The sequence below is a fragment of the Zootoca vivipara genome, chromosome 12 (assembly GCF_963506605.1).
Source record: "Zootoca vivipara chromosome 12, rZooViv1.1, whole genome shotgun sequence".
Lineage (NCBI taxonomy): Eukaryota > Metazoa > Chordata > Lepidosauria > Squamata > Lacertidae > Zootoca > Zootoca vivipara.
Window position 1 is genome coordinate 13,694,995 of NC_083287.1, and position 117,042 is coordinate 13,812,036.

Below are 117,042 nucleotides of genomic sequence, written 5' to 3' on the forward strand. Positions count from 1 at the left end.
GGCAGTGGAAGTGCTGGACCAGGGTCTTGCCTCGGTAATGGACTGGATGAGAGCCAACAATCTGAAGCTCAATCCAGATAAGACTGAGACTCTGTTAGTGGATGGTTCCCTAGACCGGATGGGTAGGAGATTGCCTGCTCTTGATGGGGCTACACTTCCTCTGAAGGAGCAGGTTCGTAGCTTGAGGGTACTCCTGGATCCTTTGCTGTCACTCAAAGCTCAGGTGGCCTCAGTGGCCCAGAGTGCCTTCCATCAGCTTCTGCTGGTGGCCCAGCTATGCCCCTATCTGGACAAAGATAGTCTAACCACAGTTGTCTATGCTCTGGTAACCTCAAGGTTAGATTCCTACAATGCGTTATATGCAGGGCTGCCTCCGAAGATGGTTCGAAAACTTCAGCTAGTGCAGAATTCAGCGGCCGGGTTGCTCACCGGAGCAAGACGGTTTAAGCATATTACACCGATCCTGGTCCAACTGCACTGGCTACCAATTAATTTCCGGGCCCAATTCGAAGTACTGGTTTTGACCTATAAAGCCTTAAACGGCTCGGGACCGCAATACCTCAAGGACCGCCTCTTTCCATATGAACCTACCCGGACCCTGAGATCATCTTCTGAGGCCCTTCTTTGTGTGCCTCCTCCTCGAGAGGTCCGGAGGGTGGCAACACGAGAAGAGGCCTTCTCTGCAGTGGCTCCCCATCTATCGAATGCTCTCCCCAGGGAAGTTCGCTTGGCACCTTCCTTATACACCTTTAGGCATCAGGCAGAAACATTCCTTTTTAATCCAGGTCTTTGGTTGATTTGATTGACACCCTATGCCCTTTTAAAATGTGGCTCTTTTGTGGAGGGGAGGGGGTTATTGGGCTGTTGTTGTTTTTATTTTGATTATGGATTTTGTGGTATTATATTTTGATTTTATTCTAAAACTGGCCTGAGACCTGCAGGTATAGGGTGGTATAAAAATTCAATAAATAAATAAAATCATCAAGTTTTTCTTTGCCCCCCCCCTTTGTTAACTGTTAAGCATCCTCTAAATAAAATAAAATTTGTTGTTCTTCTTCTTCTTCTTGTTGTTGTTGTTGTTGTTGTTGTTGTTACTGGCCAGCAAGATGGGGGGGTGGTAAGGTATGCTGAATTAGATCAAGGCTTTTCAATACAGTATGGCTCATTAACAGCACAAGCCTATAGATATTTCCTTGGAAATGTTCTGCTGTGTTTAAGGGGGGTTACTCCCAAGTAAGTGTGTGTAGGAGCGCCGCTTTAAAAGTCTATGTAGATATGGTCTTACCAAGGATTTCTGAATCAATAAAAGGGGCTTTTCATGTACCGTACCACATCCTACCACCAGTGTTCTATAATATTTATAAGAAATTACTATGCATGTACTTAACAAGGGACTCACCATAGCTCCTCTGAAGTAAAAGACAGGTGTGGGGTTCTGTGGATTTCTAGCTCTTTAGGACCACCAGGACCCAGGCGTATCTGCCCAATGTCTTTCAAGTGCCACAAGACTCCCTTTGGAAGTTGCTTTAAGCTGCCTTTCTATGTTTCAGAACTTTCCAAGTAAATGCGTTATCTAGTTAAGATCAACAACAACAAAGGCTGGAAAGGGTGCATGATTTGTGGATTTAGCGAACTTATACGGAGCATACTTTGAAATCTGGAAGCAACATAGTAAACAAAAGAAGATCAAAGCGGTTGTTCATAACGAATTGCGATTACACCGTTTGATGTGTTAATTGACTTGTATTTTCTTTAAAGGTTTCCTTGTGTGCCTCAAGAAGGGGAAACTTGGCGGAAGGCACCTGCCATTTATTAAAGCTCACTGAAAAATTAAGATCAAAGAAAGAACATGGGATGCAGAGGCAACTTGTGACCATCATAACCAAGCAAGAAAAGTGAAAAAGGACGTGGACATTCTGGCTACACAACTATTCAACTGCTCTGGTCCTTCAAGAGAGAAAAAGAGAATGCAGTCTGGGTGAAATAAAAAGAGGTCCCTTGGATTTATACTAGGTAGGCATAGAAATTTCCTAAACTGTGTCCCTGGATGACCATTTGCTACCCTGTTTCTCATATTTTAAGACATACACATAAAATAAGCCATAGCAGGATTTTTAAGCATTCAAGGAATATAAGCCATACCCCGAAAATAAGACATAGTGATAGGCGCAGCAACAATGCCGGCCGCAGCAGGAGGAGGAGGAAAAAAATAAGACATCCCTTGAAAATAAGCCATAGTGTGTTTTTTTGAGGAAAAAATAAATATAAGACATGTCTTATAATATGAGAAACACGGTATCTAAGGGTCTAGATCAGAGAACCTATATTAGCCCCAAGGCCAGATTCCAGTTCAATTGACCTTCTGTCAATTGCTCCTGATTGTTCCTTTGTTTTGTTTTTTAATTATTTATTTAATTATTTAGTTTTTCAGTTTAAAGTTTTACAATCAATTAGTTTTTCAGTTTAAAGTTTAATAATAATAATAATAATAATAATAATAATAATAATAATAATAATTTATTTATACCCCGCCCATCTGGCCGGGTTCCCCCAGCCACTCTGGGCGGCTTCCAAAAAATCAGAAATTCTAAAATACAGAAATCCATCAAACATTAAAAGCTTCCCTAAACAGGGCTGCCTTGAGATGCCTTCTAAAGGTCTGGTAATTGTTGTTCTCTTTGACCTCTAGTGGGAGGGCATTCCACAGGGTGGGTGCCACTACCGAGAAGGCCCTCTGCCTGGTTCCCTGTAACCTGGCTTCTCATAGCGAGGGAACCGCCAGAAGGCCCTCGGAGCTGGACCTCAGTGTCCGGGCAGAACGATGGGGGTGGAGACGCTCCTTCAGGTATACCGGACCGAGGCCGTTTAGGGCTTTAAAGGTCAGCTCCAACACTTTGAATTGTGCTCGGAAACGTACTGGGAGCCAATGTAGGTCTTTTAGGACCGGTGTTATGTGGTCTCGGCGGCCGCTCCCAGTCACCAGTCTAGCTGCCGCATTCTGGATTTGTTGTAGTTTCCGGGTCACCTTCAAAGGTAGCCCCACGTAGAGCGCATTGCAGTAGTCCAAGCGAGAGATAACCAGAGCATGCACCACTCTGGAGAGACAGTCAGTGGGCAGGTAGGGACTCAGCCTGTGTACCAGATGGAGCTGATAAACAGCTGCCCTGGACACAGAGTTGACCTGTGCCTCCATGGACAGCTGTGAGTCTAAAATGACTCCCAGGCTGCGCACCTGGTCTTTCAGGGGCACAGTTACCCCATTCAGGACCAGGGAGTCTTCCACACCCGCCCGCCTCCTGTCCCCCACAAACAGTACTTCTGTCTTGTCAGGATTCAATCTCAATCTGTTAGCCGCCATCCATCCTCCAACCGCCTCCAAGCACTCACACAGGACCTTCACCGCCTTCACTGGTTCTGATTTAAAAGAGAGGTAGAGCTGGGTATCACCAGCATACTGATGGACACCCAGCCCAAACCCCCTGATGATCTCTCCCAGTGGCTGCATATAGATGTTAAAAAGCATGGGGGAGAGGACAGAACCCTGAGGAGGCACCCCACAAGTGAGAGCCCAGGGGTCTGAACACTCATCCCCCACCACCACTTTCTGAACATGGCCCAGGAGGAAGGAGCGGAACCACTGCATGACAGTGCCCCCAGCTCCCAAGCCCTCTAGACGGTCCAGAAGGATGTTATGGTCGATGGTGTCAAAAGCCGCTGAGAGATCCAGCAGAACAAGGAAACAGCTCTTACCTTTGTCCCTAGCCCGCCGGAGATCATCGACCAGTGCGATCAAGGCAGTTTCAGTCCCATGATGAGGCCTGAATCCTGACTGGAAGGGATCCAAATGGTCTGCTTCTTCCAGGCGTGCCTGGAGTTGTTCCGCAACCACTCGCTCAATCACCTTGCCCAAGAATGGAAGATTTGAGACTGGGCGATAGTTGGCCATATTGGCCGGATCTAAAGATGGTTTTTTAAGAAGCGGTTTAATAACCGCCTCTTTCAGCGGGTCTGGGAAGGCTCCCTCATGGAGAGAAGCATTTACCAACCCGCGAAGCCCATCGCCCAGCCCTTCCTGGCTAGCTTTTATAAGCCAGGATGGGCAAGGATCAAGGAGACAGGTGGTTGGTTTCACTCGTCTAAGCAGCCTGTCCACATCCTCGGAGGTAACAGATTGAAATTGATCCCACAAAACTTGACTAGACAGGACTCTAGCACTCCCCCGCCCCGGCCCTGCTCCCATGGTGGAGTCTACCTCTTCCCGAATCTGAGCGACTTTATCTGCAAAAAACTTTGCAAAATCATTGCAGGAGATCATGTGGCCCGTACTGGGCCCGGATGGAGCAGGTGGTTCCGCTAAATTGCGAACCACCTGGAAGAGTCTCCTGCTGCTGTTTTCTGCAGATGCGATGGAGACGGTGAAGAAGGTCCTCTTCGCCGTCGCCATTGCCACTTGGTAGGCTCGAAGTTGAGCTCTAGCCCGTGTCCGGTCTGATTCAAAATGAGTTTTTCGCCACCGGCGCTCTAGCCGTCTCAACGACTGTTTCATCGCCCTCAGCGCCGGGGAAAACCACGGGGCTGTCCGGGCTCCATGCAATCTGAGAGGGCGCTTCGGAGCCAGACAGTCAATAGCGCTGGTTAACTCCGCATTCCAGCGGGCCACCAGGGAATCAGCTGAAAGGCCATCGACATGGGATAAAACATCCCCTACCACTCTCTGGAAGCCAATTGGATCCATTAAGTAGCGGGGGTGGACCATCCGAATCGGTCCCACCCCCCTGCAGAGGGGAAGGGTTGCGGAGAAGTCCAGTTGCACCAGAAAGTGATCTGACCATGGCACTTCTTTTGTTTCGCTTTTACTTAATGTCAGATCACCAACATCCATAGAGGTAAACACCAAGTCCAAGGCATGTCCGTGGCTATGAGTTGGGCCAGACTTATTCAGGGACAGCCCCATGGTGGCCATGCTTTCCACGAAGTCCCGAGCAGCTCCTTGTAAGGTCGTGTCGGCATGGATGTTAAAATTCCCTAAGACAACCAAGCTAGGTGTCTCCAGGAGCACATCCGACACGACCTGAAGCAGCTCGGGCAGGGAATCCTTGGTGCAGCGGGGAGGTCGGTACACCAAAAGGAATCCTGTACTGCCCCTATTGCCCAACTTCCAGAACATGCACTCAGAAAACTCAGTCTTACCAATAGGATGCCTGGTGCAAACTAATGACTTCCTAAAAATCACTGCAACCCCCCCTCCCCGCCCAGATGGCCTGGGTTGCTGTGCATAAGAGAAACCTGGTGGGCAAGCAGCGCCAAGAACGGGCCCATCGGCTTCATCCAACCAGGTCTCTGTCACACATGCCAGGTCAAATCCTCCATCCACAATCAGGTCGTGAATGGCGGTGGTCTTATTCATCATCGACCTGGCTTTTAGTTTAAAGTTTTACAATCAATTAGTTTTTCAGTTTAAAGTTTTACAATCAATTAGTTTTTCAGTTTAAAGTTTTACAATCAATTAGTTTTTCAGTTTAAAGTTTTACAATCAATTAGCCAACAACCAACATAAAAACAATATTCCAAATAATCTCCTGAACTTCCCTCCTCCCCTTTGTGGGTCCTTTTGTTAACCAATTCCTCCTGCATCTTTTATAATAATCCATATCTTTTACACCTCTATCATATCCCAAATTCTGCATTAAACTACAAGTGTTATTCCAATCCCACTAATGGTTTTAGCTGTTTACAATGTTTTCTTTAAGATAAATTATAAATTTCCCCCATTCCTTATTAGAATTTTGGTCTTCCTGATTTCTGCTTCAATCCTTTTTGCCATTTTAGATTAGATTAGATTTCTTTATTGTCATTGTGTAATTACAATGAAATTAGATGCTATCCCATAAAAACAAAAACAAGAAACAAACAAAAAAACACACATTTTCAGCCACACATCCACTGTAAAGGAGCATGAGGTGAGACAGGTATTGAGGATGGCGAATCCGAGGAAGGCTGCTGGACCTGATGGTATCACAGGAAGGGTGTTGAGGGGCTGTGAGATCAATTGGCGAAGGTCTTTACTAAAATCTTCAACAAGTCACATTTAACATGCTGATAGAACATTGGGTGCACAGTCTTAAGTTTAGCAATGGTCTTACCATCCAAGTCCCGGACTGCAGAATCCGGGACCGGCAGCCGTGTGACACCGGAAGTTGCGTCGACGTAACCTCCGGTGTCACTTTGCCCTTCTATGGGCACCAAAAATGGCCGGCGGCGGCCTCAAAAGTCGCTTGTACGCATGTCAGGAAGTGCATCGACACAACTTCCGGTGTCGCTCCGCCCATCTATGGGCACCAAAAATGGCCGCCGCCGACACCGGAAGTCACATCTATGCACTTCCGGACATGCATAGATGCGACTTTTGAAGCCGGCGGCGGCCATTTTTGGTTTCCATAGAAGGGCAAATCAGAAAGGAAAAAATGGCCGCTGGCAGGAGAAAATGACGGAGAAAAACGGGAGACAAAGTGATACGGGGGACCACCGGGAAAAGGTAAGTAAAAACAGGGGGTTTCCCGGGGAAAACGGGGTACTTGGCAGCTATGGCAATGGTTGAAATCCCCAGCAATGATGTGCACAGCTTCCGGATACTTGTCTTGCTGGCTGCTGATAAAGCTCTGCAGAGACCTCATAGCTAAGTTGGCATTGGCATCTGGTGGAACGTACACACCAGTTAACATAACAGCTGTGAACTCTCTAGGGAGAGAGTTGGCTTAATCCAGGGGCCCCTAAACTAAGGCCCGGGGGCCGGATGCGGCCCAATTGCCTTCTAAATCCGGCCCGTGGACAGTCCGGGAATCAGCATGTTTTTACATGAGTAGAATGTGTCCTTTTATTTAAAATGCATCTCTGGGTTATTTGTGGGGCCTGCCCGGTGTTTTTACATGAGCAGAATGTGTCCTTTTATTTAAAATGCATCTCTGGGTTATTTGTGGGGCCTGCCTGGTGTTTTTACATGAGCAGAATGTGTCCTTTTATTTAAAATGCATCTCTGGGTTATTTGTGGGGCATAGGAATTCGTTCATATTTTTTAAAAAATATATAGTCCGGCCCCCCACAAGGTCTGAGGGACAGTGGACCAGCCCCCCTGCTGAAAAAGTTTGCTGACTCCTGGCTTAATCCATCAATTTAATCTGCCATTCTTCTCTGGTCGGGAATTTGTCTTCGTTCCATCAGGCATGGGATAGGGAGAGCTATGCTCCCCTAACTTTTCCCTTGCAGCATAGCTTTCCCTATCCCATGCCTGATGCCACATGATGTCAGGTGATTGACAGGCGGGTGTGGCTTCCCCAAAACTGCATTGCGGTTCCCCACTGTCTTGCGGTTCTCCACTGTCAGTCTAGATGAAACATTAAATTGTGTTTGTGTTTATTTTAAGTGTTTAAAAAACAACAGGGGTGCTGATCCAGGTCCAAAACATAGAACAGTTAGATGTGGGGGAATGCTTTCTTCCTGTGCCTGTAGTGGTTGGTGGTTCAGAGCAGTGCTGCCTATTTAACCTCCTTCCACTGCCGTCACTATGGCATACTAGGAGGGGCGAGGCAGAGGCAAGGCCAGCGTGGTGCAGACATACCAGCAGAACCGATCTGGAGCTTGTGTTTGCACCACACCAACCTTGTCACCACCTCATTCCTCCCAGAACGCCACATCGACAGCAATGATGGGAGAGTCAAAGTGGAAAGTCCATCCTAAACGTGAGTGCATCACTTTAGCAGAAAAATAAGAGATGGAAGTATTGCCTAACACTGTGTTAAAGTTTTCCGCTTAAGAAGAGGCTGTATGTTCTTTAGATAAAGTATTTAGCAATACTGGGAAGGTCAGGAAAATATGTTCAATCCTCTTTTAAAAAGGTAGTATTTTATTAGTTTTCATAGGGGAAACCCAGCCAGATGGGCAGGGTATAATCGTTGTTGTTGTTGTTGTTGTTGTTTAAGAAGCACCATCCTGCCCACTCCTATTGCTAATTAATCTTAATTAAAATTATTTCCCTCCAGATGGTATCTAACACCAAGCAGATTGGCAAAAATGTATGAATCAAAATCGAATACGTGTTGGAAATGCAAAGGGGAAGAAAGTACCTTTCTGCATAAGTGGTGGTCTTGTAATAAGGTTACTGGGAAAATGATATATAATGAATTGAGAAAGATGTTTAAGATAACATTTGTAAAAACAAAACAAAACCCAAAAGCTTTTCTTTGGGGAATTATGGGATCAGAGTTTTGATGTATGCAACCACTGCCACAAGAATGACATTTGCCCAAAAATGGAAAGAAGGAGTGCTGGTGAAAGAAGAATGGCTACAGAAATTAATGGATGATGCAGAAATGGTGAAACTTACCGGAAGAAGAAGAAATCAAACAACAAACTTTTTATGAAGGGATGGAAATAGTTTATTGAGTATTTGCAAACAAATTGTAAACAAATTAAGACATTAGCAGGACTATTGTAAAAACTTGCAGTTTCTAAAACATATATGAAACAGATGGGGAAAAGAATAAATAGAGTTAACTGGGATATGCAGAAGAAGAAAAGAAGAGGGTAAATTCATGGAACCGCTGAAAGAGGGGGAGCGAAGTTGAGGTTTGATAGGTAAGAATTGTTTTAATTTTTGCTGTTGTTATTGAAATGTTTATTTGTTAAAAATGAAAATTATAAAAAACTATCTCTCTCTCTCTCTCTACATATATATATATATATATATATATAATATCTCCCTCCAAGTTGTTTCTTGAGGAAAGTTGCAATGAACTTAGAACAAAGAATATACTTTTGCCACAGGTTAGACGGGGGAAGTTTAGGACAGTAAAGCTGGCTAACGCTGACATATTGGTCTCATTTGACTGTGTAACCACAGCAGAATTGCCCTTCCTGTATTTACTTATGTCTCATCCTGTGTTAGTTTAGCTAATGTAATATATAAACTGTCGGTGCTCCTTGTGGTTTAAACAGGACATTAGCCTTTTTGCTCCACTTCAGAGAGGATGCAGATACTTTAAACAGCAGTGTGAAAAATGTATAGCAAGAGGACTTCTGCGCCACACAGCTGGGGCTCCAGTCCAGCTACAGTCTCGTTGACACTGCTAGATCTTGAATTACTGCCAAGTAGCTTTTTCCCATTTGCTTCAATGGGACTTACTTATGACTAGCTTGGGCGAACAATGCTCGAGGCCATAGATGGCAGAAGGTGGAATCTGCTGCCCTTGTGGATCATGTTGCCCGAGGCGGTTGCCTCATCTTGTCTCATGAGTGAGCCGGCCCAAAGAAGCTGGAGGAAATGAACAGCGATGCAACGGTCCTAGCAGCCAAAATGGTGGGAGTATTTGTATGGAGGGCTAAACCAGATTGCGATTGTGGAATGAACATCTGCAACCTTTTGTAACCACGGAAATTCCACCCATTGTGGAAAGCCCCTTGCAGATACCGGTTTAAAAGAAAATCCAGCCGGGATCACAACAATTGTTGGTCCTCCTACCTACGGAGGATGCAATGGATACAATGAGGGGACCAAAGCTAAAATCTGAGCTTTAGGAGAAACTCCAAGTGTGAACAATCTTCTTCCAAAGTCTATCCCAAGTCTGGTTAAAACTGACCTACTCCATGTTCCTAGCTATAAATTTAAGTACGTTTGAATAGTCCAGTGACTCTAGCTTGGGAACAGCAGACATTTGGCTATCCTACATAAACAGTAGCTTTTCCAGAGAAGCTTGCAAAGACCAGCTTGCAGCTTTGCAACGTTTCCCTTCAGGATAAGCAATCTTTTCCATCTTCCTCATTCTCAAGGAATGATGCCGTGTTGGAACCAGTTCCTCAGACAGCTGCTCTGAGTAGTGGAAGCCTTTGAGTAGTGGAAACAACAACCGGGGTTTGAGGATTCTCGTTTGATTTGCCAACTACCAGATCTCTGGAAATCCAAACTGTTTATGGACACGCAGCACGTATTCAAAACACACTCAAAAAGAACATGCGCCAAAAGACTTCTTAATATATATAAAAATACACTCTGCTACCCTAATTTCCATTTCACGTCTATATAGGGTAATGGTGCTGTAGGTTGTTTTTTTTACTAAGTAGTGGAGAGAGTCCAATTGTCCAGTGGCCACAAGAGTAGCTAGATTGAAACTAGCCATAGTATAGCAAAAATAGAACAGATTCTGGCTTTCCCTGCTCGCTACAAACTCATATTTTCTGGTCTTTACATTTTAGCAAATGGCAGCTAAATCTCTATGTCAGGCATGTCCAAAGTCTGTTTTGGGGGCCTAATCCAGCCAGCCCCTCAGCCGGTTTTATCCGGCCCCTGTGGCAGTCATTATTAAACACCAGTATTCTTTTCTCAGCACCCCATATAGTACAATAATGTTTTGGAAAGTAACGAGGCTTCTCTTTCCCTCCCCACGCAACACAGATAGCCTTTAAGCTGACACTTTTCAAAAGAGGCTTATATTTACCGGTAGTGGTAATAAACAAGTTCAATATCCATAATGAAAGAACACCACCGGCTAGTGGATTACTTGCTGTGGATATTCTGGTTCTAAATATAATGGAGATGAAGAGGTTGCATCTCAATAAGCAAAGCTGACTTCTACACAGCATGTTTAGGGTCACTAGAAGGCTGCTTGGCTCATTGTCTACTCTCTTCCCGAAATCAGACTGCATAGGGGGAAATAGTCACAGAATCATAGAACTGGAGAGTGAGAAAGGGGCCTGGAGGGTCATCTGGGATGTCCCAGATAGCTCAGCTGACTAGAGTGTGGTGCTGATAATGCCAAGGTTGCAGGTTCAATTCCTATATGGGACTGCTATATATTCCTGCATTGCAGGGGGTGGACTAGATGACTCAGGGTCCCTTCCAGCTCTATAATACTGAGATTCTATGATCTAGTCCAGGCATCCCCAAACTTCGGCCCTCCAGATGTTTTGGACTACAATTCCCATCTTCCCCAATCACTGGTCCTGTTAGCTAGGGATCATGGGAGTTGTAGGCCAAAACATCTGGAGGGCCGCAGTTTGGGGATGCCTGATCTAGTCCAACCCTCTGCAATGCAAGAATCACAACTAAAGCATCCCTGACACATGACCATCCAACCTCTGCTTTAAAACCTCAGGTGAAGGAGAAAATCTGTTCCACTCTTGAACAGCCCTCGCTGTAAGAAATTTCTTCCTGGAATTTACTGGTAGTTGGAATCTCCTTTCTTGGAACTTGAAGCCATTGGTTCGGGCCCTACCCTCCAGAGCAGGAGAAAACAAGCTTGCTCCATCTTCCCTGTGACAGCCCTTGAGATATTTGAAGATGGCTATCAGATCTCCTCTCCGTCTGCACACCCAACTTGGGGAAATGTCAGGAATCCTGATAGACGTTCAAGACTATATTTATATAGACTTATGCATTATTTCATTCATTCATCTATATAAATAAAAATGTAAATGTTCATTTGTTCAAAGTCACAAATCTCCAAAAGTTCTTCACCGATTGCTTTGAAATTTTGACACAACGTTGCATTCGAATATGGGAGTGTTTTTATATAATTAGATTATATAGATGTTACACCTGTGACAGGTAAAAACATGTATTTTTGAAAAACAGCGCCATCTGCTGGACGTCAAAGCAACACACGCTGTACTAAATACTTTACTCCCAGGATGATTTGGGGCACGAGGTCTCGTCCTTCCGACGCAAGCGTGCAGAGGCTGCTGGGAGCGGCTGGTCTGCGGCTCCTTCTGGGAGGGCGGGGGTCAGATCCTGCCCCTTCACCGCCACTGCCTCGCCTCTTCCCACCACCCTCCCCATGTCCGCCTTGGAAAAGCAACTGCAGCTGGCCCGCCTACCCCCTTGGGTGATGGGACCCGCCGGGGGAAACGGCCAGGCCGTCGCCAAGATACGCATGGGGTATGCGAGGGGGAGAGGTGGGGTCAGGGTGCTGGATGACATCACTCGGGAGGAAGATGATGTCACACATCAGCGGGACCAGAGATAGGGGTGTCGTGACGTCATGCGGCTGCCCTGGAAAAAGGGGGTGCTGAGTGGAGGAGGGGCGTGCCTTTGCAGAAGAGGAATGGGGCGGGGCGGGGTTTGCCCACCGCTTATGTTGGGGGTGGGTGGGCTGGGGGAATTTTCAAAAACACGACATGGGTGGGGGAGTCTTTGGGGGGGGATGATTGTCTGCAAAATGAAGCAGGACTCTGAAGGTGGGGGGAGAGGGGTACTCTCTGCTTTCAATGGAAGCCACAGCAATGCATGGCCGGGTACAGCTAGTTCATAAATAAAAATACATTGAACACTAATAATGAACCATACTGTAAGTTGTAGATATTACTCCACATTTATTATGCTATTTTGTGATATGCAAATGACATGAGAAAACTTGGTATACTTATTTGTATAGGATTATTCTTGTTTACAAAACTCAATAAAAAGTTATTCCCAAAAAATATTAAAAATAATAATAAAAATGAATGAATAAATAAACTACTGATTGTAAGCGGTTTTGCGTACTTGACTAGAGCACCTCCGGTACTACACACTGAAAAAAACAGAGACCAGCAACGAGACACGCGCTTTTCCCTTCAGAATTCCGCAACAAGCATGAGCTGCCATACTACGCGAACTCCGGGCGGATGAACTTCACTTTTGCTGACTGCGCAGGCGTCCAGGAAAGGAGCTCCGGGAGCAGAGAGGTGTAACGTTTCTCCTTCTTTGGGGCATATAGAGTTATAACGTTCCAGTCACACATAGCAACCGACTTCCGGATTCCCGTTGTCCGCCGCTTTCCATCTCCCTGAGGCAGAAGTGAAGAGGATAATGAACAAAATAGACAGACAGGATTTTAGCGGGACTGTGGGTAGCAACTTCCCACAGAACAAAATGAGTAACTTTTGTTCTGTGGGAACAAAAGTTACTCCTTTTGTGTCACTTTTGCGTGGAAAAAAATTGCGGCATTGATGAGAGCATGCAAGTTTATCAACGGAAACAGGACTTTTGCCTACAGTTGAGTGCTGAGTTTGGGAAGCTTATTTAAATAATATTCAACAGAAGAGCTGCATTGCATGACTTGGCGCTGAAAATCTAAACCAGCCTGCTCGACTCCTTCTCTAACGTGCAATATTGAGAGCAGATCCTATTGAATGGCTGCAGTAAGCCACTCCTTCCAAGCCATGCTCCCCAGTATGGGAATTATTGACATTTTATTATATTTTTTAATAACAGTCAGACAGACATAGGATTTCACACAAAAGTCAGAAACACCACAAACTCTTGCCTCTGAGGCTACATTGTGCTCACAGATGGTCGCCCTGCTTAATAATAATAATAATAATAATAATAATAATAATAATAATTGTTTTTGTTTTATTATTTATACCCCGCCCATCTGGCTGGGCTTCCCCAGCTATTCTGGACAGCTTACAACGGATATACAGTAAAAACGTAATAAGTTGTTGGAATGTGCACAGCTCGCGGACTTAACATATAGAATAAGAGAACAAGAATACACTTTTAGAGAAGATTGGGAAATGTTTGTTGAATATGGGGGGGGGAATTGTGTACACTTGAAAACGTTGGCAGCATTAAGGATAAATTCAACAGTGTAAATAAGTTTTGATTGATGTAATAATGGAATACTGAGTGGTTTAGTTTACCTAAAATATTCAGGGATTTATTATATGCGAAATGAACCGTGGAAAGAGAAGAAGTGGAGTCATTTTAAGGATGTTTAAGTAAGTATTCTAAATTGTAAAACAGAAAAAAAATTAAAAAATTGTGCGTGTATGTGTGTGTTGTGTGTAATAAAAAGTTAATCACAGGTACACTTTTTTAAAGAAACCCAAGAACAACCTGGATTTCCCCATAGAATCTCAAAATCATAGGGTTGGAAGGTCATCTACAAAAAAGGTATCTCAACTCGATCACACGTGACAACTCCAACCAACAGATAACTCTCTTGAGCCTCTCTCCGCCTTCGAGTCCCCAGATTCCCTTGAACTACAACTCCCATCGTCCCTGACCTCCGGCCATTCCGGCAAAGGATGATGGGAGTTGTAGTCCAACAGGAACACCTGTGTCCCTAAGGTTGAGCGCCTATCTCTCTCCAGCGGGAGGTGGAGGGGAGGGAGGTGCGTCCTCCCGCATTGCGCAGGCGCACCGCGACGTCGACGCCTCCGTCGCAGAGGCTGCCGGGAAGTCCCTTCCTGAGCGGGAGGCCATAGGTGGAGACGTAAGGGGGCTGCCGTGACGTCAGCGAATGCGGAAAGGAGCGCGCTGAGGCGTCTGCCCGAACCTGGCCATGGAAGCGGCGGAGCTGGAGCAGGAGGCGGTGAAGTTCGCGCAGCTGGCGGTGCAGCGGGACCAGCGGGGCCACTACCACGAAGCGGCCTTTTACTACAAGGTGCCAGGGGGAGGGGGGTCGCGGGGGGGGGAGAGAGAAGGAAATGGGGGTGCCACCCATGGGTGTAACCAGGAGGGGCAATAAAAATCAAGAAAAATACATAGCAAATTGAGGTTCAGCTCCCCCTTTAAAAAGGCCTGTCCCCTAAAAAAAAGCTTGTCCCCCTCCCAACAAAACGCCTGCCCCTCCTATCAAAAGGCTTGACCCCCCCCCAATAGAAGGCTTAAGCCCCCTAACAAAGGCCTGCCACCCGGACAAAAGGCCTGCCCACCCCCCAAACAAGAGGCCTGGCTATGCCCATGTTGCCACCTGTCCTGTATAATACAGGATTGCCCTGTATTTCAATTTAAAATGTTACATCCTTTATTGATACAGTTTTCTTCTGTATTTCAGGTTTCCCCTTTCTCTCTCTCTGTCTCTGTGCCAGGTTAGGGATCCTCTTCAAATGCCTGTGTTGGAAAAGGTGTGTGAAAGGTCGATGTTATAAACTGAGATATGAAAACTAGGAGCAAAATGGAACCATAAACCTAGGTTACAGGCGCAACAACAGAATGCCTAGGCGCGTTTTTTTAATAACAAGAATACAAAGCTGAAAATGAATGAACTGCAGCTAAAATATTATGTTCGTTTTTCACGAGGTCTAGTCCTTCCCCTGCCCCCTCCCCCTAATATTCATAAGAGGGTCTCTTCTCCAGGCTTCAGAGAGCAGCTGGAAGTGGGGAGGCAGGAAAAGGTCCTCCTTTCCTTCCGCTTTGCAGTTTTAATCTGAAATCTTCGGCTCAGTATTGCGCCCAGAGCTCAGAAACTGCTTGCGCTAAGGAAATTCCCTGTCGCAAAATACGCCTAGAACAATGGGAGTTTTGAACACTCCTCTGAGTAGCCAAGCACAGATAGATTTACAAATTCACATGCATAGGAACCAACTTTTAGGGGCTGAGGTCCCTTTGCCCCCTCCCAGTAAAATATTTTAGGGGGAGTTCCCCCCAAAAGTTGACGTGTGTTGCCATTCAAATGATGTGCATGCACTGTGTCATGTGGTCGATTATGTGGGGTGGGGCTTGCCAGCCCCCCAATATTTTATTCAAGTTGGCACCCCCCTTGTATTTTCCCAGGACAAAGGTGGCAACCCTAAATTTTCCCCAGCTCTTTGCTTCTCCAAAGCTCAGCATAATTTGAGTGCAAAACCATGGGTGCACCCCAAAACTGGCAACGGAGGCTGCTGTGTGGTACCTCAAAAGGCTGCCACTTTTTCTACCCCATTTCTGTAGGTTTATGGGGTACCCCAGGCATGTGCTAGCTGGAGTGATAAGAGTTGTATCCTCTGGACTCTGAATCTTTGGTAAGATGGCACCCTGAGCAAGGCCAAAATTGGGCATCCCTGAATGGGTATTTTCAGGAATCTTCTTAACTTTGCACCCCCTCAGCTCCATTGCAACCAGAAGGCCACTCTGGAATTTTTCACGCACACACCTTACAAATGAATTTGTTAATTTGTTTGTGCTTTGCTACTCAGAGCTGAAATACATGACCTTTCACACAACCTGTACAGCAATACATACACGTCAGGGCAATAATAATAATAATAATAATAATAATAATAATAATAATAATAATAATAATAGGGGGGAATATTCTGATGAGGGGACGAGCTTTGTACCACATGTCAAATTTGGTTGTTCTTAGATTGCAAGTATCAAATGCCACAAATATTTTGAAAATGCACCTTGACGTACCGTCAAGACCATACCGAGGGTGTGGTTATAATTCTGCAAACTCATTTCAGTCATGCATGATTTTACATTGTCCGCAGTGTACAGTTGTTTCATAACCAATGATCTTCCACCTTTTTCCATGCGCCTAGATTTTTTTGTGACTAACTTTGATCATAAGCTAAATGCTTCCGTTCAATAAAAAAGACAAAAATTGTTTGTAGTGTCTGGATACTCTAGATGTGCAGGAAATGTCTGGTTGGCTTTGGCTGGAGCCAAACTATTTCAGACATACAAAGTGGAGGTCTATAATTTTGGCCGCTCTCCAGGGTCTCAGGTAGAGGGATTTCCCTGTCCTCCTTCCTGAGATGCTGTGGATTGAATATGGGAGCTTCCAAGTGCCATGTATGGGCTCCACCACTCCTCAAAATTAGAATTGTAGAGCTGGAACGGACCCCAATGGTCATTTAGTCCAACCCCCTGTGTTGCAGGAATCCTTTGCCCATCGTCACTGGTGTAGGAAGAGGAGTGCGGGGGAGTGCACCGCCTCGACAGTGCGATCCCAGTGGGGTGCCATTGCAGCTGCCCCCCTGCCCGCTTTGGACACCATGCCCCCGGGATGCGTGCCAGCCTGCTCTCCACCCCCCGGTGCCGGACATGAAGCTCCGCCACTGCCCCTCGTGGGGCTCAGTTTAACACATGACCCTGAGATTTAGAATCTCATGCTCTACTGACTGAGGTATAGTTAAAATATTGACCAGATGTTGCTGGTCAAAACGTTAGCACGAGTAACTAGAGTACAAGCCCATGATGTCGAAAGGGCCTCTTGTGTGAATTGAGTGATTCTTGCACTGCTGTTAAATATATGCAGAAATGGTGTTTGTATACAGTGACTTCCATTTTTGCGAGGGGATCTTGTGGGAAATAAAACGCATGTTCGTAAACCTTTTATGTATGGAGTGGTTGCATAGCTTTTGTGAAATCAACCTACCATGCTGGGGGGAATTTGGTAGGATCCTGTGCTCAAAAAGTACCTGAAAGAATGCCTCCTGTATAGACTTACCCGTTCATGAAGATCTACCAGTTGGGGAGATCTACCACCTGGCTGCACTATCTGCAGCTGAGGCCTGCTGTGTGGCAAGGTGAGGGAGAGCCTTCTCAGTGGTGGCACCCTAGGTTTGGAAACTCCTCCCCTCTGTGATGCAGCAGGCACATACTCTATTGCACTTTATATACCAACTGAAGGTCTGTTCATTTCCCCAGGCTTTTAGTGGGCTCTGGCGCTAATATTGATTATTTTTAGTCAGCTGGTTGTGCCTTACTTGCCTTGCTTTGTAGCAACTGTCCTGTGACTTCGAAACTGTTTTTATTTGTAGTCTAGTTGAAAATGGCTGCACAATGATGATCGGGTATGAAATGTGTTTAAAGGAAGTAAAAAATAAAGTAGCTCTTCCAGTTTTTCTAGAAAGCCATGCTTTTGTATGATGCAAAACACCACAGTGTGAGAAAGGCTACAGTCAAACTGTGTTGGTGAAATTAAAGTTACAACTAAGTTCAGTGGGACTTACCGGTAGTTTCTCAGCAAACGTGCTTAGGATCACATTGTGTCTTTTGTGTCTTCACGAACTTTGGCTGTAGAACTTGCTGGAAAGGCTCCTGCCTTTCCTTTGCTTGGCTTTTGTAGTGGATTTCTTTCCTGCATGAGGAGAACAATAATTCATTCTCATGAGTGAATGAGAAGGCATTTGTGCAAATGAGGTTATGCGTTCCCTGACTTTTGAAATCTGAAAGAAATGTTTTTAGGATCCATCCTGTTCTCTTCATTGTAACTTGTTTTAATTGACTTTAATATTGTCCTTTAATGTTTCCCTGGGGTCTTACCGTGAAGAAATCTAATAATAATATATTTGAGGGAGATAAGCTTTCTGGTTGCCTTAATTTTTTAACACTGATGTTGTATTTTCTCTTCTCAGGAAGCTGCGCAGTCTTTGATTTATGCTGCAATGGCAGGATCAGTCTTGGAAAATATTCCAGAGAAAATAAGTGAATATTTGGAAAGAGTTCAAGCCCTGTACTCAGCAGGTTAGTAAAGACAAAACCTAAAAAACTTTCTCTCTTCATTAGGAAATCAACAAGGCATGTTCTAGAAAAGATGTTATACCCAGTGTAGTGTAGTAACTTAGAGGTAACCGAGAAATTGTAGAGTTGGAAGGAACACCAAGGGTCATCTAGTCTAACCCCTTGCAATGCAGGAAACTCATCACATGTTATCCCAATCTGAAACCATATCAGACCGTATGTTGGACGCAGACCTGGGAGACCAGGATTGAAGTTACAATTGGCCGTGAAGCTCACTGGGTGATCTTGGACCAGTCACCAACTCTTACCTTAGCCTACCTTATAGGGTTGTTTGGAGGGTAATAGGTTCCCCCTCCCCAGCAGAGACAGCCCCGGCGATCCTGCCGCTCACGGGCGAGCGGACAGAGCACCGGGGCTCCTTTAGCCGCTTGCTGTGGGGAGCAGCAAGTGCGATCCCCTCAGCTGAACAGTTTCACAGAGCCCACACCCCGCTGCTGGCTTGTGGGAGCCAGCGCTGGTTGGGGGCTCCTTAAACTGCTTGGCTGAGGCAAGGGCAGCTGCAGACACCTCAGTCGGGCAGTTTAAAGATGCAGGGGGAGGAGCAAGCTCTTGACTCCCTCCAGCGGACGCTGCTAGCAGAGAGACTCTGGAGCGGTGGTGGTTTCACCAGAGATACACCGCTGAGTAATAATAATAATAATAATTTATTATTTATACCCCGCCCATCTGGCCGGGTCTCCCCAGCCACTCTGGGCGGCTTCCAACAGAAAAATAAAACACAATAATCTATTAAACATTAAAAGCCTCCCTGAACAGGGCTGCCTTCAGATGTCTCCTAAAAGTCTGGTAGTTGTTTTCCTTTTTGACATCTGTTGGGAGGGCATTCCACAGGGCAGGCGCCACCACCGAGAAGGCCCTCTTCCTAGTTCCCTGCAACTTGGCTTCTCGCAACGAGGGAACTGCCAGAAGGCCCTCGGTGCTGGACCTCAGTGTCCGGGCAGAATGATGGAGGTGGAGACGCTCCTTCAGGTATACTGGACCGAGGCCATTTAGGGCTTTAAAGGTCAGCACCAACACTTTGAATTGTGCTCGGAAACGTACTGGGAGCCAATGTAGATCTTTCAAGTGAAACCGACATTGCACTCTGCTCCTCATACTGGTCCTGGGCGAATATCGATATATCACCCAGGCCTACCAAGAGGGATATCTTGTCGTTTGGATAACCCAACACCTCCATACACACTGACCAGGCTTGTGCCCCAGGGAGGTCTCTTCAGTGCTGCTATGACAGTGGTTTGACTCCCCCCACCCCCCAAGGCACACTCCATTATCTCTCGAGACAGACAGGTGCCCGGCAGCCATCGTGTACATAAAAGTACAGCCATTCATTTCCTGCGCAGGGCTAGTGTTGTCCATGAACGCCACTATTTTCAGAGCGGGGAGAAGGATGCAGCTCAGTGGTGGAGCATCTTTTTCGCAGGAGGTCCCAGGTTCATTTCCAGCATCTCAGTGTAGGACCGGGAACATCCCCCTCTCAGAAATCCTGGAGAGCCATAGACAGTACCATGCTATATGGGCCCAGGGAAGAAGGCAACTTCCTATGTTCTGATGGAAGCAGCACAGCACATAACCTGACCTGTACCTTAATACAGCGGTACCTCAGGTTACAAACTTAATTTGTTCTGGGAGGTCCGTTCTTAACCTGAAACCGTTCTTAACCTGAGGTACCACTTTAGCTAATGGAGCCTCCCACTGCCGCCACACGATTTCTGTTCTCATCCTGGGGTAAAGTTCTTAACCCGAGGTACTACTTCCGGGTTAGCGGAGTCTGTAACCTGAAGTGTTGGTAACCCGAGGTGTTTGTAACCCGAGGTACCACCGTAACTATAAGCATGAATCAGGTTAACTAAGGAAAACGAATGGTTCTTCTTGCTACTCCAGTGCAAAGAGTCGACCCCTTGAAGTCGAAGCAGCAGCTGGACTTGGAGCGGGCCCGTTTCCTGGTTACGCAGGCTTTTGACGAAGACGAGAAAGGCAACAGCGAGGAAGCGATAGAGCTGTACACGGAAGCCGTGGAACTCTGCCTGAAAACGGTACGTTAGGCTACCAACTTAACTTGGTGGGATTGTGTCACGGCAAGAAACTCTTCCGTTCCTGCAAACGATCGACACACGAGGGTGTGTGCACGCATCAAGTTTCAGAAATTATTATTTTGGAGCCTCAGCTCTGCTGCGTGTAACACAAAAACAACCCCGTAGAAGGGAATATCATGGGTTTTATATTTTAGTGACTATGTTTAGGCTCCGCCTCCAAGCAGTGTGGCACGTGAATTTATGTGATGTGTCAGAAACCATCCTCTCGCTGCTTTCGGTGGAAAACATGATGGGGATGCACAATCCTTGATGCCGGCTTAAAAAGTGGTACCTGGATTTCTCATCCCTCATTTCCCATTTTTGGGTTTATTTTTCTTTTGAAAAAACTGCACGTACCATATCCCCTCCCCTGCAGTATATCTTGCAGAAACAGAAATAGGTGGCTGAGAATTGGGGAAGGGGTGGTTATCTCAATTGCTGGAGCCCCAGTGTCTTCAAATGCTATTCCGACTTCTGGAGAGAAGCACCAAAAGTTGCAACAAAGTCCCATTGAAATCAACGGGATTTTAAGTCATGATTAACTTACCCTGTTGATGTCAGTTCAACTAAGGAGGGACCCAGGTGGTACTGCGGGTTAAACCACAGAGTCTAGAAGAAGAAGTGTGCATGCACACAAAAGCTCATACCAATGACAAACTTAGTTGGTCTTTAAGGTGCTACTGGAAGGAATTTTTTATTTTGTTTTGACTATGGCAGACCAACACAGGTACCTGTACCTGTAACCACACACCATGATTCGCAATGGATAGCCAGGCCAAAAATTATGAAGCTGATATAACCATATGGACTTCAAACCGGTTTGTTGATTCAATATATTGATCAATATATTGCCCAGCCCTAGCAGAGTACTGAGGCTAAAAAGCAGTGGCTTAGCTTAAGCCTATCTAATAGGTAGACTGAGGTCTTTTACACTATAGGTCTTTTTCTTTAAAGCTGTTGCTTCTCTAACTTCAGCTGTCTGGCTGCATCCCAGTGCCTTCACTTTATTGTGTGTGGCCAGGTACACAAAATAGTGTTGCGGAGAGGGTTTTTTTTTTGTCTGTTAGAAGGATTTGTGTTGTTGATCTGAATAGTATAAATGGAAGGAATTGACATTTGCTACCCCGTGGCCTCTTTGTTTTTCTGTATGTAGATTGCTGGTTAGGCTTCTTAAATCCCCCCTTTTCATATTAAAGGCCAATGAAACTTCAGAAACCGCTCTCCAGGCAAAACTGAAGCAGCTGGCTCGGCAGGCACTGGACAGGTGAGTTTCTTGAAGCTTTGAAAGAGCACCTTGCATGAAAACGCTGTTTCCTAAGTAGTACAGTAGTTGTTGTTGTTTATTGAATTGATATACTGCCCTATACCTGCAGGTCTCTGTTGCATTAAAAAAACAACACAGCTTTTCTGCCTGTCAGGTAGCTTTTAAATGTATGAGAAGCCTTGCTGGAGAAAAAGCTTGCAACTTTATAGACACTGCAACAGCATTTCACTCCTTGAAATGTTAATTGCCTGTAGATGCAGTGTTTTGCATTCCTTTTCAAAAAAAGGTTTTTATTTATACTTTATACTTATTTACTTATACTTTATACTTTTCAAATTTAAACATTTCATTAATTTTCCAATCATTTTAACATTTCAGAGTTTCCCCCCCTCTTTATCCAGTTCCCTAAATTCATTTTTTAATATCTTCTGCATATTATAATTCATGTTTTGCATTCCTTGTTAATTTTAATAAAGAAGTTAGTGCAAATCCATAAGAGTTTTGTTGGAAGCTGCCCAGAGTGGCTGGGGAAACCTAAAGCAAAATCCACATGGCTACCTTCTGAAATGCCATTTGCTGTTTGTATTTTTGTTTGAATATTGACAGTAAGTAGTGGTTTCTTTTAATGTTTCCAAATAAAATGTTTCTTTATTAAATTTATGTCCTACCCTTCCACCCAAAGGGGGGCAACCAACAAGTGACAAAGTAATAAAAACATATTTAAAACAATACATATGCAGACAAAATAGTGGCTGACATCAGACAGAAAAGAGGTGAGGTGTGTACAACATGAGCTTTTTATTTTAAAAAAGAGCTATATTTTTATGAGTGTGTTTCTAATCAGATTATGTTTTAATGGACTGGGCTTACATAAATGTGTTAGCTGCATTCTAATCCAGAGGCTTGCATCCAGCAAAGTTGTACTCGGAGTAGACTTGTTGAAATGAATGAACCAACATTACTCGTGTCCAGTAATTTAAGCGGGCCTGCTCTGAGGATGGCTAGCATTGGCTACAACACAATATATTTTAAAATTCCATATATCGGTCAGCACTGCTGATATCAGCAACCATTTGTTCCTTTCATTTACGAATCTCTGGCCAAAAGTCCTCCCAAAGGGATTTACAATATAGCAACGTATATAAAATAGTTGCATATATTAAAACAGTTATGAGTATAAAAACAGTTTCTAAAAAACAACAGCGCATATATAAAATAAGTTTGTTCCTATGTTTTATTAGTTACGCATTCTTCACTGTAACATCCCAGGACAGGTTGCAGCGTTAAAAGCCGTGTAAAACTTTATCCCAAGTGTGCTAAAGGTTTTAGAACGTTTGTCGAAAGCGGAATATCCTTAGCAAGAAAGCTAATGGAGAAGGCACCTGTCTGATATGCAGTGGGAAGGAGTTCCAAAGGCCGAATTCCAACATTGTGCAGAATAGACTTCCTGATAGGATAGCGTCCACGAGATGCCCTCTCTTGCAAAACACAGTGATCAGTTGGGTGTTTAGAGAATGAGCCGTGTAGATACAGTTATTCTCTTTGGTCATCTACGGTGAATGGGAGCTGCTTCCAGGCAACTATGCAGTGATTTTTGTTGTACAAAAACCAGTTCTTCCCTCTTAGTTTAGGCCAGTCACGCCTTGCATAGATAATTGTGAGTGTGGCTTTATTTGCATTGCACTAGGGTTGGTATAAGAGCTTGGACCATCAAGGATGACTGTTTAATTGAAGGAAATCCTGAAGCATATTCTGATTATCTTTGTACTGTATTTAGAATAATGGAATAGCTGTTTTCAGCTAAATTTATGGCTGTACACGAACCTCTAGCAACAAGAAGCTTGCTAAATAAATTGTTGCATGATTCCTGTTAGTATGCACAAAACTTTCAGGTTTTCTTTTTAGTTGAAATAACTGTCTTGAGTGGCTTCTGTGTTAGATTGCATATGCCATTCTTGCTGTACAGGAATCCTTGAGCTGTATGAAATGAAGGTTTTATGGAGGTTTAACAGGTAGAGCAGGCATCCCCAAACTGTGGCCCTCCAGATGTTTTGGCCTACAACTCCCATGATCCCTAGCTAACAGGACCAGTGGTCAGGGATGATGGGAACTGTAAATACAAATACGTAAGAAATATGCAGTCACTCTTGCCGCGTTTGTTTTTTAATCATTCGTTCTCACAAAAGAAATTAATATTTTTTGCATTTTTACATAGTAAAATGAGTAGCGTATGATTGGTGGCATTTATAGGAGGCGTCGCAATGTACCGCCACCAATGAAATAAATACTCTTGATGCGTGTAAAATGCAAACTCTATTTTAGAGCTGAAGCACTGAATGATTCAAAGCCGTCTCAGAAAGACAAGCCGGTCCCAGCGAAAGCAAATCAACAAGCCAGGACTTACTTTCCATTAGGGCCTGATTTTTCCTTGAACGATAAGCCACAGGCAGTCAGAGCTGTGCAGGCCAGTGAACCTCAAGGTCAGCGATACACCACGGAGGAGATTGAGGTGCTCAGGTAAGGAAAGGGAACGGTTTTCCAGGCTTATTGAAAATGGGTTGCCTCATTCAGGCTGCAGTCGGGTGCACACTTGAACCTGGGAGCCCATTCCACTGAACACAGTAAGGCTTAATTCTGAGCAAGAATGCATGGGATTGTTGAAAGCACCAAATTGTAGACCGATAGGATGATTCAACAACAGCAAATGTTGCACGGCTCTTAAATATCAAGAAGTCGTGCCGACTTTATCGAGGAGTTCCTCCCAATGATCAAGCAACGTGTTAAACTAATTACATTTCCCTTCGGGATGCAAGTGTACTAAGGCTAACAGCAGGATATTTAGCTGATAAATGTATCCACATATTTGGGCATGGAATAGCATTGCTGCTAGAGGAGTTGCAGGTTTGCCGCCGCCACCCCTGCTGCCCTTTTACAACAAGCCAACACAAATGGAACTTTTGTATAGCTTTGGAGGAAGTCAAGGGAAGGCTACAATAGTAAGTTCCTGCCTGGCAGGCAAGCTTCAAAGAGATGGAGCCCCCTGGTGGTCTGGGGAAGCAGTGTATTTTAAGATGCTGTGTTTGCACCACACTGACCTCCACTGCTTTATCTAACTCAACCAGCCATTTCTGCTCTGAGCCCTTGGTGGCCAGAACGTTCAGGGGTAATAACCGTGTGAACAAAGCTTTTTAATGCAAAACTAAAGGGGGAAATTTGCTGGCTCTTTAAAACGAGACCATCCACTGCGTCTTGCTCCCGTTGCCATACTAAAAATTCTGAAGGTATTTAGCAGGCAGGTATACCTCAGCTGTTCATTTAGGGCCTGGCAGGGTGGGAAGCAAATGGATTTGAATAGCATTGTGCTCCTGACATCTTGCATCCTGCTCTCACAGGAAGACGTCAAAGATCAATGGCATTGAGTACGTCCCTTTCATGAGCGTTGACCTCAGAGAGCGCTTTGCTTTTCCGGTACCTTTCTCGTAAGTGAATATAAGTTGCCTAGCTATGGACTTGCTGAAATGCTTTCTCATTCCGTATTATTCTTAAGAATTGTCTCTTGGGAACAATGTTCAGATGCTCCCTTGAATATTAGGGCGGTGTGAAAAGTAAGCTGTTGCCGCCTGCTCATTGTAGGTGAATTCATTCAACTACAAGCACTATAGAAATAGTCCTGACATCTAAAGTAACACTGTTAAATTTTTGAATACTGCTACTGTTAGGAAAAGGGACGTGGGTGACGCTGTGGGTTAAACCACTGTGCCGCTTGGGCTTGCTGATCGAAAGGTCGGCGGTTCGAATCCCCGCAGCGGGGTGAGCTCCCATTGCTCTGTCCCAGCTCCTGTCAACCTAGTAGTTCGAAAGCATACCAGCGCGAGTAGATTAATAGGTACTGCTGCGGCGGGAAGGTAAACGGTGTTTCCTTGCGCTCCTGCTTCCGTCATGGTGTCCTGTTGCGTCAGAAGCTGTTTAGTCATGCTGGCCACATGACCCAGAAAGCTGTCTGTGGACAAATGCCGGCTCCCTCGGCCTGAAAGCGAGATGAGCGCCACAACCTCATAGTCGCCTTTGAGTGGTCCAGGGGTCCTTTACCCTTTACCTTAATTCAGTGTAGGAGCCCAAGCAAGGCTGATCACGAACTGGAGGCTGGAGTTCTGGAGTTGGAGAGCTGAGAGCCCAAAGGGAGCAAGAACAATTAGGAGGGGGGCTTAGCTGGTCTTTAGGATTTTCATTGGTGGGCAGAAAACCTTTGGGGTGTTGCTTCCTGATTTGCCCTGATAAAAATGGTGTGTGATTTAAGTAACCAGCCCATGGATTTCATACTTAGCAGTGACTTCTGGTTTGGGGTGGGGTGGGGATTGTTTTGATTGCAGAGATAGATGTGGCAAGCTGCCGTTGTCTCCCAAGCAGAAGGCAATGTTTTCTCGCTGGGTGCGGCCCGATGAGATAACGAACAGCCCCACCATGATCTACACAGTGTCGAGCTTCAGCATAAAACAGGTAAGGAGGATCGTTCTCATCTGACACGGTTGGCTAACCTCAAATAAGAGAAACGAAGCAAGACGGCAGAAGTTGACACTTTCACAGTCTGAAAAGAGAGCTTTCGCTTTTGATGTCCTTTCATACACTGTTCCCTTCCTGTGATCAATGTTCAGAACCCCCACGCTACCAGAAAGTATTAGTTACGTTTCAGAGCCCTAATTCAGGAATCGGAAGGGCTATTTCATTTGCAGGCTGTAACACGGGTAGTATTGACCTCCAACTCCCATTAGTCCCGAGCAGCTTAGCCAGGGTGGGAGTTCGAGTTCAGACACATTTGGAGGGCCACAGGTTCCCTAGCCCTGCTCTGCTGCAGTTGGAGAAGTTGTGTTTAGAGGAATGCTTTAGAGGAAAACAGAATCAATGGCTCTTTCCCATCTGTCAAAGTGAATGGAGAATGTTCTCTTCAATGCCTTTGGATCTGATGAAGAATCCGGAGGTTTGGGTACTATGTGGCTTTGCAGATATTTCTGGGCTTCCAATTCCCATCATCCCTGGCAATATGGAGGGCCTCTGGCCTCCCCATCCCTATGTGGTGACCTGACCTTTGAGGAAACTGGAGTTTGCAGTTTCAAGCATATTTATTTGCCTTGAATTGGCTCAGTTCTCCCCCCAGATTTCCGATCAGTTGAGAGATCTAATTTATTGTTGGGTTCCCCACCCTTAATCCTCTTTACATTGTCCTGCTTGTCAGTGGCACTTCCTTTTTTATTTATGATTTTCAGTTTTATACCTTTCAGTAATTTTACAATCATTTTAACATTTCAAAACTTGGCTTCCCTCCCCCTCTTTCTACGGTTCCTTAAATTTATTTTTAATATGTTCTGCATATCTGAATTAACTTAATTTGCTCATTTATTCATCTACTTTAAGTATATACTCTTATGAAACTGCAGGCTATTACAATAATCCTGCCAGTGTTTTTTTATCTGTTTGCAATTTATAAGTAAATATTCAATAAACCACTTCCATTCTTTTATAAAAAGTTATCTTGATTTCTTATTCTTCCAGTAAGTTTCGCCATTTCTGCATATTCCATAAGTTTTTGTATCCATTCTTCTTTTCCTGGGACTACTTCTTCTTGCCATTTTTGGGCAAGTGACATTCTTGTCGCTGTAGTCACATACATGAATAAATTTCTATACAGTTTGGGTAGTTCTGATGCTCCTTGACCCTTGACTCTTTCTGTCCTCAGACAATCGTGTCAGATTGTTCCTTCGTAGCTTCTCTTGCTATCAGTGCGGCGTATGAAAGACGATACAACAAGAAGCTGATTACCAGGTACGCTCTGTTCTGGCAGATGATTTGCAAAGTTTTTGTTTCCATTTTTTTAAAAAAAATATAAAAAATGTACTGGAAGGAAAACTTGGCAGCTTCACTATCTGTGTGCTTTATGGCCATTTTTAAAATAATAATAATATTTATTTGGTTTTTCAAATTAAAATTTTACAATCACATATCCAACACACATCATAAAAACAAGATTCCAAAGAATCTCCTGTACTTCCCTCCTCCCCTTGGTGGGTCCTATTATTAATCATTTCCTCCTGCATCTTTTATAATAATCCAGATTTTTTACATTATATCCATTATATGCAAAATTCACCATTAAACTACAAGTATTATTCCAATCCTATTAGCGATTTTAACTGTTTACAATGGTTTTTAAGGTAAATTATAAATTCCCCCCGTTCCTTATTAACATTTTGGTCTTCCTGATTTCTGATTCTTACGGTCATTTTTGACATTTTGGGCCATTTTAACTTGCTCTGGAAACCAGCAGCCAGAGTCCTGGCCAGTAACTTCAAATTGGTTGATGAAGCTCAACACCTCCTTTTTGGTCCATTACATCCAGGCCGGATCTAGACACATCAAAGAAACGTTTGCAACTTAAGTTAAGCGTGTTGCAGTGGGAAATCAGGTTGGCAAAAAGGGGACTCCACAGTGCCATCTGGTGTCACAGAGATATAAAGCATAAACAAAGGTAAAGGGACCCCTGACCATTAGGTCCAGTCGTGACTGACTCTGGGGTTGCGGCGCTCATCTCGCATTATTGGCTGAGGGAGCCAGTGTACAGCTTCCATGTGGCCAGCATGACAAAGCCGCCTCTGGCGAACCAGAGCAGCACACGGAAACGGCGTTTACCTTCCCGCTTGGAGCGGTACCTATTTATCTACTTGCACTTTGATGTGCTTTCGAACTGCTAGGTTGGCAGGAGCTGGGACCGAGCAACGGGAGCTCACCCCATCTCAGGGATTTGAACCGCCGACCTTCTGATCGGCAAGCCCTAGGCTCTGTGGTTTAACCCACAGCGCCACCTGCGTCCCACCAGCATAAACAATGCGTATAAAGCGCTTTTTCTTTGCCAGTGTAGCTGAGTCCCCAGTCTCCCAAGCGCTCCTGTCTGCTTGCTCATTTCCTGCCTTTCACAGAAAGCCTCCCTCCCTCTTCTAGGCCTTTATGGTATGTTTGAATAAAGATGGCCGGTTTCAAGATGGTTGCTGCATCTTCCACCCCTGTTGTGTTCAGATATCTCCCGCTTTCAGTCCCTGTATTTATAGGCACTCTGAAATCACAAATCCTCGGTTGTGAGAGGCATGGGGAATGCATTCGGAGAGGGACCATAGCTCAGCTGTGGGACGCGGGTGGCGCTGTGGTCTAAACCACTGAGCCTCTTGGGCTTGCCATTCAGAAGGTCGGCGGTTCGAATCCACGTGACAGAGTGAGTTCCCTTTGCTCTGTCCCAGCTCCTGCCAACCTAGCAATTCGAAAGCACGCCAGTGCAGGTAGATAAATAGGTACCGCTGTGGCGGGAAGGTAAACAGCGTTTCTATGCGCTCTGGTTTCCGTCACAGTGTCCCGTTGCACCAGAACCGGTTTAGTCATGCTGGCCACATGACCCGAAAGCTGCCTGTGGACAAACGCCAGCTCCCTTGGCCTGAAAGCGAGATGAGTGCCGCAACCCCATGGTCGCTTTTGACTGGACTTAACCATCCAGGGGTCCTTTACCTTTTACCTATAGCACCATCTTACATGCAAAATGTTCCAGGTTTAATCCCTGGCATCTCTACCCTAATAATTTGCGTTTGCTGCAATTTTATATGCCTAACTCCATTGTGGTCGCTGGTGTCCTTCACTGTTTGGGACTTTCAGTTCTCTATATAACTGAGAACCTTTCCCTCTCAGGTGTGAGTTTAACACCAAATAACATACAATACCACTCTTTCCTAAGCTTTAAGTTGACAACACAGGATTGAAATAGACTTGGCATAGTCCACAACACGCACACAGAATATATTCTAATATTTCCCCCGGTCTCTTTCCTTCCCCCCTTCAAAACAGCATTATTTATCCGCAGAATAAAAAAGGAGAGCCGGAGTATAATCCGTGTGGAAAATACATGGTTAAGCTGCATATCAATGGGGTCCCTCGGAAGGTAAGGTCATGATTGTTCGCTTGCTAGGTTGATGGTTAGAATTTTATGTAATTATACCCTATTAAGTTGTTGACTGAACACCTGGGGGTCTCCACAAGGATGAATATACCACAAAAACAAGACCTTGCACACACAATTCACAGCTTTTGCAGGGGGACAACAATATTGGCAGGGTGTCCATTAGTATTTGTATTGCATTTGCATTGTACGTGTATTTCAAAAAGAATAAATGGTATTGGGGAAAGGAGGTGGGAGGTGGGAGTTGCTGGTTATTCTATTAGTTGTTTCTTTGACAGAGGATGTAAGTGTGTGCTGATTTCAGACAGACGCTGTCTGGAGGTGTTTGTGAGGACAAGCAATCTGTGGATTAATACCTTAGGCACTGCTATGAAGGAGTTTTGAAAACAAAAAGGACTAAACCCTCTCTTGGGCTCAAGGGAGAGAAACACATTGCATTCATTAATATACAGTGTACAGTTGTGTCTTGGAAGTTGAACAGAATCCATTCCAGAAGTCCATTCAACTTCCAAAATGTTTGGAAACAAAAGCGCGGCTTCTGATTGGCTGCAGGAAGCTCCTGCAGCTTCCTGCAGCCAGTCGGAAGCCACGGAAGCCCCATTGGACATTGGGCTTCCAAAAGAATGTTCAGAAACCAGAACAGTCACTTCCAGGTTTCGATTGTTCGGGAGCCAAAACGTACGAGTTCCAGGGTGTTCGGGATCCAAGGTACAACGATATGAACTTGTTGTTCAACTGTTGCCAACCTGACTAGCAAAATTCATCTTCAAGTCTTGTGTAAGGTATCTTTTTTTATCACAAATAGCTAACAGTGTCCCCATGTCCCCCGCATCTCATGTTTTAATCAACACATTGTCAGAACGCTTGGCTAGAGCCAATGTATATTCTTTGTTCTCTGAGCCTGACTCTTCTGCGTGACTTACTTAATTCCACGTGAAGCTGCTGCCGCTGTCTTATTTGCGCTCTTGGTTTGATCTCTCTCTGTCCTGTTTTGCCCAGGTGATAATCGATGACTTGCTACCGGTAGATCACAGCGGAGAACTTCTCTGCTCTTACTCCAACAACAAAAGCGAACTCTGGGTTTCCTTGATAGAGAAAGCTTACATGAAGGTTATGGGAGGCTATGATTTTCCAGGATCAAATTCTGTGAGTACCGATCTGTTCTTGGCAAGGAGTAAATGTCTGTTCAGGCAGATCTTCCCATTATGAAGAGCTCTTCCATTAATCCCAAGTAGAGAAAAATAAGACAGATGCCATCATAAACAAAATATGATCTCTGCTTTTTGTTCATTGTAGCATGTGTGCTTTTTCCCAGCATGACAAATAATCTCTGTAGGAGTAAGTTATATTTGAGTTGGCCTTATTTGGGGAATGTTCTTGGCAAATGCAAGTTAGCACGACTGAAGTCTAGTATGGGGCTTTATGGATGAAATTCTAGGGGGGGTTGGGAGATGCATGTGGGTACCACAACTTGTTCTCTAGTTTCTGAGGTTTTGGCCCTTATTGATACCACATTTTCAGCTTCATCTCTGTGATGATGGAGGGAAGAAACAATTATATTGCGGCCAAAGGTTAGGAGGAAAGAAGCCGAGTCACACAGTGCAGTTCTGTCTCCCTTGGATCTGAAAATTTCTGGTGGCTGCTGCAAAATTCACGGCATTTTCGGCAAATCACCTTGCAAGCTGCTTTTCTGCGAATTAGCCTTCTGTTACCTCCTAGAAAGTTTCAGCACCGAAAGGAAATGAAAACTGGAAGTTTCAGAACTGGAACCATACTTTTTTAAAAAAATAAATTTCTTGCTTTTCAAAAATAGCAAAGTTTTCATATGGATGGCTTTTTCACAGTCTTGGATTATACTGCTGTCTTTGTTACCAAGGAAATCTGCTTTTATTTCAGAATATTGATCTCCATGCATTGACTGGCTGGATACCCGAAAGGATTGCCATGCACTCAGGCAACCAAGCTTTTGACAAAGACAGTTCCTTCAGGATGCTGTACCAAAGGTAACTTATGGCTGATATATAGAGGGGGGGTAGGTAGATAGGTAGGTTCTGATGTTATCAGCAGAATAGTTCATAGAATCATAGAATCATAGAGTTGGAAGAGACCACAAGGGCCATCCAGTCCAACCCCCTGCCAAGCAGGAAACACCATCAAAGCATTCTTGACATATGGCTGTCAAGCCTCTGCTTAAAGACCTCCAAAGAAGGAGACTCCACCACACTCCTTGGTAGCAAATTCCACTGCCGAACAGCTCTTACTGTCAGGAAGTTCTTCCTAATGTTTAGGTGGAATGTTTAGTTCCATTGTATTTTTACACTTACTAGTGCTATTGCTAAGCAAATACTGATGAGCAATTGATGAAGGTACGGTCTTTATCTACAGTGAGAGAGACCGATGTAGAAAATGGCACTTTGGTGGTAGTGTGCTTCATTCCTCTGTTAAACTTTAAAAAAAAATACGCCAATTGGCCAGAAATATTGACAAGCTTTTGGCTGAATTCTGCCTTTCTTTGGGCTTAAGGCAGAAGGAGAAATATTTTTCAAAGAGGCATGAAGTAAAAGCCGTGGTCTGTTTGGTGTTCGAGCTTTTGCAGCTTCAGATGCCGCAGCTAAATGTGGAGGACTTCAGGACAGGATTCGAATCTGGTTTAATTAGAAATACAATACTTTCTAATAGTTTTTCAATTGCAATAATCCAATAATAGCCCCATTATAACAATGCCAAATTATACAGTGGTACCTCGACTTGCGAACTACTCGACAACCGAATTGTTCGACTTACGAATGGGGCAAATGGCCGCACGCTTACAAATTTCTCGACATCCGAACGGAAACCGCGGTGGTTTTAGATAGGGTTTTTTCGACTTATGAATTTTTAGATGGGGTTGCTTCGACTTACGATTTTTCCCGTTTCCAATGCATTCCTATGGGAAATCACGTTTCCAATGGCGCTTTTCGACTTACGAATTTTTCGACCTACGAAGGTGCCTTCGGAACGGATTAAATTCGTAAGTCGAGGCACCACTGTAATACAATTCCTAATACAAATCATTCAAATTCCAAATTATATAATTTAGGTGATCCCCCACCCCCCACGGGCTAGAATAGATGATTTTGATGGTTTTATTTGTTTCTGCATTCCAAAATCTTACTGATTTCGATTACATTCCCGCCATAGTAGTAATCCCTTATACAACAGCTGCAATATTTATAACTTCTATTCGTGTTGACATATTAAGTAATTTAAAAGACTACAAGTGAAGATCTCATACTGTATCACTCTTCTTCCTGGGTGTGACATTTGTTCTGTCCGTGATGTTTCTTCCTGTCCATGTATGTCAATCTTTCCCCGGTTGTTGCAGCAATCCGTTGCGCCTTGAGCAGAGCTGATATCCCAGTGTTGTTCCGGAAATTTCTCCCTCAGCCAGTCCCAAGCTCTTTGTTTTTGCAACTTTAACAATAGCTGCAAAAGTCACTCCATCCCAGTCAGTAACCTGTTTTCGCCATTTCCACCCTCGGAAGAAGAGGGATCTGTTATCTTGCCAGTGCACTTGGCAAGTTTCCTTTCATTCCTCCGTTCAGCTGAAGATAAATAGCACATACCTTCCAGATTCCATACTCGCAAAATGATAATTAGTCTAATTATTGTTAGTCCAAACAGTCCAATTAAATGTCTCCCTCCCTCAATCCCGTGTTTCTCTGTTTAATTAGAAATACTAGGAACTAAAGTTTTGTGGTATTACCTCGGGGTAGTCAAGTGCTGTTGCACCCTGCACAATCAGGGTGGATTTGATTTAAATCAAATTGATTTAAATCACAATTTAAATCACTAGTCAGTAAGACTTGATTTAAATCACTAGTCAGTAAGACTTGATTTAAATCACTAGTCAGTAAGACTTGATTTAAATCATTTTTTTTTTACAGACTGACTCATTCTTGCATATTTACAACCAGATGAAGGTTTCATTTTTGGAATAATAAATTTTCAGGATAGTTTTTACAGTTACGTCAAAAATTACTAATTTGGTTATATTATTAGAAATACATAGATAATTATGAAATTATTGTGAGGTTTAATAAGTTAACTGTTTATATTTGGACAACTTTTCTGCTGTACTTTATTGGAAGGAGAAAAATAAACATTTCCGCAATAACAATTTAAACAGTTTGTTTAACTAAAACTATAACATTATAGTATCCATGTTTGTTTGTTAACCGATATGGTTAAACAATTTTTTTTAAAAAAAAATTAAGACTGAGTTTTAGCACACATGAAAAACTTAAATCCTTTTTTCCTAATGAATAACCTTTGGACTATAATGTAACTTAAACAGAAAACTATCTTTAGAAAGATTTTTCCTCCAAAAGCATTTTATTTAAAAAATCTGATCCAATTCAAAAAAATCTGATTATTATTTTTTAAATAATTGCTTTTTATCCACCCTGACTTCAGTTCCCATCAGCTCCAACCATGGCGGAAGACAATGGGAGTTGGTTTCTACCAGCTCTGGGAGGAGAGGAAGAATTACTAGCTACATACAACTCCTGAAATAGTTCTTCGAGGTTTCTTATCTGTCTTCCACCTCTGTGCCGGAACCTCTGAAAGGCATCAATTTATGCCATCACTTCGTTGAAGTTTCCAGGATGCCGTTTTCTCTTCTTCAAATGGATAAGGATAGACTGATGAGAAGTATCACTGGCTTGTTACTCCATCTGTAAGCAAACTCTGAAAGTAAACTTTCTTCTTCTTTGTTACCAGATTTCGCAAAGGGGACGTGCTCATTACAACGGCTACGGGAGTGATGACCGAGGAGGAAGGAGAAAAATGGGGTTTAGTACCAACCCATGCCTACGCCGTTTTGGATATCAGAGAATACAAGGTACCTGTGGGAATAAATGCTTCAGATCTTTTGGCAATGCTTTCTTTAAATTGGCAGGTTTTTATATTTTAAAAATCATGCGTCCTCTTAAAAGCGGAATAGGAAACCATGGAACATCTTTTCTAAATCAGCTTTATCCAGATTGTTTTAAGACTTTCAGGTCATTTGATTTCCTGTATTCACCGGGGGTGTGGGGTGGTACACCCTAATGGAAAATGCCAGATATTCCTTATTTTCTCTTCTTTGTTTAGGGGCTTCGATTCCTCCAGCTGAAAAATCCCTGGAGCCACCTCCGCTGGAAGGGAAGATACAGTGAAAATGATATGAAGAACTGGACCCCGGAACTTCAGAAGTACTTGAATTTTGATCCCAGAACAGCCCAGAAAATAGACAACGGTAAAGGAGCAAAACACTTGGAGGTTTGAGCAAGCAAGATTTTAAATGACTCCTTTGCCCCAGAATCTCCCTAGTAGAACAGGACAGGAGCTTGGGGGAATAGTGGGGTGGCCCGATTTTCACAGCTCCCTAGAAGGATCAGATCCAAGCATCCCAGGGGAAAGTGTCAAAGACCTTGGCGGGATCTTTTAGCTTTTACAGTCGTACCTTGAAAGTCGAACACCTTGCCAGTTTTGGCTACCGAAGGTCGCAAACCCGGAAGTGAGTGTTTCGGTTTGTGAACTATTTTTGGAAGCCGAATGTCCAACGGTGCTTCTGCGGCTTTTGAAAATCTTTTGAAAAAAGATTAGAGGAAGTGATCTAATCCTTCTCTTCCCTGCCACGGTCATCCCAAACTGGTTTGAAGTCCACATTGTGATATTGGTTTCATCATTTTTGACCTGGCAATATATTGCGAATCATGATGTGTGTGTGTGCGCTATGCAAAAATCACAATTTGTGTGTGGGGGGGGGGGTCCCGTGAAGCCAGCAAGTGCCTCTAGATCAGGCATAGGCAAACTCTGCCCTCCAGATGTTTTGAGACTACAATTCCCATCATCCCTGACCACTGGTCCTGTTAGCTAGGGATGATGGGAGTTGTAGTCCCAAAACATCTGGAGGGCCGAGTTTGCCTATGCCTACTTTACATAGCTCCATCCTTATTTCAGACATCGTGATATATCAGTATATCATGATGTTTAGCTGGTGATATATCACAGTGTTGAAAACCAGATATCGCCCAGCCTTGCCTCCCCCACCCCTCTGTAGGAACGTTTATATAATATAGCAGAGTTAAACGATTCCTTGTTTGAGTTTACACAGCAGCAAGCGGATTGCTAACTTGTTTGAGTCCTTTTAATAATTATGCCTTCTACCTTCCTGCCCTCTTGCCTTCCTGGTTGATAATCCCTTTTGTCCCTCTTAAAGGAAAATACACATGAATCTGAATGATAATACCGTGTTTCCCACATTTTAAGACACCGTCTTATATTAATTTTACTCAAGAAAATAAGCCTATGGCTTATTTTCGGGGGGTGTCTTTTTATTATTATTACTGTAAGTACCTCCTTACAACTAGTAAGAACTGTACACTGCTTTAAGAAAGCAGCGCTACAAATGAAGGCAGGAAAGAGGAAAGGCTTTTCTCCCGCCCTGCTTTCTCCCTCCTTGGCTCCCCTCCTTCCCTTTCAGGCGCACTGACCCAGACACGAGAAACCCACTCACACAAGCCGCCCGCAGCAACGAGCTGAGCCAGGCGGCGAGCGGAGCAGCGCCTTGCCTTGGACTGCATCCACCGCCTCCTCCTGGCGCCGTTAATGCTGCCACCACCACAGTTGCCCCTGCCATTTTTCTGCCGGAAAGGGGTCTGCGGGAACCAGGGCGAACCAACACGCAAGTGTCGAGCTCTTTTGCCCGCCTCTGCCCTTTACTTCCCGCTTCCTCCCGCCGCCGCTCTCCTTCGGGCCATGCGGCCCCAGAACGTTTCGGCGGCGCGGCTCCTCCCGCCGCCTGTCACCCGCCGCCGCTCTCCTTCGGGCCATGCGGCCCCAGAACGTTTCGGCGGCGCGGCTCCTCCCGCCACCTGTCACCCGCCGCCGCTCGCCTTCGGGCCATGCGGCCCCAGAACGTTTCGGCGGCGCGGCTCCTCCCGCCGCCTGACACCCGCCGCCGCTCTCCTTCGGGCCATGCGGCCCCAGAACGTTTCGGCGGCGCGGCTCCTCCCGCCGCCTGTCACCCGCCGCCGCTCTGCTTCGGGCCATGTGGCCCCACATTCCGGCGGCGCGGAAGGGGCCAGCAGGGCTCCCGACGCCGAGAGGTTTTCCCGTCCGGGCGCTCGGCCCAAGTGGAAAAAAAGTCCTGGAAAGAGTGGAAAGGCTCCCAGCGTGGCTCGCCTGGTGACGCGCTCAATTCATGCACCCCCTCCCAACTGGTTTCAAGCCTCTCGAGGCTCTAAAGGAAAGCAAGAAGGTACGTCTTATTTTCGGGGTATGTCTTATATTTCGCGAATGCATAAAAACCCTGCCATGGCTTACTTTATGATTACGTATTAAAAAAAGGGGAAACACGGTAACATAAACTACTTTACTGTCAGATTCATTGAGTACATACTTAGATTACATAACATATAAACTATATACTAGATATTAGGTAAAGGTAAAGGGACCCCTGACCATTAGGTCCAGTCGTGACCGACTCTGGGGTTGCGTGCTCATCTCGCATTATTGGCCGAGGGAGCCGGTGTACAGCTTCCAGGTCATGTGGCCAGCATGACAAAGCCGCTTCTGGCAAACCAGAGCAGCACACGGAAACGCTGTTTACCTTCCCGCCAGAGCGGTACCTATTCATCTACTTGCACTTTGACGTGCTTTCGAACTGCTAGGTTGGCAGGAGCTGGGACCGAGCAATGGGAGCTCACCCTGTCCCAGGGATTCGAACTGCCGACCTTCTGATCAGCAAGCCCTAGGCTCGGTGGTTTAACCCACAGCGCCACCTGGGTCCCTATACTAGATATTAGTGAGTCCTAAAAAGAGTCCATCAGAGCACTTACTACTTAACACTCCTATCAGCAGCAGACCAACCGACCAACTGACCAAACTGACTGTCACATAGAGGCAGTTAGTCCTCTCTTAGAATGTTGGATTTGACTGACTTATCCCACACCCTCTGACTGTACCAGGTGGCCCTAGCAGTCCCTGAAACAACAATTTCCTGTTGTTGTTGTTGTTGTTGTTAGCTCCAGACAGTCCTTTTACTTTCTCAGAGTGCTTCTGGAGGTAAGTAGATAGGTGGCACTACCGAGAAGACCCTCTTGCCTGGTTCCCTGTAACCTCACTTCTCACAGTGAGGGAACAATGGCAATTTCTGTAAGAAGTTTTGAAAAAAGATTAGACTCCCAAGAGACTGCGCTCTACTCGCAGAGTTAAAACCTGGCAGTGATCTACCCCCTTTTGGGGGGGTTCAGGTCAAAGTTGTCAAGCTTTTTTCTTAGGGAGGTGGAAAAACCCCGTTTTTGGGAGGTGCAGGGAGCCAGTGATCTACCGGTAGATCTACCTGTTGGATGTGCCTGAATTAGAGGAAGGGATCTAATCCTTGTCTTCCCTGCTATGGTCTTGCTGCCATTGCTTGTCTGGCCAGCTTTGCCCATCTCTCTGGCTCCCCCCCCCACTAGGGCTGGACGATATATCAATATATCATCCCAAACTGGTTTTGAAGTCCACATTGTGATACTGGTTTCATCATTTTTGACCTGGCAATATATCATGAATCATGGTGTGTGTGCGCTATGCAAAAATCACAAGGGGGGGGGACCGTGAAGCCAGCAGATGCCTCTATATAGCTCCATCCTTATTTCAGACATTGTGATATATCACAATGTTGAAAACCAGTTATCGCCCAGCTGTTCCAGGTGTCCCTAGCAGTCCCTGAAACAACTCCTCCTCCTCCTCCTCCTCCTCCTCCTTTTACTTTCTAAGAATGCTTCTGGAGGTAAGTGGGACCCAGAGACATTTTGGAGAATTAACAGTGGCCAATGTTTGGATCTTTACCTATTTCTGTGGCAGCACTGCTCTTGCGGGGATTGCCAGCCATATTGGCCCTGTCATTTAGTCCACTGACCTGTGCCCTTGTGATCCAGCCCTAGCAGGGTCCCTATGTAGTCAAAACAAGGAAGGTATTAGTAGGCTGGGGGGAAACCCAAGATTTGCAGAAGTATAGAAATAGATGGAGGAGCTCTAAAGGGGGGAACCCAGAAACAGCCCCATGAGGACTGTGTTCAGTAGGCACAGAATGCTGAATTTCTGTATGACAGGATGGAACGGAGTGTTCTGAAAGAGGGAAGCCTGGCTGGCTGGCACGCTGGGCAGAAGCACTTCACATTTCTACATTTTGCTTCAGGTCTCATTTGTTCCTAACAAGTATCTGAAGCAGAGCCGTGGTTGTTGCTGTTGTTTTTGGTAAACATTATTATTATTTAATTTTTGAGGTATATAAATCAGAGAGAACAATTATTATTATTATTTTAGTATTATTTTTATTGATTTTCCAAATTACTGTGGGATTTAAATGCTGATTTAAGGAAGGAGCCAGTGGCGACATATCAAGGTTAGCTCACTGTGTTGCAGTCTATTAATGGCACACCAGCTAACGGGGTTTATTCTTACACATGCTGAGTGTGTTAAGGGGCCTTTAAAAACCACCACCACCACCCAGGGAGAGCCTTTCGCTCTTGGACTGAGCTGCGGCGACTGAGCTGCTGGCTTTCCTTTCTCTGTGGGATTTAAATGCTGATTTAAGGAGGGAGCTGGTGGCAACATATCAAGGTTAGCTCACTTCGTTGCTGTCCATTAACAGCACACCGGCTATTCTTACACATGCTGAGTGTGTTAAGGGGCCTTTAAAAACCACCACCACCCAGGGAGAGCCTTTCGCTCTTGGACTGAGCTGCGGCGACTGAAACGCACAAACCAGATCCAGCAGCTGCCCCTCGAGCTTCAAGGCTTGCCCTTGACTGAGTTGCCAAGGTCGGCGGAGGCGCTTTTTGCACACATGCTGCTTCTGCCACCCTGAAGCCATCTAGCTGTTTCCTAGCACCCAAAGCCACCATCATTCTGGTGCAGCTTGTGACTTCACAATCGGTTGCGTGCACATCTGCAGCTTGTCTGCCAAGGGAAAGTTGTCTGCCAAGGGAGAGAGGTCTGCCGTGGGCCTTTCTGGAACCTCAGGGTTAGGATGAGCAAAGAAAGAGGAAGATGATAAACCACAAGATTATTACCAAGTGGAGAGAGAGAGGAAGCAGCAGCAGCAACAACAAAAGCCTGGCTTCGCCTGCTCCCATTTTCTTAGTAGAGGTTTGAGATGTAGAAATTGCTTGCGTCCTTTTAGACTCTGGACTTAGTGATCTTTCAGCCTGTGGTGTTTGGTGGTCAGCCGTTCTGCTGAGTAGGTCCCTAGACCTCTGCCTCCTAGTCCTGCCCTGATGGTGAGGCTGACACTTCTCAGTGCACGGAGCTAAGCAGAGACTGTTCTGCTTATCGCAGGGCAGGGGGAGAATGCAGTTAAAGGGACAGAGACCGAGGTCAGCCCAGTTCAACTGTCTGCTGGCAATCAATCCTATTCAGTAACCATACAACACCAGTCCTGAAAGACCTACATTGGCTCCCAGTACGTTTCCGAGCACAATTCAAAGTGTTGGTGCTGACCTTTCAAGCCCTAAATGGCCAATCAGAAGCCGTGCTTTGGTTTCAGAACGTTTTGGAAGTTGAAAGGACTTTTGGAACGGATTCTATTTGACTTCCAAGTTACGACTGTATTATCTCCTATCATTCTGTTAAATGGCTTTTTGAGAAAATATAGCATGTTTTTTGACCTAGAGCTTCTCCTCTCTTTTAGGGATTTTCTGGATTGCCTGGGAAGATCTGTGCAAGTATTACGATGTTATATACTTGAGCTGGAACCCGAGTCTTTTTAAAGAATCAACATGTATTCACAGGTTTGTCCAACGGAAAAGGTTGCAAGTTGCAAGTTTACTTCTTTACAGCTGTCCTGGACTCCCTCCCTCCCACCCACCCATTCCAGCCCCCAGCTTCCCTTGTGAGGGAACATTACAATATTTGAGGCTTTCTAATTTAGAAAAACGGTAAAGGGGACATGGTGAAGATGCATAAAATTATGCCCTGGTATGGAAAAAGTAGACAGGAGAAAGACTACTTCATAATACTAGAACCCAGGACCATCCAAGGAAACTGCAAGACAGGAGACTCCAGAAGAAAGCATTTCCTCATTATTTAATTTTTTATTTTTATTTTGGAGGTACAACTTGAGCATTGTAGCTTAAATGTTTGGGAGCATTCAGCATGCCACTATTCCACTGGAGCGTTCATAAGTTTCAGGGTTGCATTTCAACAGCTGTTTGCTTTGTTTCGTGGAAGGATCGCACCAAATAATATTTCGTACAGTGGTACCTCTGGATACGAACGGGATCCGTTCCGGAGCCCCGTACACATCCAGAGCAGTACTTACCCTGAGGCGCTGAATCTGTGCATGCTCCCCGTGCGATTCAGCACTTCCGTGCACGCATGTGACGTCATTTGGCGCATCTGCGCATGCGCGAATCACCGAACCCGGAAGTAACCCATTCCGTTACTTCCGGGTTCGGCGCGTACATATCCCGTGTTGTACGCAACCTGAGGCATACGTAACTAGAGGTATGACTACTTCCTGTTGAGATCACTGCTTGCATAAAAGTGATAGCCAAAATATGTCCTCTTAAAGGGTAATCAAGTTTTGTATGAATGAATTGCAATTCCTATAAACAAAAGTGACGTGTGTGAGAGAGGGAGTTTGCGTTTCTCTCTTGTGGGGTTTTTTTTGGGGGGGGGGTTGATGCTCAAGTTATTTCATATATAAATTTTTCTGTTTTACAATTTAGAATATTCATTTAGAAAACCTTAAGATATTGATGCCTTCCCTTCTTCTCTTTCCATGGTTAATTTTGCGTAACATAAATCCCTGCATCATTACTTCCATCAAAACTTGTTTACACTGTTGAATTTATCTTAATGCTGCCAACATTTTCAAGTGTACACAATTTCCCCTCATATGTTCAGTAAATGTTTTCCAGTCTTCTTTGAACGTTTGTTCTTCTTGTTCTCTTATTCTATATGTTAAATTTGCAAGCTAAGCATATTCCATCAGTTTAAGTTGCCATTCTTCTTTGGTTGAGAACTCACTCGTTTTCCATTTTTGGGCTAACAAAGCACAGGCCACAGTAGTGGCATACATAAATAACCTTTTCTGACACCTGGGAATTTCCATCTGAATTATGCCCAACAAAAAGGACTCTGTTTTTTTGGGGGGGGTGCTTTTAAACTCCCCCCCCCATTCATTATAAATTATGTGTCAGAGGTTCTTGCGGCTACTCTTGAGTAACGACGCTCCACGCCTGCTTGTCTTTAAGGTGTTTTTATTGTGCATTCTATTTACAGTGCAAAGAGTCTGGAAAACATGTCTGCTTAGTCTGAGTCAGAACCTCGCAATGGCTTCTTCCTGTTTCGCGCCCAACATAACAGCTTGGGAACCCCAAAGCACCTCCCTCTCGTCCTACGGGGTGCCCTGTGCCTCAATTCAGACATCGGGGGGGAAGGGCCATCCTTCTGACTGCTCTCCCGTCATTTCTTCCCCAGCTGCCTCCTTCTCTGCTCTGTGTTGAGGCTCTTTCATGCTCCTAGAGCCTCTTCCCTCCCTCTCTGCTTCCTGACTCCTGTAATCTGATCCGCTACTGGACTTACTGCTCTGAGAGGAACTCGACCTGATGGGGGGGGGCTGTTCCCTAGAAGCCCTCCCCCTTACATCCTGTATAATGAAATATTTTCTTTTTCTTTTTTAGTACCTGGGATGCAAAACAGGGCCCCGTGAAAGATGCATACAGCCTAGCTAACAACCCACAGTACAAACTGGAGGTTCAGTGCCCACAAGGTGGGGCTGCAGTTTGGATCCTGCTTAGCAGACACATTACGGACAAGGTACCCTTGGCATGAATGTTTGAACGCTGGTATGAACGAGGGACCGGGCCCCGAAATGCCGGCGCTTCTCTCGGTATTTGAGCTAGCAAGAGGAGGATAAAAGCCACCCGTTAGTTCATACAAAATGCAAACCCCCAGGAGTGCAATTCCTTTATGAGGCCAAACAAAATGTTACGAAACGGCCTGCAAGTTTTCGGGTCTCCCAGAATTCTTTCATCACAGCAGATGTCAGAAACACAAGGCAGGGGAAATTGGAAACCTGCTTGCTGTTTTGTAACGTTTTGACTGGCCCTATTCCTAATGTGGATTTGGATTTGTTGTTGTCGGCCGACACGGTTACCTTTTTAACTTTTGTCAAGCATGTTTCATAGAACCATTCTTGCAAGCCACTTAAAGGTTTTGGTACGATTGCCGTATTTTTCCGTGTATAAGACTAGGTTTTCTTCCTTTAAAATAATGTCAAAAATTAGGGGGCGTCTTACACACAGATACATCTCCCCCCACAATTTTCTTAAATCTGAGTCCCCCGAAATAGGGGGCATCTTATACATGGGGGCTTCTTATAGATGAAAAAATACGGTATGTGGTATACAGTCGTGCCTTGGTTTTTGAATGCCTTGGTACGTGTACGTTTTGGCTCCCAAATGCCAAAAACCCAGAAGTAGGTATTCCGTTTGCGAACATTTTCCGGAAGCCGAACGTCCGATGCAGCTTCTGTTTGAGTGTAGGTAGCTCCTGCAGTCAATCAGAAGCCACGCCTTGGTTTTCGAACGGTTCCGGGAGTCAAACGGACTCCTGAAACGGATTAAGTTTGACAACCAAGGTACCACTTTATAGATTTTGTACGAGATAAGCCCCGTTTGCGTTAACTAGAGCAGTGTGTTCGACACCTGATCCCGTAACCAGACTGTTGGCGCATGTCCCGGATGTATGTGTACCTCCAAAACTGTGTCCCAGAGTGCATTGTTAGTGTGCCAAAGTAGAACTGCTGCTTTGCAGCGGGAAATGCAACTAAAAGGCTCCTGCGAGTCTTTCACCCACGCAAGAACTGCCACCTGTCTCTCTGTGTGACCCACTGCCATAAACTTCCCTCGTTCCAGTCAGCCTCTCTACCAGATTGGGGGGTCGGTTCCTTTTGAGAGCTGACCATTTTTACCCTTGCATTCTCTTTAACCCTGTTATGTGTGCAAGTGTGAATTGTGCTGCTCAGAAACTGAAGGTCTGTCGAGTCATGTTAAAATGAAGGAGGGAGGGAGCCTCCCTGGGCAGAGGCAGTCTACCTGAGGGAAGGGGAGTGGTTTGCTTGGTTTTATTCTCATTCTCATTGTGTATTTTGTGTTTTTATGCTGTGAACCACCCTGAGATCTGCCAGGTAAAGGGTGGAATAACAGAAACAGAATGTAGGGGTGTGGGTGTTGGTGTGACTTAAGATTAACCAACTAAAATACCAGATGAATAATAATAATAATAATAATACATAAATGATGACATAGTGATCGATGGGGGTTATTATTGGTTTGTTTTATTTTGATTTTATATATTCTGATCTTTTTTATGAACCGCCCTGAGACCTCCGGGTATATTAACAACAACAACAACAACAACAACAACAACAACAACAACAACAACAACAACATAATTTTGGCCTTTGCTTTCGCAGGACGACTTTGCTCACAACCGGGAGTTCATCACAATGGTGGTGTACAAAACAGATGGGAAAAAAGTTTACTACCCTGGTAGGTGTGTTAATAACCCTCCTCTTCTCGCTTCCCCCTCCAACCTACAACCTATGAATACAGAGCTTCCAAAATCGTATTAAAAGATTTCCTTTGTCAAGGGGGACATGTGATTGAGAAGCCCGTTGCCAAAGCAGGGCGGGTGTAACCCTTTTCCTGAAGTTTATTGGCTGAATTCTGTGGGTGTCTCATCTGACCACCTGAGAAGGGTCCAGCGACTCTGCAGCCGACAACTAAATTAGGTCTTGTTGGCGTCCAGCTGTGCCTCTTCTTGCTTCTGCAGCGCATTCACTTTGGGACCATTAGCAGGGCTGACATTTGTTACTTTGCCATTAGCATCCTCTAGAAATGCTAGATCCTAGCTAAAGAATCTCCATCTTTATGATGGGGAACTTGAGGCGCTCCAGATCTTTTTGGATTACAAACTTCCATCACCCCATGATGACCGGAGTCCAGCAACATCTAGAGAGCCAAAAAAATTCCTATCCCCCCCTTAAAAATACATACTGTATATTCCTGCGTATAAGACTACTTTTAACCCAGGAAAATCTTCTCAAAAGTCGGGGGTCATCTTATACGCCGGGTCGTATTTCTTATACGGCGTGTATATCCCAAACTCTGTATTTTAACTGAGAAAGTTGGGGGTCGCCTTATACACCCAGTCGTCTTATACGCCGGAATATACGGTATAATTCTATAAACCTCTTTCTTTTTTTTAAAGGGGTGGTGTCAGAGGGCCTGATGTGGCTACTCTAGAGTAACGACTCCAGCATAGTCCTGGCTTGAGAGCAGTACATGTGAAAAGGATCTAGGAGTCCTGGTAGACCACAAACTTGACATGAGTCAGCAGTGTGATGCAGCAGCTAAAAAAGCCAATGCAATTCTGGGCTGCATCAATAGGAGTATAGCATCTAGATCAAGGGAAGTAATAGTACCACTGTATTCTGCTCTGGTCAGACCTCACCTGGAGTACTGTGTCCAGTTGTGGGCACTACAGTTCAAGAAGGATACTGACAAGCTGGAACGTGTCCAGAAGAGGGCAACCAAAATGGTCAAAGGCCTGGAAACGATGCCTTATGAGGAACGGCTTAGGGAGCTGGGTATGTTTAGCCTGGAGAAGAGAAGGTTAAGGGGTGATATGATAACCATGTTCAAATATATAAAAGGATGTCATATAGAGGAGGGAGAAAGGTTGTTTTCTGCTGCTCCAGAGAAGCGGACACGGAGCAATGGATTCAAACTACAAGAAAGAAAATTCCACCTAAACATTAGGAAGAACTTCCTGACAGTAAGACAGTGGAATTTGCTGCCAAGGAGTGTGGTGGAGTCTCCTTCTTTGGAGGTCTTTAAGCAGAGGCTTGACAGCCATCTGTCAGGAATGCTTTGATGGTGTTTCCTGCTTGGCAGGGGGTTGGACTGGATGGCCCTTGTGGTCTCTTCCAACTCTATGATTCTATGATAGTCTTTTTAGGCTTTTATTAAGTGCTGATTATTTACAGTGGTCAGAACGATCGATATACATGCTTAAGGTGAGGTGTCAGAACCTCCGAATGGCGATTGGCGCGTTTTCTTCCAGCACAAAAGCTTTGGGAGACCCAACCTCTTCCCCCTACGTTTGCGTCGCAATTCAGGAGTTGGGGGGATTGGCCTTCCCCCCGTGCGCCCAACTTCCTGTCCCACCTGAGGCATGGGCTCCACAACCTTGCCTGAGCCTCGGACACCACTTCCTGACTCTCCGCTGGAGGCAGAGCTCTCCTTGCTCTCTCCAGCGCTTGGGGATGGGCTGGAACTTAAGATGGGAGGGACTTTCCCTGTATCCCTTGTCCCTCACAGGTGGCTTATACAATTCTTTTTTATATAATAATAATAATAATAATAATAATAATAATAATAATAATAATAATATTGTATTCTTTTTCCATAATGGAAGTTACATTTGTTACTCAAGAGTTATATTCCAATTCGAAGAAAACCAGTAACTTCCCGCTCACCCAACATCAGTGTTTATAACCCAAATGATATAACAATTGCGTTTTAAGGTTCTGTCTGATCTAATTTCATCCTCTCCAACATGCTTCTTAATCTATTTCTTACACTTCAAACCCTGCTGTGGTCTCTGCATATGGCAAATAACTTTTGAAATAGACTAGAAAGGTCTTCTTTAAAGGATTCTAAATTTGTGTCTCTTATCAGTGCCGTCACTTTCGCCATCTCTGCATATTCCAAGATTTTCACCAGCCACTCTTCCTTGGAGGGTTTCCTCTCCCCCTTCCATTTCTGTGCATGGAGAATCCTCGCCACTGTCGTCACGTGCATAAATCTTTCCTTTTCAGCCGATCCTCCTCCGTATATCGACGGGATTCGAATCAACAGCCCCCACTATCTCACCAAGATCAAGCTGACTTCTCCGGGAACCCATACATTTACCCTGGTGGTTTCTCAGTACGAAAAGCAAAACACGATTCACTACACGCTCAGGGTATGTGTTTATAGGCAGCCTTGCAAAAGAAGTATTTTAAGACGCTGGCCATCCCCACCATCAGTTCTTTTCAGAGTCGGGCAGGGCAGCGGGAGTCGGCTTCGAGGCGATTCTTTCTACAGGGGAGCAGGCAAGTTGTTATTTTTAGCCCTGCTTACGGGGATTATATGGTAGAGCGGTTTTTGTTTCATACAAAATTGTGGGAAACGTGGCACAGGTGTTAAACTGCTTTAACGAAAAGGCGTCTCATTCCTTTTAATAATGGGGTCCTTTTAATGGTGGTCATTGGCGGGGGCACGGAGGAAATCTCATCGTTGTGATGATTGCTGCCAAACACAGTTGTACCTCGGAATTCGAATGCCTTGCGAGTCAAACGTTTAGGCTCCCGAACGCCGCAAACCCTGTAGTGAGTGTTCCAGTTTGCGAACGTTCTTCGGAACCCGAACATCCTCCGCAGCTTCCGAACGTTTTGGAAGTCGAACGGACTTCCTGAACGGATTCCATTCGACTTCCGAGGTACAACTGTTTTGTCACCATTTGATAACTTTTACCTGTGCAGTTGCCAGCTTTCATTAGAGCGGATTAGAGTGACCAGGGGTGCCAACTAGAAAAAAAATGGGGGGGGATTCAGGTAAGCCCTGCCCTGCATAATCAGTCACATGACACCGCATACACACACTATTTGAATGGCAGTGCCCATCAACTTTTGGGGGGAGTGGGGCCAGACCACACAAATATTTTATGGGGGGAAGGCGAAGAGACCTTTGGCCCTAGGAGTTGGTTTCTATGAGAGTGAGCACTGGGCTTCTGCCTAAAGCGAAGTGAATTTGCAGGTTCTCTCTTGGGTGTGACGACAAAAGAATTTTGAGAGAAGCCAAAAATGTCAAACAGGAGAATATTCCAAGTAGATCTATCACATCTCTAGGTTATGTGTGATCCTGGGGGAACTTGCGGCACATTGTTGAGGGCCCTCATCCCAGACGCAGTCCCTTCCTGTAACCGGAGACGGCTAAGTCGAGTTGTGATGTGACGACGATTGATCAAACGTAGCCGATTCTTTTCTGGATATTCTCTCTCTCGAATGTTCAGCTTCTCGGGGAAACAGCAAGTCTTTCTTTTCCCTCCGCCAGTCTACCCTGAAGCAAAAAACAAAGATACTTTCTGCTCCTCGTATACTGGACAAGTTGTATAATTACATTTCTTTTTCAAGGGCTCACATTAGGGCTGGGCGATATCTGGTTTTCAACATCAAGGATATATCACCAGCTAAACACTGTGATCTATCATGATGTCTGAAATAAGGATGGAGCTATGGAGAGGCACTGGCTGGCTTCACGGTTTTTCCTGCATTGTGATTTTTGCTGGCATCTGCTCTGGTGATTCGCTGCCCCCTGCAAGAGGCGGGGCAGAGCTGAGCTGGCAGAGTTAACGGGCTGCAGGAATCAAGAGAAGCACTGGCTGGCTTCATGGTTCCTCCCACATTGTGATTTTTGCATATGATTTGTGATATCTTGGCAGGTCGAAAATTATAAAACTGATATCACAATATGGGATTCAAACCGGTTTTGGACGATATATCACCCAGCCCTACTTCACATATTGCAAAAATCTGCAGTTACATGTGTGGGTTTTTCTGTAAGAGAAAACAAACCAATCAGGTTCTGCTAAGAACGTAAGGAGATGTCACTGGATCAGGCCAATGGCTCATCTTGTTCTCACAGTGACCAGCCAGATGCCTGTGGGAAACCGGAACAGGCTCCCAAGAGCATCTTGGCCTTGTGTGTTTCCCTAGCCGTTGTCCGCTGCTTCTTTTTAATTTCACAATGTGTGGATCGTTCTGTGTGAAGCTTTTCCATTTCTTTGTCAACTCAGGTGTATTCAGTGTGCAAGTTTAACTTCTGCAAGATCCCGACACCGTACACCATATCCAAACGGGTAAGAAAGAATTGCGATCTCTATGGTCATCTGCTAAGGGTAGATCAAAATAAGACCTACAAGTTCCTCGCTATATTCTTGCTCGGTTTAACCCTTGTCTGTGTAACAGAAAAACCAAAGTTGCGCTAAACCAGGGGTAGGCAACCTAAGGCCCGGGGGCCGGATGCGGCCCAATTGCCTTTTCAATCCGCCCTGCAGGCAGTCCGGGAATCAGCGTGTTTCTACATGAGTAGAATGTGTCCTTTTATTTAAAATGCATCTGGGTTATTTGTGGGGCATAGGAATTCGTTCATTATTATTTTTCCAAATACAGTCCGGCCCACCGCATGATCTGAGGGACGGTGGACCGGCCCATGGTTGAAAAAGGTTGCTGACTCCTGGGCTAAACGCTCATTGTAGTGAGCCTAATACCGTGTTTCCCACATTTTAAGACACCGTCTTATATTTATTTTACTCAAGAAAATAAGCCTATGGCTTATTTTCGGTGGGGTGTCTTATTTTTTTTTAATTAAGCAATCTACATTTTGACCTTTGGAGCTGGGCGCGCGTCATACTTTTTCACCGGTGAGCGTGGTCAGAGCCAGGAGCGCGCCCAGCACTGCCCGCGCACCTCCTGGGGCCGCCATGCTCAACTCCCGTGCCCAGCCAACCCAGAGACCCTCCCCTCATTGCCGCCAATGCCGTGGGGCATTTCTTTTCATAGAATCATATGATTCTATGCCTCTTTTCAGGAGGAGGAGGCAGACGCCCGGAACCGGCTGCTGCAGCTGGGCCAGGCGGAGGCGAGGCCGCTGCTTGCCCCTGGGGGCTGCGGAGGCGGCTGGGCGGGGAAAGCCGGACCCCAGCCGGGTAGCAGCAGCAGCGGGAGGACGAGTATGGTGCTGCTGCTGGCCACGGCAGGAGGAAGCAGGCGTCCGAAAGCGGCGGCTGCTGCAGCCCCGACAGAGCGCGCAGCAGCGCCGCTCGTCCCGGGGCAGCGGGACCCAGCAGCAGCGCCGTCCTCATCCTTCTGCTGCTGTTGCTGCTGCTGCCGGGCCAGCTGCTCGCCTCGTTCCTGGGGGTCGCAGAGGAGGCTGGGCGGGCACAGCCGGACCCCAGCCAGGTAGCAGCAGCAGCGGGAGGACGAGTATGGTGCTGCTGCTGGCCACGGGAGGAGGAAGCAGGCGCCCGAAAGCGGCGGCTGCTGCAGCCCCGACAGAGCGCGCAGCAGCGCCGCTCGTCCCGGGGCAGCGGGACCCAGCAGCAGTGCCGTCCTCATCCTCCCGCTGCTGTTGCTGCTGCTGCCGGGCCAGGTGGAAGCAAGCCGCTGCTCGCCTTGTTCCTGGGGGTTGCAGAGGAGGCTGGGCGGGGACAGCTGGAGCCCAGTCACGCAGCAGCGGAAGGACGAGGACGGCACTGCTGCTGGGTCCCGCTGCCTCGGGAGGAGTGGCACTGCTGCACGCTCTGTCGGGGCTGCAGTAGCCGCCACCTTCGAGCGCCTGCTTCCTTGCCGCGGCCGGCAGCACCGTACTCCACCTCCCGCTGCTGCTGCTGCTGCTGCCCGGCTGGGCTCCGGCTGTCCCTGCCCAGCTGCCTCCGCAGCCCCCAGGGGCGAGCAGTGGCCTCGCCTCCGCCGGTCCCAGCTGCAGCAGCCGGTTCTGGGCGTCTGCCTCCTCCTCCCGAAAAGAGGCAGACGTCCTCCTCCTCCTGCGGCCAGTGTGCTGTGTCCCACTGGCTGGCTGGGCGCTAGCGGTCTCACTCCGCGCAGCGCGGAGGTATGGCTTATTTTCAGGGGGTGTCTTCTATTTAACAAATACATCAAAAGCCTGCTATGGCTTACTTTATGACTACGCCTTAAAAAGGGGGAAACACGGTATACAGGCAAATTCAGGATTCAGGATAGTCATTCATTTCTGCAGATCATTTGAATGGCCGACGCTCAATCTTTCCAGGCTCTTAATGGCATGACAGCAACCTTTGCACAAGAGAGCACTTCAGTGGTGTATTTACTTAAATGCAGCTATATCCAAACCAACTCAAATGGCTCCAAGACAAGGCTTTCCCAAGCCTCTGTTTTCCATGTGTTTTGAACTTGGGGAAGGGTGCTCTAAGGCATAAGGCTCCCCTCTTTTTGAAACATATTAAATGCACTTCCCGCACTCTGCTGCCAAAATCTGTTGATCCCAGGCAGCCCCCACCTTAAAAGAATACAAGCAGATGAAGGCTTTGCAAGAAATGCATGCCTAAAAGGCACTTGACGCTTCAGTCTGAATCCTGCAACAAAGGAAGACTTTTACAGTAACATTTTCTCATTTTCCATAAAAGGATTTAGCAATTAAGTCAAGGAGCTGATGTAAAACCTTTGCCTTGTTCCAGTGTCAGCTTGAGCGACTTTGAGATTGAAGTTCTAGTAAAGCGTTGGAAGTCAACCAGAAGGGAAGTTAAATTGGAACTAGGATTAATTAATAATTTGTTTTTGTTCTAAATGTGCTGCTTAAGAACCTCCTGAACTTTCTTTTGCTTAGGTAAATGGGCAGTGGAAAGGTCAAAGCGCTGGCGGGTGTGGGAATTTCAGAGAGACCGCCAAGAACAATCCTATTTACCAGTTCCAGTTGGACAAGGCCGGTCCCCTCCTCATTGAGCTACGAGGACCAAGGTTTGTGCATGTTTGAAGGAGTGGAGCCACAAAGTTGGTGCGGTGCAACGCAAACATTGTTTGTTGGCCAAACTCAGTCATTTGTCCAGTGTTATAAACTCCATTTGTTTTTGTTCATTTATGGGGAATCTAACCAGCAATTGCTGCTATTAAAATAATAATAATAATAATAATAATAATAATAATAATAATAATAATAATAATAATATGTATACCACCCTTCATCCAAAGATCTTAGGGTGGCTCACAGCATGAAAATACCGAATAAAACCAGAGTACATAATCAAAACAAAACAATAACCCCCCCTCCCACACACACATTTGAAAGGACGTATGTTTCAGAAAATCCCTTTCAATTACTTGTTCTAAGCATGCTGAGTTATGGGCTTGGTTCCAAATCCTATAATTTTGGTGTCCATAAATACCCTTGCCCAGTGCTCTTTTTCCCCTAAAAAATAATGTTTAGGGGTACTGTCAGGGACTGTTCTAGCAGTGAACACTCCCTGACAATCGCAGAAGAGAGGCACCGTGGCTCAGGCAACATCCTAGAGCCCTTACTGCAACCTGAGACAGGATATCAGGGGGAGGGATCCGGGGAAGTGTCCAGCGGGGAGATACCTCGCCCTTTTAAGTTCATACCTGACTTGAGACATTCAAAAGCGCGCAGGTGGAAAGGGAGGAGGGCAGGAATCACACACTTATGCTGGGGGAGGAGCAGACGACAGGCATTGGGAGAATCTTCGTCAGACTGATCGGACATGTATTCTCGATACTGAATCACACTGTAAATATCAGGCAAAATAAAAGTCTTAAAGACAGAATGGCTGTGGTGCTAGTTTCTCAGAAGTAGCCAAACAAGGACCGTGACAGGTACTTTCACGTTGACTCAAGAAAACCACCATTTTATAGTTCAAATCGGGGAAAATAAATTCAGTAAAGGGACAAAAGTACAAAGCTTCAACAAATGTTTAGGGGTATGCGTACCCCCAGAAAAAAGCACCGCCCTTGCCATAGATCACTGTGTCTAAAACACAATCACAACCTCCAATTCGGTTTTTGCAGGCAATACAGTGTTGGCTTTGAAGTGGTGACAGTCTCTGCGGTGGGAGAGCAAGACTTTCAGAAGAAAAACAGCGGCGATTACAGGTAACGCCTTGTCTGACGATACACCTTTCTGGATTTGCATTGTGCTAGATCTGGTCCTAAGTTTGCCCCTTTTCTCTTTTTTTCCTCCCTCCAAGGTGTGGGTTTTGCTACCTGGAACTCGAATGTGTCCCTGCTGGCGTTTACAATATTATCCCAAGCACTTTCCTCCCTCAGCAGGAGGGCCCTTTCTTCTTGGACTTTAATAGCGTTACCCCTCTTAAGACATCGCAGCTGCAATGAGGTCATCCATCTCAATGACTTAAGACTCTTTAAACGCTGGAGGGCAATCGAAAGAACCTACCTATGGGGGGGGGAAATGTTTACATGGGCTGTGCAAAACAAATCTGGACTTTCGCAAAGGGAATTGCACCCTAAAGCTGGAGCGGGTAACCGATGCTGCGGATTGATTTCGAACACCTACAAGTTTCTACCACGTATGCACTTTTATAAGGTCAGGTGTTCATTGTCCATAGGAATCTCTTAAAGCAGAGCGGAACCAGGTCTTAGCCTAGAACTGGCCAACTGGAGGGCAGGCCAAGGGAATTGCTTGTTTGCCTAAAATGTCCTTGCTCTTTGCATGGCTTCGCTTATAAGAATATTTTCATCACGTTTGGGCTTTAAAATGTCTGTTTCCCACCAGCTCCCCTCCTCACAGCTTTGGTTTTTCCAAATACACCAATGAAGCAGCTCAGGTCGTATCTGTCTTGAATCGGAGATGGCTGTACATGTTTAAATACTTCCTTGGCTCTTTGCTGCAAGGGTGAGAATCTGTGGCCCTCCAGATGTTTTGGAACTAATAATGATAAAATAATAATAATAATAATAATAATAATAATAATAATAATAATATCCTGTTGAGGACTGGGAGAAACCCCTGCTTGAAATAGCTGTTGGTAGTGCTAATCCTCGCTTTAGCTCAGGGTGGATAAAAAATCAATGATTTTTTTTAAAAAAAAATCTGATTTTTAAAATTTAAATCACATTTTTAAAATAAAATGCTTTTGGAGGAAAAATCTTTCTAAAGATAGTTTTCTATTTAAGTTACATTATAGTCCAAAGGCTAGTCATCAGGAAATAAGGATTTAAGTTTTTCATGTGTGCTAAAACTCAGTCCAATTTTTTTTTAATCGTTTAACCACATCAGTTAACAAACATGGATACATATGCTATAATGTTATTGCTTTAGTTAAATAAATTGTTCCAATTGTTAAGGAAATGATTATTTTTCTACTTCCAATAAAGTACAGCAGAAAAGTTGTCCATATATAAACAATTAGTTCATAATTACCTGCCTTTGTATTTCTAATAGTCTAACCAGATCAGTATAATTTTTGATATAACTGTAAAAACTACTCTGAAAATTTATTGTTCCAAAAATGAAACCTTCAGCGGGTTGTAAATATTAAGATTATACCAGCAAGAATGAGTCTTTCTGTAAAAAAAATTATTTAAATCAAGTTTTACTGATTAGTGATTTAAATCGATTTAAATCAAATCTACCCTGCTTTAATAATAATAATAATAATAATAATAATAATAATAATAATAATAATAATAATAATAATAATTTATTTATACCCCGCCCTCCCCAGTCAGAACCGGGCTCAGGGCGGCTCACACCAATAAAATTACAATAAAACATAAAAAACAATTAATTAAAATACAATATTAAAATTTAAAATGCAGCCTCATTTCAAGTAGTCCATAAATCCAAGCCATGAGGGAGGAAAACACAGGGGTCAGACTAAGTCCAACCCAAAGGCCAGGCAGAACAGCTGTCTTGCAGGCCCTGCGGAAAGATGACAAATCCCACAGGGCCCTGGTCTCCTGTGAAAGAGCGTTCCACCAAGTTGGGGCCAATACTGAAAAGGCCCTGGCCCTAGTTGAGGCCAATCTAGCCACCTTGTGGCTCCGGATCTCCAGAATATTGTTGTTTGTGGACCTTAAGGTCCTCCGCGGGGCATACCAGGAGAGGCGGTCCCGTAGGTTTCCCCCTTTGATGGTTTCCCCCTTAAATGTTGGGCTTTGGAGAGGTCCCTATTTCTCTTTAAAGCAGGGTTGGGAACTGTGCTCCTCTATAGTGCTGGACTCCTATCAGCCGTAGTCACCTATGTCTAGGACGAGGGTGTTGTGGTCCCACCAGCCATCTGCAGGGCTACAGGTTCTCCATCCCATCTACAGCGCAGAGGACGAGGCTATCTTTTGTTATCGGCAAGTACAATTTGTGAACGACACTTGGCATCCCCAATGGAGAAATAGCAGCTTCAGGCCAAAGGGAGAAGGGGCTGGAGCAAACCTTATTTATTTCTCCCCAATTTGCGACATAGAAATCCATTTCCCTAGTTTGTTTTCAGCCAACTCTGCCTGATTTTTTTTAAAAAAAATTAAGTTTTGCTTTTCTCAAGAAAACGAATGGTAATGGGCAAGGCAGCTCCTCGCCATTATCAAGCGACTCAACAGGATGACGTTGCTTTTGCTATTATCTCAATCGGTAGCTCCCTTTGAAAAGGAAATCAAAACCGGGTGCCTTGTAATTGCTGTTCTGTGAGCGGCCAGCTAGGCTAGGGGGAATTGGAACACGCTGTGCACTTACGAGCAACTCAGCTGAACTGCTTTGCAAGGCAATTAGTAAGATGAAAGTTACAGATCTAGCCCTGATTGCAAACAAGTCAGTAATAAAAAGACAGAAGGCAACAGATTTAATTGAGGATGACTTAGAGGATGACTACACCCAATAATATTCTATGTACCGTAAGTACCAAAAAATGGATTCTACAGGTGAAACTCGGAAAATTAGAATATCGTCGAGAAGTGCTTTTTTTTTCAGTAACGCAACTTATTATTTTTTATTTTTCTTTTAATTTTTACAAATGCTTTCTTTTGGAAATTCCACAGTAATAAAACAAATAGTTACAATAATACAAAACTAAACATCGCTATTACATTTCATTAATTAGATTCCATTTATAATTGACCCGCCTAACGACAAATAATCACAATTGCAACAAATAAAGGCTTGACATATCTTGCTTTGCATGTCATGCATCTGTCTCATATTGGTTTCACCTTTTAAGTTGCATTACTGAAATACATTGACGATATTCTACCGTAATTTTCCGAGTTTCACCTGTATATGGAGTTTGTCATGTGTACATATAGGTAAACATATGGTGGGGATTTATATGCACAGGTACTTAACAAGAATTCATCCTTTGTTTATGGTGATGCATGATTTTTTGTACATGTACTGCTAGTAAGCCACGTGTCTCCCATCTTACATTTGTGCCTCTGGTTTTTCCTCCCCGAGTGCAGAACCTGACATTTGTCCCTATTGAAATTCATTTTGTTAGCTTGGGCCCAATTCTCCAACCTGTTACGGTCATTTTCAATTCCGATTCTGTCGTCTACTTCATTAGCTGCCCTGTCCCGTTTGGTGTCCTCTGCGAATTTGATGAGCGTTTACTCAATTCCTTCATCTGTCATTTTTTAAGACGTTGAACAATGACGGGCCCAGGACAGAATCAGACAGCGTTGCACTTGTCACTTTTTCCCATTGAGAGCATTTGTGTGGTGAAGCATGTGTGACTGAGCTTGTTTGTTATTTCCTCCCTCCTAACCGCTTTCCCTTTTGTGTCGTGTCTCTTTAACATAGTGAGCCTGAGGCCAGGGACTGTCTGGGATATATATATATATATATATATATATATATATATATATATATATATATATGGCTGAAATGCTTTTTAATTCTACAACTTGGGTGCTCAAGGGAAGTGTCTACAGCGCACACAATAATATTAAATCCAGAGCTTTTGGTGGTTTTCTTTTTACTATTTATCACTGTGCCACAAATGGGACAAAAAATTGTACCCCTTCGCTCTGACTTCCAAGCTTGAATCTTACCACGTATCAGAAAAAAGAAGAAAACGCACACTACAACTGTTTAGTTTTCACTTTATTATTGACCATTCCATTTGGCACTCGCAGAGTTCATTTCCTCAGTCAAAATGTAAGCCAAACGCGCAAATGGAAGTTGTCTGTATATTGAGGGGAACAAATTTGCAAAGGCTTTCCTAAAATAATTTTCAGCACTTTCAACAGAACCATACTGCACATGAAAACAAAACTGAAGAGTGAAAGGAACATTCACTGTAGTGTAAAGGGTCTATGTATTTTTTACATTTGTTTTCAGAATAGCTACACAAAACTGTAGTTGGGGACAAAAAAACACAACAGAACTAAGCTAAGGAACAGAAAATCTGAGGACGGGGCAGCCAAGAAAATGAGCAAGTTTTATTAGCAATGGCATATGTCAGTTTCAGAAATGCTAACTACCAAAACAAAAGTCCTATGATTTTAACTACCTCTTATTAGCATAACTACCAGACATCTCTACTATGTAACAGCTGGCGCTGAACATGCTTTGACACCCTTCCCAATCTTACTCTTCTTTTCGCTCAAGGGATGCTAAATTTATAAGTCCTTTAATTACTCTACGAAACCTATAACATGACAACCTACAGTGATATTTAGAAGTACTCACTCCCCCCCTTAAACCCTAACTGGCAAATAGACCATCTGTTCATGCATGACAACTCCCCCCTTCTAGCTTGGTAGGCCCAAGGTGTAAAAATAATTTTTGCCCTGCTCCTACCTAACAACGGACACCAGCCATACCAGAGAAAGTCGTCTGTAACAGCTCCGATGTACATTTCATTTTGCTTACTGGATCCGTAATAATTGGGACATCCTCTCCACCTCCCCCCAAACATGGTACACTAAGAAAGGGTGTGTGCGTCAATATTAACAACATATTCATGTTACCCTTGAGGTATAATTTTCAATCATATATGAGGTCTAGAGACTCAGGGAAAGTTTCTAGACTCTGTAACATGCAACAGTATCCCTTTTATAATCCAAAATATAAATATAGTCGTTTAAAGTACAAGGCTAGGCCACCGGCACCTTGAAATTCTAGGTCTAAACAGCCGCTCGGCTCAAAAAAACGGGCATTGCCTACAAAATGGACACTGGCTGCTCCTCCTAAACATTTGGCTCGGTCTTCCGTTTCCCGGCTGGCACAGAACTCCATACACGGAACGCAACTAGTTATTGCTTCTGCCAAAAGTGGCTACCAAAGTGTCTTGCAAAGGCTGCGAAGTCCGATAAGCACAGCGGAGGCTTGTGACCGATTTGCGTCACGGCGAAAGATTTTGCTTGCATTTCTAAAATAAAAAATGCAGAAACGCATACCTCAGCACCGATGGAACTCTCAGTGCAGTTTCCTAAAGAGTAAATGCTTAAAAGATTTGGCATGTATTAAATAGTTAATTGGCACAAGGTTCTTCTGGCACGCAGAAGAGAAGTTTGTATAAATTAATCGATAGGTTCCTCCTTCGCTCTGAGCGGACGTCGACCTCAACCGATTTGTACTACTTTTCTGTCTGCGCAGATCCCATCTTTGACTTTCAGGCACTGGAGGGAGAGCTGCTTCATCCGGTTGTCCAACGTAGGGCCACTGGAAGAGGAGTGGCTATTCCGGTTCTTGTTTGCTTTGTCGAGCGCCTTGTTCTCTGCTCCTTCTGCTCTGTCCCCTGCGAAGATGAGATGGAACGGTTCAGCAGCTTGAACCATGGAACAATGTGGGTTTTACAGAACCTAGGAAGCTGCCTTGCATCGAGCCAGACCATTGGTCCAGCTCAGTGGCGGAGCTTCATGCTCTGGCACCGGGGGCGGGGCTGGTGCCCGTTCTGGGGGTGGGGCACGCCTCCCAGAGGGGCGGGGCACACATTCCAGGGCCGTGGTGCACCTCTTGGGGGCATGGCGCGCCTCCCAGAGGGGCGTGACGGACGTTCCAGGGGTTGGGTGTGCCTCCCGGAGGGCTGTGGCACGCGTTCCGGGGGCGGGGAGAGTGTTTTGGGGGCGGGCGCCCACGATGGCGCCCCTTGGAGCCCGCCGCTTGGGGCGGCCCACCCCTATCATCCTACGCCCCTGGTCCAGCTAGCTCAGTACTGTACTGTCTATACTGATTGGCTGTGCATCTCCCACACCTTTCTGGAAATGCCAGGGAATAAGGGTTGTACTCAACTACGTTCTACTCATGAGTCGGATCCACTTAAATTAATGTGTCTTAACTTGGTCATCTCCATGCATTTGAGTGGGTCTGCTCCAAGGATGACTAGCATTGGAGACAATTTTGAATTGCTTCCCAGACAGATGGTCTACCACTGAGTTACAGCCCCTTCCCTGACAATTTTATTTTTATTTTTTTCAATTTATATACTGCCCTTCATCAAGAGATCCCAGGGCAGTTCACAGAATAAAATAACCTAGCAAATACGGCACCCTAACGAATACAGTGGAGATCCCCCTTGCCCCATTCATCATCACCCATTCATCTCGGAAAATTTGGAACAAGCTGTAAAGCAAAAGGCACTGCATTCGAAGTATGATTGGATACAACTGGAATTGGGGGAGTTTCCCCAAGAAGTACGTTGACCATTCTGCCATTTTCAACCTCCTGAACTATCTAATCTCGGCACAAGTTTGTAATGCTGCGGTCGTGCTGCAGTTTGCATGTCCTCCAACAGGTGGCCACAGAAACTTGAGAGTGGTGACAGGCCAGCAAGCTAGTGAGCAAGCAAGGACTATGGGTGGGCTGGCAGCCCCGGTGAGCTGTTTAAAGGACAGCGGGGGATACTACAGAAGAAGGGGTGGCCCTCGGGGAAGCTGGGAGAGGAGGAGGAGCTCACCAAGTGTGGCGGAAGGGAGGCTGGCAAAGGAATTTGCCCCTAGTATGTTCCAATTTTTGAACCCTCTGGAAGAAAAGCAGCCTAGTGTGCATGCGTGCAAATTCTTGATTATAACATAAGCTATTATAACAATACTATTAACCTTTTAGCTGAAGGTTCTCTGAAAGCAACAGCATGATCTCTATAGTATGTATGTGTAGATATAGATACACACACACACACACACACACACAGTGGTACCTCGACTTCCAAAGGCGATGCGTTCCACAGCACTCTTCGGAAGTCGAAAACTTTTGCGCATGCGCAGAACACACACGCGGCGAAAATACTTCCGGGTTAGCGGACTTCGGAAGTCGAAACCTTCGGAAGTCGAGGTACCACTGTGTGTGTGTGTGTGTGTGTGTGTGTGTGTGTGTAGCTACACAGCTCTTTAAGATTGAGTCGCAATACCCACAATCTCCTAGTGTCTCGCACTATTCTCCCCAGGACTGGTAGCACACATTTTGGGGTTTTTTTTAACAACAAAAAAAAAACCACATTGGTAATCCTTTCCATTTCTTCAAGCAACAATAATCCCGTCAACCACCACATCCCATGAGCTTCATTTACATTTGTTAGCTTTGGCTCTTTGCTGCCGATTTTGGGTGACTTAAAGATGCAAGCACTATCGTCTTTGGCTGAAAAATGCTCTACACTCATCAGAAACGCCTCGCTGCGCAGGACTGGTCTGTCACCTTTGGAACTGGAAACTCTGGGAATTTTCCTTCAGCCAGGCCATAACTTCCTGCTTTAGGAAGCAGCAATCATTCACAGAATGATTTCACACTTCCAAGTATAGGGAGGGTGTAAGTTACAGATTAAACTTGTTCCTGGCTAAGCCTGACATCCTTTGCAGCACGACAACCAGAAAGATGAAGGGTGAGAGCTTTGAGATTACCAGCCAGATGGGTGGGGTATAAATAATAAAAGTATTATTAGAGATTTTAGGAGCAGAGGAAGGCTGGGCTTTGGTCCCACCCTATTTATGTGGGTTACAAGATGCACTTGGTCCCATAGATGCACTTGGTCCATTTTTGCAGGGGGGAAAGGTGAGGAGAAATGATCCCCCCCCCCAGCCTTCAAGCCTGTTGATCCCTCTCCGAATAATCCCTAGCCTGGGATTCAGCCCAACTTACCCCTTTCAATTTCACATTCAGGAGAGGAAGCCCCGCTGCATTCGCTGCGAGGTCCCAGTAGAGGAAAGATGCCGAATTCAGACAGCGAGATGGGGCTGGACAGATCCAGGCTTCTAGGCCGTGCCACGGGGAGAAACTGAGACGGCGTCTCAAAAGGGCTGGTCGGACCAGAGCTGAAACTGGATACGGACTGGGTTTCAGAGTCGTCTTCGGACACCAGGCTGTTGCAGGTGTCGTCCTCAAATACTTCCGAGGCCACTGTGCAAAATCAGAGAGCAAAAAAAGTCAGGAGAGCAAAATCTGATTAGGAGGAGGATTTCCCCTCCCAAGTCCTCCACCTACCTGCACCTCTTGTTTATGAACCCTGTCCTCTCAAGGGCAATAGTTACAAACAGTATACGGACGCTACCCAATCAAAAGCCCTGTTTTGGAACAGTATTATGCCCCATTATCCAAGGCTAGGTGTAAAGCAGGGGTGGGAAAGCTGTGGCAACCCAAATGTGACTGAACTACAACTCTCATCTTTCCTCGCCATTGTCCATACTGATGGGAGTTACAGGTTTATTGCCCCTGCTATAAATAAGAGCAGCAGTTACCACACTAGGGCGTTATGTAGAGGTTGGCAAAAACAGTTTCTGAACGACACACTTAATGCTGCAGTCTCAAAATTGAACAGCACCAGAAGGAACAGGTCGGCAAAACAGTAGCGAAGTACAGTGGAACCTTGGTTCTCGAACTTAATCCGTTCCGGAAGTCCGTTCGACTCCCGAAGCCATTCGAAAAACAAGCGGAAGCCGCGCCGGATGTTTGCCTTCCGAAAAACGTTTGAAAACCGGAACACTTACTTCCAGGTTCTCGGCATTCGGGAGCCGATTTGTTTGTCGACTAAGCTGTTTGAGAACCAAGGTATGACCGTACAGGCAACTCCCAGGTTAGGCCCATCTGAAGGGCGTGTGATTGTGGCACATGCCATCAAACCCAGAAGTAGCCCGCAAAAGTCACAAGCGTCATGAAAAGGGGTGGAGCTGGGACAAAACGAGAATTGCCTACAGAAAGGAAACAAGCAGTTGACAGTTCATCATCTTATGCTCCGGGAACAAAATTATCATGGGTGCCAGTCTTTTCCCACCAAGCCGCAGGCTTCACAACAGGGAATATTATTTATTGACTGTAAATAAATAGGAGTTTGGGTGGGAACGATAGTTCTTATCCCAAGACACGTCAGTGATTCATCTGAACATAGCAGGTTCAATCCCTTCCCAGTTGTCATTTCCATTATTTTAAAGGGGAAAGCAGCTGGCTTTCACAGATGTGGGACCTTCAGAGTAAACACTGCATAGCTTTCCGTGCTGTGTTTAGTTGCTGTGGTGACCTACAAACAGCACTATTCTGCCGCAAGTATGTGTTTTGTCTGCCAGTAACTCTCCAATACAAAACATAGTGAGAGAAGGTGCTCTGAGGTCCCGCTCGGGGTGGACGAACTGCCGGCCTAAGCTCAAACTGTATTTCAAGCAAGGATTTTTAACTGCCCGATACAATATTTTACACGGTTAAGGGATAACAGAAATTCAGTGTAAGCAAGAATCGCGGACAAATTAGAGAAAAGCTAACACAAATTTAAAAAATAAAAACATCAAACCAGAACCCTTCAAATGAGTGTTGCAACATTATTTGTTCTTTCTTACAAAAATCGGCGCTTAAAATCGAATCATTTATGAACACAAATCACACACAGAGAGACAGCTTCAAGCTTGCTATATAAAGAATCTCTACTGAGGTCCACGGAACGGTACAAAAACTGACGGATGAAAGTTTCAGAGACAAGGCGCTGCACGTTTCCAAGCTTTTGCAAGAAGTCCAGAATTTCACAATTGATTTCAGCGTAGTTCAGTATTCAATGTTGTTTCAATCTCTGTCCCAGAGAAGAAACCCTATTTTGTATCCTGGGGTACAAGCTTCTCAGGCCGCTACGTGTTGTTCCGCGCTACATAAAAGTTTATGAGGCAGAGAACTTTTGGAGCTTGAATGCGACAATACTTAGCTCGCATATATTTTCTTTTTCTTTATTACATGTTTATCCCATCTTTTTATCTTCACAACAAGCCTGAGAGGTAAGTTAGGCTGCAAAAGAGGGTCATAGTTGAGTGGGGATTTGAACCCAGGCTTCCCTCATCCTGGTCTGCCACTCTAATCCCAGCACCACACCAGCTCTCTCTACATATACATTTGTATATTAGGCTAAAGCATAATTTAGTTGCTGCTGCAGTTCTCGTACCTCCAGTTTCCCATCTTCTCTGTCTTGGAGGTAAGGAGGAATTCAGAAGCTTTCCCTTCCAGTTTCCACAAACCACATTTTAGTGTGTCATTGAAACTCTAAACTATGCTTAAGGTTAGCTATGGCTGGCTTAAACAGGGCAGCTCCATGGTCTGAAGCTGGCTTGTTTCAAACAATCACAATTTGTAGCGTTTGGATGACACAACAAGCTGCATTTAATCTAAACTGGAAGGGAAAGCTCCCAAACTCCTTGCAGCCACACTAGAGAAGGAGGGAGCACTCAAACCAGGCATTGGCAAACTCGGCCCTCCAGATGTTTGGGGACTACAACTCCCATCATCCCTAGCTAACAGGAACAGTGGCCAGGGATAATGGGAATTGTAGTCTCAAAACATCTGGAGGGCCGAGTTTGCCTATGCCTGATGCAAACCTTAGGGACACTGAAGCTTGTTCTTACTGTGCTAAACCATGGTTTACCCCGACGTCCAAACCAACCCAGTGCATAGAACCAAATTGCACAAAGCGCCACAAGGTCATTGTGGAGTAGCTGTCCTTTGACAGGGTGCAAACTCTACAGCTTCTACTTACTGGAGATATTATCCGGCTCTAATTTGCACACAGAAAGGTTTTCTGCCGATGTGTTGTTGCCTTCAGCCCCCACGCCGCATCCCCTGGGCCCCATGGATGAGGCTCGCCGCCTCTCGTGGATCTCGTCAGAGATCATCTCCAAGTTTTTCAAAGCTGTCTTGTATTCGCCTTTGGCCAACGCCAGCTTTGCTTGCAGATCGTCTACGGTCTTCTTCAATTGCTAATGAAGCAAGCGGAAGAGACATGTTAAGGGCAGAAATACGGAAGCGATGATTCTTCAACATCAACTTCGTTGGACTGGTCATCTTGTGTGGATAACCGGATCATCGTCTTCCAAAGCAACTACTCTGTTCCGAACTTAACAATGGAAAACAAAAGAGGTTTAAAGACTCCCTCGAGGCAAATCTAAAAAAAATGTACAGTGGGACCTCGGTTTATGAACACCTCGCTTTACGAATTTTCGGTTTACGAACGCCGCGGACCCATCTGGAACGCATTAATTCACTTTCCATTACTTTCAATGGGAAAGTTTGCTTCAGTTTATGAACGCTTCAGTTTATGAACAGACTTCCGGAACCAATTACACCCATGCTTCGGGTTAAGTACGCTTCAGGTTGAGTACTCCGTGGACCCGTCTGGAACGGATTAATCCACTTTCCATTACTTTCAATGGGAAAGTTCGCTTCAGTTTATGACCGCTTCAGTTTAAGTACTCCGCGGACCGTCTGGAACAGATTAATCCACTTTCCATTACTTTCAATGGGAAAGTTCGCTTCAGTTAATGAACACACTTCCGGAACAAATTGTGTTCATAAACCGAGGGACCACTGTAGTATAAACACCAACAACTGGGAAACACTGGCCTGCGAGCCCCCCAATTGGAGAACACCCTTTCCAAAGGTGTCGTGGCCTTTGAAGACGCTCGAACTCAGGACGAAAGGGAGAAAAGTGCTAAGAGGAAGGCACGCTTGGCAAACCCTCACCGTGATCAACTCCCGCCCGGAAACCTATGTCCCCACTGTGGAAGAAAATGTGGATCCAGAATTGGCCTCCGCATTCACTTATGGACCCACTGTTAAAACTGTGTTTATAGAAAACAATCTTACTCGGCTACGAGTGATCGCCAAAGAAGATGATTAAAATCCAGCTAAAGAACTTCATCCACTCTAGCGATGGGGAACCTTTGGCCCTCCTGATGTGTGGACTCCAACTCCCATCAACCCCTCAACCCAGACCATGGCAGCTGATCCTGATGGGAACCGTATTCCACCACCATCACCCTGGCATATAGGAATGGAATTGTAGAACCCTCTTCTGCAACTGCGGAGATGTTTCAAATGTTTGCCGTTAAGCCACTTTGGGTGCATATAAGTAAAATCAAGCACTCCATCGGGTGCTACAACTTCTCTCTCTCCCCCCCACCCCCACCCCATTTAGAGTTTTAAATTATACAAGGGTTTTTTTAACGCCTGAATAGGGCCCTTGTTTCTGCACGACGTTTCCCCAACCATCATCTTTGTAGTTAAATCCAAACAAGATTATTATTATTGTTATCATTATTATTCCTACCATAGGTAAAGGGTAAAGGGGCCCCTGACCATCAGGTCCAGTCGTGTCCGACTCTGGGGTTGCGACGCTCATCTCGCTCTATTGGCCGAGGGAGCCGGCGTTTGTCCGCAGACAGCTTCCGGGTCATGTGGCCAGCATGACAAAGCTGCTTCTGGCGAACCAGAGCAGCGCACGGAAACGCCGTTTACCTTCCTGCCGGAGCGGTTCCTATTTATCTACTTGCATTTTTGATGTGCTTTCGAACTGCTAGGTTGGCAAGAGCTGGGACCGAGCAACGGGAGCTCACCCCGCCACAGGGATTCGAACCGCCAACCTTCTGATCAGCAAGCCCTAGACTCTGTGGTTTAACCCACAGCGCCACCTGGGTCATGATTAATTCCTACCATAGGAGATGATTAATGATATGGACAAGTTTTTTCACTGAAACGCATCAACTGCAGTCGTGATTTGTAACAGATCCGCTACAGATTGCCAGTATTTGATACGTACCTCTAATTGTACATAATACTTCGCCTTGAGTTCGAAATAAGGCCTGTAAGGAGAGAGGGAGGAGAGAATGGATTTTATCATTCTTGGTAGAACAATCCACAGAGAATGATGGAAAAGATCTCTGCTCCGCGCTTGCACAGGGCTTCGCGGAGAATGTTCTAGAAGCGATCAAAGCTTTGGTGGGAAGCCTGTCTGCCCCTGTGCTAGGTGCCAACACAAAAAGGGCACAGCTCCTGTCTTCCCTCTCAGTTCCACAAAACAGTTACCGTTTTGTGGCAGGGTTTCATCCAGTGCTCTTTTTCTCGAAAAAGAGGTGCTGGAACTCTCTTATAATGGCAACGGTGCCTACCTGAGAGGGGCCAGAACTGAGTTTCGGTGAGTTCCAGCTGAAAAAAACACCCGGTTCCATCGCATATTGGCCAATTCGAGTAGCACAAATGTAGGTGATTGGACTTGCGCAGCTAAACCTGCTTTCTCCAGAAGGTCACATTTTTTGGGGGGGGGAGTGCAGTGTTTCACAAATTTGGGCCCCCAGCTGTTGCTGGACCACAACTCCCATCATCCCTGACTACTGGTCCTGCTAGCTAGGGATGATGGGGTTGTAGACCAACAAGTTTGAGAAACGCTGGGATGAGGGATAGGAAAAAGTTGGGACAAGGCGCTGGAGAAAGGGTGGGATCAGACTTGCTTTGACACACCGTCATCTAGCCTCCCAGCAGACAAATCAGAATGAATGCTCAATAAACAGCACAAGAGACCGGGAGGAAGTATATAAGGTCTAATACAGGCATCCCCAAACTTCGGCCCTCCAGATGTTTTGGAATACGATTCCCATCTTGCCTGACCACTGGTCCTGTTAGCTAGGGATCATGGGAGCTGTAGGCCAAAACATCTGGAACAGGGGTCAGCAAACTTTTTCAGCCGTGGGCCGGTCCACTGTCCCTCAGACCTTGTGGGGGGACCGGACTATATTTTGAAAAAATATATGACCGAATTCCTATGCCCCACAAATAACCCAGAGATGCTTTTTAAATAAAAGGACACATTCTACTCATGCAAAAACACCAGGCAGGCCCCCCAAATAACCCAGAGATGAATTTTAAATAAAAGGACACATTCTACTCATGCAAAAACACCAGGGAGGCCCCACAAATAACCCAGAGATGCTTTTTTAAATAAAAGGACACATTCTACTCATGCAAAAACACCAGGCAGGCCCCACAAATAACCCAGAGATGCTTTTTAAATAAATGGACACATTCTACTCATGCAAAAACACCAGGCAGGCCCCACAAATAACCCAGAGATGCATCTTAAATAAAAGGACACATTCTACTCATGTAAAAACACGCTGATTCCCGAACCATCCGCGGGCCGGATTTAAAAGGCGATTGGACCGCATCCGGCCCCCGGGCCTTAGTTTGGGAACCCCTTATTTGGAGGGTCGCCGTTTGGGGAATGCCTGGTCTAATAGGACTGGCCTGCTTACTTGGATTATTTAGAGCAAGTCTGCAGTCCCTCCTCTAGAGGAGCACTTACTCGCCATTAAGGCACACTGCTTCAATCCTGCATATCTTATTTAGCTGGGTTGCCTGGTCCTGCCTTGCAGTACAGATGTGTGTTGGACGCCTGATAACTGAAATGCCAAGTGAGGGGTTGCAGATATGACAAGAGCCTGGGGCGTTGCTAGTATCTAAGAAAGCTCAAGGCACAGACCCATGACACGCATAGAATTTGCAGGTGCTACTTTTGATATGTAGAAATAAACAGTAAATTGCAAGAACCCGGGCCAGGAGGAAGATGAATTTCAAGTAAGTCTTCAAAATGTTTTATTCATGTAATGATAAGATGAATCCAAATAGGAATCAATCCCAGTATGATAGTGAGGCAAATAAAAATAAATTCCAGTGAAAAAAATCCCAGGACCTGTTTCGACAATTCTTCATCAGCTGGAACGTTGAAAAATTGAACATTAGAAATAAATCTTAGAGTAATTATCCTTATAACAAAAATACGTTCCGATTTCTAAACACAAAGTTTTGTCGTTTGTAAAAGACAGAGAGAACTATGTTTTAAATGAACATTGGGGGTATATCTAAGAATAACTATCCTTACACCAAAAATACATTCTGTTTTCTAAATACAATCGCTTATAATAGACAGAGGTAGCTTGTCTATGTTTTAAATGATAAAACATCTTAAAGTAATTGTCCTTACACCAAAAATACATGTTGTTTTCTAAATACCAAGTTATATCGCTTATAATAGACAGAAGTAGCTTACCAATGTTTTAATGGTCAGAGTGTACCAAGTATGTTTGCCTTGCTAGCTCAGACTGTTTGCAGCATTTAAATAAAACATAAGGTGTTGTTTGCTGCAAAATTAAAGGAACAGTATTACATCTAAGAATACAACATTTGCGTTTAGAAATCAAAACGTATTTTTTGTTATAAGGATAATTACTCTAAGATTTATTTATCTTATCATTACATAAATAAAACCTTTTGAAGACTTACTTGAAATTCATCTTCCTCCTGGCCCGAGTTCTTGCAATTTACTTTTTATATGTAGACATGCAAATCTTGGCCAGGTTTCATAGGGAAAGCAAAACAAAAAGTTTCAGAAGTGGGGAGGAATTATTATAAATTAGTTTGGAGGCGGCATTTAGCACCAATCAGATGAAATCAAATAAACAAGGAATATTCTGTGTTATGTTGGGGGAGATGCCAGGAAAGCAGGTATTAGGTTCACATGTGGCGGGGGTGTAAATATGTACATTTTTTTTGGCAAAGGGTGTTTAAGGAGATGACAGGAATAAATCACAGGCTAGGAAGGACTTGCTTACAAATTTATCAACAGCTGCACAAATTATGAGAGCTAGGAAGTAGAAGGGGTAAGCAGAATATAAATGGAAGAATGATATAAAGAGATGTGGGATATAGCTATTAATGATAAATTAACAGGTGCCATTAAGGTAAGACGGGGAACATGCAGGAGAAATTATTCTGAGGAGATATGGAGGGTGTTTGGGGAGATATGGAGAGGGTCTCCACCCCCATCGTTCAGCCCGGACACTGAGATCCAGCACCGAGGGCCTTCTGGCAGTTCCCTCATTGCGAGAAGTGAGGTTACAGGGAACCAGGCAGAGGGCCTTCTCGGTAGTGGCACCCGCCCTGTGGAACGCCCTCCCAGCAGATGTCAAGGCAATAAGCAACTATTTTACTTTTAGAAGACAACTGAAGGGGGCCCTGTTTAGGGAAGTTTTTAATGTTTGATGCTGTACTATTTTTAATATTCGGTTGGAAGCCGCCCAGAGTGGCTGGAGAAACCCAGCCAGATGGGCGGGGTATAAATAAATTATTATTATTATTATTATTATTATTATTATTATTATTATAACAGAAAGGGGTCAAACCATCACAAGAGGTGCTGAAATTTTGGGAGGCTGGATAGTTACAATGGAATAGTCTCAGTGGTGGGGTGCACATTTTTATTCTTATGTATGATTATTACTTTGTTAAAATAAAATAAATAAAATAATAACAATAATAATAATAATAATAGAAAGGAAGAAGAAGGGGGGGAAGTGGGGAGAAGAGGTTGGAAATCTAGGGCCGAGTGCATGTTTGGGGCCTCTGTGGACCATCCCTTAACACTACTCCTGGAAAGAGCCACCCTAGAGGAAAAATCTAGGAGTTTCACATCACCCTACAGAGCAATTTCCCAAACTTGGGTCTCTAGCTGTTGCTGGACTACAACAATCCCAACAATCAGGAAGGATGGAAATTGTAGTCCCAAAACAGCTGGAGACCCAAGTTTGGGAAACCCTCTCCTAGACCGTTTGCAGACAAACGTCAAGCGCGTGCAAAATTGGCCCAATGGTTGCGCTGCAAAAATGTACACGCACTTGGATTTATTTATGGTCCTCTTGAGCTTCTTCTCCAGCTGTTTCATCCTGCCCATGGCCGCGTTGTATTTGGCAGCCGTCTCCTTGTGCACCAGCTCACTTCGGGTTTTCGTCTGCTCTGCTTCCATGACCTTAACAGAAGAAGAAGGAAAAGGGGAGGGGGGAGAAACAGCAGTTTTGAGTTGAAGCGGCTGCAGGCCTGTTAAGATGCATAGCCTGGGTATGTTTCTCAGCTGACACTGTTTCTGCACGCTCTCAGTCAAGGATACCAGGGGTGACAATTGCCACCAAGATCTGCAAATGGAAGCTGTAAATGCTTAGCAAGAATTCTTTAGTATGTGAATGTGGTTATAGGCAGGTTTCTTATACATACGAGTGAGCAAGCGAGAATACATATAAGGACAGTCGTACCTCCGTTTACGTGACCCTCTGGATATGTAAACTTCGAAATGCGCGCGCAGCAAACCCGGAAGTATTTTACCGGGTTTTGCCATGCACACATGCACAGAAGAGGTCCTCAGGTTGCAGAAACCTCAGGATCCAACCGGACCTCCGGAACGGATCCTGTCCGCAACTGGAGGTACCCCTGTATTAGGAACATATTATTGACCATCTGACTAAATTTTCAGTACGGAAACACAAATGGGTGAGGGTCACAGAGAGACAACAATTCTGCTTCTGAGCACTTGTTATGGCACTTACAAGGGAAGAAATAATTCTTAACTTAGGCCCACATTCACAGCATACATCCTGAAGGAGCGTTCTCCCTCCCCATCGTTCTGCCCGGACACTGAGGTCCAGCGCCGAGGGCCTTCTGGCGGTTCCCTCGCTATGAGAAGCCAAGTTACAGGGAACCAGGCAGAGGGCCTTCTTGGTAGTGGCACCAACCCTGTGGAATGCCCTCCCACCAGAGGTCAAAGAAAACAACAATTACCAGACCTTTGGAAGGCATCTCAAGTCAGCCTTGTTTAGGGAAGCTTTTAATGTTTGATGGATTTCTGTATTTTAATATTTTGTTGGAAGCCACCCAGAGTGGCTGGGGGAACCCGGCCAGATGGGCGGGGTATAAATAATAAATTATTATTATTATTATTATTATTATTATTATTATTATTATTAGCACCGCAAACAGCAATGAATTCTGGGAGCCGTAGTTTGTTAAGGGTTGCTAAAAACTGAAAGATGTTAGGAGACCCCTATTGCCCTCACAGAGCTACAATTCCCAGAGTTCCCTGTGAAGAGAGATTGATTCTTAAATCACTCTGGGAGCTGTAGCATTGAGAGGGGAACAGGGGTCTCCTGACAACCTTAACAAACTGCACCTCCCAGGATTCTTTGGGACAACTGTTTAAAATTGTATTCGTGGTGCTTTAAAGGTATCGTGTGAATGTGGCAATTAGCCTAAGCGCCGCCCCACAATCCGTTCCTGAACAGCTTGATCACAATACAGTGGTACCTCAGTTTACAACCAGTCCCGTTTACGAACGCCTCCATTTATGAACGCCGCAGACCTGGAAGTGTTTACATCCGGGTTCCGCGACGCTGGATGCGCAGACGAGATCTGCGCAGCTTGCACATGTGCAGAAGCGATCTGCTCAGTGTGCGCGTGCGCAGAAACACTCTATTGGCGCTTTGCACACGCACAGAAGCGTGCCTTCAGGGAGCGAACGCCTCCGTTTACTAACGCCTCCGTGGAACGGATCGTGTTCGTAAACCGAGGTTCCACTGTACTATCGAATTTAACATATATGCAAGGGGAAAGCTATCCGTGAGATTCAGCACAGACTCACTTAATTTCAAAGGTTAGTATGCCTAAAAGGGGGGGGGGAGGAAGCCGTGCATAACTTTCTGATCCCTCCAGCCTTGACTAACTTAGGCCCAACAAAAACACTCCTTTACATATCTAAAATTGTTCAGTGGCGCTCATTTCGTTATCATTTTATGTGACACATTCAAAACACTGCTCTGTTGTTCTGGAGTACTGCCATAGTCGGAGCCTGAGCATCTGAAAGCCATGTTTCTCCAGGCATCGGAGTTAGACTGACAGAGGGATTTGGGCTTTTAATGTTGTCCAGTTTGATTGTGTTTTGGTGCCACGAAAATTACTTGGCATTTCCACAGATTGGAAACAGCAAATCTGCCTACACACAATTCATATTTTGACTACCGAGTTAGTGCTTAAATACATAGCTGATCTAGAACCCGGCACAAACTAGAGGCAGTTCATACTTTCAGCTACACAACGATCTGAACTACACTCACAGCAAGACTCATCCCACTTCGTAGTAGAAGCTGGAAAATGCAACAGTGCAAATGATTTGTGCGTCTTCTTTCCCTGCTTGCAAGAGCCGGCTGTAAAACGCATGCCACCCAATATTCTGCAACTCCATCTGCCTGCCCAAAGTATCCAATAATTTTTTAGCTCCCCGTTCTCCAAGGCAGCAGCGGCACAGGAAAGGAGCAGCTTTTCCGAGGCAAGCCAGCAACAGATCTTACCCTCTGAGTAGCATGGTTGAGCATCTCCTGCCAGGCAGAATCAAACTGACGCTGGTCATCTTCCAGCAGTCTCTGCTCGGCAAGAGAAATGGTCTCTTTCGCAGCTCGGAGGACCTCCGTAGCTCTCTGAAAATCCTGGGTTGCTTTCTGAGCTTCCAGCTGTGCCTAAAAGGTGCGAGAGAGGGATGCAGTGATTTAGCACAAATGGATTTCAACATGTACAAAAGAAGGGAAAATCAGATACAAAACAGTATCCTAATAATAATAATAATAATAATAATAATAATTTATTTATACCCCCGCCCATCTGGCTGGGTTTCCCCAGTCACTCAGGGCGGCTTCCAACAAAATATTGGCCCGTCAAACATTAAAAGCTTCCCTAAACAGGGCTGCCTTCAGATGTCGTCTAAAAGTCTGGTAGTTGTTGTTCTCTTTGACATCTGGTGGGAGGGCGTTCCACATGGCGGGTGCCACTACCGAGAAGGCCCTCTACCTGGTTCCCTGTAACTTGGCTTCTCACAGTTAGGGAACCGCCAGAAGGCCCTCGGTGCTGGACCTCAGTGTCCGGGCTGAACGATGGGGGTAGAGACGCTCCTTCAGGTATACTGGACCGAGGCCATTTAGGGCTTTAAAGGTCAGCACCAACACTTTGAATTGTGCTCAGAAAAGTACTTGGAGCCAATGTAGGTCTTACAAGACTGGTGTTATGTGGTCTCGGCTTTGTTAAGACAATCGAATATGGTTTTGACCCTCCACCTACGCATGGAACCTTATGGAGACACACATGCATTTCTGGAGCTCTATTAACCTGTGACCCTGAAATTTCAGGTGTCTCCCCCCCAAAAAAAAGAACCTGATGTCAAAGTTTTGTGCAAGTTTTGCGCGATTTTGTGCTGCCTCCCAAACTGAGTAATTGTCAAATCAAATCGGGGTCATGACTTAATGTCCCCCAAACCTAACCTTGCCCAATTTACTCCAAACCGGTACCAACGTTGCATGCCAGTTTGTGCCGGGGGGGGGGGGAGAGAAATAGATAATTGTCGGGTTTCAGGTTTGCCAATGGGGCCTCCCCAAAAAATTTGCTTGTAATCCAAAAAAAAAAAATGGGTTGTAACCCAAAACACATGCAAACCAAGACGTATGCAAACCAAGGTACCACTGTAGTAAAATATGCAGGAAAGGATGCTATGTAATATGAACCATCAGAAGGAGAAGAAAGGAAGTCACTGGATATTTTAAAGTTTGTAAAATGTTTGATTTGAAATGTAGAAAAATGAAAATTAAGTTATATATAATAAAACAGACTTACACCCTGAGCCTGGAAAGATAAATACCTGCTGTTTATTGCACAAAGGTCTGAGGACCTCAGTGTCCTGGCTTACATTCAAACCTATTTCATATAGGCATCAATTTGATGTTGACAAAAACTCAGATGTCCAGGGGGCTCATATTAATGTAGGTGATTAATTCTAGATTCATGAATCTGCTATGTGAACTGATGGTGGCCCACTGTTATTCTTAGTATTTTAGGGCTGGGCAATATCTGGTTTTCAACATTGCGGTATGTCACCAGCTAAACATCGTGACATACTGTTAAATGACAATGTCTAAAAGAAGGATGGGCCTCTGTAGAGGCTTCACGGTTTTTCCTGCATCATGAATTTTTCATAGCACACACATCATGATTTGCAATATACCGTATTGCCAGGTTAAAAAATTATGGAACTAATATCATGATATGGGCTTCAAACTGTTTTTTGACGATGTATCGATATATCGCCCAGACCTAATCTGTACATGATGATGGAAAGGGATTTTTCTTCTTCTTCCCTCTCCTCCTTTCTTCATTTAAATTCCTTTCCCCCTTTTTTCCTTTTCCCTCCCCTTGTTAAATTCACAAATACTTTTCTAAACCTCTTTGCTGCATTCGGCTGGCTTTCGGCTCCTTACCCTGAGATCCTTAAGCGCTGGCAGAAGTCAGAGGCATCAGAAAACATTTAGAAAAGCTGAGCATTATTTAGCAAAAAAAATATCATGCAAATTCACCGCTAAAGCGCTCCAGCTGAGCAGGCCGGCTTGCAACAGCTTAACGCGGCCTTGGCGTTCCTAAGCTTCCCTGCCAGCTGCTTGCTTGCAAGGAATAAATGTATGTTACGCCTCCCAAATGCCTTTGGCTACATAACATACGGTATTTAAACAGCCCAACAGCCTGGTCTGGAATGATTATCATTGTATAATCTGTAAACAGCTATTGGTTATGCCACTTATGAGCTGGTTTGTCATAGGTGCTGGGGGTTGACAATCTACACCAGACATAGGCAACCTTGGCTCTCCAGATGTTTTGGAACTACAACTCCCATGATCCCTAGCTAACAGGGCCAGTGGTCAGGGGTCATGGGAGTTGTAGTTCCAAAACATATGGAGAACCAAGGTTGCCTATGCCTGATCTACACAGTCATGAATTACAATAATCATATCATTCTTAAACAAGTGTTGGTCATCCTACTTTATAAGTTATGGAGTTGCCAAAACAGAATCCCTAGCTGCCATTGTTGGGCAAGACGGCTCTCAAGTCTTATTTTTCAAATGAGGGACTGACTGTGATTCAGTCTCAGTTAAGCATCTAGCTTGTTCAGATGACAATTAAGCTAACTTAAGAACTTTGAGAGCTTAAAGAAGAAAAGTCACTTGATCCAGGAACAGTCCACATATATACTGGCCTGTTCCAACATCTTTTTCTTAATGGTGACAGGGACCATTCATAATGTGAGAATATTCTTCACAACTGTGAGCAGGGCATTGGGGTGGGTTAAATGAAGACAAGTTACAACAATTGACTGTAACGCTGTTCACTGCTCCTGCTCAGATTGCACAGAAAAAGCATTTGGGTTCTGGTACAATTGTACAGGTAAACGTTAAGGGCCCCTGGACGGTTAAGTCCAGTCAAAGGCGACTATGGGGTTGCGGAGCTCATCTCGCTTTCAGGCCGAGGGAGGAGCAGGCATTTGTCCACAGACAGTTTTCCGGGTTATGACTGAACTGCTTCTGGCTCAACGGAACACTGTGCTGGAAACCAGAGCGCACAGAAACGCCATTTACCTTCCCACCGCAGTGCTACCTGTTTATCTACTTGCACTGGCGTGCTTTCGAACTGCTAGGTTGGCAGGAGCTGGGACAGAGCAACGGGAGCTCACCTGATCGCAGGGATTCGAACCGCCAACTTTCTGATCGGCAAGCCCAACAGCGCCTCCTGTGTCTACAGGACGGGGTATTAGTGTGTGAAAACAGTCAAAATCCAAAGATCTCCAGGCATGCACCCAAGCATCTTCACTCGGTTGCAAGTGGCCGATAGCACCACAGATATTGTGAGGCAGAACCAGTTGCTACTCCCATCTTATGATGGTGGCAGAAGCTTGAATGAAGAAATCCCACACCAACACACCTGTAAGAAACTATCAGGCCCACTTTGATGCCCCAATTTAATTGCTGCAATCTGCTTCATTATTGGGGGGAAGACTCCTCTGCTCTTACTCATTTTTATGCTACAAACTATAGATACTGTCAGAGGGCCTGGTATGGCTACTCTAGAGTAACGACTCCAGCATGGTCTTTTAAGGTTTTTATTAAGTGCTGATTATTTACAGTGTTCAGAGCAGTAAAAATGCATCCTTAAGGTGAGGTGTCTGAACTCCCGAATGGCGATTGGCGCGTTTTCTTCCAGCACCACAGCTTTGGCAGACCCAACCTCTTCCCCCTACGTTTGCGTCGCAATTCGGGAGTTGGGGGAATTGGCCTCCCCCCTGTGCGTCCAACTTCCTGTCCCACCTGCGGCCTGGGCTCCACAACCTTGCCTGAGCCTCGGACACCACTTCCTGACTCTCCGCTGGAGGCAGAGCTCTCCTTACTCTCTCCCGCGCTTGGGGATGGGCTGGAACTTAAGATGGGAGGGACTTCCCTGTATCCCTCGTCCCTCACATCCATCCCCCTCCCAGGCTCCTCTCCCCCCCTTCCTAGTGGCTCTCCGCTTGCTGGGGACGAGTGAAACCCCAAGAAGTCTGTGGCATCCGAGCCTGTGGGTGTAAAAATTTCCCCCCAATCCTGCGATCTTTCTCCTTCCCCCTGAGAAGACGGGAATCCCAAGAAGTCAGTGGCGTCAGAGCTGGTGGGAGTAAAAATGTTCTGCCAGTCCTCTCCTGCCTCTGACGTCGTTGACCTCGGTGAAACCCACACCTCTTCTTCCGTGTCCTCAAATTCCGCTTCCCATCTCCATGGAGAGCTGCTGCCTGCTATCCCTTCCTCCTGCCCCTCCCCCTCTCCCTCCCTTTCCATGTGCCAGGGCTTGGGCCTGTGGGGGAACAGGGCGTGGAACTCTTCCACTAAAAATTCCTCAGGTACTTCTGTGGCCGGTATCCACTCATTGTGGGACGGCGGAGTGTCCTCCCATGCTATCAGGTACTCCAGTCCTCTCACCCCTCTCCTTGAGTCTAAAATCTCAGTTGCCTCATTGAGCTGTCGGGCGTCTCCCGTCTCCCCCCCTCCCTCTGGAGGCTGATCGCTGTCCCTGAACCTGGTACTTTCCCTGTACGGCGACAGCAGCGATCTATGAAACACTGGGTGCACTCTCATGTCCTCCGGCAGTGCTAGCCTGAAGGCTACCGGGTTGACCTGTTGCGTGACCGTGAAGGGGCCCAGCCTCCTGGGTGCTAACTTCTTGCATCGCCCCCTGGTGGGAAGACCTTCCGAGGATAACCAAACCTTGTCCCCCACCCTGATGACCTCTCCCGGTCGCCTGTGGCGATCTGCCCCCTTCTTGTACGCTTCCTTGGCCCTCTCCAAGTGTTCTCTGAGCTGCTGGTGCACCGTCTCCAGGTCCTCTGCCCAATCCTCTGCCTGTGGGCCCTCTTCCTCCTCCTCCCCCTCCCTCTCCGGGAAAGATCTGAGGTCGCGCCCGTAGTTGGCCTTAAAGGGCGACACCCCTGTGGAGACGTGCACCGCATTGTTGTAGGCAAATTCTGCCAGTGGCAGGCGATCCACCCAGTCCGTTTGCCTCTGGCTGACGTAACATCTCAGGTACTGCTGCAGAATGGCGTTGACCCGCTCCGCCTGTCCATTGGTTTGCGGGTGCCTAGCCGTCGACAAGCTGACCTCCACCTGCAGGAGGTTCATGAGCCGCCGCCAGAACCTGGAAACAAATTGGCGGCCACGATCCGAAATAACCCTTAAAGGCAATCCATGCAGTCTGAATACGTGGTCAACAAACAGTTTGGCCGTCTCTTCTGCCGAGACCGCCCTGGCACACGGTATAAAATGGCACATTTTGGACATGAGGTCCACCACCACCAATACTGCGGTCTTGCCCCTGGACGACGGCAGGTCTGTGATGAAGTCCATGGACACTACTTCCCACGGCCTGTGCGGTGTGGCTAAGGGCTCCAGCAAACCAGCTGGTGGCGCTCTGACCACCTTTGCTCGCTGGCAGGTGTCACATCCCCTTACATAATCCCGAACATCCTCCCGCACCCCTGGCCACCAGAAGTGTCTCATGACTAGGTGAGTGGTTTTGTCCCTTCCAAAATGACCCGCCGTTGGGTTGTCGTGCATCTGCTTGAGGGCCTTACCTCTCAGCTGTTTGGTTGGCAGGTACAGGGCTCCCTTGTAAAAAAGCAAACCCCTCCTTTCCTCAAAGTCTTTGGCCTGCTCCCCCCCCCTCTCAGTTCTCTGAAGATGCGGGTGGCAAATTCATCAGCTGCTGTCAGTGCTGTGAGTTCTGCCTCGCTCACCACTGCTGCTCCGCAGGACCATGCTGATGGGGGGAAAATATGCCTGGGTGCCGGTGGCAACTCCTCCTCCATGTACTCTGGCTTGCGGGAGAGGGCATCCGCCCTGACATTCTGCTCTCCCGGGATGTAGTGGATGGAGAAGTTGAAGTTCGAGAAGAACTCTGCCCACCGTATCTGCCGCTGGTTGAGCACCCTGGCAGTTCTCCAGAACTCCAGGTTCTTGTGGTCTGTGCACACCTGGATGGGGTGCTTGGCGCCCACCAGGAAGTGTCGCCAGTGCTGGAACGCAGCGTGGATCGCGAGAAGTTCCCTGTCAAACACTGTGTAGTTGCGTTCCGGCTGGGTCAGCTTCCTGGAGAAGAAGGCACAGGGTCTCCACTCTCTGTTGGCGTCCAGTTGCAACAGAATCGCTCCCAGAGCCTTGTCCGAAGCATCTGTCTCCAGGCGTAGGGGCGCATCCTGCACCACGTGGAACAGGTGCTGATCTGAAGCGAATACCCTCTTGAGGCTTTCGAACGCTGCTTGCGCCTCTGGTGTCCACCGGAACTTCTGCTTGCCTCTCAGGCAGTCGGTGATAGGAGCCGTGACGCGAGAGAAGTTCTTGATGAACTTCCTGTAGAAGTTCGCGAAGCCTAGTAGGCGTTGGGCATCTTTGCGCGTCCTGGGGCTGTGCCAGTCCAGGATGGCCTGCACCTTGTCCTTGTCCATCGCCAGCCCCTTGTCTGACAGCTTGTAGCCTAGGAAGTCCACTTCTTTGGTGTGAAACTTGCACTTCTCCAGCTTCACATACAGGTGGTTGTCCTTCAGGCGCTGCAACACCTCCCTGACATCCTTCACATGCTGCACTGGGTCATTGGAGTAGATAAGGATGTCATCCAGAAAGACCAAGCAGTTCTTGAAGAGGAGGGACCCCAGGACGTGGTGCATGAAGGCCTGGAAGCATGCGGAGCCCCCTTGCAACCCGAAGGGCATCACCAGATATTCAAAAGAGCCCAGAGGCGTGAACATCGTGGTTTTCCATTCATCACCCTCCCGGATCCTAATCAAGTTGTACGCCCCTCTTAGGTCGAGCTTGGTGAAGATCTTGCCCCTGCGTGCCGCTGTCAGGAGATCATCCACTCTGGGCATGGGGAAAGCCACTGGCTCTGTCACCGAATTCAGCCGTCTAAAATCCACCACCAGACGGCGCTGTTGCGTGTCTTTCTTGTCCACCCAGAAGACCGGGCTGCCCCCTGCTGCCTTGCTTTCTCTGATGAACCCCCGCTTGAGGTTCTTGTCGATGAAAGCGCGCAGATCCTCCAGTTCCTGATCTGACATGGCGTACAGCTTGGCTGGGGGTATAGTTGCCCCTGGCACCAGGTTGATCTGGCAGTCAAAAGGCCTGTGTGGGGGTAGGTGGTCGGACTCCGCTTCGCTGAAGACCTCCTGCAGGTCCCAGTACGGCTTGGGTATTGCCTCACCCCCCTTGACGTGCATGGTGGCCACCGTGGCTATCGGAGGCCCCTCCCCTGGTTGGTGCTGCATGCAATGTTCCAGACAAAAGTCCGATCCAAAAGTGATGCATCTCTGGTGCCAACTTATGGAGGGGTCGTGGCGCGTCAGCCAGCTCATGCCCAAGACGATGGGGGGGTCTGAGATGGTTGTGACGTTGAAAGCCAGTGTCTCTGAGTGCCTTCCCACCGTCATTCTCATGGGGGGGGGGGTTGATGCGTGATGGCCCCTCCCAGCAGCTCTCTGCCGTCAATGGTGGCCACGTGCAGGGGAAAATCCAGCTGCAGAAGTTGGATCTGGTGCTCTTCCGCAAAGTTTCTCGAGAAGAAGTTGGCTGAGGCACCACTGTCAATTAAGGCGAGGACTGTCAGGGGATAGCCATTTGGGAGCGTGAGCGTGACTTCTAGAACCACTCCTGCTCTGGGAGGGGTGGGCTGGCTGTGCTCCTCTCTGTGCGGGTGGGCGGGCGGGGGCTGTTGTCTGCTGACTGTGCCTGGCCGCTCCCCCTTGTCTCCTGCAGCCAGGCTGTCTCGTTTCCCTGCTGTGGTGCTGCGTCAGCTGGGGAAGGTACAACCGTTCCCGCCTTTCCTTGCCACTCTCTGCGATGAGGGCAGTCTCTGACGCGATGCCGGGGGGAGTTGCAGAGAAAGCAATTCCCGCCTCTTCCCTCCTTGCGTCTTGGCGCCGCCGGGGTTTGAAAAGCCCGCGCGCGCGCTCCTCCGATCTCCATCGGTTCCGGCTCTGGGCTTGGCCTGGGCGGGTGTGGGGGCGGGCCCTGGGGTGGGGTTTGGTGATGTGGTCTGTCCTGGGAGCGTGGGAACCAGGGTTTTGCTGTGCGCGTCGCTTGTTTGTCATTCCATCTGGATTCCTGTCTCACCCCCACCGCTAGCGCCGCTTTGCTTAACTCATCCATAGTTCGCGGTTTGGGACCTCTTGCCAGCTCATCCTTAACGTCTGCGTGCAAACCCATGTAGAAGGCTGATTTCACTGGCTCACTTTGCAGATCCCACCCCAGTTTGTGCACCAGCATGGTGAATCTCGCCCAGTAGTCCCTAACTGTCGATTTTCCTTGTGTTAAGTTATGAAGCTCCTCTTTAGTGGCCTCCATTTCACTGTCACTAGCGTACATTATTTTTAAAGCTTCTAGAAATAATTTTGCGTTCTTCATGCAAGGATTTTTTTGCGCGATGAGCGGTCTTACCCATTCTCGGGCGGCCCCCGTCAAATGCTCTATGATAAAGGAGACTCTGTGCGCGTCATCTGGGAATTCTGCTGCATGCAATTCCAGCGCATAATTTATTTCTGTCTCGAATCCTAGGTACTCCCTAGGGTCGCCGCTAAACTTGGTGACTAGGCTCTGTCCCCTTCTCACTTGGACTAGCTGCGGCTGGGGCACCCCCCCACCTCTAGCGGCTTTCTCCTCTTCCAACTTCTTCTGTAGGTCCAAAACCATCACCCTTAGCTGTTTCTCAGTCTCCTCTTTTGTCCTCACCTGGTCCACCAGCTTGTTCAGCTCCTCCTGCGCCCCTCGCGCTTCCTCCTGAGCGGCATGCAATTGCTGCTGTGCGTGCGCTGTGAGGTTCTGCAGCTCCTGCTTCGCTGCTTCGGCCTCCAGCCTCCAATGCTCAGCCTCTTGAGCGCTCATCGCTGCACTCCAAAGTAGCCAAAAAAAAGATTCGGGAGTTGCTGTCAGAGGGCCTGGTATGGCTACTCTAGAGTAACGACTCCAGCATGGTCTTTTAAGGTTTTTATTAAGTGCTGATTATTTACAGTGTTCAGAGCAGTAAAAATGCATCCTTAAGGTGAGGTGTCTGAACTCCCGAATGGCGATTGGCGCGTTTTCTTCCAGCACCACAGCTTTGGCAGACCCAACCTCTTCCCCCTACGTCGCAATTCGGGAGTTGGGGGAATTGGCCTCCCCCCTGTGCGTCCAACTTCCTGTCCCACCTGCGGCCTGGGCTCCACAACCTTGCCTGAGCCTCGGACACCACTTCCTGACTCTCCGCTGGAGGCAGAGCTCTCCTTACTCTCTCCCGCGCTTGGGGATGGGCTGGAACTTAAGATGGGAGGGACTTCCCTGTATCCCTCGTCCCTCACAGATACTAACTAGGAAAATAATTAACACCTCCTGGCCGGACTGTCAGAAGAAAACACATTATGCTGGAGTTTGTCAAGGCCATGAGCTCACTTACATTGCCAAGCCCTGTTGCTATGTTACGAAGGAGCGATGTTAGATGTTGCTATGTTAGAGCGAAGGAGACCTTATTTTAAAACACGGATCTTCACTCATCAGTCATTAGTGATTCGGTGCTTCTTATTTCCCCCTTTTAAGATCTTCTTACTCTCTTATCTACACACATTATCAACCATTTGCAGAAATGCAAGAACCCACACAATAACTGAGCGCTGCTACAATTACACCAGCTGGCATGGTCCTTGTTAGGGGGCAGACCCAGATTTCGTATGCCAGGCTCCAGATTTCCAGCCACCTTTTCTCCGTCCCCCCTTTACACCCACCCCAATTTTTGCTCACAAGGCAGTTGGACCCACTGCTATGTCACCATCAGGGCCGGCCCTAAGGCAAGGCTGGGTAGCGCAATGCGCCAGGGCGCTGGGCCACCATGGGCGCAGAAGGGGCGCTGAACATTGTCAGCCGCGTCCCTCCTGCCCACACAGCTCACTGAATGAGCTCAGGCCACTCAGGGGTCTCAGTCTAACATACCTTGAATGTTATAAGAGCAGGAGGTGGAGAATCAAGAATAAAATCATTGAGCTTCTTGGAGGAAAGGTGGGGTATTAATGTCACAGTTAAAAAACGCCTGACCTTTACCAAATATAGAGCCCAGCAATAAAAGAGGAGTCTTACCCAGGGTTCAAAATTAGCAGGGCGCCAGGCGCATTTTGTGCCAAAAGATTCTCCATTTGCGAGTACCTCAAAAAGTCTGGGCACCATTTTCTCCCGCCTGGCTGATACTCAAGGATTACTGAAATGTTTGTGCTTTGAAGCCGTGAAGTATACGTTCAGGATAGACAATATGTTAAGGAGTTTAACAATAAAGAGTAGAGTGCTTTGAAAAATGAAGTATGGTACCGATATTTTTATTGTAAACATCAAATTAAACGTGTATTAACAATTTCTGCTAAAAACGTGATGTTAACAATGTGTCGCTTATGTTAATTGCGTATTAATTCATGCTTATCAAAATAATAAATAAAAAAGTGTTGTTGAGCGCCCCACAGGGGCGACTAGACATTCTGTTTTGGCACCCACAACCCAAGTCCCAGAAACCATTTGGCTCCTAGCTTTTCCATCCAAGTTTCTGACACTGGTCGGACCCCGGGAAAGCATGACTGGGACACACGCCAAAGGACTCAAGAGTTCTACTGGATAACAGCGTAAAATGATTTCTGAAATCATTTTCATAAATTGAAAATGACCCCACAGTTTGTGCTTTGGCACAGAACAATCAAGGTCATTTTCAAGTCTACTAACAGCAGAATCATACGGAAGACTTTGAAGCCAATGCCATTCTAGTGTGGGTGGTCAACATGCGGAAACCTGCTTTCCTTTCTCCTGCCACCTTTTTCTCAAAGATAAACAACTAGAAATGTGACCCTAAAACATTTCCGGGTGTGTGTATGTGTGTGTGTGCCTATGTGTGTGGAAATCACTTGAAATGACAAAGAGAACTTCCATTATTCGCACACACAAAGACCACAAGCAACAGCCCAACAAAGGATGACTTTATAAGAAGCCTTTCTCTCCCTCTCTCTATTATGGTTCAAGCAAGATACAGTTCGTTCATTGTACCAGGATGCAAAATACAAGCCATGCCCCCCCTCCCCAAAAAAGTAGCAAGCTCCTTCCTTCCTTCCTTCCATCATCCTCATAGCTAGCATTGAGAACTGTCAAACCAGCATCTTCCCAAGAAATCTTTGTGGCACTTCCGCAGAAACTATTTCAACATCTAAGTGACAAAGGAAGCCAAGAGAAGTAAGTCAGTAAATCAGAATTCAGAGAGCCTTAACCATATCTCAGTCTATGGTTCTAGTTACAGGTAGGTAGCCGTGTTGGTCTGACTCGAAGCAAAATAAAAAAAATCCTTCAGTAGCACCTTAAAGACCAACTAAGTTTTTATTTTGGTATGAGCTTTCGTGTGCATGCACACTTCTTCAGATACATTTGAAACAGAAGAGTCAGGCCCTTATGTATATACAGAGGGTGGTGGGTGTGGGTGGGAATGGGTGATGGGTGATGGGCTGATGGGAGTGGGTAGATGGCTGTTAACGACTGCTGATGACTGCAATTGGTCCTGCGGGGGAAAAGCAAGGGCTGAGGCGCTAAAGAAAGCTTGATCATGCATAATGAGATAAGAATCCAATGTCTTTGTTCATCCCAGGTGGCTCCATGGTTTTAAGCTTGCTAATGAGTTCCAATTCAGCAACTTCTCTTTCCAGTCTGTTCCTGAAATTTTTCTGTAATAAAACAGCTGCTTTGAGAACTTGTATAGAATGTCCTGGGAGATTGAAGTGTTCTGCTACTGGTTTCTCTGTCTTGTGGTTCCTGATGTCAGATTTATGTCCATTTATCCTTTGGCGTAGGGTTTGGCCTGTTTGTCCAGGTCTTCTATAAACAGAAAAGGGGGCAGGAGACCCTTGCTTACCAGTGGTCAGGGATGATGGGAATTGTAGGCCAAAACATCTGGAGGGCCGCAGTTTGGGGGTGCCTGCTCTAGAGCAGTGTTTCCCAACTGGGGGCCATATGGGGGCCCCCAGGATATTCCAAGGGGGCCACAGGTGAAAATTGTGTAAATGGGGGTTCACACCACAAGGCTAGGGGGCCACAGAGGGAAGTGAGAAGAAAAAAAAACTTTTAAAAACCCTGAGTGGCTGGCTATCTGCTTGGCCAATCACAAGCGGTTAAGGCGGTTACACACAAGGAACTAGTGTTCCTTTTTGTGAAATGCATTTTCCTGGAGCAGTACTGGTTTGTTCCCGGCGGGAGAGGCCGATCACCGAGGCTCCCATTTTGACCAGTAGAGCCAGCGAGCCAGAAACAACCCCCCTCCAGGTCAGTTAAGTGGGGTGGTGGGGTGGCAATGGGTAGGGCTGGGCGAGCCGGAGCTGCTTGTTGCTACTGCCAGTGCTGGGCCCGGTGGCAGCCTGGGCCTGACTCTGCACGGTGCAGGCTGCAATCCACCCCAGCGCCTAGTGGATCAGGGCCTTCAGATGTTGCCAAGGGGCGCTCTGCCCGTCAGCAGCATCAGCCAGGCTCTGCAAGACATGGGGTGAAATCCACCCCAGAGCCTAGCCGAGCAGGGTCGTCTGGTGCTGCTGACTTGCACCTAGTAAATAACTAAGTGTCTACTCAGAAGAAAGTCGCAATGAGTTCAGTGGGCCTTACGCCCAGGTAAGGACAGATTGTGAAGCTGAGGCTCCAATATTTTGGCCACCTTATGAGAAGAGAAGACTCCCTGGAAAAGACCCTGATGTTGGGAAAGATCTCGGGCACAAGGAGAAGGGGACGACAGAGGACGAGTTGGCTGGACAGTGTTCTCGAAGCAACCAACATGAGTTTGACCAAACTGCGGGAGGCAGTGGAAGACAGGAGTGTCTGGCGTGCTCTGGTCCATGGGGTCACAAAGAGTCGGACACGACTAAACAACTAAACAACAACAACTCCCAGGTAAGGGGGGGGGCACTACAGTCATACCTCGGTTTAAGCACACCTCGGTTTGAGTACTTTCAGTTTAAGTACTCCGCGGACCAGTCTGGAATGGATTTATCCACTTTCCATTACTTTCAATGGGAAAGTTCGCTTCAGGTTAAGTACGCTTCAGGTTAAGTACAGACTTCCGGAACCAATTGTGTTTGTAAACCGAGGTACCACTGTATAGTGTTTTATCTAGGCAGCCAGGGCTCCTCTGAATGACGAGATCTTTTTGCAGCAGGTCAGCGAGGACCGCTTGCTTTTTTAAAATTCTCCCACATAAACAGAACTCCCTGTGTGCCTTTTGGGCCGTATCTGTAGGTTTGCCCCTCTGTGTCAAATAACTGGGGTTAATGAAGTAATGAAGTGTTTAATTTTTATAATACATGGAAGATGGATTTCCCTTGGGAGGTTCTGAACTCTCCATTCCTTGGAGAGTGTCTAAGCAGAGGTTGGGTGGCAGCTCCCCCCCCCCCCGGCTGCACCCATGGGGAGCACAGGAAGGAAACAAGGTCAGAAGGGGGCCACGGGTGGAAAAAAAAGTTTGGGAAACACTGCTATAGAGACTCTTGCAAGATCTCGCAGGGCCGCCAAGAGATCCCACAAGCTCTAAGGTGGCCCCGATCTTACAAGAGGGGACGGATCCAGGGATTGTTCCGACTGCGCGGTTTTGCCTTCATACGCAAGCATTGGAAATGCAACTGTCACATAAATTACGATCTCCCTTTACATGCAAAGTATCCTAAAAGCCGCAGAAGAAATGTGTCTTTTGGAAAACGCGATATAATATTATTCATCTCAAAACACTTAAAGCGCATTTTGATATTTTTTTTTTTAAAAAAAGTTAAAGCCACTCTGTCACAACAGAATAGCGGAAGCCTAACTTATCCAAACCGAACAGCCACGCCAGAGCTGAAATTGCCCAAGACAGCCTTTCCCACAAACAAGAGTTCATAGGTTACTTATGCAAGCCTTATCACAACTGACAGCAGGCAAAGGCTATCCGCTTTAAAGCCGCAGGCCAGGAAGGAATATTTTAAGTTCCAGCAGACAACATAGCGCACATTAATCATTTCTGTGGCAAAAGCTCTGCCTTATCAACATGACCCCCATCTGCAGAAATAGGCATTTGGACTCTCCCCCGCGCACAAAAAAGAAATATTTGTGTTAAATTATCTTTACAGCGCTTTTACTCTCTCAACACACACACACTGCAAAAAAAGCGGGAATATGTTACGTGCTTCACATTACTGGCAGATGCACAGAGACTGTGTCAGGCTTAAAGGTCCACCCTGGCTATTTTTCTAGAAAAAGAGGTGTTGGAACTCACCAGGAACGCCTCCTCTTATAATGGCAATGGCACCCACCAATGGAGTTCCGGAATGTTCCAGTTGAAAAAAAAGCCCTGATTCCACTTATGAAACATTCACATTTGGAGATCCAATCACAAACATGGGGGGAAAGGCAGGCTCTTCAAAGATGAATGAGAAACCACACTTGCAATAGAGGGAGAGGGATATGGGGAACAGAATTCAGGGCCCATGAATCAGACCGTTATATAACTAGATTATTGGACTATGGGCTGGGCAATGTAGCGGTTTCCAGACCATATTGCGATATTGGTTTCATAGTTTTTGACCTGGCACTATATTGTGAATCATGATGTGTGTGTGGGCTCGCACTGTGCAAAATTCATGGCGCAGGAAAAAAAGTGAAGCTAGCAATGTTTAGCTGGTGATGCATCACAAAACTGAAAACCAACTCTATCCTTATTTCAAATCACCCAGCCCTCCCATTCGCCTCTACATAGTTCCATCTGTATTTCAGACATTGTGATAAATCATTATATATCACAATGTTTAGCTGATGATATATTGTGACGTTGAAAACCAGATAATTGCCCAGCCCTATCTTGGACACAGGGTCAAAATGAAAGTTACCGTATCCTGGGGACCAGAACTAAAAAAAAAAAGGTTTCTTATGTTACCCAGATCCATTCTGAATGCATAGCTGTCAACCCTCCCGTTTTTTGCCGGAAACCCCCTTATTTCAATCCATTTCCCGCTTCTATCCCGGATTGTAGATACCCCGTAAATTTCCCGGATTTCAAAGCAGCTCCTCTCCCTCCCTGCTGGCCAGGGAGGCTCCACTCGCCCCCCCCCCTCGAGCGAGCAGCCAATCGCCACCCAGTAAAACGCCTCGCTCGGCAGCTGGCTGCTCACTCACTTGCTGAGTGCTGCTGGAAATCGCCTCTGCGCATGCCCGGGCATGTGCAGAACCGATTTCTGGTGCCGCTCTGCTCATGTCTGGGCACCGGAAATTGCTTTTGCGCATGTCCAGACATACGCAGAAGCGATTTCCAGTGCCTAGACATGCAGACATGGGCAGCCCAGCACCGGAAGTTGCTTCTGTGCATGTCTGGACATGCGCAGAACCGATTTCCGGTGCCGCGCCGCTGGGTGAGGCTGCTGATCCCTTATTTTCCAATCCATAAGTTGACAGCTACGTCTGAATGTCTAGCAGCCCACATTCTTATGCACAAGTTGTGCCATGTGGTCATTTCCATTACACATGGCCTGCAATCCTAGCTTATGGATGAAAGAATCCCAAACTTATCTTCATACAATAGGAGGGCAGGTAGGCAACCTTACAGCTGTAGAATTAGATGCAGTTAAGCACAGCTCCCCCCTTCTTCTTCTTTTATTTATTTACAGAAATGCCTAAAGGTGAATATCGCAGATTAACAACAAATGTGTATTTTTTTTAAAGACTTTTGTTAAAAGAAACTAACTGCTGCACTTTTTATTGGGATCTGTAATTTTGCTTGGCTGAATAATGGCAGAAAGAGAAGCCAGATGCTCAGAGTTAATAGATGCCAGATCAGTAATCAAAACCTTCCTTAGCCATTCAGCCCAACCTGCTACTCATTATTGAATGTCTATTTGCCAGATGCCCTGTGTTTTCAATGGACGACACATTTTTCACCCCCATCATAGCATTCTAGTTCCAAAACATTTAGTACTTTTGTTAACACTCCAATATTATTGAACTTCGGTTCAATAAGAACCCCAGTAATACATTTATATTCAAATGTGATGCATTTGGGATTGTATCTTCAGTTAGCTTTTTAACCATCACCGTCAATGTTATTTGTAGTTAAATTTAGCATTGACACAGCATGAGAGCATTTTACTTAGCTAATGCTCTCAGTACAGAACTCTTTACAACAGCCCTGTAAAATAGCCTGTATTGCCATCCCCTTATTGCGGATGGAGAGCACTGAGGCAGGGAGAAGAGATACCTATTTGTACATTAAATGAGGCTCAGGGTAAAAGTAAAATTAGAGCCGTGGATTTCCTCCTTCACAGTTTATCAACTCTCCTAAATGCATGTTTTTGGAAGTAAATTCCACTGAAATACACAGGATGCAGGTAAATTTGCACAGGTTGGTAGATGTCATTTAACATAAGTCAATTTCACAGTAACATTTGGCATTCAATAAACGTCATTTATATCCAAGGGAATGACGAGTTGTTTAGCAGATGCAAAAAATGTCACATCAGTTAACCAGATTTACAAAAAGAAAAACACGCACAGATAAATAAATTTTAGAAAGGGACAAGATTAGATGCAGAGCTGAGCTCAGTGGCGGCACTGGTGAAGGAATTAAGGACATTCCGGGATCAAATCAGATGCCAGGGTGGCTTTCATAATTCTGAGACTGTCCCTGGAAAATAGGGACACTTGGAGGGTCTGCGTGTGCAATTTACATGGCTGTTCCAAACCCCATACTGTAGATCCAGAGATCTATGCTGCCTCTAAAACTCATGGAAATTTCAAAGTTATTTTGTGCAGCAAACATGTGCAGAACAGTTCCCACATGTTGCAATCTGCTTGCCAGGAAGTCAAAGGTAAAGGTAAAGAAAGGGACCCCTGACCATTAGGTCCAGTCATGACCGACTCTGGGGTTGTGGCGCTCATCTCGCTCTATTGGCCGAGGGAGCCCGGCGTACAGCTTCCAGGTCATGTGGCCAGCATGACTAAGCCGCTTCTGGCGAACCAGAGCAGCACACGGAAACGCTGTTTACCTTCCCGTTGTAGCGGTACCTATTTATCTACTTGCACTTTGACGTGCTTTCGAACTGCTAGGTTGGCAGGAGCTGGGTCCGAGCAACAGGAGCTCACCCCGTCACAGGGATTCAAACCGCCAACCTTCTGATCAGCAAGCCCTAGGCTCTGTGGTTTAACCCACAGCGCCACCTGCATCCCAGGAAGTCCCAGGAAGTCAAACTGTGGCCCTTACTTCAAAGTACAGTGGTACCTTGGTTTGCAACCGTTTTGGATTACCACCATTTTGGATTACAACCATGTCAAACCGGAAATGCATGTCCCTTTTTTTGGATTACAACCCTTTTTTTCCTTTTCTTTTTTTGAGGCCCCATTGGCAAAAGCGCGCCTTGGGTTACAACCCGTTTTGGTTTACAACCGGACCTCCGGAATGGATTATGGCTGTAAACCAAGGTACCACTGTAAACCTGTTTAAAAAGGTAAAGATAAAGGACCGCTGACAGTTAAGTCCAGTCGCGAACTTCTCTGGGGTTGCGGACTCATCTCGGTTTACTGGCCGAGGGAGCCGATGTTTGTCCACAGACAGTTTTTCCAGGTCATGTGGCCAGCATGACTAAGCCGCTTCTGGCGAAACCAGAGCAGCGCACAGAAACACTGTTTACCTTGGGCAAAAGCCTGTTTAGGGCAGTGTGGTTTCTTTAACAGCCAGAGAGCAACAGTGTGATCATTTTCATCCCTAGCAGCGAGCGGCTTATGCAGAACAGCTCACAGCCTGCGATAGCAAACCTGCAAGAGGCTGAAATAAAAAAAATAAAAAATCATACCCACGCTTTGGCAACTTTACAAATCACTCCAGTGGCTGGTGTGAAATATTTCCGTTACCAAACCGAGGACGACATCCTGCCTTAGAAAAGCAACGCCACTTCTCTGGTTGCTAAATTCCAGAGTTTGGGGACAGGAAATCCTTTCGCTTCCTCCTGCAGCTTTTTAAAAGCAGGTCATGCTTCCATTCTTCCTAGAATTCAACACTGCACATAAATCCAATTAAACCCAGTCACCCAAACAGTCTCCCCAGGCGGATATGGTTTCAAAAACAAGGCAAAGGGCCTGGTTTTGTCTCATGCCTGCATCCTCCACATGAGTCTATCCTGTCAGTTGAAGTGACATCCAGCCTACACTTCCATGCGAATCAATCTAGAACTTTATTAACTGTGGCTCAAGTAGTAGAGAACACGCCTTCCATGTGCAAAGTCCCAGGTTCAAGCCCCGGCCTCTCCCAAGTTTGCTTTTAATCTGCCCTTTAGTCCATAGGTCAATCAACTAGTTTTAGTTAATTAATTAGCAATGTGAGCTGAAATTTCTCCAACTAATTGAACTAACTGACAGGCTTGCTCCTAACTTTCTGTTCCTTCTTCATTATATATATCTATTACTGAATCATCACAATGCCCCTTTGCAGCAGATACCCGGTATCAAAGCGAGCTCTCTTGTGCAAGTTTGATGTCACGCTCCCACAGCTTACTCAAGAGGGTGAAAGCAGGAGGGCACCCGAGATTTAATGATGTTTCTCAACGAAAATGAAGTAATCTCGGAGGGGAAAGGTCGCAATGAAGTGCAGGCCCTACAGGGCTAATAAATCACACAAGGTCATGGGAGCGAAAGGGTCAAGACCTGCACTGCAAGCTTCCAGGGGGCTCTGCATCACAGACGACGTTAGAAGAAGAAGCAGCAGCAGCAAGGGATTGAAGAAACAAGCCTGGTTCTCTCTCACATTGGCAATAGTTGCAGAGACACCTCTCGAATTTAATATATACCGTATTTTTCAGTGTATAAGACGATGCTTTTTTGCTTTAAAAAAAAGAGGCAAAAATTGAGTGTCGTCTTATACAAGTATAGTGAATGCAGGGGGGGCATGCGATCAATGGCAGCAGCAAGCAGGAGATTGGCAGTAGCGATTGGGTGTGTGATTGGCGGCTGCGGCAAGGCCTGCTGGCAATTGTCTGTGGTAATTGGCAGCTGTGGCGAGGCGGGCAGGCGATTGGCGGCTACAGCAAGTGGGCTGTTGGTGGCGGCTGCAGCGAGGTGTACGATCGGCAGTGGCTGTGGCAAGCGATCAGCAGTGGCGGGCAGGCGGGTGAGCGATTGGCGGAAGTGACCTCCCCCACCCACCCCACCCCAGAAGTTAAACAACATAATTTCTTAATTTTGGGTTAAAAAAAATAGGGGGCATCTTATACATGGAAAATTACAGTGTGCATGTGTGTGTGTGCGCGCGCAACAATGCAAGAAGTTGCGCTTATAGTGTTATTATATTATTATTATTATTATTATTAAACATTTTCAACCATTATATGTACTTCACAGCAGAGCCGCTTTGCTACACCACCTTCCAGTGGATGTTGATCTTCCTATAGAAACACAGAAATATTTTCAATCTCTAAGATTCTCTCTTCTGGACAAAGAAAGAAACTTCATCCTCAAATTACCAACGATTACCAAGCACGACTGCGCCAGCAGAAGAGGCCAGCCAGTTATTGTGCTGAACTGTGCCAGCTCTTTCGCTTGTCACCAAGTCCATGGCGGCCGGCCAAACATAAATCCAACTCTGCCCCATTTTCACAGACATAGAATTTTTGTTCCCGAAACTCATTCTTCCTTGGAGCTCTTGCCAAGAAGCATTTTTGCAAGATGGGGCAAATCTGTAGTCGCTTAATTTACCACAAGTCCCAAAAAAGCAAAAAGTGAAATTGTAATGGCTCTGAAGATGGCACTGGTGATTCAAACGATTGACTGACTTAGGACACATTCACACCATATGTTTAAAGCAAATGACTTCCTCCAAAGGAATCCTGGGAACTGTAGTTTACCCCTTGCAAACCTACAATTCCCAGCACTCTTAACACACTACAGAGTTCCCAGGATTATGGGCGAGCCACCTGCTTTAAATGCATGGTGTGGATGTAACTTTAGACCGGATCTGCTTTTAACATGTGGGTTTTTTGTTAAGAAAAGTTTTTAAAATCAGAGCTGGAATCACTTTTGAATGTAATCAGAATTTCTGGTTTTTCAGGACACCCAACAGATGTTCTGTTGTGTTCAGCTATCTATGTGTGGGGAGGGGCTTCTTATGAACACGAGTGTTGGATGTAGAATCATAGAACAATTTCAATTTCTACACTTAGAATCATAGAATTGTAGGGATTCCCCAAGGACCATCTAGTCCAATCCCCTGGAATGCAGGAATCTCAGCTGAAGCATCCGTGGACAGATGGTCATCCAACCTCTGCTTAGAAGCCTTCAAGCTAGGGAACCCACAACTTCCCGAGGGAGACAGTTCCACTGTCAAACAGCTCTTACTGTCAGAAAGTTCTTCCTGGTGTCTAGTCAGAATCTCCTTGCTTGTAATTTTAATTGTGTACGATTCTGCTCCATACCCTTCTCCACGCAGTCACATAACATCCAAAAAGTGTAACGAAGTCAAAGAGAGTGTGTGTGTGTGTGTGTGTGTGAGAGAGAGAGAGACATGGAACAATGTGCTGTGTTCTAAACCAGTGTTTCCCAACCTTGTGCCTCCAGCTGTTTTCGGACTACAATTCCCATCATTCCTGACCACTGGTCTTGCTAGCTAGGGATGATGGGAGTTGTAGTCCCAAAACAGCTGGAGGCACAAGGTTGGGAAACACTGTTCTAAACCACTGAGCCTCTTGGGCTTGCCAATCGGAAGGTCGGCAGTTCGAATTCCCGCAACAGGGTGAGCTCCCGTTGCTCGGTCCCAGCTCCTGCCAACCTAGCAGTTCGAAACCGGCGTTCCTTGCACTGCTCTGGTTCACCAGAAGCGGCTTAGTCATGCTGGCCACATGACCCGGAAGCTGTACGCCGGCTCCCTCGGCCAGTGAAGCAAGATGAGCGCCGCAACCCCAAAGTTGTCCGTGACTGGACCCAACTGTCAGGGGTCCCTTTACCTTTATGTTTGGGTTGGCAACGAGCCTAATGACTTTCCAGACGCTGATCCTTTAAACTAGGGCCACAAACAAGCATGAAAAGCGATTTATAAGCTGGTAACAAGATGACTTTGAGGGGCTCCCACCCAATTTCGCCGTGTCTCAGACTGCTCACCACTACAAGCCCAGATCCCAACTCACCTTCCCATTACAGTACTAATAATCAAGGCTTAGATTCCATTCTGACGCAGCCACCTGACTGCTTCATCACTCGCAGCTCCTAAGAGAAATGAGCACACATTGCAAATAATTCCAGAATGTGGGGTCATGAGAGCTGGCCCCATGTCTCACAAAAATGAAAGGCCTGAGGATGGAGTGGTTGTTTCCTAATCATTACAGGAGAACAAACCGACGGCATTAACTACAATTGCACCACTGAATATCATTGTTCCATGCAATGCACCATTGAGTCTAGCCATACTGCCTGCAGGTCATTAAATCACAACTGGATCAAGGGGGGTATGGTAAAAAAAAAGAAAGCCATCTCAGTCACTATTGTCATATTTAAAAACAGTCATCTCATCACAATATGATGAACACTAAGCGGCCACACAGCCAAGTCCAGTCACAACTGTTTTCACACCCTAACCCACAAACAGTCACTTTCAAGCAATGCCATCAGAATTTTCTGTTCTCCTTTTTGGTTCAAAACTGCAGAAAGAGAAGGTGCGAGAGAGAAACTCCTCCATATTTCAGCTTGCCATCAGTTCCCATAACAACCCCCAAAGCCCGTGAGTAAGCAATGCCCAAACGCCTTCAAATTACAACACACCCACATGCTTTTTTTAAAATCGATTTACAATTTGAGCTTTTGAGCATCCGGGATTTTAAAAAATCAGAACAAAGAGATGGAAATCCCGAGACCAATAATTAGTTGTGTTCTGACGCAATTGCAACTGCTGGGAATCACAGAAACGCAGATAGGTTTGGGGAAGGATCTGACAGATCATTATTATTATTAGTAGGGACGGGGAAAGAGAACAGAGCAAGTCCTTTCAGAGCTTACTTGCGCGTGGGTGATATTTACAAGCAGCCGGAGAGGGTACAGAGGGAGAAAAGCCGTGTCATCGGTCCCGCGACCATTGCGCACAGTTGAAATAATTACAATGACATTCGTCAAATGCTTACACATTGCATAATATAAACAAGCATCTTTGTACAGTGGTACCTTGGTTCTCGAACTTAATCCGTTCCGGGAGTCACGAAACCGTTCAAAAACCATACCCCTAAACATTTTGTGAATCTTTGTACTTTTGTCAATTTACTGTATTTATTTCCCCCGATCTGAACTATAAAACGGTGGTTTTCTTGAGTCAAAATGAGAGTATCCCTAAACATTTTTTAAAGAAAAAAGCAGTGGTTTTATCTACGTACAATGGTACCTTGGTTCTCAAAGATCCTAGCTTTTCGTTCTCTCCAAACCGGGGAATTCTGGCTTCACAAACCGAGAGAATAAGCCAAGACCACACCCTTAATACAAGCCAGGACCAAAGCCAGTGCAGAACAATTGCAGTATATGAACAATCGCAGAATATGAAGCTGCCAACCATGATCCAAAGCAGGCTAAAGTGTACTCTGCGGCCAGAGTTACACCCTCCCCGCATAATAGGGAAGGCTTTTCGGCTTACCTGTCTGGCAACCCTCCGAGCTTCCCAGTAGGGTTTCGAGTCTTCGACAGCTTTCCCAATCTTCTTCACTAGCTCATCGAGTTTTATCGTAGCCTCAACCAGGATGGAGCGGAATTTCTGGCGCGCATCCTGCAACAGCGAAGGGAAGCAAAAAGGTGTCACTAGACGATTCTCGTTGTTGTAATTCACTAAGTCTGCCCATCCTGAACAACATGGAGGAACCTTGAGGATCACGGCTGTTGGAGTAAATAAGAAAATGTGTGCTGCTCAACCTTCTGGAGAGTAGAGATCATTGCGACAGTGAAAGGCTTAGATAAATGTCCAATATGTGCACATAATATCCACCAACTTTTGCTGGCAATGCCAACTAGATTTGAACAGAGGTCAAACCCTCTCAAGTTTAAAAAATCCAACATGAATTTCTGTATTCCTCAAAAGAAACTAATGACTTTTGCAGGGTGGTTTTTTTCAACTTTTAGAAATTTCGGAGCGATTCTGGGGCCCCTTTCCCCCTTGGCACTAACTGATTATGTCCTTTCAGCTGTGACAGTATTTGTAATATTTGTTTGGGGACTATTAGTTTCGTAACGAAAAAAGAAGACATTTTAAAAAACTGTGACAATCTATATATTGCAATTTGATCGAGTTACCTTCCCTGGAATGCAATCTGGGCTTATTTGTATATAATTTTTAAATTAAATTTTCTAAATTACATTTCAGAATATTCATTTAAACAAATTTAAATCAATGGCTTCCCTTCTTCTCTTTCGGTGGTTCATTTTGCATAGCCTACGTCCCTGCATATTTTACATAAACTAAACCATTCAGTGATCCATTGTTACATCCATCAAAACTTATTTACACTGTTGAATTTATCTTAATGCTACCAGTGTTTTTAAATGAACAACAATCTAGGTTTAAAGTGTATTGCCTCGGTGTAATGTTTCCTAAACACAAGACAGATTGGACTGCAACAACCTGCTGTTCCTATATGCCTATTTGGTGGCATTTTATACCATTACAAGTTAATACGCGATTGTTGGCCTTGCCCAATATCTCACTAGCTGCCATACCAACTCAACCGCCAAGCAGAATGTTGTTTGTAGCTTCCTCAATCAGCCAGTGTGGTGCAGTTGCTGGGTGACCTTGGGCTAGTCACACTTCTCTGAAGTCTCTCAGCCCCACTCACCTCACAGAGTGTTTGTTGTGGGAGAGGAAGGGAAAGGAGAATGTTAGCCGCTTTGAGACTCCTTCGGGTAGTGATAAAGCGGGATATCGAATCCAAACTCTTCTTCTTCTTCTCACCACCTCAAGGGGGAGGCTCCTGCCCGTTGGGGGGTGGGATCCTGGCCATCTGCTCCAAAGTCTGGCTGGGATGGCACTGCTGATGTCACAATACTCTTGTGATGTAGTCTAGTCTGCAACCAGGCAGGATGGCAACAAATGCAAGGTTGCCACTAGAAACAGGAGCCCAGTGCTTTGTGTGTATCCCTCCCAATACCTAGGGAAATCAGTGCTTGACTACATCATTCTCAAGTTCCCCATTCACTCCACCCAAAGTTTTGCCTGGCACAGGAAGGTGCTGGCTGCATGATTCATCGGGGAGCAGGAAGCTCAATTGTGTCAGTATGGTAGGAATGACTGGGCTGTTCATGACATGATCTGAATACGCTGCACCACTGCATGGCATAAGTGGTGAGGTTACAATAGTTATATACAGTCATACCTTGGGTTACAGCTGCTTCAGGCTGCGTCTTTTCTGGTTGTGCTCCGTGCCGAACGCGGAAGTACCGGAACGGGTTACTTCTGAGTTTCGGCGCATGCACAGAATCACTAAATTGCGCATAAGCGCCGAATCGCGGCCCGCACGTGCGCAGACGTGGGTTGCGAACACTGCGGGTTGCGAACGTGCCTCCCGCACGAATCACGTTCGCAACCCGAGCGTCCACTGTACTATGTACTTACTATCTACCGTATCTATCTATCTAATTAGGACGGGGGTGGTGCTGTGGTCTAAACCACCGAGCCTCTTGGGCTTGCCGATCAGAAGGTCGGCGGTTCGAATCCCCATGACGGGGTGAGCTCCCATTGCTCTGTCCCAGCTCCTGCCAACCTAGCAGTTCAAAAGCACGTCAAAGTGCAAGTAGATAAATAGGTACTGCTGCAGCGGGAAGGTAAACGGCGTTTCCGTGCCCTCTGGCTTCCGTCACGGTGTCCCGTTGTGCCAGAAGCGGTTTAGCCATGCTGGCCACATGACCCAGAAAGCTGCCTGGGGACGAACGCCGGCCTGAAAGTGATGTGATCACCGCAACCCCATAGTTGCCTTGGCCTGGACTTAACCATCCAGGGATCGTTTACGTTTACCTTTTACTACGGTATGTATTTGTTAGCAACATCTTTCCATAATCTGTGTTATAAATACCAGTAAAGAAGTTCCGACTGACACAGGTGGCAAAGTAGGGGACCCCAGAAAACTCTCTCCAATGGCATCATCCACTAAGCGGCATGGAGCTGTGGCCTATCTAACTCCTGTTTTGAAAAGCAACCATTTCTTCTGAGGGATAGCTCAGTCGACAGAGCTTTTAGACTCAGGGCCGTGGGTTCGAGCCCCACATTGGGCAAAAGATTCCTGCATTGCAGGGGGTTGGAATGGATTACCCTTGTGGCCCCTTCCAACTCTACGATTCCTTGCGAGGATTAACACACACACACAAACACACACACAGCCTAACATCCCAACAGCAAGCCAGAAAAAGGATGATAATTAGCAACACAAGGTTTCATTTACCGGTGAAGCAAACGTTTTAATTATAACCGACGTCTCTAAAAGCTTATTTCTGACTCTCTTTAAGAACTATGTGCTAGGATGACATCAGCTTTTATAATTGAGCAGCTGCAAAAATAGGACAGGAAAACAAGACAAGAGGACCATAATATGTACTTTCTGGAGCGTTGGTGGCTGGGCATAACCCTACTGTGAGCAGTTTAATCCTGTTAAATAAAGATGGGGCTTTCTGTGAAATTAAAGACTTGGGCGTATTACAAGCACTTTCGTTTTTCAGTCATTTCAAGTACTGGTCTGTATTTAATATACGTCAATAGACAAGGACAAATAAAACCTGCTCTTTGGGGGGGGGATTTCTGAGCAGCAATTCCCTCCCCAGTATACCAGTATGACTTCCTCTCATGATGGATGTAACATGCTGTCTCAAGAAAGGTTAAACCAGACAGTTTTCAAGGCCCTTTTAAACCATACAGTGATTTAAGGCAACAACTACAAAAGCAAATGCTACAGCCACACACACACCTGCAGATATCCCAAAGTGAATTTGGAATCCCAGGCCTGAAAGTCAGACAAAGATGATTCTCCTGCCCTTCACAGGATTGACAGGTTTTCAGATACACAGCGCTCCATTCTCAGCTCTATGGCAGGCAAGCAGGGGGATGAAATTTATTCTCTTCCCAGGGTTCATATAGCGCAGAGGCTGCATTATCCTCTTGACAACCCACTAGGCAGGGATTGGGATTCCGTTGACAGCCCATTTACCCCAGTAGAAAGGAATAAATTGTTGACTGTAAGATATGCCAGCTTTGAAGCCGTGTAGGCTCTGGGCTTGCAACTGGCTTTATTAATCCAGCACTAAACATTTAAAAAGTCAGAGTAAGGCCAATATTCCTGCTTCAAGATGTCAGGCTTTGGGTCCCGTCCCCCCCCCAAAAAATAGGATCCATTCACACAACCCCTTTCCCAACAGTGCAACTGCACAGGGTAACTGATTCCCAGTGTATGATGAACTGGAAAAGCTCCGCTGACTGGGGCTGATGGGAGTTGTAGTCCAAAACATTTGGAAGGCATCAGATGTGTTCACGGACCCCTTTAAGGAGTATAATGGCTTTCTGCAGCTACACCTAGTCACTGCTGAACTTAGAAATGATCACGTCAAGTCTGCAAATAAACTCCAACTTCTCATTGGAGTCTCCCTTTGGAATTTTGGCTATCTTCATGTTAGAGACACTTCAGAGGGTCTGAAAATGCTCTCCCAGGGGCTTTTCTCAGTATTACCACTGAGAAATTTGAAATGCCACTGTCTGGTATACACTTGATTCTCCAGTGGTCTAGTCGAGGGCCATAGGGGCAATTGCCCCAGGCACAAAATTGCAATATTTCAACACCCGGTGCTGCCTCAATACGGCTCAGGGTGCCTCTGTCACTGGGCTCCATTGAAAACAGCTTCTCCATGTGAACCAAGAAGTGACCTCTCCAGGCAATGGAATGACTCTTCGTTTCTTATCTCTGCAGCTGCCATCTCCTGGGTGACACAGACACCGTTAGGCAATTGAATGTGCATGCATACTCTGGCTTTCCCCCTCTCTTCCACCTCTGCATGGCCCTGGGCACCGGCAACCCACGGTATACCACTGGGAAGACCAGAGAGAACAGGTGGGCTGTGAGCATCTACTGGGGAGGACCTTACCTTCCAAGTCCAGCACTGCAGAATCCGGGACCAGCAGCCGTGTGACACCGAAAATTGCGTCGACGTAACTTCCAGTGTCGCTTTGCCCTTCTATGGGCACCAAAAATGGCCGCCATCGGCTTCAAAAGTCGCTTCTACGCATGACCAGAAGTGCGTCGACGAAACTTCCGGTGTCGCTCCGCCCATCTATGGGCACAAAAAATGGCCAACGACGACACCGGAAGTCGCGTCTACGCACTTCCGGACATGCGTAGATGTGACTTTTGAAGCCGCCGGCGGCCATTTTTGGTGCCCATAGAAGGGCAAATCATAAATAAAAAAATGGCCGCCGGCAGGAGAAAATAACGGAGAAAAACGGGAGACGAAGTGATACGGGGGACCACCGGGAAAAGGTAAGTAAAAACGGGGGGTTTCCCGGGGAAAACGGGGTACCTGGCAGCTATGGGGAGGACACTGCCTCAAACCATGCTGCCAGCCAGTGTAAACAATATTGAGCTAGATGGACTCTGCGTAAGGCAGCTCCCTGTGCTGCTAACGTTTGTTACGCATTCACATGATCCTCAACTTCTCCAGTGATTTTTCAATAACTTCCCCAGTCACAGTGGCAGCTGTTCTAAACCACGCAAGGGAAAGTCTCAAATTCTGCCTCACGCCACACTGCCAAGAACGTGAACTGCAGAGAGTGGCTGCTAGGCTACATCTGCCCCACAATTCGAAGAGCCTTGACAAACTCTGGCCAAAGCACCTCATTCATCAGCTCAAAGCTCCAGAGTCCTTCTGCTGCCGCTCCCAGCTGCTCTGCTACAGGCCTCCCAGCACTGGACCAGCTGTCCTACCTCAATGGGCCATTAAATATTTCCTTCCTTTCTTCACCACCATTGTGTGCAGCATTCTGTTTTCTTAAAAGCAGGACAAATAACCTAATTCCGTCCCCCTTTTCTTCTGTTTCCAAGCTGGCCCACCTCGCAGCAAATTCCGGTTCCAACTACAAGGTCACGAACAGCGGGACAAGCGAGTGGATCTGCCCAATCGAAAAACCAAGTAAGTGGGAATATGTGGTCCTCAATCAGTTTCGTTTACTGCAGTCAGCTTTTAAAGGATTCCATTTTAACTGGTTTGTTGATATGTTAAGAACAGTGAATGGGTGTTGTGGTGAGACGCGGAGGAATCAGCTGGGAAACCTCAAGGGAAGAAGGTTCAGAGACCGAGGAACATACCTACCAAGTTCCTGTGGCAGAAATAAGGGACCTGACCGGAAGTAGCAGACCGGAAGTAGCGCTGCCGCCATTTTGGAAGTGGGCGGAGCATGCTCAGAAGCGACTTTTGATGCTGCTTTGCCCAGTTCCAAAATGGCCACCATGCCAGAAGTCGCACTGCAGCCATTTTGGAACTGGGTAGAGCTGCATCAAAAGTCGCTTCTGAGCATGCTCCGCCCAGTTCCAAAATGGCCGCCGCGCCAGAATAAACCGGGGAAAAACAAAAAAAATCGTTTTTTCAGCTGAGAACAGCTAGAAAAACGGGGGTTTCCCGGGGAATACGTGAGACTTGGCAGCTATGCCGGGGAGTGGTGGTGGGACGACAACGAGTGGTCAGAGGGAGAAGACTGGGGGGAGGAAGCTGAAGAGGTAACAGGGCTTAGTGAGCAGGGAGAGACTGTGGCAGAGAGAGGTCCAGAAGAGGCAGAAACTGAAGCAGGGAAGGAAGGAGGCCAAGAAGCAGAGATGGATCAGGTTGAAGAGTCACAAGTATCTCCGCCTCCTGTTGCAACAGGCTCCTCTGCCCCAAACCGCCATCTTGTCTCCCAGAACCAGAAGAGGCATAAAAAGGGCAGAGGGGAGGGTGGCAGCAAGCAGGCACAGCCTCTGAATGCTTGGGAAGAAGCCTTGGAGAGGAGGGAATTTAGGATGGCTGTGGGGAGGAGAGGGCTTGGCGACTGATGCATGGGCCGCTAAGACCTCCCGGAGATGAGTTGGTGCGATTAGGCCTGACGCTCAGCCAAGTGAAGATCGTGTTTTTTGCTAATAAAAAGTTAACTCCAATTAGCAGAGTGCAATTTACTGCCGGCTCACTCTTTGACACTCGCATTCTTCAACATCAACCTCGTTGGACTGGTCATTTTGTGCGGATGCCTGATGATCGTCTTCCAAAGCAACTACTCTATTCCAAACTTAAAAATGGAAAGCGTAACGCTAGTGGTCAACAAGAGAGGTTGAAAAGACTCCCTCAAGGCAAATCTTTAAAAATGTGGTATAAACACTGGCAACTGGGAAACACTTGCCTGCGAGCACTCCAGTTGGAGAACAGCTTTTAGCAAAAGTGTCATGGAATTTGAAGATGCTCGAACTCAGGACGAAAGGGAGAAATGTGCTAAGAGGAAGGCACGCTTGGCAAACCCTCACCGTGATCAACTCCTGCCCAGAAACCAATGTCCCCACTGTGGAAGGACGTAAAGGTAAAGGTAAAGGGACCCCTGACCATCCGGTCCAGTCGTGACCGACTCTGGGGTTGCGCGCTCATCTCGCATTATTGGCCGAGGGAGCCGGCGTACAGCTTCCAGGTCATGTGGCCAGCATGACAAAGTCGCTTCTGGCAAACCAGAGCAGCACATGGAAACGCCGTTTACCTTCCCACTGTAGCGGTACCTATTTATCTACTTGCACTTTGACGTGCTTTCGAACTGCTAGGTTGGCAGGAGCTGGGACCAAGCAACGGGAGCTCACCCCGTCACAGGGATTCGAACCACCGACCTTCTGATCAGCAAGCCCTAGGCTCAGTGGTTTAACCACAGCGCCACCTGGGTCCCTTTTGTGGAAGGACGTATGGATCCAGAATTGACCTCCACAGTCACGAACCCACTGTTAAAACCGTGTTTATGGAATACAATCTTACTTACATAGCCAGGAAGGGAAGGGAAGGGCAGGGCAGCGCAGAGAGGTGCCGGAGCCTCTGCAACGCTCCAGCCAGAGGACGGGAGAAGGCACGCAGTCCTTTCCGGTGCCCAAATTGAGGCGCGCGCCCACATGCAGGGCTAGGGGGCGGCGTTTTGGGGTGCCCACCCAGGCTTTTATGCTGGCCAAAGAGCCGGAAGCAGCCATTGCCGGGTTCTGAATCGGACTAGGCAGTCATGTTTTCTGATGTCTCTGCACTGTAAATAATATGCACAATAAAACTCTGAAAGACAGAGCGGACTGGAGCGTCTTTACTCGAGAGTAGCCGCTACACACTCCCCTGACAGTATGGATAATTTAGCATAAAAAATTTGGGTAAGTATTGATATGCAGTTGTAAATAATCATCCCATTAGGACCCATGGAAGGGATGGGAGGAAGTCAAGAGATTCAAAGTAATCTCGATATTTGGATTCGGAACTATTTTACGTTGTATGTTTATACATGTTAAAATCAAATGTTAAAAAATTATACGAGGGGGGGGGAGGGGGAGGCCATAGAGATTCCAGCATTGCAAGGGGTTGGACCAGAAGGCCCTCAATGAAAACTTGGGAGGTCAGACGCATGAATTGCAGATTACTAAGATATTTATGTATAAGGGCACACTGCGATCCTTCCTATTCCCAATTCAGTATGCATGCATGAGCTAGAACCATTTCCTGCTCTCTCTCTCACTCTCTCCCCCCCCCCCCCGGCCAAACACACACAGCTTCATTACTAAGTCTTACTTCTCGGAGATCAGCATTTACAAGCGTTGCCCGTGAACTTTATGCCCCCAAGTACAGCAAAGGGATACGTAAATATGGGCCACAGCTCACGTTCAAAGCTTCATTGAATGAGAACACTGCTGTTCGGCCTGAGCCAGCATCAGGATGGAGTGTGTGGGCAAGTTAACCCTTTCCCCTCTTCGTGGTCCCAATGACCCTCCCCGAAATAAATTCTTGGAAGGGAAAACCTGCACTGGAAGTTCAATGGAAGTTCGACCTCCCAAGGGCTAAGGGGTTGGGTTGAGTTCCCAGCCCTGCTCCCCCCTCCCAAGCTATGCAAATGTTTAACCACCCACACCAACTGCTTATGCACAATTCATGTCATGCTAAGCTTTGCCCTCCATTTCGAGCTTTGCAAAAAAGCTCAAGTTACTACCCTGCTGTTTTATTTTTATTTTACCAGCCTGCTGGAGCCTGGCAAAATAAGGGTGGAGGGTGCCCCCCCCCCATTTGCAATAGGGCTGGCTGACTATCAGAGGGGGAGGTCTTTCATATCAAAAAGCCATCGTGTCCACACACACAAAGCCAGAGCACTGCTGATGTGGCAAAGCAGCACTCGCTGCTCGCTTAAAACAGTATTAGCAAAGAGTTCGCTTCACAAAGGCTTCAATCATGAGCAGGAAGGCCAGACAAAGCCACACATTAAATATCCCTCGGAGGACCGCCATAATCCTTGGCTGGAGCATTAGCGCTCAGCTCTGCACTTTGTGCCAACAGAGTTATGGATTTTAACCAAGCCCAATCAAAGGCCTCATTAAGAAGCAATAGATTAATTTATACAAAACCATCAATAGCCCAGTGCCTTTCAATCCATTTGCTCTCTGCCTTGCTGAGACCACCACAGCAATACGCAGCACGCTTCCAAGTCATCGGAGGAGCAGCAAGCGCTCCAGGGGGCCATAAACAATTGGGCAGAGAGGATACAGGATGCTATTTATCGTCTTGCAGAACCGAGGCTGCCAAAGATATTGACTTTGCAGGCTGCTAGCCAAACCTTTGTGTTTTTTTTTAAATAGGAGAACACACATGCATCAGCCACCGATTCTTGGATTTACGTGTCATGGAAATCATTTCCACCATGTAAATTACTACCATTATTTATTAAATACAGCACTGAAATACCAAAACGAAAACACAGAATACGTAAAAAGAGCAAGCAAACCAGTAACTATGCTGCCGCGACTGTCGGTTCTGCACAGCCAATGATTTTGATACAGGATCTCAAATCATCTTCAATGTGCAAGCGAGCCGTAGCGCACCGAAAGTGGCATCCAGCACATAGCGGCAGACGCTCACAACAACTTTGCATGCGCTGGAAAGTGTTGGAAGTTGCCACAGAGTAGCCCAGGCATCCCCAAACTTCAGCCCTCCAGATGTTTTGGACTACAATTCCCATCATCCCTGACCACTGGTCCTGTTAGCTAGGGATCATGGGAGTTGTAGGCCAAAACATCTGGAGGGCCGCAGTTTGGGGATGCCTGGACCCCTGCCTATCGCTGCTGCTCCCGCGGCAATGTTACAATCCGCCAAGCAAGCGGCAACTCGTAAAGCTGCTTTTCACACACGGAAGCCTTACGAGTTGCCGCTCATAAGGTTGCCGCAGGAGCAGCAGCGTCAGCCCGGATGGACTGGGCATGTCTGCACTCTGCTTCTTCCTGCTCGGGCGCAGGAGGCAAGGGGCAGGCCAGGGAGGGGCATTAGCGGCCACCGCTGACGTCGCTCTTTGGCCCACCCCTCGCTTCTGCCCGAGCAGGAAGATGCAGAGCACACTACGGAGCGGGTTGCCGGCGCAACATCGGGGCGTCTCCACGAAATCGGTTGCGCCACCGCGGCCGTCGTCAGTGGAGGGTGAGAGGAGGGGCCGGGCCGCTGCCCCCACAAGAGTGCCGCCTGGGGCGCCCCGCCCCCATTGCCCCTCCCTTGCTACGCGCCTGAGAACAGTGCAAGGATTGCTAAAGGGCCCAATACTCCTTCCGTTCTGTCAAACGTGTGGCACATCCTCTTCCGATCTGAAAAATGGTGACAGAGGGGCAGAGGAGAAATATTCCCACAGCCCAACATTCTGGTCCACTCTGTAGCTTGCTTGTTCTATGCTCGGCTGCCGCAAGGAGAGACAAAAGCCCCCTTTTCAAACCTTTATGAGAGTACTTAACGTGTACCACATTTTCGGCTTTCTATCTGTTGTGGCAACCTTTCCTCATTTTGACAGTCAACGAGCAAAGTTGCGAGGCACAAGCATATCCATTTTGAGACTACGTGCTTGCAGAACTGGGATTTTTACAAGTACGTGTTCCGCTTTTGTGAGAAATCCACCTTTTGGTGTGGCTGCCCCCATAAATATTAGGCAGGCGCTTCTGTCCTTTTTACGATACCTTCTTTTAAAAAAAAGAAAATCAAGCAAGCCTACCCAGATGCGAACTTGTATCTGGCCTATCTGTATTTTAAAACTATATATTTTAACTATCATTTTGATATTTTCACTTTGCCTTTCTGTTTTTAAAGCCCATTGACTTCTTTGGCCTTTTCTTAGGACTTTTCCGGGTTGTTTTCGATTAAGCTGTATATAAATCTGGCAGAAAGAATAAGAAGTCCTCCTTTCATTTCGAAGCAGCATCTCAGAATCCCGCAAATGTTGGCAGAAGCGCTACAGGAGGGAGAGGGGAGGGAGCCCTACCAAATTAAAAAGCACTGTTTGCATACCTACATGTAGGATTAATTACCACTTTGATTGCTACACTCCTTATCCCTTGGTGCAGGATATCACAGGACTAGTGAAATTCAAAGCACTGTGCAAAGTAATGTCATTCAATTTCAGTGTCTGAGCAGGAGGTGTGTGACCTACTTTCTCTTCGTCTGCTGGCTTAGTCCGTGCAGACATTTCATTTTTATTTTGCCGTTTCTCTGGAGTTTTTTGTTTGTTTTTTTATTTAAAAAAGGCAGCCAAGACAAAAAAAATCCAAACAAATACCATTCTCTTTTAAAACAACAACAACAATAATAATAATAACCTCGAAAATGTATATACCAGGGGTGGCCAACTCCCAAGAGACTGTGATCTACTCACAGAGTTAAAAACTGGCAGTGATCTACCCTTTTTTGGAGGAAGGCCCATTTTGGGGGGGTTCGGGTCAAAGTTGTTCGAGTTTTTTCAGGGAGGAGGTAAAATGTTGAGCTTTTTTTAAGGGGAGCCACAGTTATTCACCTTCTTTGTGGGGAGTCAATGATCCACCAGTGATCTACCGCAGACATTTAGTGATCTACCGGTAGATCATGATCTACCTGTTGGACATGCCTGGTATATACAAGATCTCCGAGAAGAACGTGTGTTCATACAAAGCAGGAAAGCATTTTTTAAAAATGGTACCTCAAGCTCTGTTTCTCTCCGATTGATAGCATCTGTGGATTGATTCAACTTTTCTAGTTCCCCCTGGAAGAAAGCCAGAAAAACAGCACATGTTGAGAAATAAGACACCGACAGAGTTGGGATGGACTCGGGTTATTAAGTGTCATCTGGCAATTCGGGGGGGGAGAGGGGCCTCAGCTGGAATGTGAAATGGAAACGGAAGGTATTTTAACTGCGAGGGCCGGAATTAATGGCGCTAGGGCCTCTGCGGTGAGGCGGATTTGGGGACAGGGAAGAGGGAGAGACTTGGGACACCTTTTGAAGACTGCAGGGAGGGTTACATTTTCAAGAGTTATTCTAGTTCAATTCCAAAGCGGTTCCTCTTTACAACTTGCAAGTCATGAGTGCAAATCGGGAACCAAACTTCTCCCAGAAGGGCGAGAAAGTGCATCTTTATATAAAGAAAAGAACAAACAGTGCTTAGGAAAAGAGGCCTAAACCAGGCGTCCCCAAACCTCAGCCCTCCAGATGTTTTGGACTACAATTCCCATCATCCCTGACCACTGGTCCTGTTAGCTAGGGATCATGGGAGTTGTAGGCCAAAAACATCTGGAGGGCTGCAGTTTGGGGGTGCCTGGCCTAAACCATAGCACCAGGCAAGATCCAAGTTCGAGAGAATGAAATGGAATTTCCTTCCCCCACCTACCACATTTAAAATTCCAGGTATCCATTCCTCCCACCCCCCACCCCTGCCGCCTTTTTTTCTTCTAACCCTGCTAAAATTAAGAACTAAAGTATTTAATTACATGTTTATCCCACTCCTTCTCCACAGAGCTCGAGGTGGCATACATGATTCTCCCTCCCCCGCCAAAAAAATCATCATTTTATTATCCTTACAACAACCCTGTGAAGTTGCTAAGACTTCAGAGTGCATGCCTGGCCCAAGGTTCATGGCTGTGCCGTGGAGATTTGAACCCAGGTCTCTCCATTAAGTCCAATATTTCGACCCCGGAATACTTAGTACTGTATTTATATGGGCTCTTACAACAGCCCCCTGCTTCGCATACATTTGAGACGGTAATCCTGACAAATGAGCTGCCAGATAAGACAGCAATCTTTTTGTTTCTACTGAAAGATTTTCAAGGCTAACAATGGTACATATGCGTATAATGTCTGTGCTTTCAATTCGAACAGGTCAGTTACATTCGGTGTGAGACACTGCTGTCAAAGGCCTTGTGGGGAGAGATGTGGGGGAAAGAAGAGGGGATAGAAACTAGGATAGAAAAGGTTATGTACTTTGGAGTTGAGCAGGGAGACATTTCCTCTCCTGTGCTCAGTGCCAGCCATTTTATTCTTTAGTCTCAGACGCCATAAATGGCGACAAGCGGGGTGGATAAAAATCAATTATTCTTTTTAAAAAATATATATTTAAAAATCTTATTTTTTTTTATTTAAATTGGATTTTTTAAAAAAATTAAATTGGATTTTTAAAATAAAATGCTTTTGGAGGAAAAGTCTTTCTAAAGATAGTTTTCTATTTAAGTTACCAGTACATTATACAGTAGTCCAAAGGCTGTTATCAGGAAATAATGATTTGTTTTAAGTTTTTCATGTGTGGCAAAATTCAGTCTAAGGTTTTGTGTTTGTTTGTTTTTTAAACTTGTTCAACCACTTTAGTTAAAAAACATGCTACGTTATTGTTTTAGTAAAACAAATTGTTTAAATTGTTATTAAGGAAATGATTGTTTTTCTCCTTCCAATGACGCACAGCAGAGAAGTTGTCCAAATATAAACAGTTAACTTATTAAAAAGCACAATAATTTCATAATTATCAGTCTATGTGTATTTCTAATAGTGCTACCCAATCAACAGTTTTTGACATAACTGTAAAAACTACTCTGACAATTTATTATTCCAAAAAAGAAACCTTTCTCTGGTTGTAAATATTAAGATTATACCAGCAAGAACGAGTCTTTCTGTAAAAAAAGATTTAAATCAAGTCTTACTGACTAGTGGTTTAAATTGTGATTTACAGTAAATCGATTTGATTTAAATCAAATCCACCCTGGCAACAAAACTTCTGAATGCGCTCGCATGCTCTCGATCCCCAGTCGCAAAATGTGCCTGGTTTCAAACGCTGGGGATAATGGTCTTTCATTCTTTTGCATACCGTATGTGCAGAGTTTTTGTGTGATATGTTCTTTATGTGTTTGTTTCTGTCGGCGGCGGGAGAGGTTGGAGAGCCCAGAGCATGTTTGGTCCTCATTTTGCAGACAGCTCACCTCAGGTCGCCCCAGAGACATTTGAGCCAGGAGACATCCGAGCCAGGGACTTTCTGCCTCACGTATCAGCTTAACAACATGACCTTTCAAACATCTGGCAGCATCTCTCTTATTGTCGGTATGCGTGCATGGGAAAGGCACAAAGGCCATTTTAAACACACTTCGATCGGGTTTGGAGATCAACTGGTGGCTATGTAGGAATGAAGATGGACAGCTGCATTCATTTCTCATATTACCTATTTAGCTAAAGACCCTTTCTGACTCTCCACCCATCATTTTGCCCCCCAACTGATTTGTTTATAGCATGGGTAGGCAACCTAAGGCCTGGGGGCCAGATATAATAATAATAATAATAATAATAATAATAATAATAATAATAATAATAATAAATAATAATAATAATAATAATTTATTATTTATACCCCGCCCATCTGGCCAGGTATCCCCAGCCACTCTGGGCGGCTTCCAACAGAAGAATAAAACACAATAATATATTAAACATTAAAAGCCTCCCTGAGCAGGGCTGCCTTCAGATGTCTTCTAAAAGTCTGGTAGTTGTTTTCCTTTTTGACATCTGTTGGGAGGGCGTTCCACAGGGTAGGCGCCACCACCGAGAAGGCCCTCTGCCTAGTTCCCTGCAACTTGGCTTCTCGCAACGAGGGAACCGCCAGAAGGCCCTCGGTGCTGGACCTCAGTGTCCGGGCAGAATGATGGGGGTGGAGACGCTCCTTCAGGTATACTGGACCGAGGCCATTTAGGGCTTTAAAGGTCAGCACCAACACTTTGAATTGTGCTCGGAAACGTACTGGGCCCAATCACCTTCTAAATCCAGCCAGCGGACAGTCCGGGAATCAGCGTGTTTTTACACAAGTAGAATGTGTGCTTTTATTTAAAGTGCACCTCTGGGTTATTTGTGGGGGCATAGGAATTCATTTATTATTATTATTTTCAAAATATAGTCCGGCCGCCCACAAGGTCTGAGGGACAGTGGACTGGCCCCCTGCTGAAAAAGTTTACTGACCCCTGGTTTATAGTGAGGATTTTTTAGGACTTTTGCATGTGTTAACCTCTCCTCCATGGACTGAAATCTCTTTGGTCCCAAGCTGGCAGAGAAGATGCCTGGCGGGGACATCTGCAGAACCTGTCACAGGAGAGGGAGGGAAAGAAAAGAGTTTCCGTGCTAGGATAGCTCAGTTGGCAGCGCACAAGACTTTTAAGCTCAGGGTCCTGGGTTCAAGCCCCACCTTGAATGAAAAACTCCTGCACTGCAGTCAGGGTCAGCCCTAAGGCAAGGCTGGGTGGCGCAAGGCGCCAGGGGGGCGCTGCACGCACGGCAGCCGCGCTCGGAAACGGGGCGGGGGTGCCGGAGGGATAGTTCGTGCCACGGCGCCAGGGCGTCAGCTGATTGCAGTCTCTACAGACAAAACAAACACCAAAACAGTGTGCAGAACATCATAATTTGGAGAAGAAGAAAACCTAAACAGTGCAATTGACAGGGATGTGATATATTTATAATTTTAGTCATAGGCCACTTTCGCACCTGAAGCCTTTCAAAGCAGCTTGCATGTTGGATGAGATGGGACAAGGAACTGTCTTTTCCTGTACTGCAGGTGCGAGGGACATTTAAAGCAGGGGACGCTATTGTTTGTGAACCAGCCGAGCAGAGAGGGGCAGTAACTGAAACTGAGAGCAGGATCTTCGCCAAAGCACTAATGCACTTCTGGTTGTAAGGAGTTATCTCAGCATCTAACACTAGTGTCCAAGCAGGATTGCACATTTTATTGACCCTGGTAAAACTGAGACTATTGGAGCTCGTGGTATGCGAACAAGGTTGCAGTTGGTCAATTCTGTTGCTAATATCAGCCAGGAATGTGGTGCATGGTTTTAAAACTATAGGGAGCCAGTATGGTGCAATGGTTATAGAGTGTTGGACCGGGACCTGAGAGAGCAGGGCTTCAATCCGTACACAGCCATGGTGAAGCTCTTCGCCTGGCCTACCTCACAGGGTTGCTGTGAGGATGAAATGGGGAGGAGGAGGAGAACCATGCACACCACCTTGAGATCCTTGGAAGATAAAGGTGGTACATAAATTAAATAAACAAACAACAACAACAACATGGGGGGGGCGTGAGGCTTAGTTCAGTAGCACAGCATCTGCTTGGCATTCAGAAGGCTCCAGGTTCAAAATCTGAACCCCGGACAGTGGCTGCCAGACACAGTTGAGGAATACTGAGCCAGTATAAGGTAGCGCTCTCCTCTCCCTGCCTTTCTCTCTTGCAAGACGCCACCACGACCTTCAAAAGCGCTCTAGCGTGCGCAACCTCCGGCCTGGCATCCCTGGGCGAGATCCCCTCTCCACCCTCCTCTCCAACGCTCGCCCGGAGCCAGATCCCTTGCCTTTGGCACGACATCCCCCCCCCCCAAAAAAAACCACCAAACCAAAACCCCAAGGAGCCCGACCCTCTGACACCGAAGGCAGAGAGAGAGACAGCCAGCAGAACAGGGTGTGGGTGTTTCTCGCCGCTTGCACGTCGCTGCTGCTGCTTTTTAGAAAAGGAGAAGAGGGAAGGCGACGAGGAGAGGCGGGTCCTCTTTCCCCAAAAGCAACCTTTGCAAAATTGCAAAGGAGAGATCGGCGGACCCCCCTTCGCTTTGCCGCCTGCAGAAGGACCTTGGCAGAAATCTAATGAAGCACCCAAGGGTGGGGGGGCACATGGCGGCAGGCAACGCCCCCTTCCCCTTTTTCAGGAATTTACACGCGGCTTTTGGGGGCCGAGTGGGGGAATGAGAGAGGGGAGAATCGGCCGGCCAGGCGCAAGCGAGCGCCACGCACGCACACTTTCCCAATAAAAGGCGCCCGGCCCTGCAACCTCCCCAAAATGCGCACGCCGATACCCGCCCCCGCCGATGCGCCCACCATGTGCGCTCCCCGCGAACGTGCGTGAGTGAGCCGGGGGGGGAGCTAAATCGGATCCCCAAGAAAGCGATCCCGAACCTGCGCCTCCTCCCTCCTGGTCATTACCTGGATCCTGGGATCCACTTCTTCCTCTTCTTCCGGCTGCTGCGGGGGCTGGTCGGCGTCCTCCGCCTTGGTCCTCCGAGTTGTAGGATCCATGTTGGTGGTGGCGACGTGGGTGGGGGGATCCTTCTGTGCCCAAGGAGGGAGGATCTGGCTGATCCTTCTGAGCTGCTGTTGTTGTTGTGGCTTTCTTTTTCCTTCCCTGCAGAGGGTCTTCGCCAGTATCCTCCCGAGGAAGGAGAAGGGGCGTTTGCAGCAGCCACCCCCCTCGCCGCCTGCGCTTTGCGCGCCTCGTTCGTCGCAAGCCGCCGCTCCGTTAGGCGGAGAGGAAAGGAAACGCGCCTCGCCCCCTGGCAGCCTGCAGCATCAGCGGCTGCCGTCGCCAAGCGGCGCTCGCTGACACTCAGGCATGGTCCGCCTCCTTCCGACGCTGCTAAATCAGAGGCCCTGCTTTTTTAAAAAAATAAAAATAAAAAAATTCCATTATCCACTTTGCAATCTCCCTCCCAGCTCAGCATTTCCTCCCCTTCTGTTATATTAAAAGGAAATAGGAACAGGTGTGGTGGTGGGGAGGTTTGAAAATAGGTCAAGCTTCACGGAAGAGTCTTTGCTGCTTTTATGTTCCTGGGATATTGTGTGTGTGTGTGATGTAATTTGCAGCAATCTACTAAGGCACGCACCTTAAACACCGGTTAATGGTGGATTTATTTCAGCACATCCACGACACAATGGGGATCCAATGCAAGTGGGAGACTTCTTGCAAGTGTTGCTTGCGCCCCAACACCTAGCTGTTGCAAATTTCCCTGTGAATGTCACCTTCGTTTCCCAATGCTCTTGTGGCGCGCACTGAAAAATGTCACCAGGAAGTCGCACAAGTGTTGCCAAGGGACGCCCGCATTCTGTTAACACCCTACCGTAAGGGCTGGATCAGGCCAGTGGCCCATTTGTTCCACCATCCTGTTTTCACGGAGGCTGTCTAGATACCCTTCGGGATGCCCGAAAGCAGGACCACAGTGCCACTCCTCTCAACGATCCTGATTCCCAGCAACTCCAAGACACAATTCTTCCTACGGTGGAAATACAACAGAGCCATTACGTTTAGGAGCTGTTGATAGCCTCACCCTTCTTGAATTTATCGAATCCATTTTTTTAAAGCCATACACATTCATGGATCACAGTCACTAAGTAACTATTTTCACGTTTCCCCCCTCAATAAAAAAACAACGAAGAGCCTTAGAGCCTTGTGACACCTTGAAGACTATTTTTTTAATGGCATATAAGCTTTTGTGTACTTCATGCATGAAGAGTTACCTTCAGTTGACTGGCAAGTATGATTACTTATTTCAAAAAAAATATGTATGGTTTGACTGGAAAAAACAAACCACAAAACTCTCATCATTCGTCTCATTTATACTGTTTCAAGGTGACTTACACAATAAAAATGAATATAACACAGACATTAAAATCATATACAATAACAAACAAAAACTCACATACTTATCCAAAATAGAGGAACAAGTACCGCCCAGTCCTCTCTCTCCTCACCTCTGATCTCCGAGAACTAGAAGAGGCCTGAAAAGGGCAGAGGAGAGGCTCGCTGCACGCAGGCACAGTCTCCAATTGTTTGGGTAAAAGCCCTGGAGAGGAGGGGACTTTTACGACTGTGAGGAGGTGGGGACTTTCAGTCTTGGCAACTGGTTTTCATGGAGCGAGACCACCAGGAATGAGCTGCTCTGCTCATTAGGCCTGACACTCAACCAAGTTTGTGAAGGTTGTGCTTTTGCTAAAAAAGCGTTAACTCTGAACTGTGCGATTACTGACCAGCACACTTCTGTGACACAGCACAGCCCAGGCAGCAGGCAATTGTCAGGGATGTTGGGGTTGCGGTCCAGCAATGTTTGGGAGGCAACAGGTTCCCCCTGCCTGTACTACGGGGGGAGAAATAAGCTGTGGATTAAATCAATGATGCTGCTTCTTAAATGCAAGTAGTGTTTCGATGCAAGCTACGAAATGCCAGCAGTTTGGATTCACATTTCGGTGCATGACTGCTGGGAAGTTTTGAATGAAGAGTGGGAACATCGTGACCAGTTCAGAGCGTGTTGAATCAGTGACCTCAAGGTCAGGCCAAAGTACTGCCAAGCCACTTATTTGGCTTACTCAGGGACACAGGTGTCTTACCTGCCTTAGAAAACCCATCTGCAGTTCAGGCTTGCTGGGCAGGATACATTGCAGGAAATGTCACTGTGTTTCCATCCGCTGGGCACAGAGGCTGGCAGGGTGCCTTCTAAACACATAATCATACTGTACATTTAAAGCACACAGCTTCTTGCCAAAGAATCCTAGGAACTGTCCTTCATTAAGGGGGCTGGGAACGGTAGCTCCATGCAGGGCAAACTACAGCTCCCGGGATTCTTTTGAGGAAAGTGCTGTGCTTTTCCTGTATATACAGTCGTGCCTTGGAAGTCGAATGGAATCTGTTCCAGAAATCCGTTCGACTTTCACAACGTTCGAAAACCAAATCGCGGCTTCTGATTGGCTGCAGGAACCTCCTGCAGCCAATCGGAAGCCACAAAAGGCCTGTCAGACATTCGGCTTCCAAAAAAATAGTTCGCAAGCCGGAACACTCATTTCCAGGTTTGCGGCGTTCGGGAGCCAAAATGTTCGAGAACTAAGCTGTTTGAAAACCAAGGTATGACTGTAGGAAATTATTATTATTATTATTATTATTATTATTATTATTATTATTATTACCCCGCCCATCTGGCTGGGTTTCCTCAGCTACTCTGGGTGGCTAATAGAATATGATTAATAAGAATAAAAGTGATAAAATATCAAACATCAGAAACTTCCCCAAAGAGGGATGCCTTCAGATGTCTTCTAAAAGTAAAATAGTTGTTTATGTCTTTGACATCTGATGGGAGGGCATTCCACAGGGCAGGCGCCACTACCGAGAAGGCCCTCTGCTTGGTTCCCTGTAACATCATCTTTTGCATTGAGGGAACCACCAGAAGGCCCTCGGTGCTGGAGCTCAGTGTCTGGGCAGAACAATGGGGGTGGAGATGCTCCTTCAGGTATACTGGACCGAGGCCGTTTAGGGCTTTGAAGGTCAGCACCAACACTTTGAATTGTGCTCAGAAACGTACTGGGAGCCAATGCAGGTCTTTCAGGACCGGTGTTATATGATTACTGAATAGGATTGATTGCCAGCAGACAGTTGAACTGGGCTGACCTCGGTCTCTGTCCCTTTAACCGCATTCTCCCCCTGCCCTGCGATAAGCAGAACAGTCTCTGCTTAGCTCCTTGCACTGAGAAGTGTCAGTCTCACCATCAGGGCAGGACTTGGAGGCAGAGGTCTAGGGACCTACTCAGCAGAACAGCCGACCACCAAACACCACAGGCTGAAAGATCACTAAGTCCAGAGTCTAAAAGGACGCAAGCAATTTCTACATCTCAAACCTCTACTAAGAAAATGGGAGCAGGCGAAGCCAGGCTTTTGTTGTTGCTGCTGCTGCTTCCTCTCTCTCTCTCTCCACTTGGTAATAATCTTGTGGCTTATCATCTTCCTCTTTCTTTGCTCATCCTAACCCTGAGGTTCCAGAAAGGCCCACGGCAGACCTCTCTCCCTTTGCAGACAAGCACACAACCGATTGTGAAGTCACAAGCTGCACCAGAATGATGGTGGCTTTGGGTGCTAGGAAACAGCTAGATGGCTTCAGGGTGGCAGAAGCAGCAGGTGTGCAAAAAGCGCCTCCTTGGCAACTCAGTCAAGGGCAAGCCTTGAAGCTCAAGGAGCAGCTGCTGGATCTGGTTTGTGCCTTTCAGTCGCCTCAGCTCAGTTCAAGAGCGAAAGGCTCTCCCTGGGTGGTGGTGGTTTTAAAAGGCCCCTCAACACACTCAGCATGTGTAAGAATAGCCGGTGTGCTGTTAATGGACAGCAACGAAGTGAGCTAACCTTGATATGTTGCCACCGGCTCCCTCCTTAAATCAGCATTTAAATCCCACAGAGAAAGGAAAGCCAACAGCGAACGTCTGATCAGCGTTAGCTCTGAATTGAGTAGCTAGGGTTGTTGCGGACAGTGATGATAGCAGCAATCGGTGCTTTTTTCTGGGGGGACGCATACCCCTAAACATTTGGTGAATATTTGTACTTTTGTCCATTTACTGTATTTATTTTTCTCAATTTGAACTATAAAATGGTGATTTTCTTGAGTCAAAATGAGAGTACCCCTGTGAGGGACAAGGGATACAGGGAAGTCCCTCCCATCTTAAGTTCCAGCCCATCCCCAAGCGCTGGAGAGAGTAAGGAGAGCTCTGCCTCCAGCGGAGAGTCAGGAAGTGGTGTCCGAGGCTCAGGCAAGGTTGTGGAGCCCAGGCCGCAGGTGGGACAGGAAGTTGGACGCACGGGGGGGAGGCCAATCCCCCCAACTCCCGAATTGCGACGCAAACGTAGGGGGAAGAGGTTGGGTCTGCCAAAGCTGTGGTGCTGGAAGAAAACGCGCCAATCGCCATTCGGGAGTTCTGACACCTCACCTTAAGGATGCATTTTTACTGCTCTGAACACTGTAAATAATCAGCACTTAATAAAAGCCTTAAAAGACCATGCTGGAGTCGTCACTCTAGAGTAGCCATACCAGGCCCTCTGACAGCAACTCCCGAATCCTTTTTTGGCTACTTTGGAGGGCAGCGATGAGCGCTCAAGAGGCTGAGCATTGGAGGCTGGAGGCCGAAGCAGCGAAGCAGGAGCTGCAGAACCTCACAGCGCACGCACAGCAGCAATTGCATGCCGCTCAGGAGGAAGCGCGAGGGGCGCAGGAGGAGCTGAACAAGCTGGTGGACCAGGTGAGGACAAAAGAGGAGACTGAGAAACAGCTAAGGGTGATGGTATTGGACCTGCAGAAAAAGTTGGAAGAGGAGAAAGCCGCTAGAGGTGGGGGGGCGCCCCAGCCGCAGCTAGTCCAAGTGAGAAGGGGACAGAGCCTAGTCACCAAGTTCAGCGGCGACCCGAGGGAGTACCTAGGATTCGAGACAGAAATAAATTATGCGCTGGAATTGCATGCAGCAGAATTCCCAGATGACGCGCACAGAGTCTCCTTTATCATAGAGCATTTGACGGGGGCCGCCCGGGAATGGGTAAGACCGCTCATCGCGCAAAAAAATCCTTGCATGAAGAACGCAAAATTATTTCTAGAAGCCTTAAAAATAATGTACGCTAGCGACAGTGAAATGGAGGCCACTAAACAGGAGCTTCATAACTTAACACAAGGAAAATCGACAGTTAGGGACTACTGGGCGAGATTCACCATGCTGGTGCACAAACTGGGGTGGGATCTGCAAAGTGAGCCAGTGAAATCAGCCTTCTACCTGGGTTTGCACGCAGACGTTAAGGATGAGCTGGCAAGAGGTCCTAGACCGCAGACTATGGATCAGTTAAGCAAAGCGGCGCTAGCGGTGGGGGTGAGACAGGAATCCAGATGGTATGACAAACAAGCGACGCGCGCAGCAAAACCTTGGTTCCCACGCTCCCAGGACAGACCACATCACCAAACCCCACCCCAGGGACCGCCCCCAGACCCGCCCAGACCAAGCCCAGAGCCGGAACCGATGGAGATCGGGGGAGCGCGCGCGCGGGCTTTTCAAACCCCGGCGGCGCCAAGACGCAAGGAGGGAAGAGGCGGGAATTGCTTTCTCTGCAACTCCCCCCGGCATCGCGTCAGAGACTGCCCTCATCGCAGAGAGTGGCAAGGAAAGGCGGGAACGGTTGTACCTTCCCCCACTGAAGCAGCACCACAGCAGGGAAACGAGACAGCCTGGCTGCAGGAGACAAGGGGCAGCAGCCAGGCACAGTCAGCAGACAACAGCCCCAGCCCGCCCACCCGCACAGGGAGGAGCAGAGCCAGCCCACCCCTCCCAGAGCAGGA

The 117,042-nt window shown here is 46.4% G+C and overlaps 2 protein-coding genes across 5 annotated transcripts; one reads left to right on the forward strand and one right to left on the reverse strand.

The window, feature by feature from the left end:
• Positions 1–14,193: 14,193 nt before the first annotated feature.
• Positions 14,194–56,055, forward strand: CAPN7 (calpain 7). 4 transcript variants are annotated; one of them, XM_035128807.2, is made up of 22 exons: positions 14,306–14,420; positions 14,814–14,883; positions 18,103–18,211; positions 20,150–20,301; positions 21,537–21,604; positions 23,927–24,121; positions 24,997–25,083; positions 25,975–26,101; positions 27,336–27,421; positions 29,483–29,576; positions 30,594–30,740; positions 31,491–31,597; positions 34,356–34,476; positions 34,728–34,872; positions 40,300–40,399; positions 42,296–42,431; positions 44,092–44,167; positions 46,501–46,646; positions 48,519–48,581; positions 51,086–51,216; positions 52,279–52,362; positions 52,458–56,055. In XM_035128807.2, the coding sequence occupies exons 2-22, from the start codon at positions 14,866–14,868 to the stop codon at positions 52,600–52,602; spliced, it is 2,337 nt and encodes a 778-aa protein (XP_034984698.2). In that variant the 5' UTR covers positions 14,306–14,420; positions 14,814–14,865; the 3' UTR covers positions 52,603–56,055. The 4 variants fall into 4 exon arrangements, with proteins under 4 accessions (XP_034984701.2, XP_060136628.1, XP_034984696.2 ...); XM_035128805.2 differs by lacking the exon at positions 14,814–14,883 and having other exon boundaries at positions 14,195–14,420; XM_035128810.2 differs by lacking the exons at positions 14,814–14,883; positions 51,086–51,216; positions 52,279–52,362; positions 52,458–56,055 and adding an exon at positions 50,937–51,078 and having other exon boundaries at positions 14,194–14,420.
• Positions 56,056–56,299: 244 nt separating this feature from the next.
• Positions 56,300–111,487, reverse strand: SH3BP5 (SH3 domain binding protein 5; the record flags this gene model as incomplete). The annotated part of the gene is made up of 9 exons (XM_035129931.2): positions 56,300–57,956; positions 60,290–60,547; positions 63,153–63,372; positions 65,211–65,253; positions 69,118–69,248; positions 71,614–71,778; positions 94,292–94,420; positions 105,845–105,907; positions 111,128–111,487. Coding segments are annotated over 9 exons (1,545 nt in total), but the record flags the coding sequence as incomplete, so codon positions are not given.
• Positions 111,488–117,042: the final 5,555 nt, after the last annotated feature.

What these genes read in the sequence shown, in the direction of transcription:
- CAPN7 (XM_035128805.2), top strand. Translation starts at nt 14,319, where the DNA reads ATGGAAGCGGCGGAGCTGGAGCAGGAGGCGGTGAAGTTCGCGCAGCTG. An exon ending in TTCAGGATGCTGTACCAAAG is followed by an intron (nt 31,598 to 34,355) that starts GTAACTTATGGC and finishes CTTTGTTACCAG; the next exon opens with ATTTCGCAAAGGGGACGTGC. An exon ending in GCAGACACATTACGGACAAG is followed by an intron (nt 42,432 to 44,091) that starts GTACCCTTGGCA and finishes TTGCTTTCGCAG; the next exon opens with GACGACTTTGCTCACAACCG.